This window comes from Schistocerca gregaria, chromosome X (assembly GCF_023897955.1).
Source record: "Schistocerca gregaria isolate iqSchGreg1 chromosome X, iqSchGreg1.2, whole genome shotgun sequence".
In the NCBI taxonomy this organism is placed as follows: domain Eukaryota; kingdom Metazoa; phylum Arthropoda; class Insecta; order Orthoptera; family Acrididae; genus Schistocerca; species Schistocerca gregaria.
The window spans coordinates 649,685,836-649,830,014 of record NC_064931.1 but is presented as its reverse complement, the minus strand read 5'-3'; the positions used below and the strand labels follow the sequence as shown (position 1 = coordinate 649,830,014).

The window sequence follows — 144,179 nt, the reverse complement described above, 5'->3', positions numbered from 1 at the left end:
AGGCCTTGCAAGGTTGCAACCCACTCCCGATTAGTCTGACCTGCCGTACGTTTTGTACGAAAGAAGGTATACCTTTTCGCAACTACATTGACTGATTCTTTGAAATATGCATCTAATGCACACAAAATTTCTTCGTAGGACAGAGTTGCTACGTCGCGTCGGGGAAATAATTAGACTATCACACGGTACGTTTGTACGCCGACCGAAGATAACAAAAATGGCTGCCGCTCGTTACCTTGAATTCTGTAGGCGGCGAGATGGAATCCAAATTGTCGTGACCACTCCGTCCAGCTTTCCAGTGCAGCATCAAAAGGTAGAAAAGTTGGTGCAACAGCGAGTTGTGGGTGCGTTAGCGGTGAAGCGGCTGCTGCCGCATCGTTTTGCATCGTACGTTGACTCTGGACGAGCTGTCCAAGGGCATCCAGTAAGGCCTGCGTCTGCTGATTCTGTAAGCCATAAAATTCGGACAGTACATCTGGAGATTGTGGCGAAGCCATTACACAAGTAAATCAGGGCAATATCGATAAGAACGCGGTTTTGCCTCGTCGCCAATGTTGTGGTTGGCAGGAGAGCCAACACCGTGTTACTAGAGGAGGCCGAAATGCACGCGATGTAGCTCACGCAGGCTGGCGTGAGGTCTGGAACAGGACAAGGAAATCAGAATTTAGAAAAACGGACATAGCTGGTGGAATACTTAACTTTAATCCATTAATGACGAAGAACGTCGCTCTTGACGATACATGATTCACAATATCAATAGTAAATGAATATGGCGCCTTGCTAGGTCGTAGCAAATGACGTAGCGGAACGCTATGCTAAACTATCGTCTCGGCAAATGAGAGCGTATTTTGTCAGTGAACCATCGCTAGCAAAGTCGGCTGTACAACTGGGGCGAGTGCTAGGAAGTCTCTCTAGACATGCCGTGTGGCGGCGCTCGGTCTGCAATCACTGATAGTGGCGACACGCGGGTCCGACGTATACTAACGGACCGCGGCCGATTTAAAGGCTACCACCTAGCAAGTGTGGTGTATGGCGGTGACACCACAATATTAAAGCAGGTGTCCAGTACATAATAGTATGAACATTTTTACACGCTTATAAATAACACAATTTAATTTTGATCATTCACGCCGAGTTATATACTCTGAGTCAGACGTCAGTGTTTGTTTACAAGTGCGGTCGATTGACCAGACGGTACAATGCCACGCAAAACTAATACCAATTTTGATATACGACAACTTGTAATTTTTCATAATGCGAAAGGTAAATCATATAGAAAAATTGCTGCCGTGCTGAACATGTGTAAGAGTACTGTGGAGGCCTTTGTAGTATGGTCCCTTCAATCCCTAAAAACCAACCAGTACTGTGGAAAACTTCGTCAGACTTATACCTCAATCGGGCCAACCAACGAAGTTGAATGCACGTTACATAGGGAATCTAATATGAAAAATAAAGAAGGATACTACAGTTAGAGCATCTACATTAGCAAGTGAGCTTCTAAACGAGACGGGAAAGATGGTAAATCCTCAAACAATTCGCAGGGCATTGAAAAATAGTTGCTACAGTTCAAGAGTAGCCAAAAAGAAACCATATGTGAAAAGACAGAATCGATAGAAGAGATTGAACTTTTCTAAAGAGTTTGTTACAAAGGAAGAAACAGGGTGAATGGCATTTTGCCGACGAAAGTAATTTTAACATTTTTGGGTCGGAAGAAAATGAAAACGTCGTGTGGATAGTGCCTCCCGTGAAGCAGACCGGTTGCCTGGTGCAAGTCTTTATAGTTGACGCCACTTCGGCGACTTGCGTGTCGATGAGAATGATATGATGATGAAGATAACACAACATCCAGTCCCCGAGCGGAGAAAACCTCCGACCCAGCCGGGAATCGAACCCAGGCCTCTCGTATGGAATTCTGCAGCGCTGACCACTTTTTTTTTTTTTTTTTTTAAATCTCACTTTGTTCGTTAATGTTCGTTGCATTTGTTCGTGTCAGACGTCCCATGACATCGTCTGCAGTTTTTTTTTCCCATTAGAGAGGGCAGCTACCCATCTGACCGAACTCGCTTGGCTACCATGCCGGCACCACTCAGCTATGGAGGAGGACTTTGGGTCGGCTGGACGAAGGATGATGAGGAGCAAGAAGAATGGAGAACTGAAAGTCAGCTGATTGCAAAGCATGGAGGGTGCAGTGTTCCTGTCTGGGGCTGCTTATCCACATTTAGACCAAGTGAATTAGTGTTCATCGACAGTATCATGGACAAATATGTTTATCTGAACATACTAAAAAAACAATTTACCGAAAAGTGCTGAAAAAATAGGATATTAAACAAATTCAAGCCTTAGAAACTCATAAACCACCTCCTCGATCACCAGACATTCAGGACATGTGGGGGAAATTAGAGTGACGTACTAGAAAAACACCAATATCTTCTGAAGACTCGATATATGTTCTGACTATTTATAAAAGATCATTAGCAGGATGCCGAAGCATTTGAAAGAAGTGATGCAACAGAATAGCTAGCCGACAAAATTATCGAAACATATATTTTTCGCAAAATTTATTTTGAAATAATTAGTTGTGAAAAGTGTCCGAATATTAGAATAACATGAAAATAGGACTTTTATTTCAACCCGTATTATTTAAGAACGTTAGTAAACCATGTTAACAAAATTTATGCTATTATTTACAAGGTATACACTGAGGTGACAAAAGTCAAGGATTACCTTCTAATACCCTGGCAAGGAAAGCGTTTCTGAAGAAGAGAAATTTGTTAACATCGAGTATAGATTTAAGTGTCAGGAAATCATTTCTGAAAGTATTTGTATGGAGTGTAGCCATGTATGGGAGTGGAACATGGACGATAACTAGTGTGGACAAGAAGAGAATGGAAGCTTTCGAAATGTGGTGCTACAGAAGAATGCTGAAGATTAAATGGGTAGATCACATAACTAATGAGGAGGTATTGAATAGGATTGGGGAGAAGAGGAGTTTGTGGCACAACTTGACCAGAAGAAGGGATCGGTTGGTAGGACATGTTCTGAGGCATCAAGGGATCGCCAATTTAGGATTGGAGGGTAGCGTGGAGGGTAAAAATCGTAGAGGGAGACCAAGAGATGAATACACTAAGCAGATTCAGAAGGATATAGATTGCAGTAGGTACTGGGAGATGAAGAAGGTTGCACAGGACAGAGTAGCATGGAGAGCTGCATCAAACCAGTCTCAGGACTGCAGACAACAACAACAACAACAACAACAACAACCCTGCCGGACCTCCTTTTGCCCGGCATAGTACAGCATCTCGACGTGGCATGCACTCAACAAGAAGTTGACAGTCCCTTGCACAAATGTTGAACCATTCTACCCTTATAGCCGTCCACAATTGCAAAAGTGTTGCTGGTGCAGTATTTTGTGCACGAACTGACCTCTCGATTATGTTCGATGGGATTCACGTCGGACGATCTGGGTGGCCTAATCATTCTCTCGAATTGTCCAGAACGTTCTTCGAACCAATCACGAACCGATGTGGCCTGGTGACAGCGCATTATCATCTATAAAAATTCAATCGTCGTTTGAGAATATGAAGTGCATGAATGGCTGGCTGGCTGCCAGTGGTCTCCAAACAGCCGAGCATAACCATTTCCAGTCAATAATCGGTTCGTTTGGACCAGAGGACCTACTCCATCCCATGTAAACACAACTCACACCATTTTTGAGCCACCACCAGCTTGCACAGTGCCTTGTTGACAACTTAGATCCATGACTTAGTGGAGTCTGCGCCACATTCGAACCCTACCGTTCTCTCTTACCAACTGAAATCAGGACTCATCTGATCAGGCCACGGTTTTCCAGTTGTCTAGAATACCACCGATATGGTCAATTTCCCAGGAGAGGCGCTATAGGCGTTGTTGTGATGTTAGCAAAGGCACTCACGTCGGCCATTTGCTGTCATAGCCCATAAACGCCAAATTTCGCCGCCCTGTCCTAAGGGATGCTTTCGTTGGACGTCCCACCTTAATATCTGTGGCTATTTAGCGCAGTGCTGCTTGTCTGTTAGCACTGATAACTCCACGCAAACGCCGCTGCTTTCAGTCGTTAGGTTAAGGTCATCCAAAAATGTATTATCTGGAGTGAGAGATAATGTCTGAAATTTGGTATTCTCGGCATCTCTTGACGGTGTGGAGCGCAGAATACTTAATTCCCTAACTATTTCCGAAATGGAATGTCCAATGCGTTCAAAGTACAGGGTGTACGTAAAGTCTGGGAACACTTTCAATTATTTATTGCACAAGAACTAAACATTGTACATATGTCATACATATTGCATTTTGAAGAGAAACTCTGAAAGTTTTTTTAAAAACATTCGATATGCGAACCACAAATGACCCGGCAGACGTCAGTACGATAATCGAAATCTTGCCATACCCGTCCCAGCATGGCATCGTCGACTGTGGCCATCGCTTCCCGTATTCTATCCCGGAGCTCTGCAACATCACGTGGTAGTAGCGATACATACACCAGATCTTTAATGTGTTCCCACAGAAAAAAGTCACACAGACTGAGATCTGATGATCGGGGAGGCCATTTCATGAAACATCTGTCCCCCTCTGTAGCACGGCTGATCCATCGATGCGGCGGCTCCGTGTTCAGGTACCGACGAACTTCACGATGAAATGGGGTGTAGCCCCCCCCCCCCCCCCCCCTGCTGAAAGATGAACAGAGATGCCGATTGCATTTGAGGCATCAGCCATTGCTGCAACATGTCCAAGTAGGAATATCCAGTGACAGTCCTCTCGGCGAAGAAGAATGACCCGTACAGTTCTCGCCGTGACAAGGCACAAAAAACATTTGCCTTTGGGGAATGGCGATCAAATTCAATTCATTTGTGTGGATGCTTTGTACCTCAGATTCAATAATTGAACTACTGTAGCACACTTGTTTTTGTCGAACTCGAACACACAGAAAGCTCGCTCCACACCTGAACTCGCCATGTTTGTGACTAGCGCTGACTATCGGCAAATTACCAAACTACGCTGTGGCGGTACTTTCAGGGTTTCTCTTCAAAATGACATATGTATGATATTTGTACTTTGTTTGGTTCTTGTGCAATAAATAACTGAAAGTGTTCCCGGAACTTCCTGTATGTTAATTCCTGTTGTGAGGCCATAGTCACTTCGCAAACCTTTCCATATGAATCACCTGAGTACAAATGATGTGTCTGTCAATGCACCGCCCTTTTATACATTGTGTGCATAATAGCGGCATATGTATAGGTGCATATTGCTGTCCCAAGACTTTGGTCACCTCCATGTATATAACTTAGCCTCCTCACACCTGTATTTTTTCTGGAGAAAGAAATACTTTTCTTTGTGCTCTAATGCTCTTAGGTGATTTTTTAGTGATTGTAGACGCAAGATTTATAAACATCGATGTACCTGTGTGGAAAATACACTTTGCACACTTGGCTTCTGTTTATACACTGAAGCGCCAAACAAACTGATATAGGCATGCATACTTAAATACAGAGATATGTAAACAAGCAGAACACGGAGCTAGGGTCGGCAAGGCCTATATAAGACAACAAGTGTCTGGCGCAGTTGTTAGATCTGTTACTGCTGGTACAATGGCAGGTTATCGCGATTTAAGTGAGTTTGGGCATGGTGTTATAGTCGGCGCACGAGCAGTGGGACACAACATGTCCGATATAGCGATAAAGTGGGGATTTTCCCCTTACGACCATTTCACGAGTGTATCGTTAATATCAGGAATCAGGTAAAATATCAAATTCCGAGATCGCTGTGGGCCGAAAAAGATCCTGCAAGAACGGGATCAACAACGACCGAAGAAAATCGTTCAAAGTGACGGAAGTGCAGTCCTTCCGCAAATTGTAGCAGATTTCAATGCTGGGCCATCAACAAGTGCCAACGTGCGGAACATCCAACGAATCATAAATATGGGCTTTGGTAGCCGAAGCCCCCTTCGTGTATCCTTGAAGATAGCACGACGCAAAGCTTTACGCCTCGTCTGGGCTTGTCAACACCGACGCTGGACTGTTGATTACTAGAAACATGTTAACCTGTTCAGGCGAGTCTCGTTTCAAATTGTATCGAGCGGATGGACGTGTACGGGTATCGGGGTAACATCATGAATCCATGGACCCTGCATGACATGAACATTATTGAGCATATCTGGAATGCCTTGCAAAGTGCTGTTCAGAAGAGATTTCCACCCCCTCGTACTCTTACGGATTTACGCAGCGCCCTGCAGGATTAATGGTATCAGTTCACTCCAGCACTACTTCAGACATTAGTCGAGTCCATGCCACGTCGTGTTGCGGCCCTTACGCGTATTCACGGCGGCCCTACACGATATTAGGCAGGCGTACCAGTTTCTTTGGCTCTTAAATGGAGAATAAAATAATTTTGAAATATTCACTGTTTTAATAAATAACGGATCATACAGTAATTACCAAGCAAAATAACAGTAATAATATTCAGTTATGCAGTGGAATATAACTAAGACACCACTTCTGTACGTTCTGGCGGCCATAAGCTGCTGCGTACTGCTACTGTCACTTGATGATATTTTTGTAGTTGTGCCCAGTACGTGGCATCACTTGTACTTTCATAAATGTGTACATGAGGTTCCCATTGAGAAAAAAATATTTCTCTTGCAGCTAATACATAGCAGACATTAATGTGCACTATTGTAGCTAGAGGGTTTGAAAGGTTTAATATAACACTTGGTTATACAGCGTGAAGGAAAAATGCCGCACTTGGTGGTCAGCATGGCAGTGTGGCCAAGAGCAAGTAGAATGAACTCTGCACTGTGCCGGAGCTGTTGCACTAGCTCAGTGAGACGAGGCAGTGTCTTGCAGAATAGATATGTACTCTCCGCTATGTTCGGACCAAACTTTATTTTCAGTTAAGGCATCAAATTGTACCCAATTTACACCTTCACAATGCGGTATCTTGTGTATTTCCTTCTGTTATTGTTACCATTATTTAAACATTTAGGCAGAACATGAACTTCTTACAGCCAGCAGCTGTGACCGAACGTTTCTAGGCGCTTCAGTCCGGAACCACGTGGCTGCTGCGGTCGCAGGTTCGAATCCTGCCTCGGGCATGGATGTGTGTGATGTCCTTAGGCTAGTTAGGTTTAAGCAATTCTAAGTCTAGGTGACTGTTGACCTCAGATGTTAAGTCCCATAGTGCTTAGAGCCATTTTTTGAACTTATTACAGATGTAAACGACGACTTTGTTTCGTTCATGAGACAAAAAAAAAACAATAGAAAATACTAGTGGATATAGTAATTTCGTCTGAATCCTACGAGGTAGAAAAAACACAATAGGTAGGTTACAGTAGACTGCACATTGTGCTACGCGCAATAACTGCATTCTGTACGTTTGACGTCCAGGCTTATCTTCAGAGAGCTGGTATGTACACGTACGAGCAACACTCACTTTAGAAAAGATGTTCAGTGTGACCCCCTTGCATTTGCAAACTCTTCGTCACTCGCTGGATCATACTTTGCTGGACCCTACGCAACACCCCTGGATCCACCATTGCAGAAGCGGTATGCACGCCAACTATAAGGTCGTGTACATCCAAGGGTTGTGTACTATTAACTTGTTCCTTTAACTGTCCCACAAATAAAAATCTAGTGGATTAAGGTCCGGGAAACGTGGAGGCCAGAACATTGGACCTCCACAACCAATCCATTCCCCTGGAAACGCTCCATTTAAATATTTACGCACATCATTCATTCCAAAGTGTGGCGAACAGTATCGTGCTGAAATCATAGCTCTCGCCGAACATCAAGAGAAATGTTTTCTAATGAGCCAGGAAAAACACTACAAAGAAACTACAATACAGGGGCGCATTCGATTGGTCCGGCAATAGACGAGGGCTCAAAAGCACTCCTCCCACGATTCCAGCCACATCACGTTATTTATAAAATATTCGTTGTCTTCCACTTCGTGCAAAAGCTATTCACAAAACTATGCTCGACGGTCTTCTGGCTGCAGGTGTTGAGTTAATGTATAATGATATGGATGCAGTTTCTTTAAGTGCAACCCATCAAGAATTAGTCTTTGAGATACCTGAAAGTAACTTGCAATGTCAATTGTACTGGCCGAGCAGATAGGTGAACGTTTTCAGTAATCCGGTCCTCTGTTTGTGGAGTACATTTAATCCTTGGACGACCTCTTCCCATTACTCGTGGACGAAAATTACCGGTTTCCCGAAAGCGTCGCTCCATCGGGAAGCTGCCTAACATGAACTTGACAAGACCAGTTATGGTTGTGCATGCAGATTAAGGAATCCCACTGTCGTGTGATAAGCTATCGTCATGTCATAAAATGATGTCCTCCTTATAAACGACGAGAACTAGGGAACGGACGTCTAAAAATTTTTTTTTTAAAAAAAGGGGACCTCAACTCTACGGTGGATGTGGGTTTGATGTCCCAGGAGTGTACTCACTGAGATAGAGGTATGACAGTTGGCACAGTATGCGACGTGATACACGCTCCTGTCTACATGCGCTGCACGATGTGACGGTGTTGCCATCTCCTCGTTTTCATCCATGTGTTATCAAAGCGAACCCGATCTGATTTTGCTACATAAACCTAGACGAGGAATCGCATGCCGACCTCCAAGTGCGACATATTTTTTTTCTGCACCCAGTATTTTTTGTTTGGTTTGTGGAGAATAAGGTTATGATGCTGCAAAGTAAAAATTCCATAGTGTCCGTATCAGTGGCGGATACGTATGGGAGGCGTCCCCTCCCCCTCCCCCTTTGCGAGGCCTCCCGCTTTGCCACCTGCGCCGCCCCCGCCAGACAGCACGCACGCTATTCTTTCGTTTCTTTCGTCAATCGACTCCACTGAATAGAGTTACCGAGTAATTTTACTTTCCTATGTAGCACGCGCGTCCGCGGCATCGTATTTTATACGTTTCTGTCTGGCACATAGCTAACACATACCTACGAGAAAAGTCGCGGCCATTCTAGTGATCTCGATACGTTATTCTGTCTGGCATTTGTTTGAGACAAGTCGAGAATATTCTGCTGTTTTCTTGTACATAGAACCTTCGATACGTAGAGTTATAAATAAGGACTATTCGCTGAATAGGAAGATAGTTTACATTCAGAAGCAGAAATATTAAGACTGAAGAATGAATGTCAGTGTTCCTCCTCTTACAGGCAAAGACACAAGGAAAACTGCGACCGTACTGATGAGCTATGACATATTGGAAAAGAAGTTTCTATTCCAACACTGAACCACATTACGACTGACGAGAGAACGTTTTGCTGAAGAAAATATCTGTCAGTTAAAATTTAACATACTTCTGCCCTCACAACTACTGAAACATGACGGTAATCATCTGGCACATAAACTGAATCAGTGCTTAACTGAACTACCGTTCTTTGAAGAAGACTCACTCTTTGTGATTAAAAGGAGACTAACGGGAGAGATTCTTCAATACAAGGAACCGAGCATAAACGCCCTTAATGATCGTGATTCTGTTATGCAAACGTTGTCTGTTTGTCCTAGAGCTGACTGTCCTACTTTGCACACACTGTACAAACTATTTGTTTGTCGACCAGCATGTATTGCTACAGTAGAAAGCCGGCCGTTGCGGTCGAGCGGTTCTAGGTGCTTCAGTCCGGAACCGCGCTGCTGGTACGGTCGCAGATTCGTATCCTGCCTCGGGCATGGATGTGTGTGATGTTCTTAGGTTAGTCAGGGTTAAGTAGTTCTACGGCTAGGGGACTGATGACCTCAGATGTTAAGTCCCATAGTGTCAGAGCCATTTGAACCATTGTTACAGTAGAAAGAAGTTTTTCAATATTGCAGCGTACAAAGAAATGCCTGAGGTGGACAATGAAGGAGGATCGACTTAATGGCTTAGCTTTGTTGAACACTCACCCTAATATTGATTGCCCTATTGCCGATGTAATTAACCAATTCTCCTGGAAGAATAATTCATAATTTAAGGAAGAGAAACAGAACTGTAACTTTTATGTATCATATGATGGCATTGTTTTTATATGTGTATAATCAGTTTAAATAAAACTTTAAGAAAGTTTGCCGGCCGCGGTGGTCTCGCGGTTCTAGGCGCGCAGTCCGGAACCGTGCGACTCCTACGGTCGCAGGTTCGAGTCCTGCCTCGGGCATGGATGTGTGTGATGTCCTTGGGTTGGTTAGGTTTAAGTAGTTCTAAGTTCTAGGGGACTAATGACCACAGCAGTTGAGTCCCATAGTGCTCAGAGCCATTTGAACCATTTTTTTTTTCTTAAAGTTTGCATGTGACTTCATTATTTTTTATTACGGTAAAAGTAAAGGTAGCTCAAGATACCTTTAGAGCCCATCCTTCAGGTTTTTGTGTATCCACCACTGGTCCGAATATTAACATTACTCACTGTACGTGTCTTCAGGAAGATAGCTTGCGAAATATGCTGCTGTTGTAGTAGTTTTCCGTAAGGAAATGTGCCCGAGAGAATTTTATCAGCATATGTCTTAGCGAAACAGTGCATTCATATATCGAAGACATCTATTAGCTCAGAAATGTATTCTTCACAGAACAACTGCATCACCATATCCAGAGACTTCAACTGTTCAACCAAATTATCAGTGCCACGGTGTTGTCGTGGCAAAGATATCCTCTATTAGCCTCCAGTCACAGTCAGTTGCAATACATCATTCCGCTCGTACAGAATGATGTCGCACATGCGATTTGAGTATGAAAGTGTCTGTTACAAACCACCTGAACTGTATCAACCACGGCCATTCTCCACTTCTGCCACCAAGGAACTAAAATAATATCATTCAGCATATCTTGACGGATTGCCCAACAGTTATCTCAATATACACCGAGAGGTCTAACTAGATTGAAGGAATAGGATTTGCATACTTCCGTCTAACTATGGAAACCGGGGCTATGGACGAGCCCCTGAAACGAGCACCGTTATGGCTGAGATTCTAGCACTAAGACAGGCACTCAGACACGCACAGTAATATATCAATGATATTCTGTAACAACGGATTCGTGGAGTGCCCCCGAAAAACTAGAACATTAATCGTGGAATTTGAAAACTAACTGTTACCTCTACCTTCGTAACTACTCTTAACTAAACGGGGATTTGATGATTGATAACGATTCGGGGACACCTCTCAGAAGACGAAAGGTCAAAACTTTGCACAGATTGAACAATTTATATCACTAAAACACTGTGCCGGAATCCAGTACCAGTTACAGCGTACGCACAACAAAAATTCGAGTTTCGATATTTCGTGTAATTATTGACTGAATTAAAAAATTTAAACTGCTGCCATAATCTACTCATTAAGAGGTATAATCTTATGTTAAAAGTTTAATACAATAAGACAAATACTACATTTAGAAACTATGTGTTATCTTGATGCAGCGTAACGGATGTGCGAAAATATAAGGATTTCATTCATTCACTATTTGAAAATGAGAGCACTCAGCGACTTCTACAAAATTTTTTACACGATTTTACAGTTGTAAAACTTTTTATCGCTGACATCCCCCACAAAATGATGAATGGAAAACGTTATCGCTTACTACATTTTCACTGTTCATGCTAGTCAAACTCCAGATCAGATATGAGGTTTTAATTTATTACTTCTTTACTACTAACTCTATTCGCAACACGCTTTGCATACAGTATCTATATATACCACTTAACTGCAAAATGATGTCATTGTACGACAGATAGTTCCGGATATATGGCGTCATAATATTTCGGTGCGTGAACAGTTAGCTTTTGTTAAAATTGAACGCAAATTGCACAGTTTATATTCATCCAGCTAACTTCAACCATAATTTCAAACATTTCCTAAACTTTCTATCACTTACATGCTTGAAGGCAAATATTTATCACAATAACTCATTTGTAAAGTAATCAGACGTTTGAAGCTTTTTTATAGGTGAGAGTTCGATTCATTAAAGAATTGGAAGTTTTTGACACTTTCCTAAAATAACATGCTATTTGGAGTTAAAATTTTCCCGACTGCAAACAACGTCAGCGACAAGAATGCGACAAGGAGGCAGGTGTTATCCTGCACAATCGAAGAAAGTCGCCATGTTACACAGATCACCCCTCGGAAGTAGCAGATCTAAATCACCTTCTCTTTGCCTGTTCCTGATACGCCAGTCAGCAGACTGAGCGTTCATCAGGCAAACGTCAAACTGGGAATTCCCTTACCCACAAGCCAAAGATCTTTGTCCACATTCGCAAGATACTTTCAAGAGATGGATATTCTACTCTACATTCCAAGATGTGAAAACATCGAGGCCCAGCAACCGCACCAGAAGTAGAAACGGTATGTATCCATTTGATAATTGGTTACTTGTGTAGAGTATTAATTTCTTGCCTGATTAATTATGAACGCCATAAAATTTACTCCATGCCACAATGATTGTCAATTATAATCATCATCATACAATAACTAGAACGTTTACATTTTTGTTTTATTTCTAGTGATAACATGTAATTAAGAAAATAGTGAGATATAGCTAAAATCCGCTATTAACATAACAAATATTATAATATGTTAAATCACAATGCAATCGGCTACATAGCAGGGCAACTAGTGGCAAAATGAATACAATAAAAAAATCTTTGCAAGTACTCGCTCCTCTTCATCAAATGTCTTCTCACAACAAAGAACGCATTGCACTCTGCCAATCCTTTTGCACGCAGATACGCATCTCAATTCTTTAATTACGCATTCAGGGTGGTGATACATGGTAACAAAAAAAACTAGGCAGCAGTACGAGTATGTCCACACACTGCATACGAACGAGTTGGTGTGACTTGCGTCAAGGACACTTCCTGCTCGAAAGCAGACAATTTTATTTATGTGTTGCTTAGTTGCCGACTAATTTTTCTGTTGTGTATGCAAGGACGATTTCTTTTCAGCACCTACGCACCATATGTACGGTTACTTCTGTTTCCACGCAAACATGTCTTATAACACGTGTTTTCGACTCGCCCAGACTATTGGCGACATCAATCTGTATTTTGCTGCCTCTGCTTCCTGTTCACTCTTAACTTTGGTGCCCTGACAAACAGTCTTGTGACTGCACAGTTTTAGCTCACTTTCTAGCCTTGCAAATCGGATCTGGCTCTCCTGCTTCATCCGAGCGAGTTATTCCCCAGTCGCAGCATCTCTCTGTTTAATCTTGGCTAATTTTTCTATTTTGTTTATATTTCAACAATAGAATATAAGTTACGAAACAATTACAGATTTCTCCCTATAAAGAAAGATGCTAACTAGGAAGAGTCAAAATAAATTAGAAAATCAATTACATAAATACAACTAAGCACAACATTAGGTTTGGTGTTCCATGCTTTAAAACTGAGGGCCAACCTTTCTCTATTATGAAAATGCAGATTATACTCGCATATGATAATGGTCATTAGTTAAACATGAAAAAATGAATTTAAAGGAGGCAGATGGCAAAACAAGAGGGGAATTACAAATATCCCAGCTTGTTTCGTCACATGGTCCACTACTGTTCCTCATGTACGTAAACATTTTCAGCCAAGTATTCAACAATCAGAATCAGTTTTTTTGCAGATGACACTAGTAATCAGTCCAAGCCTACGTACAGAAACAGAAGAAATGGCAATTAAAGTTCTTAAAAGTATCACAGACTGGTTAGCGGATAGTCTCACCCTCAACTTTAAAAAGACATAACATATTCATTTTTGTACGTTTAGAGGTACTGCACCAATGATAAATTTAACACATGGTGAGGAAATAATAAATAGGGGGAAACTTAAAATTTCTAGGGGTCCATATTGATGAGATTTTAAATCGGATAAAACACATTTTGGGACTCATAAAACAGCTTAGTTCAGCCACATTTGTGCATAGAATCATTGCAAATCTTGGGAAGAGACAAATAAGTAAACTGACACACACTCCTAGAAATTGAAATAAGAACACCGTGAATTCATTGTCCCAGGAAGGGGAAACTTTATTGACACATTCCTGGGGTCAGATACATCACATGATCACACTGACAGAACCACAGGCACATAGACACAGGCAACAGAGCATACACAATGTCGGCACTAGTACAGTGTATATCCACCTTTCGCAGCAATGCAGGCTGCTATTCTCCCATGGAGACTATCATAGGGATGCTGGATGTAGTCCTGTGGAACGGCTTGCCATGCCATTCCCACCTGGGGCCTCAGTTGGACCAGCGTCCGTGCTGGACGTGAAGACCGCGTGAGACGACGCTTCATCCAGTCCCAAACATGCTCAATTGGGGATAGATCCGGAGATCTTGCTGGCCAGGGTAGTTGACTTACACCTTCTAGAGCACGTTGGGTGGCACGGGATACATGCGGACGTGCATTGTCCTGTTGGAACAGCAAGTTCCCTTGCCGGTCTAGGAATGGTAGAACGATGGGTTCGATGACGGTTTGGATGTACCGTGCACTATTCAGTGTCCCCTCGACGATCACCAGAGGTGTACGGCCAGTGTAGGAGATCGCTCCCCACACCATGATGCCGGGTGTTGGCCCTGTGTGCCTCGGTCGTATGCAGTCCTGATTGTGGCGCTCACCTGCACGGCGCCAAACACGCATACGACCATCATTGGCACCAAGGCAGAAGCGACTCTCATCGCTGAAGACGACACGTCTCCATTCGTCCCTCCATTCACGCCTGTCGCGACACCACTGGAGGCGGGCTGCACGATGTTGGGGCGTGAGCGGAAGACGGCCTAACGGTGTGCAGGACCGTAGCCCAGCTTCATGGAGACGGTTGCGAATGGTCCTCGCCGATACCCCAGGAGCAACAGTGTCCCTAATTTGCTGGGAAGTGGCGGTACGGTCCCCTACGGCACTGCGTAGGATCCTACGGTCTTGGCGTGCATCCGTGCGTCGCTGCGGTCCGGTCCCAGGTCGACGGGCACGTGGACCTTCCGCCGACCACTGGCGACAACATCGATGTACTGTGGAGACCTCACGTCCCACGTGTTGAGCAATTCGGCGGTACGTCCACCCGGCCTCCCGCATGCCCACTATACGCCCTCGCTCAAAGTCCGTCAACTGCACATACGGTTCACATCCACGCTGTCGCGGCATGCTACCAGTGTTAAAGACTGCAATGGAGCTCCGTATGCCACGGCAAACTGGCTGCCACTGACGGCGGCGGTGCACAAATGCTGCGCAGCTAGCGCCATTCGACGGCCAACACCGCGGTTCCTGGTGTGTCCGCTGTGCCGTGCGTGTGATCATTGCTTGTACAGCCCTCTCGCAGTGTCCAGAGCAAGTATGGTGGGTCTGACACACCAGTGTCAATGTGTTCTTTTTTCCATTTCCAGGACTGTATTTAGCATATTTCCATTCAGTTATGTCAATTTCTGAAGGAGAAAAATTGTTAACATGGCGTATAGATTTGTGTGTCAGGAAGATCTTTCTGAAAGTATTCGTATGCTGTGTAACCATGTACAGAAGTGAAACATGGACGATAAACAGTTTAGAGAAGAAGAGAATAGAAGCTCTTGAAATGTTGTGCTACAGATGAATGCTCAAGATTGGATGGGTAGACCACATAACTAATGAGGAGGTACTGATTAGAATTGAGAAGATAAATTTGTGGCACAACCTGACTAGAAGAAAGGATCGGTTGGTAGGACACATTCTGAGGCATCAAGGGACCACCAATTTAGTAGTGGAGGGAAGAATGAATGCGAGGATGAGATTTAATGTCTGACTAGGGAATAGGCTGAAATGTTTCCACAAGACTAAGTCAAAACACTCTGTGCAAACTGTATGCAGATTACTTATCATGATCACGCACAGAAATCTCCCGAAACGATGTCTTGTGCAGCTCTCAAAGTCACCTCAGCATGTACCCTCATAGGCTCAGAATGCTCTTCCAATCATCTCCGAATCAGAACCCTACACTGCTGACTCCAAATGAACCAGAATGATCAGAATCAACTTTGTCTGTGAACATCCAACGATCATGTGACTGATGTCGAGGCTGCCCCTATTTGGAAGTTTTGCTAATTTTTTCTCCACTCTTTCAGGGCACTGAATTTTCTGTCGCGTCATGTTTGTCAATGGTGTGCTCAGTTTGCAATGTCACGCAATGAACGAACGACACTGGGTAACCACCCTTGCCAATTTTCGTACAGGGTGCCAAACTTACCGATCTTGCTTCAGAAAGTTCCTGGGTAGTGGCTAAGCATCGTTATTAGGCTGCCTCCTACTGCGTCAATTGCTCATGTTGGTTATAAGTTCCCTGTATTTTCTTGAGGAAACTGCTGAGAAAGCCTCCAGGTGTTAGGCCCCTTGCGATGTTAGCGTCTGAAACGACCGACAGCACGTGACATCTGGATTCACAACATTTCACCTAGCAGCTGCCGGCACGGTAGCTCAACGTGTTCGATCAGAGGGTTAGCTGCCCTCTGTAATAAAAAACTGAGATAATCGGTCTTCAACAAACTTAACGGGTGTCTTATGACTTCCGCCCCGAGCAGATCAACGAACGAAAAAAAAATAAAATAAAAAAAATTATTGGCAGCAGCGACGAACTCCCGCTACAAGATGGCTACTAGAGCCGACCAGCTGCTTCCATGAAAGAGGGCCCATAAACCGTAGAATATTGTAGCTCAAGAGCAAGACAACAAAATTAGCTTCACTTAGCAAAATAAGGGGATTAAAAAATGTTCAAATGTGTGTGAAATCTTATGGGACTTAACTGCTAAGGTCATCAGTCCCTAAGCTTACACACAACTTAACCTAAATTATCCTAAGGACAAACACACACACACACACATGCCCGAGGGAGGACTCGCACCTTCGCTGGGATCAGCGGCACAGATAATGGGATAAAGGAGCGCTGTGCATGAAGTTTACAATGGGAGTAAGCTTCATGCAAAAAATCGTAATTTACATCCAACTGCGAAGATCACCAGGTAAATTCTTTGAATATACGGGGGTCGATGAGCAGAGAGACGTTGACTATTTCATCAATGAAATAAAGTGCGGAAGAATGACTGACTAACATTGTATAGAAAAATGAGTGACTTGTACCTGTGGTATAGTGATAGTGGCATTGGCCAGTAATTTGAATTTTTGTGTGTCCTGGGTGTGGAGCCAGTTGTTTCATATATCTGAACTGACTCAACTAAAATCCAGGCACCTGTTATGTTTACCAAGTTTTATCTATACTCTTTACAGTGCACCTCAAAGTATTTGATTTTTAAGTGTATACACATCAACGCCCAGTAAGTCACATTAAATTTCTAACAAACACATTGAACAACCATGAAATTTTACTGATTTTGATTGTTAGGAATCCCCATTAATGCCAAGTGTGTCAATTAATTTGAGTAGTCTGCATAAATAAGGCATAAAAAGTTTGAAAAAAAAAGATCAAATGATTTGGCTAAAAGTACGAAATACATTAGAGAAACATTTAATGCATCTCATTTGCTGTACATGACTTTGAGCACCAGTCAAAGGCACACCAAATTTGTTCTCTAAGCTTCTGCACCTTATTTGCAGTACATAATTTAAAACATCACTGAAAGACGCAGCAAATGTTTTTTAATCTGTTTTATTTCTATTAGATAAATCATTTCATAAAACATTTCACCAGTTTCTTTTTATTTCTTTTATTCTCAAGTTTTATTCTGAAATAATGACACTACTGACACCACGTTTGCCTTCCTAACATCCTAGAAATGTCCTAAATTTAGTATTTGATTCCAAGGAATCCTTTTTGACAGTTGAACATCACACAAATATATTTTTATGCGCAAAATAGCTAGGACTTGAAGAGAGAAACTTCTTGACACTTCAGTTACTCAGCTAGCAGCAGCTGTTCATTAACCATTTAAACTTTCCCATAACTCACTCAGTTTTTCTTAATTATCCCAATTACTTTCAAATAATTAAGCATTTGTTTGCAATACTAGACCTCACAGTCGTCAATTTGATACACTGGCCATATTTCACTCTTCGTTTGGCTATGAAAATTCCGATTAAAAACCCATTATGTAATGTATGGGAAGTCCTGTTTTCGCTCTGCTTAAACATTGGACTAAAACGTTTCGAGTATTAATCGTATGACAAAATACGTTCTCTTTGCATATCATTTGGGAAAAAAAAGCCCTCGTTTCGGTATCTTGAACCGTTTGAGAAATATGACGATTTTTTAAGATCAGATTATTCCCGATGTGCAGGGAAGGAACTGAGCGCATTGCAACACGATCTCTCCGCTGGGTAAAAACCAATATCTCGACAATGAAAAGAGATGCCATTCTGCTCTCAACTTTAAACACAATTTCGATATGTTGGCTACATTTCATATGCAATAATGTATGGCCCAAAATGAACCACACACAAAGTCTATGCAATACGTTTTTACCTCTACAAATTCTTTAAAAAAATAATAATGCAGTCATTTACTTAGATGCGTGCAGCACAGTAACTACGAAGAAGAACGAAAAGGAATTCAGACATTTTCTAACGAAGATACCAGGCTGAAGATGCGAAAGAAACAAAATTTTTTCATCAAATAGTTCTCTTAAAATCGGAAAAGAAGTATTACATAGAAGCCGGCACGTCCGCTCCAGTGCTTCGCCGAGAAGACACATACACTATGTGATCAAAAGTATCCGGAAACCTGACTGAAAATGACTTACAAGTTGGTGGTGCGCTCCATCTATAATGCTGGAATTCAATAGGGTGTTGGCCCACCCTTAGCCTTGATGACAGCTTCCACTTTCGCAGGAGTACGTCCAGTCAGGTGCTGCAAGGTTTCTTGGTGAATGGCAGCCCATTCTTCATGGAGTGCTGCACTGAGGAGAGGTATTGATGTTGGTCTGTGAGGCCTGGCACGAAGTCGGCGTTCCAAAACATACAAAAGGTGTTCTATAGGATTCAGGCCAGGAGTCTGTGCAGGCCAGTTCACTACAGGGATGTTATTGTCGTGTAACCACTCCACCAAACACTGTGCATTATGAAGAGGTGCTCGATCGTGTTGAAAGATGCAGTCGCCATCCCCGATTTTCTCTTCAACAGTGGGAAGCAAGAAGGTGTTTAAAACATCAGTGTGTGCCTGTGCTGTGATAGTCCCACGCAAAACAACAAGGGGTCTAAGCCCCCTTTATGAAAAACACGACCACATCATAACACCACCCCCTCCGAATTTTACTGTTGGCACTACACACGCTGGCAGATGTTGTTGACCAGGCATTCGCCATACCCACACCCTGCCATTGCACCACTGCATTGTGTACCGTGATTCGTCACTCCACACAATGTTTTTCCACTGTTCAATCGTCCAATGTTTACACGCCTTACACCAAGAGAGGTGTAGTTTGGCATTTACCTGCATGATGTGTGGCTTTTGAGCAGCCACTCGACCATGAAATCCAAGTTTTCTCACCTACCGTCTAACTGTCATAGTACTTGCAGCGGATCCTGATGCAGTTTGGAATTACTGTGTGATGGTCTGGATAGATGTCTACTTATTATACATTACGACTCTCTTCAACTGTCGGTGGTCTGTCAGTCAACAGACAAGGTCAGCCTGTATGCTTTTGTGTTTTACGTGTCACTACGTTTCCACATTTATTCAAGATGGCGGCAATAGAAGTGGCAATGTCGCAATGACGTAATGGCGGGAGGTTCAACTTTTGGCGGGAAAATAGGTCAATTGGGCTGCATCCACTAACCTAACCTCCTTCCCTCACTTCCCCAGAAAATGGCGGGAAATTTCAAATTCTGGTGGAAAAAAGGTCACATGGGCTACCTCCGCTAACTTAAGTCATCAGACCGCCATCTCTTCCTAGGAATTGACATGGAAGGGACTAGGCCTGTGCTGGATAGGGTGGACATAACCTTTATTTTGCAGGCAGGCTTTATTTAAACAATTTGAGGCAGTAGCTCCTTCTACTGTGTTCACCATGAGGCCTGGAGCCAACTGACCAAGTACACAGTACTGTCACCAGAGGGTGCTGTCATCCCTCCCATAACGTAATCCAAGATGGCGGTCTGGGGGGAAAAAGGCGGGAAAAGGACTCCGCCTGTTCTGGGCTGCTGGATAGAGGAAGAAGTGTACTTTATATATTTTGGACCAATTTATTTAGGGATGGATTTCACGTATTTCATTTATTACACTGATACAAAACACACACTCTGACGTGCTTGGGGCCATAATACACAGACTACAGCACTGCAAACTACTTGTAAATTACCTAAATAATGCAGTACACTGATGTACAGACACGCAAACAACTCGTGAATTACCGAAATAATGCATTGCACACGCTGTAGAGCTGCAAACTACTCGCAGATCACCAACGTAATGCATGTAAAAAACTTTGCAGACACGCTCGCTGTCGAAATAATGCATTGCATAGTCTACGGGCATGAAATTGTCAAAATAATGCATGTAAAACGCTTTGCAGGCACATTCGTTAATTGTAAACTGACGAAATAATGCAGAATACATTTGGGTATACAGTTAGAATTCTTTAAGTGTTATACTGATGTCACACGTCCATGCAAATAAGAGCCAAATCACTCTCTGGACGCATACATGTTTACAATTGCTGGCGTGATGCCTCTGTATCTGCAGTCCAGTGAAAACCTAATCTCCGAGTCAATCACCCTCGCAGACGCAGCTTGAAGGTTCTCAATGGTATACTGACATCACAGGTCATGCTGCAGAAATCTGTTGCGATGCTTCCCAGAATAGCACAGGGTGCATTGTTCCTAGTGATCCTAACAGGACAAGTGAGACGACTCCCGCCGTGCACATGTTTACTGTGACTGTCATCCACCTGCAAGTCCAGCGTCAAGTGAGAGATGTCTGCATAGCGGCTCAACTGCACAGGCGCAGCTAAAAGATTCTCAGTGTTATACTGACGTCACACGTCTACGTAAATAAACACCAAGTCTGCCTCTTGAGAAAGGCAAAGTGCTGCAGAAACTGTTAACGGTCGCTTTTGTAGGGGCTTTCATGATGTCTCAGATTGTCTGTGTGGAAATTCTTGTCCTAACAGGAACTGTTTACGAAAATAGCCCAGAATAACACCGATTGCATTCTTCCTGATGGTCCTAATGAGGCAGCCCATCCATCATGTGTTACCCTTTCTGGAAATCACAATGTTCTGCTTTCAACATACATCTCAGAAATGGTAAATGTTCTCGCCGCTATGTAGAGGCTCCTATGTCCCAGCACAAAGGATGTCTTGCGAATGAATGGCGCATTCTGATCAGCTCTTACTGAATTTAACCGTCAAATTATTGATGCTGCCAATACGGAAGCACTCTCCACCTTTTTCTTTCTTTCTGCAGGCGAGAGTTTCAGCAGCTGAACTATTTTGTACAGATCATCATATTGCACTGGCAGTTAAACCCTGTAAAAGTGACCTACAGGTCATCAAATACAGAAAGACACTTGTTCAATTACGCTGCTTACCACTGAGAACAGAAGTTTGAATATTAGAGCGTGAAACCAATCTCTGACAAATGTCATTACTGTTAACTTTTGGTTTAGGAGCAACAGCCTCCATTCCCTATAGTACTTTGAAAAGATTACGTTACCTAGCCATTCCTTTTTTGTGTCCAAGATTTCAGTACAAAGTTGTATAGTTTCTTTTTAAGTAAAAAGAAAGTGATATTCTGGGTCGCTGTAGTTACAGTTCTTTTAAAATAATAGTGGGGGATTGTACAACTTGATGAGTATGTTGTCACCATTGGTTATAAGTTGCATTGCATTAGGTTAGAAAATAGTCCTGTTTTTATGTAGTCCTATTGCTATGCCAAAACATAACTAATTTTGTTTGAAAATAACATTCATGGCAGAGCAAAAATGTGAGACACATTCAGAGAAGTTCCTAACTACTGCTTACTACTGTTTTGAAGTTGTAAGAATGGATAATGACTAATTCTGTAGTTGTTACACGAAAATATTTAAAAAGCTATGTACATGACAAATGTGAGTAGGCATCATATATATATATATATATATTTGCATGTAGATTTTCTGTTCATGAATACAGGGAGATCTAAAACTATTCATTCAAGTTAATACAGGAGCTAGAGAACATTAAAAAAAAAAAAATCGACAAGGAACATATGGTCTCTGAAATCAACATGTACTGTCAGAGAACATTTTGTTAGTGGTGCTGATGTGAACTGTTGTGACAGTGTCACTGACTGGGAATGTGTACCGACATTCAAACCTGCTGGGTGTACAGATGGCTGGCTGTACTGGTTGGATGTGCATCTGAATGTTAGACAAAGGATGTCCTTCCAGCATGATGAGGCACCAGCCCATTTCAGCACTGCTGTGAGGAATCATCCGAGAGCCACCTTGGAATCTATGAATTGGCCACGGTGTCTTTTGACCTGGTCACCCAGGTTACCTTATACCATGTGTCTGGATTCCTTCCTCTTGGGGAATATGAAGCACCTGGCGTATGAAACCATTGTGGAAACAGTAGAACACTTCATCGCCAGAACTGCTGTCACTACTGGCACCATTGCATACATGCCTGGAATCTTCAAACGAACACAACAATTAATGGTCAAAAGATGTACTGTATGCTTACAGAACAATGGTTGTGCATTTGAGAATTTTCTGTGAATGTCACTGCTGTAATTAGCATTCTAATCTACCTTATATATTAATTGTTTCTGCCATCATGGACCTTATGAACATAACTAAATATCCCAGAATGAGATTTTCACTCTGCAGTGGAGTGTGCGCTGATATGGAACTTCCTGGCAGATTAAAACTGTGTGCCCGACCGAGACTCGAACTCGGGACCTTTGCCTTTCGCGGGCAAGTGCTCTACCAACTGAGCTACCGAAGCACGTGCTCGGTCGGGCACACAGTTTTAATCTGCCAGGAATTTCCATAACTAAATATGTTAGTTTTGATGTTGTCTACCTCCTGTATTAACTTCAAGAAATAGTTTCAGAACACGTTTTATAACCCCTAAAGAACACAAAATGAAAAATTTTTCATCTGAATTGTTTACAACACTACAAGCTTTTTTTTTTTTCCTTCACCAACTTAAATTCTTGTTAGTATGGACACCCAAAGATTAGAATTAAGACAGGCATATGATGTCTCATTGGTGATAGGGTCATTTAAGATGAATCATAAGTTTGGATCTGACATGACTGACAAATGGGAATGATGGCCCTAGCAGTCTGGTGCCTTCAATCCCACAAACCAACTGACAAGGGAAATTGTCTGTAACTAACAATATTATTATTATTATTATTATTATTATTATTATTATTATTATTATTATTAGTAATAATAATAATAATAATAATAAAGTTGGGGCTAACTTCACGTAATTTCGTGAAACCAAATTGACTTCTCAGGCCTGATTAAGCACACTAGATAAAAAACTGGTCATTCCACAACACATCACACTAATATGGCGTCTTGTCTTTACAAAGAAGCCTTTGTAGAAGAAGCCTTAGTTCACCCAGGAAGAGAGTCCTCAAGTTCCTTCAGGTATACCATATCCATCTAAGGCTACCAATTTAAAATTAGTTCCCACACAGCAATCAAACACTGGAAATGCTGATTGCTATGTTCCGCCCACTGTTCCAAATAGTCCAAGATATTTTCTAAGGGCTTAAATTTGATGCTCACCTAGCACCAGTTCTAAACCACGTATGACACTCATTTATTTACATTTATTATTATTTTAATTCCATGCATGGCTGCCTTTGTTGTCACCACAGTTGTCAATTACTTTTAGAGAAGAAACTTATGTGCACCTTCTGTCTATGAATGGTGCGGAAGTTGTTATGTACTAAGCAGTTAGGGGGCACATAAAGTGAAAATACATTCCTGCATTGTATTCCAATGAGAGATGATGGCAGGTGTATCACAGCGTCCATTTCATCTCATGTGAACATTCCCTACGTAATAACCTCTATTGCTTGTTATCAGCAAATTGCATTAATTCACAGTTTTCAATTTACTCACACCCCATCAGTCCATGAAGTTCCGAGACTGGATAAATAAAATAAAATAAAATATAGAGATAAGTTAAAGATGTTGCTTTTAATGATTTAGGTGTTCTATGCAGTCTCCCCCCATCTGAGTAAAACACGTAGAATGTTCATACAAGCATGTGAAACAGTCAGAATAGCCCTTCTCATAGATTTTGTTCAACTCACACATAACATTTGCACGTTCTTTAGCCTTGGTGAACCATCATGAACTTATGAACCTACCACAAAATGACAAAATGCATAATATCGATAACACCAAGTCTTGCCACCCATGATGGTTTCTTTCAGAAAAGAATTGTCTGTATAGTGCATTTGAAACAAGTTGCGGCAAGTGTCGATGAGTCGTCATTTTTGTTTGGGAGTCACATTGTTCAGGGCAAAGTTTGCACACATTTTCCTCTTCTTCAAAATATTCTGGAGGATGCGTAGAACACTTGATTTAGATATGTTCAGTTCCTTGCTCCGTTGTAATTTGTGACACAACACTGATACACTACAGCTGCATCTCCACTACTTAATACTGCCTGCTCACAACCGAGTGGTTGAATGCACATCTGTTGCTTACATTTGTTAGTTCAAGTTATCACCATAGCTACTGCACTTACTCTGTTTATACAACACAATCAAACTCAGTTTTAGAACTTTTCAGATGGATGATGTACATTGTCATTAGTATGTACTGATGCCACAATTCAGGCCTGCAAAGGTTATGTATTCATGACAATCTCTTTTTTTTTTTTTTTTTGTGAAATGCAATGCACGGAAGTATAGGTGTCAGGTGATGGGTACTGTACCCTGTACTGAATAGGTGGTTCTACTGGACAGTATGACTGTTCGGCAGTTGTCAGTGGCCACTGTCATCAACATGTTACCCACTGCAGTTTATTCTGGCAGTAACAGTTTGATTTGAATGGAGTACTCATGATACACACTAGACCCAGTAAAGCATGATAAGCTCAAAGCCTGTACAACATCTGAGATGGAATGTCACACACTTTGAATGCATGATCGAAACTGTTGATATCATGCATTTTGCACACTTGTATAAAATGTTTTCAAGTCAACACCAAATGTACATATACAAATAATTTACATAAATTTTTTATTTTTGTGATTCATTCTAAAATAACTATGTACAAAATAATATTTTTGTAGCTTGGAAGACCTCATTACAAAACAATTATTGTATTGGGTCAAATTTGTACCACATGGAAGACTATTCAAGGCATGATTTAACAGCATCAATACCAATCTGTAAGTTAATGGAATTTTTCCAGCTCAAAAATTAGTTCCACTGCTTCCATTACATCTTTTACAATATACTTTGGTTTTAGATCTTCATGGGTAGGTTGGAAATCCCGGGGATTATGATCTAAATTGGAATGTTCCTTCTGGTCCTCCTTCCGGGAATACACACCAGTCTATAAACAAATTAATGTTATATACATTAACTGTATTTACAACTAAAATTAGTTACATATTACACAGATCAGATTAATGACAAATGTCATACTAAGCAATGTATCACTTCCAAACAGTTACAGGAGACTAGGGTGGGTTATTGACTGTTTCCAATTTTTTGTCTGTTATCAAAGTTCTTCCATCATGAAAGATCCACATACTATCTTTTAACTTACTGCGATGTCTACATACTTGGCCAACTTAAGTATCAGGAAAAATCAAACAATTATCTACTTGTGTTTGTTACTCCTTTATGAACCAAAGTTAGATTCAGAACAAATTAATGAAGATAATTCTTCCTTTTAATATTACATATCTAAATGCATAATTATTCAACTAATGTAGATTACTGAATACAACACAATGAAGAACAGCAAGCGCCCGATTATTAGGGTTAATGCAGACCTCCAACTTCATGGATTTAAAAAAAAAAAAAAAAAAAAAAAAAAAAAAAAAAAAAAAAAAAAAAAAAAAAAAAAAAGCTAAATTTCACATTTGCAGACCCGCTGCACCAGTTTTGTGTTACTTTCTAGAAGCAACAGGTTGGAAGTTACTGACCTTTAGCTGCTAAGGAAAGGGCTAGGAAACACACAAACAGCAAATTGGCCACAGGAATGTGGCAATGGTAGAGTATCCACATTTACCTGAAGATAGTGTACCAGCAGTAAGGGACGAGTCACATGCAAAATAGCATATTTTCAAGAAAAATATTCACTGTAATTTTTCCACAGTACTTTGAACTTAATTTTTATTTTTTCAATAACTGCCAAACTATGTACGCATAATCCACAAACTAGATAATAAACGGTGGCTACAAGAAGTTTACTGTAAGACTGCATTTTTAGCTGCTGATACTGATGCTACAAAGATGTATGCAGTTGAATCTCCAACACAGAGATCTAACTACTATATGTTTAGACGCAAACTATTTGGCACAACAGAGTTAATCTGAAATATTCTACTATGAACAAAAATATATCAAGAATGTTAATTTGCTGATTTATGCCATTGTGATATAACAATTATTCTTATGGCAACAGTAAATGAAGAAAGACATTCTGGAAAATCCATTGTTACACTACCACAGTTTGATGCACTAATTTCCTTTAAAAGCTGCTCCAGCTTCGATTCTGTCACTGCAACTGCTATGAATAAAAGGCTTTTTTAACCAGGGATGTTTTACTGATGGTTGACTGTTTGACTCGAACTACCACCACCACTACTCCTCCACCTATGTCCAGATGAAGGAATCACACTTAATCTTGACCTACCAGCAACATCATCCACTTGCCTCCATAGGGGTCACGACCAGACACCCTAGACCTTGGAGATAGAATTGTTCACTGCATGTTGTCATCATTGTCTTAGTTATCATCATCATCATCATAATCATAATAGTGTGGTGAGGAGATTTAATATTTTGTTGCCTCCCTCTGGTCTCGAGAAAAGACATGATTAGAAAATTGGAATGCCACAGGCAATTAAGAGCAGTCTGTGAAGGCTGAGAAACCTATCAACCTTTCTCAGTTCAAAGATATTACTGAGGAAGACTATGTTGGCATGGGGCCAGTAAGATATACGCAGTGCAACTTGTTTGGCACAACATGTCTTGTACTCAGTCAGTGCCTGTTAAATGCAGTATTTGCCAGCACTATGGTCACTGTGCATGGCAGTGTTCACAGTCAAAATGGTAAATGACTATACACAAAGACTGAAAGTATCGGTTGTTGATATTTTAGAGTGCCTTTAGTGGCTCTGTCCATTTTTGTATTGTGTGCATTTAACTTGTCATTTTTTGGTAAGGGTTTTCACAATTTCACAGTCACATACATAGGGTGACTGTTCACTGCAGGCATTTCAAGCTTTAAAACAACAAAGTAGTTGACAACATACAACACACAGATACACAAGGAAACAGCTGGATCGAAGGTAGGGAAAGGTTCACTCTATATAATCAATCACACTTTTGTTAGATTTGACTGCTGCTGGCCTGACTACTCCTTTTCAGGCAAGACAACTGAAGATGTGTAGGCATTTGAAGGTGACACTGAAGCTGCCACGTAGCTAGACGTCTGGATGGATAAGATACTATGGCAGATGGCCAGACTACAGTAAGCAAGTGAGGCGAAAACCTAAATAATGTACCACGAGGAACTGAATAATGCACGTACATTTCAGCAGCTTAAGGATGGACTTTTACAGCACGATGAGAAACAAAACAGTACTAGGTTTCCTCAGGTGCAGTTCAGTGGAGTATAGCAAAAGCACAATGACTAAACAGTTTTCTAAACAGTGTCACAAAAATAAATGCTCAGACTTGTCAGTTAATGGGATGTGAAGAGGCAGACAAAGTTATCCTGGAAGAGGTTGAGAATAGAGCATTGGACACTTTTTAAGGGGACTTCAGCCTGAAATATCTAGGCGAGTATGGATGGAAAATCCAAAGGGTATGGTTGTTAAAAAAAGGATGGCTAAGCAGCTATAAGAGCAATGTGAATGCAGTATAAATAAGGTGTTTTTCCTATGGATTTTTCCATGGATGTGGGTGCACAGATCACATTTGAAAGCAGTGTCACCAGCCACAATGTCATAGGACTGGAGTGCTTGGGTGCTGCATGCAAGACTGTGGGAATAAGAGAGAAAATGGACAAAGATATGTATATTTTTATTTATTTTATTTACACATCAAGTTCCGTAGGATAAAACGGAGGAGCAAATCTCCAAGGTCATGGAATGTGTCAGTACATGAAATTACAACATAAAAGTAATAACAGATAAAAATAAATGTTTATGAACCTGAAAAGAGTCAGTCCATAAGTTTAAGTAAATGCAATCAACAATACAATAAGAATCAGCTTAATTTTTCAAGGAACTCCTCGACAGAACAGAAGGAGTGACCCCATGAGGAAACTCTTCAGTTTTGATTTGAAAGCACGTGGATTACTGCTAAGATTTTTGAATCCGAGTGGTAGCGTATTGAAAATGGATGCAGCAGTATACTGCACACCTTTTTGCACAAGAGTCAAGAGTAAAAAAGGCAGTATTAGGTCTTTGAACAAGATCCTGAACATTGGATTTCCACAACAGCTTATTATCTATCTGAACACCTAGAAATTTGAACTGTTCAGTTTCACTATTCACATGGCCGTTCTGTGAAATTAAAACATCAGATTTTGTTGAATTGTGTCAGAAACTGTAGAAACTGAGTCTTACTGTGATTTAGCGTTAGTTTATTCTCTACAAGCCATGAACTTAGGTCACGTACTGCACTGTTTGAAACCGAGCCAATGTTGCACACAACATCCTTTACTACGAAGCTAGTGCCATCAGCAAACAGAAATATTTTAGAGTCACCATAATACCACTAGAGGGCATATCATTTATATAAATAAGGAACAGGAGAGGCCTCAACACTGAAGCTGTTTACCTAATGAAATAGTCCTTTCTATGGAACTCTGGCCACTTAATAGAGGCTTACCTGTATGTTTTAGACACATTATTTGGAGGAAAAAAATGTAAGGGGCTACCAGAAAGGAAGAATCAGTTACTTCATGTGATTTCTGTTCACATTTAAATACCACTAGAGAACTGAAGCAATCTTACAGGAAGTATTTGGTTTTGAACAGCCACTTTGTATTACCCCCTTGGTGACTTGGCTGTTGCATGGAGGGTTGTTTGAGGGAATACACAGTTCCTTCAGACAACCTTCAATGCCCAAGTCATTTGTTAGTTGGTCTTCATCTGATCTCTCTTTTAGTGCCAAAGAAACATTACCAGAGGGCTTGGTATCCGATTTTGCTTTTCAGACACACAATGTTGGGAGCCTGTGATGTAAGAGAACCACTGACTAGCTGTTTCTTTCCTGCCTGAAGGGACATAACCTTTAGTTGTAGCACACTCTTGTTACAACTTTTTGCGTATGTACAGGAGCTCATCAATTTCTCAGTACATCTGCTTTGCAGTTACATTTAAAGACACAACTGCTGCAGCCAGATTCAGATGTTACTGTCTGTGTAGGAGAATCTTCTTTTGAAAAGCTGTTATTGGTCACAGAAACAAATTACACAAATACTAGTGGTCCCTGTGCCTGACATACTTTTCTAGTTTCAGAATAACTAATGTGTTTCATGGCATTTCTTGAATATTTTATTTTTAAGTTTACAATACCCTCAGCTCCAGACTATGTGATAAACACAGTATATGTTGCAAGAGTCTGGGGTATGTCCATAGTGGCAACATGTGAAGTATCTCATGGGACAGGTGACGTAAGGTCACATTTCAAGAACAAAAATATAACCTGTGTGTGTTCTGACAAAACAGATGAATTAAAGGACACTATAAATGTGGCAGGTTTTTTGTAGCTTGTTACTACCCCATGCACGATATTTCTGACTGGAGCATCTCTACACAAAAAAATGTTCAAATGTGTGTGAAATCTTACGGGACTTAACTGCTAAGGTCATCAGCCCCTAAGCTTACACACTACTTAACCTAAATTATCCTAAGGACAAACACACACATCTATGCCCGAGGGAGGACTCGAACCTCCGCCTGGACCAGCCGCACAGTCCATGACTGTAGCGCCTTAGACCGCTCGGCTAATCCCACATGGCACCTCTAGACACATCTTCGGCATGGAATCTCACTGAATGGACTACAATTGTCTTCTGTCAAGAGACCCACTTCAAACTGAGCCCCGATGATCAGCAGAGACATGTCTGGGGCTGCCCAAGAGAGAGGTGGGGTAACAACCGGACTGTCGACCACCAAGAATTATGGCCTGGGGTGCCACTCCTTTTGATAGCAGGGCCCATCTGGTTGTCATCCTTACAGTACAGCAGTACAATGGTGATATTCTATGCCCCTCATGGCAAGTCATCCTGGGCTTACATTTCAGCAAGCTAGTGCCCACTTGAACATAGTGACAGTTTCTACTGCTTTTCTTCATGCTCGCCAAACACTACCTTGAGAATATTTGGAGCATTATGCCGAGGTCCCTCCAACCAGCTCAGGATTTTGATGATCTAATGCATCAATTGGGCAGAATTTGGCACGATATCCCTTTCAGGACGACATCCAACAATGGGAAGCTGAATAACTGCTTGCATTAGGGCCACAAGTGAAGCATTCTCAATTTGTGAAGCTCTTACTCTTGAAAAGTCATCCAATGTTTCTGAAACTGTAACCATTTGTTTGTCTGTAAATGTAAATCCAACAATTTCTGTCCCATTCAGATAATTCCTTCACTGTGTTTTTTCCTAGAGTGTACAAGTAAAAAAAGACAAAGATGTAGTCGTCATTGATGGATGACACATACTATGGGAGAGGTGGAGTGACTGATATGCTTCATTAGCTGAATCTGAAATTTTTAACTTTTTCTGGGATGTCACCAATCGACTTTGAAATTCTAACACATGTGAGAGAGACATTTGTTTCAAAGAAAGATGCAAATTTTAGAAAAGCAATTCCTGAGAAATACTTGTATTACACTTCAGTTCAGCAATGGGGAATTCCTTTTGAAGCTTTTCTTTAATTCAGTATTATGCAATTGGTTAGATAAGAAATCTACTCACCAAGTGGCGGCAGGAAAAAACACATATTAGAAAGGTTTTACTTATGCAATCTTTTGGACCCAGCGGCTCCTTCTTCTGGCAGAAGTGTTGAATGGGAAGGAAGAAGGGTCATGGGAAAAGAACTGGAGAGGTTTAGAACAATGGTTAAGAGTTCAGGAAAGTCACCCAGAACCCCAGGTAAGGGGAAACTTACCAGACGGGCCTTCTCATCCTGTCTGGTACGTCTCCCCTGGCCCAGGGTTCTGGGTGACCTTACTGAACTCTAAACCTTGATTTAAACCTCTTGTATAAATTCAATTCTGTCTCAAAGATAACCCTATATAATGTTTTCTTTTGTAAGTCATGGCAGCCGTTGTTAAACACAGCAACAATTTCTTGGTTCTGTTTCAACTTGGCATTTTGTAGTGCGTACTTCACACATTACAGAGGTATTCTTCAGTCTTATATAGTGTAGTAAGTTTCAAACTCTGTTGTCTTGCCCACTTCATTATTAGGCAACACAATCACTGTACTCTGATACATGAAGTTTATGGAATAAAAACACTGGTGCCATACAGTGACATTTAGTGGTAGCAGGCCAGAAATCCTGTGTCCTTTGATCTGCTCCAACACAGCAATGGATAGCTGTTTTCATGTTTTAAATATGTTGCAAACAGATGGCCAAGCAGTAGCTACAAACAATGTTGTCAACACTGTTTCTAAACATGTTCCAATCTCAGCGTAAATGCAGCTGAGAGAATCTCAAAATTTGTCATCCTTTGCTATCATGCTCTTTTCACACACACTCTCTTAATTCTATTCATGCCCTCATCCATAATGAAAATAGATTGGACAACAATATTAGACTGAACACTTTCAGTGTTATAAGGACACTGTTTCCCAAGTGGTGTATTACCTTTTTTCCCCACGGTACTATGTTAAGCAATTAAATTACGACATATACTGTAATGCTGGATAAAACCTACCAGCAATCAGAAAATTTTATTACTGTGCAATTCGTTTAAAACCCTGTTATTTCATCTTCATGTGGTTTTTACAATTCTTTCATTACTTTTATGAAATGAAAAAACTAAGAATTTAACTGTCACAACATTTTTAGCTACTTTCACAGGTATATTTTGAAAACTGGAGGAAAATGAACTGAAGTAATTTAAGAATGCAAGTATCTTTGTAACAAGCTAAAAGAAACATATGACCCCTAGATCTGACACTGAACTAAAACCTCTGCAACATCTGTGGCATGTTTCAATGAAGTGTTGGCTATTCACAAAAAGGTACAAAACTAAAAGTCTGTGTTTTTAATGTTAAGGCTTCTGCAAGTGAAACTGTGCAATAAGTTTTTACTCAACTCTACATTAAAATATCTTTAAATGTATGTCTTAAATGATGTTAGAAGCCGGAAGAAGTATGTTGTAATACATGATTATTTCTGAAACAGATGAAAAACTGACAAAAAAATGCAAATGCTGTAAAAATCACTTGTCTATGGATCCAGAGGGTTTGAAATATATTGTACAATAATAAACATTTAGTGGCTGGAAACAGTTTCCATTCAAAACTGTACTCTCAATCAAAATCACAGTTTTAAACATTCCAGTCACGGAGAAAATGAACACACTACTTACATATTGCATTCTACTGTTATTTGTCATGGAATTTTATATTGTATAAAGAGAAGTAAGTGCATTCTATGTTATTCATAATATGCAGTACTCTTTTAGTGGTACAAAACTGATTTTGGTTTAAGACTCAAGAAGATACATAGTTATCTAACTAAACAGGCAGGATCCTATGGTTTGGCATACACATAGCAATGGTCAGTCACCTCTTCCTTACACTTAAATAATTCAATTGCTGGCTTACTGTCCTTAAAGGAGAGCATGCAGGTAACATGCAGCCTATAAATCACATTGAGTAATGTTTAGATTATAAGTACAGTATTCAGGAAACACAATGAGGCTTCAGTATATAAGAAAATATATCATGGGAAATCCTGTGAGAATCTGGAGTAATCTGCTTTCAGATTTATATCATAGCAGGGTTCAATGTTTGTTTTATTTGAGTGAAGATTTTGGAGCTTAGATATTACATTTCATAATAATTACATCGACTATCTAATGTTAGGACATGCACCATATGGATTTCAACCCAAGAAGACAAGTACCTTCACATCTCATTGCCCACAGCTTGTCACTACCACTCAAGAACACTAAGGAATTCTTGGAATGCTGGAATTAATACTAAGGATATTACGAAAGTTCTGGAATAAATGGCAAGGACATTGAGCAATATCAGGAATGTCAAAAAGGCACTAAAAAGTCTCAGAATTTCTAAAAGAACAGTATACTTCTCACAATGCCTAATACAAGCAGAGGACACATTTTGGAATGCCTGATTTCCACCACTATCCATTACTCCAAACTCATACTTCCTACCAAAATCCTGCTCTAAGCATGCAGAACTCTAATTTTTGGTCTATACTGTCAAGCATTTCATGCCCTAATATTTACTACTTTCCTACAATAAACTCTTACCAAACATGCTAAACAACTTCATACTCATCCATAACGGTTTTGAAAGGTTTATGTCAGGGAGGCAAACAAATAAAGAATACAGCCACAGTGATGTGCGTGCCTACTCTTACAGGAACGTATCAGCCTCGGTTGTTACAATGATTCATTCATTCACTGCATTATTGTCACATAACTTGTGATAAATGAACACACATCATCATACCCCGGCATTCATGAAGTTCACTCTCTGGCATTGCCATCCACAGCCACCTTCCTCAATTTTGATAACACTAATTTGTGAGCCATGAGGTAAAATGCTGGATTATACTATGCCATTTACATTTAGAGGGATCTGATTATTTATACAAACAGTACTCACTGTCACATAACTTCTGATTTTATGGTGGATTCATTCACCACAGTGGGAATGCCCTCAGCTGAAAATCAAACAACTGCTGTAGTTTATTTATTTTGAACAACCACTCTTCCTGCTTTGTTTATAAGCAGATCGCCTAGCCACATTTGCTTGCTCCATACCAAAAAACTCTTGCCCACACAACAACAAAACATTCATTACTATTACAAGTTGCAATACATAATAAACATATTACTCCAGTGAGGGTGTGGCTCTGGATAAGTTCAGTAGTAAGATCACCTTATCCATAATCTTTCTGAATAACTTATATCCTATTTCCATCTTTTATCTGTGTCATGCTTACCCATTTGTTTATGTAACAGTTCACAGATATGCAATTACCACATTTGGAAAACACAGCTTATGTATACTTGAACAACCATCAATTTCAGACTCGGCACAGGCGTGACCTATAACATTATAGGTAAAAAGGAATGAAAGCACCCATACTTTAAGCCATTCTAACAATTTTCGCACAAATTATGTAGTTTTCTGAACACCGACACCAAGGAATCACAGCACAAACAGTAATGGGCCTAGAAAAATATCTACACTGGCAATTACAAGTAATCTTTTGCTAGGCAAGTGCTGCAGCACTGCCTAAACACACACCACCTACTGCTGTTGTAGATGAGAAGTGGTAGTTCTCCAAGTTATGAAAAGCACTATTTATCAGCTTTCATGCCAGCAGCTCTGTTTATGAACAGAGCATGTGCTGAGAAGAGGAAACCTTATTCAATGTTGACAAATGGCATCACGTGTCTACCTGATATGGAAACTCTGGGGCACCTCCTAGTAGTGATATGAGGCTTGCATGTTAACTAATATGGTGCCTATGTCAGTTATATGCATATTGCTCCTACCAAAATGAACCAGAGGCTACTGATGTGTGTATAAATTAACAGCTCAGAAAATCCTCTGGTGTCTGGGGCTCCAAAGGAAATTGATAGGCTTAACATTTATAATAGGCTAGTGAAGATATAAAAATACAAATAAAGGGATGATGTGCAGTAGCAAGAGGTAGTGCACTTAGTCACACAACAGCCAACAGTAACATTGTGCTGCATCTCTCTGTTGCCTACACTTTGGGGGGGGGGGGGGGGGGGGGGTTGAAGATTTGGCAATGGTTTTTGTGTTAGTGATAAACTGTATGGCTATTTGGCCCCTTTAATGTTCATTATTGGTGACAAAGAAAACAACAGATACTGCACCAATATCCTGGAATCCTGGAGTGACAGTGTTCAATTTGTACCAATTTTTTGAGAGAGAATCAGAAGCAGAAACAGAGTTTGCACATAGAAAACAGTGCCAGTTGTCAGGGTAGAGAAAATCGGGAGCACATGGGATGTGAAAGAGGCAGAGAGGAAATTTGGAAATTCAAAGTATTTTCTTATTGTGATATGCATTATGCAGTCACTTTCTTATGGGTACACTTCTCTAAAAAAATAATAAATATAGATTACAATATTAAAATTGGGTCCCACAGTGTGGCGAAGCTTGTCTTCTCTTGTGAGCCTTATTTCCTACTTCACGAGAAGCATAGTGTTATGTCAACAAGAAACAAATGAAAATGAAATACCCTACAACCAAAACTGGAAAAACAAGTTGATAGTTCCAGTTTTAATGTCGTAAGAGTATTTTTTGCAGTTGCCTGACTACTCATTCCAAGTAATATGCACCACATGATTTAACTGTGGGTGAAGTCTTGCTACTTGTAAATCAGCACCTTGCCTGTCTGGGGTGTTAGGGACCTTGTACTAAGACACTATGTTACACACGATAAATCCCCTGCATCACTTGGCTGTACAAGATTTATTCTACTGGCTGTCTAAATCCCCAAATTAAAATCAAACTGCTGAATTGGAAGGACAGCTCAGTCATCATGGTTGTTCTATGGCTCATCTGTCAATGTTTCTCTCTGAACATCGATAACATATGCTGCAGGCGGAATGGTTCCATATCTACATTTATACTGCTCAAGCCACCCAACAGTGTGTGGCGGCAGGCACTTTAAGTGCTACTGTCATTACCCCCCCATTCCTGTTCCAGTCGCATATGGTTCGCGGGAAGAATGACTGCCGAAAAGCCTCCATGCGTGCTCGAATCTCTCTAATATTACATTCGTGATCTCCTCTGGAGGTATAAGTAGGGGGAAGCAATATATTTGATACCTCATCCAGAAACGCACCCTCTCGAAACCTGGACAGCAAGCTACACCGCGATGCAGAGCACCTCTCTTGCAGAGTCTGCCATTTGAGTTTGCTAAACATACCCGTAACGCTATCATGCTTACCAAATAACCCTGTGATGAAACGCACCGCTCTTCTTTGGATCTTCTGTATCTCCTCCATCAACCTGATCTGGTACGGATCCCACACTGATGAACAATACTCAAGTATAGGTCGAACAAGTGTTTTGTAAGCCACCTCCTTTGTTGATGGACTAAATTTTCTAAGGACTCTCCCAATGAATCTCAACCTGGCACCCGCCTTACCAACAATTAATTTTATATGATCATTCCACTTCAAATCATTCCGTACACATACTCCCAGATATTATACAGAAGTAACTGCTACCAGTGTTTGTTCCCCTATCATATAATCATACAATAAAGGATCTTACTTTCTACGTATTCGCAATACATTACATTTGTCTATGTTAAGGGTCAGTTGCCACTCCCTGCACCAAGTGCCTATCCACGGCAGATCTTCCTGCATTTTCTAATACTGCAACTTCTCTGTATACTACAGCATCATCCGCAAAAAGCCGCATGGAACTTCCGACACTATCTACTATGTCATTTATATATAGTGTGAAAAGCAGTGGTCCCATAACACTCCCCTGTGGCACGCCAGAGGTTACTTTAATGTCTATAGACATCTCTCCATCGAGAAAACGTGCTGTGTTTTGTTTGCTAAAACCTATTCAATCCAGCTACACAACTGGTCTGATATTCCGTAAGCACTTACTTTCTTTATCAGGCGACAGTGCAGAACTGTATTGAACGCCTTCCGGAAGTTAAGAAAAATAGCATCTACCTGAGAGCCTGTATCTAATATTTTTTGGATCTTATGAACAAATAAAGTGAGTTGGGTCTCACACAATTGCTGTTTCCGGAATCCATGTTGATTCCTACAGAGTAGATTCTGGGTTTCCAGAAATGACATGATACGTGAGCAAAAAACATGTTCTAAAATTCTACAACACATCGATGTCAGAGATATAGGCCTATAGTTTTACACATCTGGTCGACGACCCTTCTTGAAAACTGGAACTACCTGTGCTCTTTTCCAATCATTTGGAACCTTCCGTTCCTCTAGACACTTGCGGTACACGGCTGTTAGAAGGGGGGGGGGGGGGGGGCAAGTTCTTTTGCGTACTCTGTGTAGAATTGAATTGGTATCCTGTCAGGTCCCGTGGACTTCCCTCTGTTGAGTGATTTCAGTTGCTTTTCTATTCCTTGGACACTTATTTCGATGTCAGCCATTTTTTTGTTCGTGCAAGTATTTAGAAAAGGAACTCCAGTGCGGTCTTCCTCTGTGAAACAGTTTTGGGAAAAGGTGTTCAGTATTTAGCTTTATGCATCCCAGAATGTCTGGATATGTTGTTTCGAGCCACTTACTGATTTAACGTACGACCAGAACTTCCTAGGATTTTCTGTCAAGTTGGTACATAGAATTTAACTTTCAAATTCACGGAATGCTTCACGCATAGCCCTCCTTACGCTAACTTTGACATCGTTTAGCTTCAGTTTGTCTGAGAGGTTTTGGCTGCGTTTAAATTTGCAGTGAAGCTCTCGTTGCTTTCACAGTAGTTTCCTAACTTTGTTGTTGAACCACAGTGGGTTTTTCCCATCCCTCACAGTTTTACTCGGCACATACCTGTCTAAAATGCATTTTACGATTGCCTTGAACTTTTTCCATAAACACTCAACATTGTCAGTGTCGGAAAAGAAATTTTTGTTTTGATCTGTTAGGTAGTCTGAAATCTGCCTCCTATTACTCTTTCTAAACAGATAAACCTTCCTCCCTTTTCTTATATTCCTATTTACGTCCATATTCATGGATGCTGCAATGGTCTTATGATCACTGGTTCCCCGTTCTGCGCTTACAGAGTTGAAAAGTTCGGGTCTGTTTTTATCAGTAGGTCCAAGGTGTTATCTCCACGAGTCGGTTCTCTGTTTAAGTGCTCGAGGCAATTTTCAGATAGTGCTCTCAGTATAATGTCACTCGATGCTCTATACCTATCACCTGTCCTAAACATCTGAGTGTCCCAGTTTATATCTGGTAAACTGAAATCTCCACCCAAGACTATAACATGCTGAGGAAATTTATGTCAAATGTATTCCAGATTTTCTCTTAGTTGTTCCGCCACTAATGCTGATGAATCGGGAAGTCGGTGAAAGGAGCCAATTATTAATCTAGCTCGGTTGTTGAGTGTAACTTCCACTCATAATATTTCACAGGAACTATCCACTTCTACTTCACTACAGGATAAACTACTACTAAGAGCGACAAACACGCCACCACCGGTTGCATGCAATCTATCCTTTCTAAACACCATCTGTGCCTTTGTAAAAATTTTGGCACAATTTATCTCTGGCTTCAGCCAGCTTTCTGTACCTATAACGATTTCAGCTTCGGTGTTTTCTATCAGCGCTTGAAGTTCCGGTACTTTACCAACGCAGTTTCGACAGTTCACAATTACAATACCGATTGCTGTTTGGTCGCCCGCATGTCCTGACTTTGCCCCGCACCCTTTAAGGCTGTTGCTCTTTCTGTACTTGCCCGAGGCCATCTAACCTAAAAAACCGCCCAGTCCACGCCACACAACCCCAGCTACCCGTGTAGCTCCTTGCTGCGTGTAGGTCCGCAGTCAGTCCTGTCGACGATGTTGCAGATGGTGAGCTCTGCTTTCATCCTGCTAGCGAGACTAGCAGTCTTCACCAAATCAGATAGCCGGCGGAAGCCAGAGAGGATTTCCTCTGACCCATAGTAACACACATCATTGGTGCTGACATGAGCGACCACCTGTAACTATTTCAGCTTCGGTGCTGTACCCTATACCCTCTATCGCATCCAGAAGGACCCTTTCCACATCTGGAATGACTCTCACCCGGTGTGCACACCGAGTGCACATGGTTTTCTTCCTCTCCCTTGCGGCCATGTCCCTAAGGGGTCCCATTGCGCGCCTGATGTTGGAGCTCCCAACTACCAGTAAGCCCACCCTCTGGAACAGGACAAGCAGCCATGTCCTGCCAAAGATCAATATCAGCTGGAGACACAGCCTGAAACCGGTTCGTCAGACAAACTGGAGAGGCCTTCCGTTCAGATCTCCAGAATGTCTTTCGCCCCCTTCCAGACCTCGAGACGACCTCCCACTCTACCACGGGTGAGGGGTCAGACTCAATGTGGGCAGTATCCCAGGCAGCCACAGCCATAGTCCAATTGGGGGATGCGTGGGATAAGCTGGCCATTCCCAACAAACCCCCATCTGGACCCCCACAGTGATGCCCATTGGCAACAGCCTCAAGCTGTGTGACCGAAGCCAACACTGCCTGAAGCTGGGAGCGTAGGTATGCCAACTTAGCTCCCATCCGAACACAGCAGTCGCAGTCCCTATCCATGCTAAATAATGTTGTACAAAGAAAGTCTGAACTAACCTACAGAGAGCGCAAGAATTCGACCCAAAATTTAAACAGTTATTAAAATACAAGACTGTCTAGTAAATGCAGTAACGCTGCTACTTGCGCACTGCTGACACACTGCTCGGCGGCTGAAGGCTAACTGTACTGTAACATATGGGTGTAACAGCTTACTTATACTTACAAGTTGCGCTATTGTGTGTGTGTGTGTGGGGGGGGGGGGGGGGGGGGGGTGAGAGGTTTGGCATGCATACACAGTCCAGGTTATCAATCAGTACATACCTCAACTAAAATACTACAGCAAGATTCAGGTAGCTTCTGAGTTTCAGTAAATTCCCGCTTGATGATGGTATCTAAAACCCGAGCACTGGGGCTGCTGTGTGCACCTGGTTTCTCATGCAAATATTTCTCATACAAATTAGCTCCATACACATCTGTGTATATGTTATCACTGTAATATAAAAACAGATATGAGAACATTTTACTAACAAATACAATCAGAGCTGTAATAATAGCACAAACTTAAAACTTTCTAAAACATTATTCAATAGAACAGCATAGCACAATAATTTATTTAACTGAGATAATTTTTATAGTGGTACAGGATTTTGCAGCTTAATAAGAGGAAAAACATCATGTCATATATGCAGCTGTATGAACACAAACAAATGAGTTTAAAGAGGATAGGCATAAAGTCAGCCATAGTCTTGTTGAAGAAACCAGCCCAGTATTTGCCTGAAATGACTTAGGAAAGCATAAATCAAGATGGCTAGCCAGATCATGAACCTCTATCCTCATAAAACTAAGGCCAGTGGCTTAACAAATACACTGCCTCAATTCACTGTATGCTAAGAGTAAAATGCACTTTTGATTATAGTATTACATTAGTCATATTCCATATAGAGTGGTGTCTGGGATGTGTGAAGGCTTCGAAGTTGTACATTTTATTTATCAAATTCATTTCAACATTAAATTTCTGAGTTTCTGTGAGCATTCAGTGGAGTAAGAGGCTTAAACACCACCACTTTATTTACATGAAATCTAATGTGCTCTGGCACAGCTGTTGAATACATCTGTATCCATTCATCTTACACTTTTCTGTACTAATTTTAAGCCCTTGAAGTCTTTGTGGAAGTTGTTTGCTGTCCTAATATTATATTCATGCTTTTCACAATTTTTCTGAGAGAAGAGAAATATTTCTAATGCCAATGGACCTTAAAGAATACATGTATCGCTAAGTAGTTGTCACCACATTTGTTTGACTAGATCTCTGCAGGATGTTATAGAATTAAACTTGAGTATTTTGAAAGTTTATTTTTAGTATCCCATTCACTAATAAGTTATGGAATCATTTCTTGGGGAACAGTACTAATTTCTTCATACTTAATACACCAACAGCTGTAATCATGCATACTGCAAACAAAGTCAAACTAAGGCAATTAATTAATCCCAGGCAGTTGATTTTCCAATCAAGGTTGTGATCAACCTGCAGCCCCTTAAACTTGACACTTTTTACCTATTGTATTTAATTTTTTAAGAAACCTACTTTTATAGCTTCTGGAGTTCTAAGAGAAGTAGTGAACTGTGTGTGCTGAGTCTTGTTGAAATTCAGTGATAATCCACTTGCTGGTCGGAGTGGCAGAGACGTTCTAGGCGCTACAGTCTGGAACCGCGCGACCGCTACAGTCGCATGTTCGAATCCTGCCTCAGGCATGGATGTGTGTCATGTCCTTAGGTTAGTTAGGTTTAAGTAGTTCTAAGTTCTACGGGACTGATGACCTCAGAAGTTAAGTCCCATAGTGCTCAGAGCCATTTGAACCATTTTCGATAATCCACTTGCCTTGAACAACCTGTTGATGTTTTTGGATTTTCATTAATTGCCTTTTTTAGTAAGAGGATTGTTGGTTCTTTTTATTTGTATACTTGTATCATCTGCAAAATGGGTAAAATTTGTAAGTGGTAGGTAATTTACATAAGAAACAGCAGAGAACCCAAAATCAAACTGTGGGGTACACCATGACTGACTGCTTGAAAATTCTGAGTGCCAATTGTTGAGTTATTGACATAAACTGAACATTTTGCTTTCACTCATACAGATAAGGTAAAAACCATGAACCTAATGTGTCTACTATTCTATATGCAATATTTTAACTTTCACTTTAGGATATCGTAATTCAGACAGTCAAAAGCTTTAGGCAAGTCACAAAATATTTCCAATAGTAGTAATTTCTGATTCTAATATATCATGTGTCTAGAAAAATTTAAAGACTGTTCACCATATAACACAAACTTTCATAGTCGGAATTTGTGTCCTTGGACCACTGCCTAATGCACACAAAACAAAATTAGCCAAGGATGTACAATGTTCAGCTGACAGTACTTTTTGAAATCCGACCTGTTTCTTACGAGTATGTTTCCTGTACCAAGTGTTTATAAAGTCCATTAGATATTATCTTCTTGAACACTTTTAAGATACTGACAGTAATGAGATGGGTTGGTAACCCTTTACTTACGTTTTGTCTCTTTTGAGGAGTGACTTGACAACAGTATGTTTAAGTTACTATGGGAAAGTATTAATGTGGAAAAGATTCACAACATAAATAGCTCAATATACACAGTCCAGTCACATTAATGTGATCACTAGTCAAGAGTCTGAATAACCATCTTTTGCAGCACAGACATGCAAGAAGAATCAGTAACGTTCTGGAAGGTACCAACAGGAATGTGGAGCCATTCTGAATTCAGTGCTGTGGTCAGCTACATTACGTTTCTTGGTTGAGGATCCATGGCATGAACAGCATGATTATTGAGATGGTCCCACAGATTGTTGAATGGATTAAAATCTAGGGAGTTTGGTGTTCTTTGAACCACACATGTACACTGCAATCTGTGTGACATGTTGCACTGTCCTGCTGGTAGACACCACCGTGCTGAGGAAAAAAACAAATTGCATGTAGGTTTGGACAGGACCTCAAGGATAGAGGTATACTTTCATTGATCCACTATGCCTTCGAGAATAACAAGAACATCCATGAATGCCAAGAAAACATTCCTCAGACTATAACACTCCATCCTCCAGCCTGAACGCTTCTGATAATTGTTGCACGGCCATACACACCAACGGCCATCTGTCCGATGGAGCATAATACACGATTCATCTGAAAAACACACCTGTTGTCACACAGCAGATATCCAGTTGCATTGCTGACATGCAAATTCCAGCATTTGTCACCAATGAACAAGAGCTAGCATGGGTGCATGAAGTAGGCACCTGTTGTGGAGGTCCATACACAGCAACATTCGCTGATCAGTCATTAAGGAGACACTGTAGGTAGCCTCTTGGTTTATCTGGGCACACAGACGCTTAGCAGTTGTACGTCTACTTGCTCATACACATCCCTGCAACCATCATTCACCCATCATCTGCTGCCCTTGGCGCACCACAGCTGCCTCGGCAGTTCTGGATAGTGCCATTTTGCCGTGCACGGTAAACTTTAATCATAGCTCACCGCAAACTATTTACAAACGTAGCCATGTCAGAAAAGGTTCCTCCCTTCGCCTGAGAGCCAATGATCACGCACTTTTGGATATCAGATAAATCACTCCATTTTCACTTTACAACAATGACTGCACTGTTTCCCGCATTCCCCTGACACGCTTTATATGCCCTTCGCTATTAGTGCTGCCACCTGCCATCTACATCTACGTACATATTCCGCTAGCCACCAAACAGTGTGTGGCAGAGGGCACTATTCACGCCAAAGTCATATTTCCCCCCCCCCTCTATTCCACTCGTGGATCGTGCGAGGGAAAAATGACTGCCTGAACACCTCAGTATGAGCTCCAATTTCCCTTATCTTTGAATGGTGATCATTGCGTGATATGAAAGTTGGTGGTAATAATATATGCTCTACATCCTCGACAAAGATCGGATTCTGGAATTTAGTGGACAGCCCCTTCCGTTTAGCTCGTCGTCTATCTGCAAGTGTGTCCCACTTCAAACTGTCTATGAGATTTGTAATGCTCTCACGATGGCTAAATGTTCCGGTCGCAATGCTTGCCACTCTTCTTTGGACCTTCTCAATCTCTTTAATCAGACCCAACTGGTAAGGGTCCCATACAGACGGACAATACTCTAAGACTGGACGAACTAAAGTATTTGTTGAAGGACTGCATAGCTTCTAAAGTCTACCAGTAAACCGCAATCTACAGTTTGCCTTACCCGTTACTTGTGTAATCTGAGTGTTCCATTTGAGATCAATTTGATTAGTCACACCCACATACTTGACAGATGTTACTGCTTCCAAAGACTGGGCATTTATTTTGTTCTTGTACATTACTGGGGATTTTCGCTTTGTTATACGCAGTAGGTTACACTTCCTAATATTGAGAAATAACTGCCAGTCATTATACAACACATTTATTTTCTGCAAATCCTCATTGATTTGTTCACAACTTTCGTGTGATACTACCTTCATGTAGACTACAGCATCATTGGCAAACAGCCTAATGCTGTGTCAACATCATCAACCAAATCATTTATGTAAATCGTAGAAAAGCAGCGGACCTATTACGCTGCCCTGGGGCACACCTGACGTTAACGCCTGTTTCTGTTGAAGTTTCCCCATTCAGGATGACATACTGCTCTCTGTCTGTTAGAAAACTTTATATCCAACCACGTATGTCATCGGATAGACAGTAAGCACATACTTTTTGGAGCAAGCAACAGTGCGGAACTGAGTTGAACACCTTTTGAAAGCTGAGGAATATGGCATCAACCTGGGAGCCTGTATCTAGAGCCTGTTGTATATCATGCACAAAGAGGGCCAGCTGTGTCTCGCATGACCACTGATTCCTAAAACCGTGCTGGTTTCTGCAGATGAGCTTCTCAGAGCCTAGAAAGGTCATTATGTCTGAACACAAAATATGTTCCATGATTCTACAACAAATCGATGTCAGTTAAATTGGCCGGTAATTATGTGCACCTGATTTTCTACCCTTTTTATAGATTGCAATGACCTGGGCCTTCTTCCAGTCCTGTGGAACTTTCTGCTGTTCCAATGATCTCTGATAGATAAGAATGGTGTTGTATTTGTAGCATAGTCAACATAAAATCTTATGGGGATACCGTCTGGGCCAGATGCCTCCTTGGCATCCAAGATCCTTCCTTGGTGTCTAAGGATCTTAACTGTTTTACAATCCCAGATACACTAAACACTATGTCAGCCATCCTTGCATTTGTCTGAAAAATTATTAAAAAATTACACAGTAACCTACAGTAAGCTACACCTACTGATTATCCCTCGTATTTATAATGTAAATAAATATTTACATACATGTGAAAATGACCTAATAAAACTGTAAAAACTGCTACCTTCAATGTATCGAGTCTAAATGACACTAATAACCATAAATACTTAGTATTGTACACTGATAGATGCAGGTACAAAACATAACCTTTAGCTAACAATAAGAGTTCAGAATGTAAAACACAAATAAGAATTCTACTTTATAGGAACCGTTGGGCTTACAGTACACGATCACCAAAGCCCACAACAAGCTAAGGGAATTAAGCAGACGGCAAGGTGAGTTTTAGCTTTCCGCTAACTAAACTATATGTGAGAAGGGCTCAGAAGTTGTATTATAACACTGATTTACTAGATATTGTAATGTAATACTAGTTTACCACATATTTTACGTTTGCTTAACTGTTAACGCTCGCAGGTTGTGCTAGTCAAAACGTTTACAAGTGAGGTTAGAATTCACTGTCAGTATCACTTTTCCTAACAAAACATATAAAAACTGCTACCTTCAATGTATTGAGTCTAAATGACACTAATGAACATGAATACTGAGTATTGTTAGCTAACTTAAACTGATTAACCCTCGTATTTCTAATGTACACAACAATTAACGTACACGCGAAAAATGACCTAATAAAACGTATAGAAACTGCTACCTTCAATGCATCAAGTCTAAATGACACTAATAAACATAAATACTGAGTATTGTACACTGACTTAACTGATAATCCCGCATATTAATGTCAGTTAAGAACGCAAACAAACGTTTGCGTACACACAAAACTGTCATAAACAGAAACTTCGCTTTTCCTATTCAGACGCAAATAAAAACTGAATCCTTCAATTTATCAAGTCTATATCATACTAATGCACAGAAGTACTATAGAATGTACAGCAAAAACAATTAAATTACTTATTTTGTAACGCAGCAAGCGAAAAGCCCTCGTAGCCGGCGTCAGGGTTGTGAGTGGTTATTGCATGCTGCCATCAAATATAAGTGTAGTCACATTAATGGGACTGGACCAAGTATTACTACGTTTAGATGAACAACATTTCATTATTTTACAACAGATTTCCTCAAGTTACTTGTACATTTATTTTTAAGAGATTTGATACGACTGGAAACTTCTTTTAGAGATGTAATATGAAGCGGAACTGTGTTCCTCAGTTTCTGAGCTATTCAATTTTCTCAACAAAAGCAGATCAGAACATATTCTTACAAAACTACTAGAGCACCGAGCAAAGTACGGTCATGCAACTAAAGCTGAATCACGACTCCTTGAAACACTCTATCATTCTCTTTCCTTTCTGTCTGCCTCGAATATATTGCATGTGATCAGTTTCATACCTTTTTCCAGACAATGTCGTAATTTCCCTCCTTGACCAATCCTCAACTATGAAAAGTCATTAGTATTTACTGAGAAGCAAATGAACTCAAAACAGGGCAGTTTTAATTGTCTTGAGGACAGAAGTAATTTTTTTGTTTTTGTTTGCAGAATACATAAACTGGCAACTGTGCAATAACATTAATTATTAAAAATTCCAAAATTCATACATCACGTACATGCTGTATTTATTGCCTCACTCGTAGTAACCAAAACCAACTGTGGGAACACCTTGGGCTGTGGATCGGAGCCACCGGGCGGGGAAGCCGCCGACAGTGGAGCACGAACCACCAGGTAAACACAATGACGAGTCGGACGGCAGACCAACGACAACAACCGACAAGAGCGATTATGACCGACACAACAAGGAAGAGATAAACGACAGAGGCTTGTAGAAACCACAACACCAAACACCAACAGCATATCCACTCAGAACCAGAGCCAGGCAAATGTCAACAACGAGCAACGACCAGAACGCAGTACCGCCGAGATAGAGACGCAATCCAGAGCGAGTACCAGACTGACTGGACTAGGGCAGAGCAGCTCCCTATATACGGAACTGGAGGGAGTGGCTATTTGCCTTGGTCTGCACGTGGTGTAGCGGTGGCGCCCTCGCTGCGTGGAAGAGCTACCACGGACGCGGAGCCCTCTATGGGCTGGCCATGTCCATTTGTTCTGGCGCATGTTCGACTTCCACGGCAGGAGGTACTAGATCACTCATAATGACAAGCAACTACAAATAATAATTTAACTCAAAATATTACATGGAAGATAGTTTTATGAACAAAATACTGTTTCACTGACTATTTAGCAACAAAATATTTAGTTTATGTCATCCTCTGACATATTCAGAGAAAATTATAATGCATCAGGAGGTTGTTTGTAATGAAAAGTTATAATTTCTAGGTTTAAGGCAATTTTTAATATCTCAACAATTATTTCAAGTGTTGATCTGATACTCATACAACAGTCAGGTATTGTTAGGAATCACATTTTGGGGTAACGCTTCAAGTCAAATAAAAGTTTTCAGAGTTCACAGAAAGGGTGCAACTGATATCCAAGATAGAATCTTCTTAGTTATTGTAATACGCAAAAATCGTAAATAGTGTTCTTAGTGAACAATGCAACTATTATAACCATGCCTAAAGGAGAAACTGCAACACTTGAAAATGTACATAAAATTTGCTTGAAAATTAATAACTGTTTCCCTGCAAATGGGCTGTCATAGACTAAGACAAAACATGATACATACATTACTGTATGTATTACACAGGACAAGGCCACACCAACAGAAATCCATTGCAAGCAATACTATTACACCACAAAAGAAATGTAAAGTCATTCTTTTTACTTTTAATACAGTGGACTCTTTATTATCCACGTAATTAGGAACTGAAAACCACAGATAATTGGATTCGGTAGATAACCTGCAATTAAAGGTAATGTATTAGAGTTGTTCAAAAACAAAAATTAACTACAATGTCATTATTAAAATCACTTAATTAATGTTTATTATAAATTCTACTTTATTCATCATACTTTGTGTGAAAATACAGTACTTACAAAGAACAGAGTGCAAGTCAGTTTCAAGTTACACTACATGACTTTGAAACAAAATAGTCTTGAATTTATTTCTGTCTCACTGAGGCAGCTTGTCTTTTACATATCACAGTAGGAATTTTATGCAATACCAACTAGTCAGAAAGAGGAGCATCTTCTTGCTGTTCCCAGTAGTCTAGTATCCCTTTGGACCATTGAAGTGCTGATGCATGATTGATTACTGTTTCTGAAATTAGATGATTGTTGTCATCTTTGTCACTGTCATTCACTACCTCAGATTTTCCTTGTACTCGCTGGATAATAGCACTGTCACCCAATGTATCATGACCTGGCTCTGTGTGGCCTACGTCATGCCATTCAGAAGCATTTTCTTTGTCAACAGTGTCACACCCTGGAGTACTTTAAAAACAACAGTTAACATTGGTAATGAGCAATCTTGTTCATCACTGATTTCATCAGTTTTAGGATTGATGATTGATATGAATTGGTTATGGTTGATTGCTTTACCTTACTCCACACCTTCAACATTTCACACATTGCGCCTAGCACAGTCAATTGTTTCCAAAATGTTTGAAGATTGCTGCCCTCATCAAAAAGTTTTTGTTGCAGATTTCCTCTACAAATTTTCTTCAAAACAGCAATCCATTGGCTGAATTAAGGCTGTCACATTAGGGGATAAATATTTTACAAATATCATCAATTTCAGAACCAGTTAATTTGGATGTGATGGTGCATTGTCCATTAACAAAGCCTTGCAGGTAGACCCTTCAATGTTAAATGTTCTTATACCTGTGGCACAAAACAATTATGGAACTACGTTTCAAATACTGTGCAGTTCATCCAAGCCCCTTTTTGGTGAAAATAATGGATAGGTAAATTGTGCCTTTCTTTTCCTTTGAAACAGCATGGTCTTTCAGCTTCACCTATTATACCAAGCTTAACTTTATGTGATCCCATATCATTAGCACAACACAGTTATCCTTTGCTTACTTGATTTATAACTAGGCACACTACGCTATGTCTTTTGAGAGCTAAAGTCTTTGGGGTGTTTTGGAATTGTCTATCAGCAGTGTCATCCACGTTGTATATTTGCCCCAGCTCTAAATATTCTCATGCAATAAACTCTTTGATATCATTACAAAATTCAGAAACAGCCTTATTATCTGCATTGAGCTTTTCTCCTCGGACGGCAATCTCCCAGATACCATGAAGCTATTTAAATATTGTCAGCCATCCAGAAGATTCATTAAAATCTCCTTCAATTCCCAAGGTTTTGAGTAAAAATTGGGGATGTTTTGCACATATTGGGCCAGATACTTGTGTGCCCTCTGCTTTGTTTTACTGAAACCATTGCAATATGGCTTTATCCAGTTCTGCATATGTAGACATTTTCATAGTTTCCTGCTTTGACGAACTTTTAGATCAATCAGAACTGTTATCAAACTGCACTATTTTGTCTTTGATTTTTCCAAATATCACAGATCACAGTTTCATCCACATTGTAAATCAGTGCCAGATACCGCACATCAATACTGCCTTCCTCAAGCTTGTCTATTATTTCCAGTTTCTGCTGTATCATCAGCACAATGCATTATCGCTTTTCAGAAATTGTTCGGCACTTACAGAAACAAAATGACTACAGTATCCACCACAACAATACAGTCCCGCACTTGAAGTTTTCAAGCAGCACATTGTTTACAATATTCATACTGTAACATGACATTACTGTTCACAGGCAACTATTAAATGTTCACAGGCAACTACTACTAGGAAAAAAATTTTTTTTTCAACAGTTAAAAAAATTTATAAAATGGAAAAATTGACTGTGAATAATCTGCAAATCAGATAATCCACCCGTGGATAAATGAGTATACTGTACTATTTAAATAACCAGCAATGAAGATTTTAAGCAGTAAAAGCATTTGTTGAAGATTTAGTTTGAAGACATTATGGGAAACAAATAGAATATTTTTTGTCAATAATTGTTACTTACATACATTTTAATGACAGCACAGAATAGGAAACACTGGACATAATGTGAGATAAATACATAAAAAAAGGAAGCCTATTAGGGTGTTCAATGGTTTTTTAACATATCTGTACCTTCTGTCATCTAACAATGATCCATTTTCACTTGAGTTTTACAGATATAAACCAGCATCAAATATTTGCAGATAATCAATCAATTTAAAAAAATACCATTCATATAATCTATACCTTCTTTCACTGTATCATTATATTACTTTTAAGTACACTGAAAAAGTCTATGGCATATCAGAAATAAAGGGGATTCACTGGAAAACATTTATTTTCATGCACCATATTTAAAATAAAATTTACTTACCCTATCCCATACAGCCTCTGGGGGTATGTTGTTAAATCAGCTGCCAGTGAAATTAAAATATTATTTGAATAATAGTAAGTTATTTCACTTGGCTTTCCTACTAGAGCAGAATATATAATGTCCATACCACTTATTTTTTTGTAGAGTGCTTCTAAGCATGTCAGGAATGCTCCGTGACCGAACCTAGTTAACAAGAAACAAACTGTCACTGTATTTTTTTGAAGATAGTATTCCTTGTACAGAATGTTTTAGGCAGATAAAATTGAACCTTGTAGGAAACTATGAATTCAAAAGAATGTTTATTTTACCTATAAGAAAGAAGTCATTACAAAATTACGGTACTGCAAAATTGTTCAACCAACCACCTGTATACAAAATATATAAGCGTTCTTGTTGGAGACCTCATCTCAAATGTATTAATTGCCTAAATTCATTTGACAAAAACTGGATCAGATTTTCCCGTGTGTGTCATGTCAACATTGACTTCTCAGCATCCAGCAACAAAACACAGATCTTATATCAAAAGGACGTTTTCAGTATAGATAATGAAGATAGGGCTGTTAAACTCCAGGTATACATTCTAAAAAAAATTCATGTTACTGGCAGAAAACCAATGGCTGTGCAATTGACTCTGTAGGGTGTATGAAAGTACTTTCGACATTAGCCACATGTCAATAGGATGAATAAGGGCACTGGCTTTCACTTTACCTAGATGTTTTACCTTTCGGTAGTGAGACTAAGGCAAATAATAACCGTCTATGGTGTAAGCACAACATGGATAATCATTTCCAAAATGATGCAGTACTAAAAATGTTAGCTAACTTAGCACTTCACCTACAGTGGTTCCAGGGTTGATGATACTCTAAAGGTCTCTCTCTCATCCCTTAATCACCTATTCATAATTGTTTTATTTCTGTCTTTTGGGCACATTTCCCACTCACAAATCAAGTATCATGACCCACAAACCAACAGGGTGAACAAATTTCTTTGGTAATGAATATGCTATGTGTAAGTGTAGGTTTCTGAAGCCAGTGTTACAACAGTGGCAAAAATATGGGAGAATTTTACACAGTGACAATGTTCTCACATAACCAGAAGAATTTTATTCGTTCCAAATTATTGAGAGTTTGTATGCTGAACAACCAAAATACATATTGTCAACTAACATTGAACTGATCTAAAAGGAAGTAAAGAAAAAAAAAAAAAAAACCACCATTTCATTTTCTTGCGTGAGAGAGAGCACTGTGGTGTGCTAATTCAGAGAATACAAAACACACATTCACAATCCAAAAGTCAATGCAAGAACATTAACATATGCAAACAGTCATATAACATTCGGGGGAAAGCACCATTGTACAGATTCAACTGAAAGAGTTTAAACCTCAAACAATGAACAGTCCAGGTAGGAAATCAATAATATTATGAAAAGGATAGACTGTTACTCACCGTAAAAATGACGAGTTGCGATGCAGGCAGGTACAACAATAAGACTGTTATACATTTAGCTGACCAGAGCCTCCTTTGGAAAAACACACACACACGCGCGCGCGCGCCCACACACACACACACACACACACACACACACACACACACACACACATGTGCTTGCTTGTGTGAATGTAAGTTTGTTTTCTTTTCTAAAGTAGGCTCTGATCAAAAGCTAAATGTGTAATAGTCTTCATTGTAAGTAAAGACAAAAAATTTTATTCATTATTTTATCCATTATGTATGTTGAATGTGTATTTGTCTCTATTCTATTTTCTAGTTTCTTATGTCAATAAAAACCAAAGCAGCATGGCCACAACTGTATGAAAAAGTCTAGTGAGCCTCCAAATAAGATTTCCATTCCTTAAGAGTATAAATCACACGGCAAATTATCGCAGCCAAATTGTAACAGTTATTATGAGAGGCTTATTTTAAACAAATGTATCCTCTCCCCAATAAATAGACAATCTTTGTTGAAATAAAGTCTGATATTTTAGATTATACAAGTAGTGGCACAAGAAATGACCAACAAAGCTTAAATATAGAACACACACAAGTAGAGTCAAAGGGCTATTGAAAAAACTTTAAGAATTAAATATAACTGATTGAAAGGACACAACTGAAGTATTTACAGTCAACACATTGAACACTTTCTCTCAATAGTGGAGACACTACAACCATCTTATGTCAGAACTGACTATCTATATACCCACCTTCCTAAATTCATCTCCTTAGCTGCGTGGTCAGTGCGGCTGACTGTCATACAGAGGACCTGGGTTCAGCTTCCGGTACTGCCAGGGATTTTTCATTTAGGGAAGGACTGGAACGGGGTGCACTCAGCCTCGTGAGGCCAACTGAGGAGCTACTCAATGAATTAGCAACACTTCCAAGGTCAAGAAACCCAAAAACAACTACATGCCTTTACATACTGCATCCGATGGCACCATTTGCTGATAATGACATGACAGTTGGCAGGCTTGATTGGCCCATTAATGGGCAGAATGCAAACTTTTACCTTTACCTCTGTTTCCGATAAACTACTACTATATCTATGCTGACCGAGAGTGTTCTACGGATTTAATTCTGAAAATATTTTGTAATGCGGTGGTAATGAAGCATAATGTTGTACATCTGTTGTTGATAAAATTTAGAAGACAGCAGGCAAATTCTGAACACATGTAAATAAACTCTTCATAAATACCAACGATTTACCTTTACAGGATAATATTTTTGCAAATGGACCACTACTTATTATCTTTACAGAAGAGAATCAGTGAATTTTATGTGAAGCAATTATCGAAATGACATTGGTGATCTAACATCCCCTATCCTGCATCAATTAAAATAATACAATGACCACTTTCATAGAAACTGTTTTTCCTCACATATTACTTAATGGAAACAGCCCATTATTACCAGTTTACAGAAAAATCTCATTCTTGAGTTTATTACATGAATAACACTCAAATGGGATGGATGCCTTTCTGTAACTTCTTCACTGGTTGAGTATCTTTTGCTAAAACATAAGCAACGTCTAATTTCAGCTGTACACTGTGTTTACATGCCTTATATTGTGAACAGCATCATGTTATATAGCACTAAATGTATCAGTTTGATCAAACCATAAAAATGATGCATGTAAATTTCTTAGTGAATTGTACTTAGTCTCAACCACTTAAAAGAAACGTGGATTATCCAAGAACTCTGGTAACACAATAATCCCTCGCTTTGCCAAACCCAACAATATCTGTGAGAATTTTAAAATCTGTACTGCAATTGTATGTACAATATAAGGCTAGATACCTGAAAAGATCTGCAAACACTTTCTTTTTTAAAGTGTAAAAGAGATCCAGTTAAAACATTTTGTTGCAAACCAATAAACATTACAAAAACTGCAAACTGGAAATGCCTCCAACTGGAGAAAACAGCCAATGTCCTAGCCATATATATGCTAGGGAGGCATCTTGCAACCAAAATAGTTCAAAAGAGGTTCAATTTGGGCCATGATGGGTCTTAAAAATTACAACTTTTTACCACAACCAGCCATTCATTCTCGCACTTACATATTACTTCTCTACTTAAAATTGACGAAACCGAATAGCAAATACCTCTCATGTATTATGCTGGAGAATAATGTAGATGTAATAGCAATACACGAGACCCACACTAAGGCCAATGCAGATCTTTAAAGGATAGGAAAAATGTTGACTGTACTCAGGGCCGTATTTAGGGTGTGTGATGCTGCCATGCAGTCATTTATTTTATGCCCCCTTCCTAAACCACACCACTGTCATTCATTTATGGACTACCAGCAATAAAGCTCCATAATCATTTATTGAAGTGTAACTACCACATAAACAACAAACTTGGCCACAATATGTGGTAAAAATACAAAGAAAATCACTACAGTTTAATAGCCTACACCCAAATTACTTCACTTACAGGTAGACTAGCAGTAAAATATGAGTTTAATGACAAGTAGAAATATTTGTCAACACTTTGCCAATAAATTATTGAATGCCTAAATGCTGACGTAATGCACATTAAAATCAAACTTAAAAATTATTTTTCAGTGGCAACATTTTGCTACCCCCAAAATTTTGACATCCTGTGCAGTTGCTCATGCCTAAATACAGCTTGGGCTGTACTATTGCTGGGAATGGAATTGCTAGAGATGTCAAGTCGTAACAGATAGATTTCAAATCAACTCACAAAAAGAGATCAAGAGATATATTTGTTCTGGCAGTTGAGCTAGCCAAAGTCACTGTGGTTAATACCTACAAACCTTTGGAGTCCGCTGCCTTACAGTCAGTAAATAAAAACCATTAGTACATCAATTCTGCTAAGCTGCTGATATGGAAGCAACATCACATTCATTCAAGTCCTGGCACTCCTTTTGCCTGAGAAAGTGGAAGAGTATGGTTTGGATTATAATATATCATGAAACCTCGTGTCGTCCATCTGAGTGACATCTTCACACAGCATATGCAAAACTCTATGGATAATGGAGTCACTGTTAATGTTGGATAAAAAAAATAGGAGCAGTTGTGTCATCTTGAATCAACTTATTATGGAGCTAAGAATTTAGGTGCCACATGGTTACTTAGTATTGGTAAAGGAATACCTACACTGGATGCTCGAAGCATGCAAAGAAGACTGTTGTGTTGTCATACAAGTTGATAAACACTTGTGGCATATTACTGGAAAGCCTGGTAAGCACTGGATCTCTCTTGGCAGTAGGTTACAGTTCAGGTAACTGACAGTAGCATCAGTACTGAATATGTGGTATGAAATGAAGCCTTTGGTATATTTCCCATTTAAGGTTACTTTGGTATATTTCCCATTTAAGGTTACTGCTGTCACAGCTCACTCAATTATATATGAATGTGTACAAGCCTCTTTAGGAAATGGCATCAGTGAGTTCCAAGAACTAGTGAAGCTCCCTCTCTGGGCTTAAAAAATGTGCACATAAAACCCACAGTACAGTGCAGTCAAGGGTGAAGGTTCATTTCCAACAGCAGTTGTAGGTGAATCTTAAGATGTAAAAGTGCACACAGAATTATGCTTCCAGCTAAATGAATGAGAATTTCATGACTGATAACAAGGGTTATAAATTAGTGATCCAAAGTAGAAACAGGATGGTTGTGACAGGAAGTTCACTTAAAATGTTATGGTTCACAAGAACATGCAACTTGTTTGTTTATACAGGAGGTCAACTGCCTTCTTTTCCTTGCGCTTTTGTCCTGCTGCATTTGCACAGAGTCGGTATGGTTATTAATGGATTTGGTATAATTAATTTATTGGCTGTCCTGTCGCCACACCATTACCCGCTGCCCCCCCCCCCCCCCCCCCCCCCCGGATGGAACTTGTGTATCCCAACTGTCTGCATGTAAAGTTTTGGAAATGTTTGCAAACCGTGTAACTGACACAGGACTTGTTTACAAGCCCAGTATTCACCAAAACAGATGTGGGGAAATGCCTAAAAACCACATCCAGGCTGGCGGGCACACTGACCCTCATCATTAATCCTCTGGGCAGATTCGATCCAGGGCTTGCACACCTCACCATCTACACACAGCTGTCCAGGTGGGTGTAGGAGGACAAATATACGAACAAGATATTCAATTGTTTGTCATAAATTCTGATCCTGTTAATTAACTTCAGCTTCATGCTCTGCATATCCACAATTACAAGAAATCCCACTCTAAAAATGAGGAAGATTGAAGTGTAATGGAGAAGATCCAGGAGGGTACACATGGTGATGAATAGTATGTACTTTTGAGTTCAGCTCAGTCTTCAAGGATGCCAATACAGTCAACACAATATTACATGGTCAGAGTGCTGCATATAAGAAAATAGTGCACTTTTTTTATAAGAGCAACACTGAACAAGTGTGTATAATAATCTGTAAACTATACATTTTGAGTAGGTACAGTTACAATTTATAGGCTGCAGAGTTTCATTTAACAATAAGTGGCAACAAAAATGTTAGTGTAGAGGATGTAAATTGTGGTGTCACTGCAAGGCACCACACTTGCTAGGTTGTAGGCTTCAAACCAGTCGCGGTCCATCAGTACGTGTCGGACCCACAAGTCGCCACAGACCGAGCACCGCCACTCGGCTGGTCTTTCTAGACAAGCTAGTGCACTGCCCAGTTCTACAGCCACCTTTAATAGGAATGGTTCACTTGTTATAGCTTCAGATATCTCATTTGCAGAGACACTAGTTAGCATAGCCATCAGCTAAGTCAGTAGCTATGACCTAGCCAGGCACCACATACAGTTTATGCATCGCCAATTGATCTATATGTGTGAAGCAATCAGAACTGTAAAGCAGTATTCGCAGTTCAGTCTATAACTGCACTTGTAAATATTATTGTAAAAAGCCAAGATCGACATTCATCGCTAATGCTGAATTAAAGATAAGTATTTAATTGTATTTCTGTCTACTAACTTCTAATCACCTAAGATGTTCCAGGTACATCCCGTCAAGTATAGATCATTGATCCTCACGTCAGCCTATGTGATCAACGCACGCAATAATGCCCAACCCTTGTGATCAGACTAAAAGTCAAATTGCATGACTAAGCCGGGTCACCCTTTTCCATGAGGCCCATAGTTCCACTACATACACAACATAAACACACACAAAAATTCCGAAATTATTTTGGAATAAGATGCAAATTCCATATTATTTTATTTATTATTTATTAATGGAAGTCTAACCTGTTATAATTATAAACTCGGGGCACCAGTATTCAGTTCAACAGTGGAGGTAACAACACTGGTAGTTAGGCAGGAACTGCAGAATGTTGAACTTAACCAACTGTTGGAACACATAAAGGAAATGAATTATAATCTTCACCAACAAATTGATGAATTAAAAACAAAAGACAAAAATGATGACGTTTAATGGCAGCAATTAGAAAAATCAAATTAAGAAGAGCAGTCTTGAGTTTGGTGTTGCAGTCACATATGTGGAAAGAACCCATGGATAAATTCATGGAAAAATGGGTAGAGTTCCAAAATGAAGTTCACGCAGAAGAGAATGAAATAAAGTCAAAAACTGATGTCATCAAAAAAACAGAATGAGGAAGCTTGAACGGATAATAAAACGGAACTTGATTAATTCGAAGACAAAATAAACAAACAATATGCAGAAGCTCCCGAAACTAAAGAGATGTTCAAAAATGAGAAGTCGCTTGTGAATTTTGTAGCTGGTGTACAGGAACAATATACAAACCTGGAAGCCGAAATCAAGAAAGTACAACTGGCCGCTGCAGATAGAAGCCATTGTCAGCCCGAGTTAGATGAGCACCTGTTGGAAAAGAAAATCAATACAACAGTGCAAGAAAAATGTCACTATCTGGTAAGTGCAATTCTAAAGATGGCTGTTGATATTAGTATTAGTACCCGTAAGTTTCAAGAATACAAACTGACCATGGATCACACTAAGTTGGATTAATGCGACAGTTCAAACAGGTGTTTCTATCAGTGCACGTAGAAAAAGCAGAAAATAGATTTCTGCATAAACAATTTGGAGGATGGCCCACATACATGGGGTATAAGGGTAGGAAGACAATTTTCCACCACACAGTTCACAGGACAGCTATTAGTAAGTTTCAGATGTGATCCACTACAAAACTGAAGCTATGGAACTGGGATCAAAATTACCAATCCAGAAAATGAAATTCGTGTGGCTAGGACCTCCTGTTGGGTAGACCGTTCGCCTGGTGCAAGTCTTTTGAGTTGACACCACTTCGGCGACTTGCGTGTCAATGAGGATGAGATGATGATGATGATTAGGACAGGACAACACCCAGTCCCTGAGCAGAGAAAATCTTCGACCCAGCCGGGAATCGAACCCAGGCCCCTTGGCATGACATTCCACTCAGCTACTGGGGCAGATCAATCCAGAAAATGAAAGTTGACATTGTATGGGAAATAATGATTCAACTTTTATGGGAAGAATAGCATCTACTAAGACACTTTCAAGCCAATAATTGAAGCTGAAATGTGTGTCAGCGCATGATTATTCCTTCATGCCCTGGATGTAGAGCAACTGAAGTTGTGAAAAATTTTTAACGAATTTAATGACAGAATCGCCATAACCATCTTTCCACTTACCAATAATAAGTGCAGTTAGAAATAAATGCTAGCTATCCCAAACAAAAATTCAGGATCGAGATTTTCTTTTGTCAGTAGTCCCATTTTTAAATGTTGGAGTTGTTTTTTAGGGCACACTGGTTGGTAGACAAGTATTGTTTGGATTTAATTTCCATACATGAAATTAAAATCTAGTTTAAAGACGTTATTGATGAAGAATGTGAGGACACTTCATAAGTGAGTTCAAGAGTTCTTAATATGAAGACTGGAAAGGAAGCTGTAGCTTTGTGTTTTGATGAAAATAGTGGCAACTTTATGATAAATCTAAAGAAGCTGCTACAAAGATACAAACAACTCTTGATAAATGGAAAGAGCTTATAGGCTATTGAACAGAAGAACCAAAAATCATTTTACCTTATTGTCAAGAAACATTTTCATATCAACCAGAGTTAATGATAGGGCATTCAGGACTGAGCTGCTGCAGATGGTGGTCATGTATGTTTGAGGTATGCTTGCCTGTGCTTTTCTGAAGAAGGCTTTGGCCAAAAGCTAGATGCATAACAGTCTTTTTGATTTGCCTGTCTTTTACACAACAAGTCATCTTTACAGTGAGCAGCACTGTTTCCATTTCCTAATATTGCAGAGTTAATGAAATGGTACTTTTGCACCATCTGTAGTTCTGCCCTGATATGCAAAAGCATCTTGAAAATTATGAATTTACAAGCAAATTGATATTAAGTGACAATGTCACTCTTCATCTGTCAAGATAGGTCAGCTGATAAACACACATGTAAGGGGACAGAGAATATACATGCTACTGTCAAACATGTCCAGGATTTCAAGAAAGTCAACATGATCTGTGCCTTGTGCAATAAGACAATGGACCCCCTTCTTTCACTGAGAGAACTGTAAATGGCATCACCAATCTCAACATGTGGCAATTATGGTTCATGCCACAATTTTGAAATGATAGCAGGGATTTCATATTTCAACAAGTCTGTGTCTCTCCATATTTCCACAGCTGTGTACAAGATTGACTGAATGACACATTCTCACATTGCTGGATAGGCCATGTTGTGGTTGCTGTGCTGGCACAAGTAGACATTTAATGATGCCAAAAGGTAGAAACCTGCAACAATAAAAATAAAGGAGACTGAAAATTTGCCAGCATCTACATGTTGTGAACAATCTCAAACATTCTTAGCATTCACTGGTTACAACAAACACTTCTTAAGTGTTCACAGTTTGTCACCTCTGCATCCACATATCCACATAACTTTTTTAAGAAAGATTATGTGTGAATATGGGGAGAACAGTAACAGCAAGAATTTGAAGAGATTTGATCTCAGCTACTATATGCCCCAATTTTCCATCACATTAGTCTGAGTCAGCATATCTACAGTGGGTTGAGTAACTGAATATGGGATAGGCAAGAAGGTCTTCAAAATCTGAGGGACAGAATTTCAAGGAGCACCATGCAGTTGCTATTGACGAAATGGGAAAAAGTATATGTTGTGTGTGACAAAACTAATTTTTATTTATTTAGATGGCATACCACCATATGAACAGACCACAAAGCAATGTTGTCATTTCTTATGAAATGCAAATTCATGCATTGTGCACAGGACAATGGGAGTTGGTACTATAATATGATTTTAGCGGAGTATAGTCCCTGAAATGACAACACTGTCCCTGAAGCATTGTCACTCATGTCTACTGAAAGATCTTGGGGAAATTAATACTGTGCAACATATGGTCAAAGGAATCTGCCTAAATTAGACTGACAGAATATCACAAGAGAAGGACATACGAGGGACGTCCACAAAGTAAGCTCCGTTTCTATTTCTATCCGCAGCAGCGCTACAATCGCAGTTCCGAGGATGTGGAGCAGTTACTCTGACTCAAGGATAAGACATATACACCATTTTCAGATCGCTGCTGCTGATGTGTGCTTTGTAGTGCGTGTTTATAATGTCAGCCGTAATTGAAAATGCCGCTGCATGTGAAATCAGATCTGTGATTCGTTTTCTAAATGCAAAGAAAGTTAAACCAAAGGAAATTCATCTTCAAATCTGCGAGGTTTACAGACAAAATGCTACGAGTGATTCAATGGTTAGAAGATGGATCAGACTGTTGAATGAAGGACATGATCAAGTGCACGATGAAGAACACAGCAAATGTGACCAAACAACTCTTACGGGAATTTCACTGAGATGCATTTGATCATCCTCCGTACAGCCCAGACCTCGCTCCTAGTGACTCATGTCTTCTTACACCTAAAATCTGTCCTTGGTGGTCAACACTTCAATGATGACGACGAGCTGAAAGGACATGTTACAACATGGTTAAATACACAGGCGGCAACCTTCTATGAAGGAGGCATACAAAAACTTGTGCCACGCTATGACAAGTGCCTACAAAATTTCGGAAGCTATGTTGAAAAGTAGTTTAACAGTTATAGAGTTTTGTACAATAAATATTTTTTCTGTATCTGTAAATGTTTGTTTTATATAACCAAAAGGAACTTACTTTGTGGACATACCTCGTAAGAAGGTTATTGAGGAATGTAAATGTAATGAAAGACTTGCACAAAAACTTAAACATAGTTAATCAGAATTATGATGACCAATAGGAACTGAAGATTTGAATATATTATTGTAAACACCACGGCATTTTATACCACAGAGCTCAAGTCAGTTCAGTTCACCGGGAATCATGTATACCAAAAGATACAATCAAAATGCTGCTGAAGTACATTACTGTCAGTTACACTTTAGACATAACAAGTGTATTTTGAAGCTGCAAGAACATGTCATTTTCAGTGACATTGTCAGAAGAGAGCATTCTATTTTAAGAACCAACCTGAGGCATTTGCCATAAGACTAAATTCCCCACTGTTGTTGTTGTTGTTGTTTTCTTCAGTTCGAAAACTGGTTTGATGCAGCTCTCCATGCTACTCTATCCCATGCAAGCCTTTTCATCTCTGAACAACTACAGCAACCTCAATTTCTTTTAAGTCCGATTACTGTATTTATCTTTTGGTCTCCCTCTACAGTTTTTATCCCTCACACTTCCCCCCTGTACTAAATTGGTGAACTCTTGATATCTCAGAACATGTCCTATCAATCGATCCCTTCTTCTGGTCAGGTTGTGCCACAAATTTCTTTTTTTCTGCCCTTCTGTTCAGAACCTTCTCCTCCTCCTCCTAATTAGTTATGTGATCTACCCACCTAATCATTAGAATTACTTTGTTATGCTTTGGTTCATGTTCATCTTATACCCTCATTTCAATACACTGTCCATTCCGTTCAACTGCTCTTCCAAGACCTATGCTGTCTCTGACAGAATCATCATGTCATCGGCAAACTTCAAAGTTTTTACACTTTCTCCCTGGATTTTAATTCCTATGGCTCTGAGAACTATGGGACTTAACATCTTAGGTCATCAGTCCTCTAGAACTTAGAACTACTTAAACCTAACTAACCTAAGGACATCACACACACCCATCCCCGAGGCAGCGTTCGAACCTGGTGACCGTAGCAGTCGCGCGGTTCCGGACTGAAGCGCCTAGAACCGCTCGGCCACGGCGGCCAGCCCTTTAATTCCTACCTCAATTCCTTTTTTTTTTCTTGCTTGTCTTCACAGCTTGCTAGCTGTACAGATTGATTTTTTCTTGCTTGTCCTCACAGCTTGCTAGATGTACAGATTGAATAACATCAAGGATAGGCTACAACACTGTCTCATTTCCTTCTCAACCACTGTTTCCCTTTCAAGCCCTCTTGACTCCTGTAACTGCTGTCTGGTTTCTGTACAACCTGTAAACAGCCTTTTGTTCCCTATATTTTACCCCTGCTACTTTCAGAATTTCAAAGAGAGTATTCCAGTTAACATTGTCAAAAGCTTTCTGTAAGTCTACAAACACTATAAACGTTGGTTTGCCTTTCCTTAAACTATCTTCTATGAGAAGTTGTGGAGTCAGTATTGCCTCACATGTTCCTACATTTCTCTGGAATTCAAATTGATCTTTCCCAAGGTCAGCTTCTACCAGTTATTCCATTCTTCGTGTAAAGAATTCGTGTTAGTATTTTGCAACCAAGACTTATAAAACTGATAGTTAAGCAATATTCCAACTTGTTGGCACCTGCTTTCTTTGGAATTTGAATTATTATATTCTTCTTGAAGTCTGAGGGTATTTCACCTGTCTCGCACATCTTGCACACTATATGGAAGAGTTTTGTAATGGGTGGTTCTCCCACAGCTATCAGTAGTTCTGATGGAATGTCGTCTGCCTCCAGGGCCTTGTTTCGACTTACATCTTTAAGTGCTCTGTCAAATTTTTCTCGCAGTATCATGTCTCCAAACTCATCTTCATCTACATCCTCTTCCATTACCACAATAATGCCCTCAGGCACATTGCCCTTGTATAGACCCACTACATACTCCTTCCACCTTTCTGCTTTCCCTTCTTTGGTTAAGAGTGGTTTTCCATCTGAGCTCTCGATATTCATACAGGTTGTCCTCTTTCCTCCAAAGGTCATTTTAATTTTCTTGTAGGCGACATCTATCTTACCCCCTAGTGACATATGATTCCACATCCTTTCATCAATTAAATTAAATATCTCTTCTGTTACCAAAGGATTTTACTAACTCTTGTCTTTTTGGCTACTTGATCCTCGCTGTCTTCACTATTTCATCCCTCAAAGCTATTCATTCTTGTTTGACTGCATTCGCTTCCCCTTTTCTTGTCAATTTTCCATAATACTCCCTCTGAAAAACTCTAAAACCTCTGTTTCTTTCAGTTTATCCAGGTCCCATCTCCTTAAAATTCCTATCTTTTTGCCGTTTCTTCAGTTTTAATCTACAGTTCACAACCAACAAATTGTGATCAGAGTCCAAATCTGCTCCTGGAAATGTCTTACAATTTAAAATCTGATTCCTAAGGCTCTGTCTAACCATTACATAATCAATCTGAAACCTTCTAATGCCTCCATATCTCTTCCAAGTGTACAGTCTTCTCTCATGATTCTTAAACCAGGTGTTATCGATAATAAAACTGTACTCTGTGTGAAATTTAACCAGGTGGCTTTCTCTTTCATTCCCTTCCCCCAGTCCATATTCACCTACAATTTTTCCTTCTCTTCCTTTTCCTACTATCAAATTTGAGTGACACATAACTATTACATTTTCATCTCTCTTAACTACCTTACCAATTTCGCTCATCACACATTTCTTCAATCTCTTCATCATCTGCAGAGCTAGTTGGCATATAAACCTCAACTACTGGGGCGAGCGTGGGCTTCATGTCTATCTTGGCTACAATAATGTGTTAACTATGCTGTTCATTAGTAGCTTACCCGCGTTCCTACTTTCTTATTCATTATTAAACCTACTGTGGCATTACCCCTATTTGCTTTTGTATTTATGATCCTGTACTCACCTGACCAGAAGAACTTCACGAATTCCCACAATATCTAACTACATAATGTGAAGGTTTTAAGCATCACATGCTCCTGAATTTGGTTCTCAAGGCTTTGACACTGCATCACTTTGCTTGGTTCTATCCCTTCAGGGATGTTCCTAGCATGGCAGAATCAAAATAGGTTAAGCACTTCATCAATGCAATAAAACTAAGAAGTACATTTTCAGATAATCAATCATATATTGGGTTAAAGGAATGGAAAGCTCTACTAGAAGAAAACAATGTAAACCAAATTTAAGTTACAACATACCAACCATGAATGAATCAAACAAAATGAATTAGAATGTTAGTGCAACTCTGTAAAGTACACTGTGAGAAACCAAATAAGAGTTGAGCCGAAATGTCACCAGAGTCTGAAGATCTAATAATCTTTTTAATTGCAACATTTTCACCTTTGACTGATTTTTTCACATTAAGTGACATTTTTGCCTTTGCATGTATTTTTCATTTCAGTTACTACAACTGCAATTTCAAACTTACGGTCATTTTCAACTGTACGATTTCATGTTCATGCAAAGATAAAAAAATTCAAAAGTCTTTTGACATACAGGAACAGCTTTTCAGCTGTACTCGCACACAGTTCAAATAGTTGTTCTCAACAACATTTCCATAACATCTACACAAATTTTAGCAGACGGCGATATTGATGTTTACATTTCCACAATACTACATATGGTAGTTGGCTCTATCACCATTAACACTCGTCAGAAGCTGTTGTAATATAATTTTAAGCTGCTTTAATATTGTTTGTAAAAGGACCTGTTGTATTTACGTTATGTGTAGTATAAAACATTTACAAAATGTTATTACAATTTCTGAGAAATGTTAGTAACTACTGATTTTTATGTCAAATGAGTAAGCCAGTGAAATGCTGTTGATATGATGCATACGTTTAGGTTTGATTTTTATGTGCCTGAGCTTGTGAACTACACTCATTTTTTAGGTTCATCTTTTGTGGAGTTCTCTTGAAAATGATTCGCATATATTTTTGAAAGGTTTTACACTGGCTTTAGTTATGCATGTCACAGACTTCATACACATGGGTATTGTTTACAAATCAGAGTTCCCCTTAGAACTTACTTCCTAGACAGTAAGTGTTGTTTCCATTCTGTGATCTGTCAAATTTTATACCGACTTACGTATGTATAAAGGCATTAATATTTGTTTACACACTGATTTGTTACAACTAATACTGACAGCTTTACCATTCAAATTTAGTGGACTGGTTTAGAACTTTTGCGTTAGGTATACTATATTTACAAAACTTAAATATACCATACAATTCTCAATATATTCATAATATATTCATGGTTTCACTATAGTACTGTGTAATTTGTCTTGGATCATTATTATTCTTTCTAGGATTTGATTTTTTTTTTTCTTTGTTTTCTCACCTTGGATCTTCCATCTCCATGAGACTCCAAGGCTCATATTTTTAAGAGTTTCAGAGATATAAGGTTACTGTTCTTACAGTTTGCTACTTTGTTCATGTATGTGTTCAAGCCTCTTTAGGTAATAGCATCAGGAAGAACAAGAAACTGCCTCTCTGGATTCAACAATGGGTTTTCCATACACAGTGTTTGAGTGTACTTGAGAACAAGAGTTTGTTTCTTGCAGTAGTCATGATCCATGACGTGTACACATGCAGAATTATTCTTGCAGTTATCGGAATGAGAATAATTTTATAAGTGATAACAAGGCTTACAACATAGCTGTTCAAGACAGAAGCAAAACAGTTGTTATAAGAAATTTATCTGAATGTTATATGACAACAGGAATGTGCAAGTTGTTTGTTTATAAATGGTGGCAAGACAATGCAAACAATCAACAATAAATTTCATTGTTAATCATAAATTCTAATCTTCTTAATGAACTTTATCTTCAGAGTCTTCATATCCTCAGCCTGAAAGGAGGAGCTCGAGAGTAAGCAAGGAAGGTGACTTTCAAAACACAATTAATACACCACATCACTCCAAAATTATAATGAAGTATTAAATGAAAATATGAGACATATGCCTGATGCTCACATTCCTCCTGCCTTAGCCACATTGAATGTCTGAAAGGCAATAATGAGTGATGTGGACATCATGTGTTCCAAGCCCTTTAAGTTCGGCACATTTTCTTAGAGATAGAAGGTGGTTCACAAAGGCTATTACTGTCTTGTACACATCATTTCATGAGGGTTTGCAATGACCATCAATTCTACAGATATGCTACACATTACAACAGATGTGAATCCAATGAAGCCGATGATTTGTGCAAATACTACAGCCATATTGAACATTATCAATGAAAACTAAGTCAGGTACATTGCCTGCAGTTGACTTATTGGTGGTTCTGCAGGTTCAGTATTTTATTCCTGGTTGGACCTAGGATTTTTTATGGTAGTTAACATAACCTTCACAACTGGGTATGTTTTGTGTGTATGAAGGAAAATATCAAGTTGCGCCATCTTTCAGATTCCATCTTAAAATGCATCAGTTTTCACATTTGAGAAAGGCATGGACACATCACCTCCCATGGGACAACATCTAGCCATTACTTCACTGTACTGTAGAATAGCTGCAGTTCTTAAAACATCTTTATCATCATCATCCTCCTCCTCAAATTCCTAGAAATGTACATTGGTTACTTATAAAAATGTGTTCCCTGTAAGTTCACAATCAGTTGATGGCTTACATTTATTTTTAAGAAGATTACTTTAAGTTAATCAACAAAAGTTACATAGACTATGAAAATAGTGTTATAAAGAAACCAAGTATGTCAGCCCAAATTGCTGATATAAGCTGTTTCTAAACCACACACTAACTTATCCTGTCTCAAAATTGTCCAGCTGTAATATACATAGAATAGCATCTGCGAGATTCTTAAAAGGCTAGGCATTTCCCTAATGTGAACCTTCCACTGTAACCAAGATTGCCAACATACATCTGAGCAGTGGCACTAGGCTCAAAAGTAAGCTGGTTCAAATTCTGGCAGTATTTGGCTAGCAAGGGGAAGAGGAGTGGAGTGCAAAATTTCTGATCACTAGTCTTTAAGCTAACGTCCTAGATTAAATTCCAAACCTCTGTGCAGTGTTTCATGAAGTGAGGGCATGTGACACTGTTGATGGTGATCCATGGACATTAAGCTCAGCAGCACCCCTGGTGCTATTTGAGAGAAGTAAGCTATTTGCTGGTATCGGACTTCAGACCTTCTCCCTTATCATCATCATAATAATCATCATAACACATCCATCACACTTGACAAACTCTACAGCTCAGCATTTGACACAACTCTCACATAGCCACAAGGAAAGGGGCCAATGCGGGTGGAGAAAGAACATTTTCTGCCAGGCAGTTTAACCCATCATGTAGGATATCCCAGCCAACAATGCCATACAACATTTATATCTGTATTCTAGTGGAAGTATCCCACAAACAGCATATGACTGCAATCAAGTTCCTTCGCACACACAGTTTTTATGTATCTGAAAATTTTAAAGTTTGCTGTACTAATAAATAAGAAATAAGTTTATTCAGTTAAATATATCCATCCTCACTATTAGAGGGAAATTACACCAACACACACTTAGTGCTCATACAACAGTACTTGTGATACTGACTGGAGGAAACAGTAGTCAGCGAAAACAGTTTTCCAGCACTACAAAAAATTAGAGCATTAGCTGCAAAAACTACTGTTGTAGTCAAACATTTCTCTTTATATACTAATTACCAGTGTACTCTACCAATTCTCTGCTTGTTAAACACAGGGCTGCAAAAGCTATCTTAAAAAATAACAAACTCAATAGTCAGCAGTTTGCAGTTAATGTAATGTGTTTTATAAACATTCTTAACATTCATATAGTTACCTTGGCATGGAAGCCTCTGCCATCCATTGCAAGTCCATATTGCATGCAAGAATTGGGATGTGTGGATACTGCACAGCCGAAGGAGGCATTTCAGCATATCCCTTTGACAAAAGTCCATCTATTACGAGCTGTAAGGAGGTCTCCCATCTAACCGGTTCTCCTAACAAAACTATTGCATCTATGGGTTTCATTGATTTTCCAAGCTGGCTAAACTGTGAACCCAACAAATTTGCAAAGTTAGTGTTTCATGTATATGAATTTAATTTTAATAAAGCACACCAATTCCAGTGGTAAGGTCCACTGCTCACATATATTATAAATATATATGAGGAGATAAAATTACAGATTAAGCTGTACACTATGCAATAATGTAATTACACAAAATTATTAAAAATGTCTATAAACAATTAGACAAAACATATTCATAAATGTGTTATTTCTCAGAGGTAAAGTAATAAAAAAGTATCATTTTAGCATACATCCACATATCATATCCTCGCCCTCCTCCTCCACTCAAAGCAATGACGCCTAAACCATGTATAACAGTTATTAGTGTGAGACGGCACTGTTTCATAGATAGAAAGCGTTAACATTAGGCTGGTGCATCATCATATTTTCACATCCAAATTGAAAGGTTCCTGACCAGATGTTAAGCATCATGTCAAATATAAGGACTATAAAAGCAGCCTGCCACATTTGTAATGGTGTAAGTCCATGTAACCACTGGGTAGTTTACAACAGATCCCTACTATAACTACCACACTTACATGCGAAGACCTCTGTACTGGGGAACTTGTTCACCAACGGAGTTTGCTAAAAACCAATGAAGTTACAGGATTTCTGATCTCAGGCCTATGCTAAGATGATCTGACCTACATTAGGGATGCACTAACCAAGCTACACAATAGCCAACCATTAGCAAATCTCACCTATAAAAATTAATCAACTGATCTCATAAGTAATCATTTAATTTCAAGTTTTAGTTTGAGATGATTAGCAGGCAATGTTTCTCCCAATATTTCAATGGGTAGACATTTCTTCAGTTTCATGCACTAAGGCCAGTTACGGGGTGAATTAGTGCAATGTTTAAGACACTGGACTAACATCCAGGGGGAAAAGATCGTTAATCACCTCCCAACCACACAGATTTAAATAATCATTGTACACCTAAGCTCTTGTCATAACTGATCCTTGTCTACAGAAAAAGAATATGGGATTTGTGGATAATCCTCAAAACAAGTATATTCACTATCCCCAAACTAGCTTCAGCAATAATTCATCACCATAAATAGATTTTTTATTAGATTTCTTTTTTATCCCTTCCACACCTCAACATTAATAACATTGTGTTTCTTTATACAAAAATGTGGTAAGACAATGGACTCTCCTTCAGGACAGCTTTCAAATCCCTATCTTGTCATGCTGGAATGGTTCTTTTGAAAGGGCATGGCCTGTTTCTTTTCCCAATCTGAGCTTGTGGTCCATCTCTAACCAAAACATAATCAATGAAGCAATACACACTAAGCTTCCCGTTATCATGGATCTTGCTGAGGTGCAATGGATTCTGTGCCTCAATGCCACAGATAGCAATACCACGGATGCAACAACAATGGAGGGGGTATCTGTGGAGAGCCCTAACTAACTTATAGTTCCTGAAGAGGGACAGCAGCCTTCTCAGTATTTACAGGGTACTAGTCTGGATGATTGACTTATCTGGTCTTGTAATATTATCCAAGATTGCTTTGCTACATTTGTACTGCAAATAGTTGAAAGCATGGAGAAACTATAACCATTAAATATTTCAAGGCTGTGGATTTCTACTGTATGGCTTAACGATGACGGCATCATCTTGTGCAAAATATTACACAGATAAAATAATCTACCTATTCGGAGCTCCACATGGGGACTGCTCTGAGGGATGTCATCATCATAAAGAAAGTTAAAATTAGTGTTCTGTTGGTCAGAGTGTGGAATGCTAGAGCCCTTAAACAGGTACGTAGGTTACAGAATTTAAAACGAGAAATGGCTAAGTTTTAAGCTAAATATGGTGGAAATTTGTAAAGTGTGGTGGTAACAAAAAACAGTACTTCTGGTCAGGTGAGACAGGTTTATCAACACCTCATCAAAGAGGGGTAATACAGGAGTAGCTAACACTGGATAAGAAAAACAGGAATGTAGTTAAGTTACTATGAACAACACCATGAACATAGCCAAGGTGGACATGAAGCAAACAATCACCAAAAGAGTACATGTTTATTTGTCTATTAACTTCAAAAATGATGAGATTGAAATAATATTTATTGAGATAAAATAGATTATTTATATAGTTGAAGACCTGAAACAAAAATTTTATTGTTATGTGTGACTTGAATTCGATAGTAAAAAAATGGAAGAGGGGGAAAACATAGTAGGAGAACGTGAATGGGGGGAAATGAATGAGAGAGTTCCCTGACAGCAATGATTAAACTGCGTACCATTTGTAATTCTAACACTTGCTTGACGAACCATGGGAGAAGATTGTACATGTGGAAGATACCTGGAGGTACCAGAGGGTTTCAGATATGTTACATAATGGTATGAAAGAGATTTCAAAACCAGATTTTAAACTGCAAAGCATTTCCAGGTGCAGTTGTGGACTCTGGTCACAACTGACTGCTTATAAACTGCAGAAAGGTAGTAAATTGAGGAAATGGAATCTGGATAAACTGAAAGAGCCAGAGACTGGTGAGAGTTTCAGGAGATCATTAGATAACAATTGACTGAAACAGGAGAAAAGAACTCAATAGGAAATGAATGGGTAGAATTTAGAGACGGAATATTGAAGGCAGGAACAGGATCAAATATGTAAAATAGCAAGGCCCAGTAGAAATTCATAGATAACACATAACCGATGAATGGCAGAAATATATATAAAAAAAAGGTAGCAAATAAAGCAGACAAAAAGGAATACAGACAGTTAAAAGATGAGAAAGTGTAAAAATGCAGCAAATGACTTAGGCAAAAGTGATTGCTATTATCTAAAAAATGGGATTGACATTGAGTGCAAAATGTCAAAGCAGGAATGGCTAAAAGTTACTGAAGTATGTATGACTCTGGGAAAGGCAGATGCTGCATAGAGGAAAATTCACAAAACCTTTGGAGAAAAGAGAAGCACCTGTATGAATATTTAGAGCTCACAATGAATCCCTTGAGTGCAAGGTCACAAAATGCCAGTGATGTTTACAGCATTCAACATGCCACAATTGTCTGCCATGCAACCATAATATTGGCTGCTAATGGCAACACAGGGCCAGACTGGAGGTATACAATGGTGAGCACAGCATGAGGCTATAAAGCGTAGCTGAACAGCTTAGTTAATGAGTACTTCACAACTGTGCTACAGTGCTAATACTACTGCTACTGACACAATGCAAAGCAATGGCAATGATAAACAAAGCAAACATTGTATTATATCTGCAGCTACATCTTAGAAGATAGCCAGTTTTGCAATAAGCCCCACAACAGACGATTTTGCATTTCCAGAACGAGATTTCACTCTGCAGCGGAGTGTGCGCTGATATTAAACTTCATGGCAGATTAAAACTGTGTGCCAGACTGAGACTCAAACTGAGGACCTTTGCCTTTCGTGAGCAAGTGCTCTTGGTTCAAATGGCTCTGAGCACTATGGGACTTAACATCTATGGCCATCAGTCCTCTAGAACTTAGAACTACTTAAACCTAACTAACCTAAGGACATTACACAACACCCAGTCATCACGAGGCAGAGAAAATCCCTGACCCCACCAGGAATCGAACCCGGGCGCGGGAAGCGTGAACGCTACCGCACAACCACGAGCTGCGGTCATGGCAGGATAGACTTCTTGAAACCAAATGTATAGTGATGTAGGTTTAAGAGCCCAGGTATCACACCCTGCATCCATTCATTCATCCTAGTAGACCAGCATTTGTAATTGATGGAAAAAAAAATTGGAATTTTGCTTAATGCCCAATAACATTTAAAAAGTCAAATTACAAAACCTGGTTGTGTGGTGTAATTGACAGGATAATAGCTTCACATAAAAGAGGTTGCACGACAATCTCGTCAAGTACACTAATTTTTTTTATTTTTAAATCTTTATTGAAATGACTTTCATTATCATTTTTACTCAATTATTCAGTTCAAATGTAATTTTTTATTTCTATTCCTTTGTCACAATTTTTTAATCACAGTATGAACTTTTTTCATTTGTTTCATTTTTCTTAATATCATTATTTTTCTAATTGTAAATTTTGTGAATACCAATTTAACTATATTTATCTGTCATAACATTCAATTATTTGAAAATTCTGATCCATCACTTAAAAAAAAATTAAAAAATCTATTTATATTGACTGTGCAGTAGTGTGAAAAAATGTATTTTTCCACACCAGATGTGTAAATTATTATTATTTTCATGGTAATCATCATACAGAAATTTAGAGCATAACCTAAATACCTATTGCACTATGGACAAAGTAATGCAAACAAAGATCTAAATGAAAGAAGGGTTCATAAGATTAATGACATTATATATAAAAAAAAAAAAAAAAAAAAAAAAAAAAAAAAAAAAAAAAAAAAAAAAAAAAAAAGAGAGAGAGAGAGAGAGAGAGAGAGAGAGAGAGAGAGAGAGAGAGAGAGAGAGAGAGAGAGAGAGAGAGAGAGAGAGAGAGAGAGAAATAGACGTAACTAACGCAATAATGTGGACGAAAAAACAGGATGATAAAACAAAAATTAAATCAAAATTAACACAAGAAATTAATTAAAAACTCATGAACAAAGATTTCAGGTGGGAAAAGAACAAATGAAGAAGTAGGCATTATAATTAAAGCGATGTGACAAAGGAATGGTAATAAAAATTGATATTTAAGTCATTTCCATTCAATTAATTGATGATAAAAAAACACTGCTCCTGGCAAGATTCGAACCCACAACCTCCTACTTGTGTAGCTACAATCCTATCCATTAAACCATGTGAGCAGACTATTTGAGCCAACTTTTTGAATACTATTGAGAGTCACAAAATTACAAAATTTTTTTCATCAATTACTCACAAATGGGGGCCTACCAGGGTCAATGGCAGCAGTGTATGATACCTACGATCTTTACATACATAACTGTATATATGGCTTCAAAAAATCAAACCCACCACTGGGGACCTCTCTTTGTTCGTTGTCAGTTGCCCCTTTCTTCAAAGTTCTTTGTTACCTTTGTTTATGAAAGCTTGCATAATTTCCATTCACTACTACGTCACTGCTACAAGGATCATTTTGAAAGTTCTGAGAATGACAGAAGTTCTATTTCACTCTGACAGATCAAAGAAGAACAAAGAGTAATGTCCAAAATGAATATATTGATGCAAGTTTCATTTGAGTAGAAGATTATGCTGAAGTGCCTCAATTATTATATTCAATAAAATATTGTCACTAACAGTCATAGAATTTGGTAACATGCTGATCACACATCTCATGATCATAGATCGCTCCTTGTACTACCTTGTAGAAAGCAGTCGGAACAGTCGTAAGGCCTACTACTCAAATAGTAGTAATCAGAGAATTCATCGAATGGGTATTTATTATTTTACGGTTAGTTCGTTCTTGGACATATTATCATCAAAAATAGAAGAAAGATGGGAAAATCAAGTATTCTAAAAACACTGACAAAGATAACTGAAGAGCTGGTCAACCTCATGGAAAGAAGGAAAACTGCAGCTGCTCCTGGGGTTAAGTGAAAACAAGGGAAGGAAACTGGAAAATAAGAATCTCAGATTAGATTAAAAGCTCTTGTACACTGAAAATGAAACAGAGTCAAAGTATGGTGTAGGGTTTTTACCACATAAGAAACAGATGCTCGGAGTTAGGGTTAATTTGTTAGCGAAAGAATAATGAAATTGTACAGTAACTAGAAAGACAAAAAAGTACAGTGTATTCCATGTCTCTGTAGCACAAATACGATGTATTTCTTAAACTGGAAGCCCACATGGACTACGAATATCAAACTAATTGGCTATTTTAATGCACAGGATAGCTGACAACAAACAAGATACGACAACTTATAGGACCCCTGTGGACTGGGAAGTAGAAATGCAGGAGGAGGTGTGCAGGATCAGTGTACAAGAAATAGCTAGACAGTGGACAGTATCTGGTTCAGCAACAGGGACTCGTGTAACATAAGATATGGTTGGGATGACAGTAATAAATTACATACCAACAGATTAAAAGGTATGGAAGGCTGTGAATGACATCAAAATCATTCCAGTTGAAAATGTAGATGGAAAATGTATGCTGCTAGTAGTAAATATTATAAATAAAAGACCTCCCACAGCTTGTAACAAAAGAATCGCAAAAATTAAAAATTTAGCAATTTATTGAATCAAGCAACAATGAAAAAGTTAGGGAATATTATGACAGAATGTTGCCCAAAGACGAATTAAAACCTGTAGATGAAGAATGGGACATGGTTGTGTTATGTACAGCTGATGAAGTATATGTACAACCGATAATGGTTGCTGGTTTGCAGGGACTACACTAGTAGGTCCTTCAATCCTCTGTGAAGTGTGATCTTATGAAGAGGAAGATAAACAGCAATTTTTTCCTGTGTCAGATCAATTTGCCATGACATACAAATGTAGTCATTACCTGACAAACATAAAAAGCAGGATAGGAATAGCCAGATACTTAAAAAAGCATTCTCCATTATTGGAGCCTACAAGATGGGATAATGTACAACAGTACCTGTGTGGCCGAGGGCTTAGCTGGAGGTCCATGGAGGCACACTTGCCACGACCATCCTAAACTGACATCAGGAACAGGTGCATGTCCAACTGATGCCAATATTTTTACAATTTTTTTACGTACAGGTCCACAACCCTGTGTGTTCCAGTTCAATAGTTACACTAATATATTTTTTGTGTGTACACTTGTACTGTAACAAATACATGCATTTAATTTTACATGTGGACTTCACTTCAGATTTGTAAGAGTCGTGCCTTCACTCACTATGGTTGTGCTGAAACCATATTAGGGATGCCATCACTTACCACGCTTACTTTTTCCCTGCACTGCTGTGTGGATCGTAAAATGCTGTGTCAACAACTTTTGCTGTGATTCAGCTTGATAATGTCCAAGGGAGAGAAATGTTCATTGGTAATACTGAGATAATGTGGTTGTTATAAAGCAAACATGAAATAAAATGATTGTGGCATTGATGGTCAGGAGGCCCCATCTGGGGAAGTTCGACTGCTGGGTTGCAAGTCGTATTTCAGGTGGCCCCACATTGGGTGACTTGCGTGTCAGTGATGATGATGATGATGATGATGATGATGATGATGATGATAACACAACACCCAGTCCACAAGTGGAGAAAATCTCCAACTTGGCCAGGAATCGAACCCGTGCCCACTACATGAGAGAAAAACAAGTAACCACTCAGCTAAGCAGGTGGACATAGAAATAAATAATGGTCTGCACAGAAAATTGTTTCTTTTATCATGCTGATACAATGTGCAAATTATTGCAGATGCACTAATTTTCTTAACTTACATAATAGAAGAATCAATTAAACCATGCAAATTAATGATTGTTCTATTTGTCAGAAAAATACTACCATCTGTTACATATAAAATGAGGTATTAAATAGGAGTTGAAAATATTGAATACTAAGAGGATAAATGTATGAGGTATATTGAGGCATCGGGGGAGGGGGTGGGGAGGGGAGGAGAGGGTGGCACTTACCTGGAGGCCCATACGGGCAGAGATTGTGGAAAGAGGCTTTTCCCACATACCTGTACCAAACACTCATGTAAAACTAGGAGGAATGCAGGACCAATACTAATGTCAATTTTGTCTAAAATGGGAAGAGAGAACAGAAAATGATTTTTTGGACTAAAAGAATTAAATGCTGATGGAGAAAATGGTATTGAAGTGAGAGGCTCTTCTTACACTTTTATCATGAACATGAACTTAAACTGAGAAGACCGTAGGAAAAATACTAGTAGTATTATGTCAAAAATAAGAAAAACAGACAGACAAATATTGTTGGGACTTCTTTAGGGTACAGAAACAACTGAGGTCATAAGTGCCCATGTCATAATCTTAGAACACCAATAAGTGAAAGAAGTTGAAAGTGACTTTCATTAAGCCCAATTGATAAAAGGAATGAGAGCTAAAACAAGGACTTCCCCTTAACGAAATATCCATAAAATACATTGTAGAAATAGCAGAGGTTTCTAAGCAGAGATTAAATTTCCTTCGCCACATTTCTACAATCAATAAAAAGTAAAACATGATTGCCAGCCCATGCATTGTTCACTCAAACGTGATGACAAATGTACACAAATGTAAGCAGTTGAAAAAAAAGGACATTTGGTCAAGAAATGGCGAACGGTTGTTGGCAATGAGCACAAAGTGGTGGGGGTCACCATGTAACAAATGGTGATGGCTAAAATAGCAGTGCCCAATATACAACCTAGCTAAATTGATCTCCACACAACAAGAGGGTAAGAAGAAGTCATCCAAGCATTGGGAGAAGTTTAATTCCTCAGAGCTTGTTCCTGTAAAGAGAAGATCAGAACTGATGATAAAGTGACTCACCTGCTGACAGACTGCAACACAGAGATCATCTGAAGGAATGGAAGAGCTACCAGGTAGGCTGAGGTAAGAGGAATGCAGCCTCGGCAGCAGCATCAGCTGCCTCACTTCCCATCAGACTGACATGACCTAGAATCCACATGAATATAACAGGGGCTCTGTCAACAGCGAGCAAGTGGAAGCTTTCTTTGGCCCATTGCACTAAGGGATGGACTGTATAGAGCACATACAGGGACTCTGAAGGGCACTGTGAGAATTAGGGCATATGACAATTAAAAAGCATGTGGCACCAGATGTACTGGGTGGCTTAATAGAAGGCAAAGAGTTATGCTGTAAAAATCAAGCAGTGATCTGGAAGCATATACTGAAAAAATTCAGTGTCAATAATGAAGGCATACCCAACACCACGGTCACTCTTTGAGCCATCAGCGTATACAAAGATGCTATCGCTAAGTTGAGTTCGAAGGTTAAGAAACTAAGAGCGGTAGATCAAATACAGAATAGTGTCCTTGGGAAGCAAATGAATTCCAAGATTAACATGGGCTGCTGCACAAAGCCAATGCAGTGAAGGGTTCACACCCATTGCGTATGTGGCAGGTAGCATGAAGTTAAACTGCCGGAGGAACAGCTGAAAGCCAACTCCGGAAGGTAACAGCCCCTTCATGGGGGCTAAGGGAATCATCAAAAAAAAGGGGCTCAGGGTGGATGGCTGGGCATGGAAGACAAATGACATACATATCCACTGAGGAGAACATCACGCCAGTACAACAGTGGTAATTCGGCAACTTCTGCATACAGACTCTCAACCAGGCTGGTACAAAAGGCACCAGTGGCCAAACGTATACCACAATGGCAGATTGCATGAAGATGACGTGAGTTGGACAGATACGAGCATAAATATATGAAACACCCACAGTCTTGTTTCAAATGGGCAATGGAGCAGAGCTGTCCGATCCAATCCCCATGAAGTACTATTTAGGACATGTAGGACACTGAGGTACCAGGTACAGTGGGTGACCAGGTAAGACACGTGGGAGGACCAAAAAAGTTTCCTATCGGGCATGAGCCCCAGGAATTTTCTAGTTTCAGTGGACAGAAGAGTAACAGGCCCAAGATGTAAAGAAGGTGGAAGAAACCCATCGTACCACCAGAAATTAATACAAATGGTTTTGCCAGTGGAAAAGTGAAAGCCATTGTCAATGCTCCATGAATAAAGATGATCAAGACATCTCTGAAGACACCGCTCAAGGAGACAAGTCCATGGAGAAAATCAATAAATAGCAAAGTCATCTGTGACAAGGAAGCCAGAGATGCCTGACTAGAGACAGTCCATAATAGGGTTAATGACAATACCGAAGTGGACGATGCTCAGGGCAGAGTCTCAACACACCCCATTCTCCTGGGTAATGGTACCCGATAAGGCCAAAACCACACGTACCTTGAAAACTCGGTCTTCTTAAAATTCCTGAAGGAAATCTGGTAGGTGCCTCAGAAGCCCCACATGTATAGAGTACGGAGGATACCAGTCCTCCAGCAGGTGTTATAGGCTTTCTCCAAATCAAAAAACATAGGCACTGTATGGTATTTCCAGAGAAAACTGTTCATGACAAGATGGTCAACTGCAGAACAACGTGCACAAAATCCACACTGTACAGTGGTTAGTAGAGTGCGAGACTCAATCTTCATACCAGCTGACCATGAATCATACGTTCCACCACCTTGCAAACACAGGTGGTGAGAGAAATGGAGTGGTAGCTACAGGGAAGGCATTTGTTCTTATTGGCCTTAGGTATGGGTGTGACACTGACTTCACTTCAGCTTTAGGGGAACATGCCATTTGCCCAAACACGATTATACATATGAAGGGAAAAGTGCTAGCCCCAAGAGAAAGGTGCTGCAACACCTGAATGCGAACATCGTCTGTCCCTGGGACAGAAAATAGAGATTAGGCGAGAGCATGGTCAAGCTCCCTCAAGGCAGTATTGTAGCATTCACAGTTTTGAGAGGGGAAAGGTATCACCTGCTCCTCCACTCATTTTCCAGGAAGGATGGCAGGGTGATAGTGGGTGGAGCTAAAAATCTCAAAAAAAATAGTGGCCTAAGGTATTGGAGATAGCAATTGGGTCCAAAATGACATTACTTGCTATGGCCAAGCTGAAATCGGGGAATGGACCTCTGTCCCAGAGAGCCAACAGAGACTGCCCCCCCCCCCCCCCCCCCCATAATGTATGAGAGAGTGAAATTCTTAAAAGAACTAGTAAAGGCAATCCAGATACTTATTTTGCTACCCTGAAGAATAAGGCGACACTGCGCATGCAACTGTCTATTATAAATACAGCTCACCATTGTAGCAAAATGGTTAAAAATGCGGAGTGCATGCCTCCATGTGTGAATCGCATCATGGCACTTCCCAGTCCACCAGGGGACCAGAACACAGCATTGTAAAGGAGAGGGTGTGAGGTATGAAACATTCTGTGGTGATAAGGACAACATTCGTAAGGTACTCTACCTGGTAATCACAACTAGGGAAATGTTTGTCGAAGGTCACCAGGGAGGAGTAAAGCCTCCAGTTGGCTGCAGAAAACTGCCAGTTGGGTTTACATTAGGTGGGGTAGGAGTCAGCAAATGGACAGCACATGGGAAATGGTCACTCAAGTACATGTCAGAGAGAATGGACCACTCGAGACGACTAGCAAGCTGAGCAGTGCCAAACAAGAGGTCCACATGAAAATAGGTGCATGTGGCGTCTGAAAGAAACCTGGGTGCTCCAGTGTTAAGACAGATGAGGAGTTGACTGAGAAGTCCAGCCTTGGCCAAGGTTCTCGAAGAGCCCCAAAGATGATGGTGGGCATTAAAGTCACCAAGCAGCAACGGGTGAAGCAACTGACCAATAAGCTGGAGGAAGTCTGCCCTGGTGATAGCAAACAACAAAGGGATGTAGAAATTACAAATAGAAAAGGTGAAATGGGGAAGGAAAATGTGGACTGCAACAGCTTGTAGCCAGGAGTTCATTGAGGTGGTTTGGCTATGGACATTATCCCAAATGAGCATTTTGTCATCAAACTTGTTTGCAGGTATAACAACATGGTTTGGCACCCAGATGGTGGTGCCGCCCTGGTTGAGTTCAGATAGAAGATCTTAAATATTCAAAAGTAATGTGGTCTGTAGGAAGAACTGGCTACTAGCTCACAGACATCTGCTTCACAATGTGAACTAAAACTGTTTTAGTTTACAATGTACTGCAAGGCATGGGGTTTGTCACTTACACAGTGAACATACTGCATGAACTTGGCAGAAGCTGTTGCTCATAGGCCCCGATCTACAAGCACACAAACCATCTGTACCATTAGCTCTAAAGCCATTTGTGTAGATTCTCTCTGAATCAGAATAGTCATGAAGGGCTGAAAGAATAATTAATCTACAGATGTTAAGGTCCATGTTTCTTTTGGGTACACACAATAGGTCAAGGCATAACTTCAGGTTAGCTACATACCAAGGAGGAGCCTGAGAGATAATCTGCGCCTCCAATCAAGCAGAGGAAGTTGGGAGGAAATTCTTTCACAGTTCCTGTCACACTCCAGCTGGTTTACTATCTCTGTCTAGTTTCCTGATTGTCAAACAGTACTGGGCAATGTGGATGGTTAGGCATATGCCAAAATTGTTATTACTGTGTAAGTAACAAAATGTTGCTGATACCTGACTTGCAGTGGTGGTATGGCTATTTCTGCCAGAAGGTTGTTAAAGGGACTTGTGTGAAAGGCCCCCCATTGCCATTCTCATGGATCTGTGGTGAATAGGATCCAGCAAGCTTAATGGAGGAGGTTGTTTTGGCCCGGTTACGCATTGGACACTGCCGGTTCAGCGACCGCCATCTGCTGACGGCTGCACCATTTCGTTCTGCCCCTGTGGGCAATTGCTGAGGTTACGCCACATTTTAACGTCCTGTCCGAATTTTAATAGACTGTGCATTGATCTTGGCCTGCCATGTACTCTGGCTGAAATTTTAGCAGATGACCCAGGAGCAGCTGCTCACGTTCTTCGTTTTATCCACTTGACAAACCTGTCTAAGGACATTTGATTATGGTGTTTTCTTTTAATTCATTGCCAGTTCATGTGCATTTAATAGTGTTATCCTTTTTAGTTGCTGTTTTAACATTGTGCCTCTCAGTGAATTCATAATTTAGACTGGGCGCTAATGACCACTGTAGTTGTGCGCCCTAAAACCACAAAAATAAAGGGCAAGCTTAATACTGGTGTTGTTGGTCTGTATGTCATCCATTTATAACCTACAAGGAATAAGATTATAAATAAGCTTTGTAGTCATAAACGAACTGTATGGTCAGCTCTCAATGAGATGCTGTTGAGTGAGTGAATGATTATTAACATTTTTCATTCACTTCATAGGAAGTAAAATTGCTCTGACAATTTTAATTTTCAACTATCTCGAAAAGTTCAGAGTGCAGGTGCATAGTCCTATGTCTACAAAAATAGATTATCTGGATTTTTGGTGAGGAAAACTGGAAACCACTGTTTAGGATCCAATCTTGATCCTTTCAAATTGCTCACTGGAACTGAAATGCAGTTGAACAAGAGCTGGTTAGCAGATTCCCTTAACTAAGGAGTAACTCAGTTTTGTAATAGTACTGTCCTTCCAGGCATCTCTGCTACTAATATAGAAGGCAATGGACAGACAAGTTTAAGACTGGACAGAGAAAATGGACGAGATGATCATTTTGACGAGTTCAGAGTCAGCCAACAGATGTGAGTTACTACCTAGTGTGATCGGAACTGGTATCAATATACGAGGGGTGGAACTTAAATAGTGGCAACTATTTATTCACAACCAATATAAAAGAGTTACATGTTTGCAGCTGTTACTGTCCTTCAAAGTAGTCACCAGCGTTGTGTAGAACCCGGTGAAAGCGATGTGGAAGGCATAGTACACTGTTAGCAGAGCTTGTTCTGTTGATGGTACGACTGGAGCAGACTAAAGTTATGGTGATTCTCGTGCACGACTATGATGGTGGTATCCTAACACACAACAGACTGTCAATGCACAGTATTACTGTTCATTTTTGGAGCATCACCTGTGACCAGCTTTGCAAAAGAAGCGGAGACACTTTCTGTGCATCCGACCCATCATTTTGCACGACAATTCGCGGGCGCATACAGCGCAAGCTGTGGTTGCTCTGTTCAGTCGATGGGACTGGGAAGTACTGTACCATCCACCATACTCCCCAGACTTAAGTCCTTGTGACTTTGATTTGATTCCGAAGATGAAGGAACAAATTCGTGGAATTCGCTTCAGTACTGTTCCAGAGATTTAACAGGTAGTAGACCACTCCATCTGCACCATCAACATAACAGACTCTGCTAATAGTATATCACACCTTCCACATCATTGGCAACGGGTTCTACACAACGCTGGTGACTAAAGGACAGTAACAGGTGCAAACATGTAACTCTTTTGTATCAATTGTGAATTTAAGTTCCAACCCTCATATAAAAGTGAAAAATGGTCAAGTTTATTTGATGAAAAAGGATGAAGAAACTTTAACCCTGCGTTGCCATAGACATTATTTGCCACGCAGATCATTCTCAGGGAGCGCACAACTGCATTTTTAATAACAAAATACACTGATATGCAAAACTTGAAGCTGAAAGTATCTTTCGCATGACACGTTACTGCCAAGTAACACAGCTTGATGATATCTGGACCATACATAGAACGAACTGCTACAGTAGAGTACTAAAGGAAACTGAAAGAAATTTTCAGTGAGACAAACAGAAATGACACTTTCATTAAGAGACAATATTTACACTGAAGTCACAGAGGTTCATGATTGTCCCCTGGACATTATTGTAAGGAGTTCTTGTGGGAGGATGTTCCATTCCTCCACCAGTGAGGTTGACAACTGCTGGATGGTTGTTGGCGTGTGTTGACATGGTGAAACACGTCTCTCCACTGCATCACACACATATGCCTAATAGAGTTAAGTCAGGGGCATTGGCAAACTAGTCCATTCGCCAAACATCCTCTTGTTCTAAGAGTTCTTTCACCTGCAATGCTCGATGTGGTCACACATTTTTAGCCATTAAAATGAAGCCAGGACTGAATGTACCCCTGAAAAGATACACATGGGGAGGGAGTATAGTATCACAATAACATTGACAAGTGGGTGTACCATGTTCAAAGGTTTAGAAGTAAGTATACCCACGCAACGCTACACATCCCCACACCATTACACCTGGACCACCGAACGAATTATGTTCGACAATGCTGGATGCACCATCACTTGGCAAGAGGTTGGTTGGTTGGTTGATTGATTGATTGATTGATTTAAAAGAGGGGTAAGGGACCAAACTAGGAGGTCATTGGTCTCTTGTTCCTAATAAAACAGTGTCACAAGTGTGAGAATAAAACAGACGAGACATGTAATACAAAACGGAAAGAAAGGAAAAACCACAAGAACGAAGGAAAGTCAACGAACACTAAAAGGAACAAAAAGAGGACAACAAAACAAGAGACGCTAGAAACAGAAGAGAGTAAAACAAGATAGCAGTTATGGTGTTCGGCCAACCATGAAAATAAAAATGAAAAGCCAGCCACTCTACAACACATTAAAACCTCCATTCTAAAAGCACTAGGGTGGAGGACACAGAGGGACAAAGGACATGCGCTAAAACTTAGATCAAATGATAAAACCCACCCTCACAAATAAAATGTAAAACTAAATCAGCCAATGAGGTGTTGTCAGATAAAATTAGCGGCAACGATTCTGGTAACCCAAGATTTCGTCACTGGGAAGTCAAATAGGACAGAGCACCAGAATATGGGCCACTGTCAACCAGGCACTGCGCCGACACTGAGGCAGGTCTTCATGGCGCAAGAGGTAACCGTGGGTCACACAAGTGTGGCCAATGTGGAGCCAGCAGAGGACAACTGATTCCCTGTGAGAGGCCCGCATGGAAGACTTGCGCACATTCAAAAGTCTCCTTAATGACATGCAGTTTGTTGTGCACACTGTTATGCCATTCTGTCTCCCAAAAATGAAAAACCCTGTGGCATAAGTCAGAACGCAGGTCAGGCTCAGAGATGCCCATCTCCAGAAGCGGCTTCCACGTAGCCTGTTTGGCCAGCCTGTCGGCAAGTTCGTTGCCTGGGATGCCAACGTGTGCGGGAGTACACACAAATACCACTGAACGACAGGACTGGTCCAGGGCATAGATGGACTCCTGGACGGACGCCACCAAAGGATGGCGAGGGTAGCACTGGTCAATAGCTTGTAGGCTGCTGAAGGAGTCAGTGCACAGAAGAAATGATTCTTTGAGGCACAAAAGGATATACTGAAGTGCACGAGATATGGCCACCAGCTCTGCAGTGAATGCACTGTAGCCATTGGGCAAGGAATGCTGTTCAACATAGCCTCTGTGGACATAGGTGAAGCCAACATTACCATCAGCCATTGAGCTGTCGGTGTAAACCATTTCAAGGCCCCGGAACACTTCAAGAATCAAGAGGGAGGGACAGCGGGGAACTGTAGGGGTAACGGAGTCCTTAGGGCCATGCGAAAGGTCCGGGTGAAGCTTCGGCCTATAGTTACACCACAGAGGTGTGCGTGAATGGACCTCAAGGAGAGGTGGTGAAGGGAAGAACTCCAGTTCAAACAGAAGCGATTGCACGCGAACCGCAATCGTTAGCCCTGACCTGGGCCACCCATGCGGGCTGTGAACTGGTGAGGTTGGGAAAAGAAGACTGTAATTAGGATTTCAGGAGAGCTATGAATGTGTGCAACAACGTAACTGGCAAGCAGTTGTGCACGTCTGATCTTCAATGGAGGGACACCAGCCTCCACCAGTACGCATGTCACCGGACTCATCCTAAAGGCTCCTGTCGCTAGTCGAACTCCGCAATGGTGCAATGGGCCAAGCAAACACAATGCTGAGGCTGCCGCTGAACCATAAATCACACTCCCATAGTCAAGGAGGGATTGAACAAGGGCTCTGTAGAGCTGCAGCAGCGTGGAGTGATCTGCACCCCAGTTGGTGTCGTTCAGACACCAGAAGGCACTGAGGTGTTGCCAACATTTCCATTTAAGCTGATGAAGACTAGGAAGCCAAGTAAAACGAGCATCAAAAACCATACCTAAGTATCGATATGTCTCCACTGCAATGAGTGGATCGTCTTTAAGGTAAAGTGCTGGTTCCGAATAAATGATATGATGCCGACAGAAATCCATCACACACGTCTTCATGGCGGAGAACTGGAACCCATGGGCTAGAGCCCATAACTGCGCCTTGTGGACCACTCCCTGTAGGCGATGCTCAGTAACACCAGTACAGGAACAGCAATACGAAACGCAGAAATCGTCTGCATACAGAGAAGGCCCGACAGCTGCTGTGTTTGACTCTTAACGGCCGCTACAAATAGAGATACACTCAATACAGAGCCCTGCAGGACTCAATTCTCCTAGATATGGATGGAACTACGGGAGGCACCAACTTGGACATGGAAAGTACGGAGTTACAAAAAAATTTTGGATAAAAATCGGGAGCAGGCCTCAAAGACCCCTCTCGTATAATGTGGCAAGGATATGATGTCGCCAGGTCATGTCATATGCTTTTCATAAAACAAAAAATATGGCAACTAGTTGTTGGTGTCTGGAAAAGGCTGTTCGGATGGCAGACTCGAGGGACACAAGATTATCACTGCTAGAGCAACCCTGGTGGGAGCCGCCCTAACATGGAGCCAGTAGGCAACGTGACTCCAGGACCGAACCAAACCGCCGACACACCGTATGTTCCAGCAGCTTACAAAGAACATTGGTGAGGTTAATGGGCCAATAGCTATCCACATAAAGAGGGTTTTTACTGGGCTTGAGCACCGGAATGATGGTGCTCTCCCATCATTGCGATGGAAAGACGACATCGCTCCAGATCAGGTTGAAGATGACAAGAATATGTCGCTTTTAGTCAGATGAGAGATGTTTAATCATCTGGCTGTGGATGTGACCAGGCCCAGGAGCTGTGTCAGGGCAATGTGCAAGGGCACTGAGGAGCTCCTAATCTGTAAATGGGGCATTATAGGATTTACTGGAGCATGTAGTGAATGAGAGGGCTTCCAGCGGCCGTTTGAGAGTGTGAAAGGCTGGGGGGTAATTCTCCGATGCAGAGGCTCGGCAATCGCGTTTGCATCGGTAGATAACATGCCATTTATGTTTACACCGGGAAAACCTGTTGGGGTCTGGTACCCGAAAAGACGTTTGATCTTTGCCCAGACTTGGGAAGGTGACGTATGGCACCCAATAGTCGAGATGTATCTCTCCCAATACTCCTGCTTCCGTCGTTTGATAAATTTACGAACGCAGCTACTGAGCCGTTTAAAGGCTATGAGGTGCTCCAGAGAAGGGTGCCGCCTATGCCGCTATAGAGCTCGCCGACGTTCCTTAATTGCTTCAGCAACTTCTGGCGACCACCAAGGGACTGCCTTATGCCGGGAGCACCCTAAAAAGCGAGGGACTGCGTTTTCTGCTGAAGAAACAATTGTTGTGATCACCTGCTCAAACATCACGTTGAAGTTACTATGTGGGGGGGCAGAGGTGAAAGTTTCCCAGTCCGCCCTGTTTAAAGCCCATCTAGGCAGGCATCCGTGGGCCTGACGCCAGGACAGTGACAGGAAGATGGGGAAGTGGTCACTACCATACAGGTCGTCATGTGCTCTCCAGTGCACAGATGGGAGAAGTCCTGGGCTGCAAATTGATAAATCAATGGCTGAATAACTACCATGAGCCACACTGAAATGTGTGGCAGCCCCAGTATTTACTGAGACAGTACAGGTTCAACGTCTCTGCCTCGGCCAGTAAGCACGGTATCACCCCACAAGGGGTTATGGACCTTAAAAATCTCCCAAAAGTAGGATAGGTTTAGGGTGTTGATCAATCAGCGCAGCAAATACATTCAGGGGTACTGCACCATTTGGAGGAAGATATATATTGCAGACAGTTATTTCCTGTGTTGTCCTTATTCTGACAGCCACAGCTTCAAAAAGGGGTTGAAGGGGCACAGTTTCATTGCAGACTGAGTTTAGGACATAAACGCAAACTACACCTGACACTTGATTATAGTCGCTATGGTTCCTGTAATATTCCTTAGAGCCGCAGAGGGCACTGGTCCACAATGACGGGAACCAGGTTTCCTGGAGGACAATGCAGATAGCAGGTGTAAAGCTTAACAGTTGCTGTAGCTCAGCCAAACGGTGGATAAAACTGCCTCAATTTCACTGGAGGATGATGTCATCCTCCCAGACTGGGAAGGCATGGAACATTCAGTGCGGCAGTTTACACCTCAGGGTCACCTGCTGCCGCCGACTTACTGCCTGGGCAGTCTATATCCATTGTGGCTGAGGGTCTGGCGAAATCTAGGTCCTCAGTGGACTCCAGAATCTCCACCCCATTCTCAGACACAAAGCTTGTATGCAGCAGTGGTGTGGGTGGCACCACAATTTCCTTGGTCTTAGAGGACTTCGTTTTGGATTTCTCTCGCTGCTCCTTGGGTTTCCCCCTGTCCGGGAAGACTTCACTGGCTCAGTATCCGGGACTGAGGACGAGTGTGAAGCCCTACGAAAAGCTGCTTTTGAGCTCTTCAACCACTGGTGAGTGTCAGCATTCCCACTAGCAGAAACCTGGGAGGGAGTGACCCAAGGGACCCTTTCCTAGTGAGAGAAGCCGAAGACAACTTACGCTTCTCCATCTTAGAAGTGGGGATGAACATCTCCGATGGTTGGGGGGCAGGGGGGGGGGAGGAGGAGGCGGGGATGTTGCTCCCGAAGTAGGTGGTGCGGGAGCAACAGGGAGGGAAATGCCCCGCACCATCAAGGGAGCATGTGTAGTCTTCAGGCTCTGAGAGGTGACAGGGATTGGCAGAGCTGATGGTGCCAGAACTGTTGTAGTGGCAGCGTAAGACAATGTCATACGTACAGGATGCAGGTGTTCACATTTTCTCTTAGGCTCAGTGTAGGTCAGTTGGTCCAGGGTCTTGTACTCCATGATTTTCCTTTCTTTCTGGAGAGAAAGGCGAATGGTTCTCTCCACAGTTGACACAGATGGGAAGCGGGCACATGGAGTATTGGAATGTGATGGGTGTCCACAATCACAACATGTGACGCTGGAAGTACAGCGGGAAGACATATGGCTGAACTTCCAGCACTTAGAGCACTGCATTGAGGGAGGGATATAGGGCTTTACATCACAGCGGTAGACCATCACCTTGACCTTCTCCGGCAATGTATCACCCGCGAAGGTCAAGATGAAGGCACTGGTGGCAACCTGGTTATCCCTCGGACTCCGGTGGACACGCCGCACTAAATGTACACCTCGCTGCTCTAAATTGGCATGCAGCTCATCATCAGACTTCAAAAGGAGGTCATGTGAAATATGATACCATGGATCATATTTAAGCTCTAATGGGGCGTGATGGTTACAGAAACATCCCCCAGCTTGTCACATACGAGTAACATCTGTGACTGGGCAGAGGATGCTGTTTTGATCAAGACTGACCCAATTCTCATTTTGGACAGTCCCTCCACCTCCCCAAACTTGTCCTCTAAAATGCTCAACAAAAAACTGAGGCTTCATTGTCATGAAAGATTTCCCATCAGCTCTCGAACATACAAGGTACCGGGGCGAATAAGATCCTCTGCCAGTCTTAGCCTGGCATTCCTCCCATTGTGTGGCCAGGGATGGAAACAATTTGGGGTCGTACTCCTGTGCATTGAATTCAGCTCATGAACAGTTAGAGACTGTTGGTGTTTCACCACCAGCATGAGATGATGGACTACGCTTCATTGCGTGTCATCCACCCTGATGCCAGCCACTCCGACCAGGGGCCCTCCATACGGGCACCACCCAGCAGCAGCAAAGTCCTCCTGGCAGGATGGCCATTGCTGGGAGTCCCAATGCCCCAGGGGGATGGGCATCTACCCCTTGGCATACGTGGGGAGTTAACAGCGCAGGCATCAGCAGAACGATCCCTGTGTTATCAGGGGGCCACAACCAACAGGGTACATGGCAGCCCCACCACAACGGACTGGCTACCGTTTTGAATATCAGGTGCAAAAAAAAGTCCATGGTCATCGTCGACGCAGAAAGCGACACTGCATAGTGAATGGTGGAAAACGCACCCAGGAAGGTGTCCTCACCCAAGAGATGGAGAATGAACAGGACTGAAATGCGACAACGAGAAAGTGGACTAAAGATATCAATGCACGATGGACACGATACACCATGTAAGGCGCCCTTTCCCAAATGGTTCACTCTTCGGGAAAATTTTAAAGAATGGAGGTCAAACCCTACAGGGGACAATCACATAAAGGCGGGAAAATGTGAAACTCCTTTTAGTCGTCTCTTACAACAGGCAGGAATATCTCGGGCCTATTCTTACCCCTGGACCCACAGTGGGAATGGCAAGAGGTGGAGACATGTAACACACCCATGAACATTGTCGAACATGATCATTTTGGTGGTCAAGTTGCTGGACATGGTGAGGCATAATGTTGCATGGACATACTGAGCTCCAAATCTTTGAACAGGTACAGTCATTGGTCAGGGTTCAGTGTGTGTCTTTTTGGGAGTACATTCAGCCCTGACTTCATTTTAATGGATGACGATGCATGACCACTCTGAACAACACAGACGGAGGAGCTCTTTGAACAAGACAATATTTGGCAAATGGACTAATTTGTCCATGTTTCTGACTTAAATCCCATTAATCATATGTGGGATGCATTGGGGAGACGTGCTGCAGCACATCCACATGCACCAATGGCCATCCAGCAGTAGTCAACTGCACTGGTGGATGATTAGAACACCTCACTACACCAACAAGTGCAAAACATACATTGGATGTCTATTGTGACCACACTACCAATTAAGAACCATGTCCAGCCTTTTTTACTGTCAATGGAATGATCATGAATCAAGGTGACTTCAGTCTAATTATTGTCTTTGAATGAAAGTGTCATTTCTATTCATCTCACTCCATATTTCTTTCAGTTCCCTTCAGCATTATACTGCAGCAGTTCATACACAGAAATGTGTTGTCCAAATATCATCAACCTGTGTTACTTGGCAGTGAAACATCATGCAAAAGTTACTTCCATCCTGAAGTGTAGCACACTAGTGTGTATCATGTTTAGATAGAAGCAAGAGATGTGCCACAATAGTTCAAAATGTTAGTGCCAGGTTTCAAATCCTAAAAGTTGGGGTTTGATCCCCAACCAGTCTCAAGATTTTTTTTTCCGTTTTCTGTCACTTACCACTTCTTTCAGTTATGGGAATGATTTGTTTATGTGAAAAATGTCAAGCTGGACAATGTTATAGAGGCCATTTTAAACTGAGTCAGTCAGCTGTAGATTACGAGGTGAATACATATTAAAGCCAACACAGTAAAGCGCTACAATTTTCAAACCACCCCTGCAAGATGAGGAGAGCAAAATTGATTTTGGGATTGATACCCTTAGATTTGAGGCATGAGAGTAGTTGTTGGTTCATCTTCCTTTCGAGCAGTTTACATATATCATTCAAGAGAAAGATTGGTTATTAGTTGTCAAGAATATAGGAATCTATTCCAGGTTTCAAGGCTGCACAAATTTTTCTTGTTTCTTTGTGAGCCAATGTCAACAGAAATGACAGTACAATACACATTTTAGTAATCGTTTAACACATACGGGGATAAAGGGAATTTCCCTTGCAGTGGCAGCAAAGTATCACATGGCATAAACCTGTTTTAACGCCAACACTTTCAGTATTGTCAAACAGTTCCTTCCCCTATCCCAACGTAGTGTGATAATTCGTTCACTGTGATGCATCTGTCAGCAGTCACCAATTCGTTAACCCTCTGCACATTGTCTCGAGTGTGTGCAGTACGAGGCCTGTCACTGTGAGGACAATCCTCAATATTGCTGTGCCCACTTTCATCATGTAACCTGCTTGCCCACCGACAGACTGTACTGCGATCGACAGCACCATCTCCATACTCCTCTTTCAACCTCTTGTGGACGTTTCCCACCGTCTTGTTTTCACGGCACAGGAATTCTGTAACAACACGTTGCTTCTGTCGAACGTCAAGTGTAGCAGCCATCTTAAAAACATGCTGTGACAGCACCACTCACGGGAACAGGTTGAACTAAGTTTGAAAATAAGCAGGAAGGAAGTATCTACACACTGTAAAACTTTGTAAAACTTTCACACATGCAGAATGAAAACTGTATTTTTACAAAAATAGTGTGAATTTCTTTTGGAGTGACCCTCGTAAAGTGAGCAATGAGGAGAGAGAAATCGTAAGATGTAATGAAGCGGAAACCAAGAATGAATGGTGCATTATGACAAGCACGATAATAGTGAGCCAAATACATCAATGAACTTGATGTTGCTGCATGGTTGAAGCTCCAGAGTGACCACGAACTCTGTTTGCCTGGCGGAATGATGTGTGGCACAGCAGGCCAACTACTAGAGCACTCACGGATGTAACAGCACCACCTAGCAATAAAGGTCCAGTTCCTTGCTCTCCAAACTCTCCAAGAAGGAATACTGGATACCTCATCCATGAAATAGGCTTGTATTGACTGGAAGACATGGAGGTATCAGGTATTATACTACGACATCATGATATCTGTGTTGTTGGCTGTGTTTAAGGAGGTTGCATGTAGACCTCCACCTCCACGCCTATTTCCAATGAAATTGCTTGTGGCTTTCTGGGATACAAGCGAAATCTGTGTGGTTTTGGGGGGATGGAAATGGGGGGCTTTCTAGGTGATGGTGGGCCAATGGCAAAGGTGCAGTTGGTAGATGGCAACAAAATTGGTTAGTATTATGGTGCTCCAAACCCTAAAAGGTGTCAACTGACATAGCACACCCAGAGTGCCAAGTCTGGGGTTCCCAGGGCTGTTGGGCCAGCAGGAAGAGCACGAGTAGGAGAAGGAGCATGTGTGGTTATCTCCCACGGATGAGCTCCACCGAATTACAGTCTTGGGTGGATGTGGTCCTTCATGAGCTCAGGAACATCTTGAGTGCTACTGTTGTGATGGTGGTTCCCAATGCTTTCAACATTTGCTCCTTTAACATTTGCATCATATGCTCAGTTTCACTATTGGAGGATGGGTGAAATTATAACTAAACAGGTTTTCTATGCCGTTTGATTTGCACAATTGTTTGAAAGCCAGTGCCATGAGCTGAGGACCACTGTCTGATACTATGGTTTGCAGAAGTGCTTCAATGGTAAAATCTGGACTAGAGTGTTAATGAGCATCTTCCACTGTGCTGGATGCCATGTTGACCACATATGGGTCTTTAGACTAAGCGTCCATGACTATTAGCCATATAATCAGCCCTGAAAGTCGAAATGAATGCAGTCCCAAAGGCAACAGAGGAGGGCCAAGGGGGTGGTGCTGCCAGTCCAAGCTGGTTAGCTGCACACCATGGCTTTCACATCCTTGTTTAAACCTGACCAGTAGGCATATCATCTCACTTGCGCTTTCATCTCTAACATTCTCCAGTGCCCATGATGGAACAGAATGACCAGAATGACATCAGCCTCAATGTTTATCTAACTGATAGTGGTATATGAGGCATCAGGCCTCGAGCTCTTGATTGGTGTTCTGTGAAATGCAAGTTAGGCAACCATGGTGCACCTAGGAGATGGCGTGTTGAAAGATTGGGTTGAGGCGCGTGTCTGCAGTGATTTGTGCAGCTATTATGGGAAACTATTCCAAGAAATATCTGCATTTCACCTCTATGTCAAAACATGAGATTTTCTTCTGATTGAAGGCCTGCAGGAAAGCACATTAGAGCATCCCCATATGCATGTTGTTCTGTTGGTTTGTACTTTGCAGTATAACTGTGACAGGTGAGGAGAAGCCCATTCAAGAAGAAACAAGCACATACGAAATAGCACACCCAGCAGTTTGTGGGCCATAATTTAAATGAACTTATTCCCAAATGGGTAAACATGGAACTTCTTAATGACAAATACAATCACTAATACCTCCTTTTCTTTCTGCAAGCAGCTCTTTTGAACGAGGTGCCAATGTCTTTGACGCACAGGTGATAGGTTGCTCAGTACAGTCATTGTTCATATGTGCCAGCACTGCACCAACGCCATATGGAGAGGTATCTGTGGCCAGAACAGTGGACATGATGATGAAAAGAGCATAAGGCAGGGTGCCACGTGCATCATATGCTTCAACTGTGTGAAAGTATGCTCACATGCAGCCACCTGTACTGAACACCTTTCTTCCCCAGCTGGCTTGGTGGATGCATGATACAGGCTGCTTGCAGGAGGGACTCTGAACACTAATTCAGCTTTCCCAAAAAAGCTTGCAGCTGCTGCAAGTTTCAGGAGCAGACACAAAGTTGATAGCTTTGGTGATGTGATCAGTGGGCTGGATCCCTTCTTTGTTTACGAATGCCTGATGTATTCCATTTTCTTCCAGAAAAACTAGCACTTGTCTCAGTGGCACTTTAGCCCTGCATCATGTGATGTAATAAATAGTATACAAAGGTTTTGTAGATAGTCCTGACACACAGCGCCCATGAAAATTAAGTTATCAAGAGAGTTTGTGCAAGCAGGTATGGACATGGTTAACTGTTTCAGGTATCCCACAATGCAAGCACTTGCATTTATATAAACCAAAGTGAGTCTTGATGACCACAATATGCTTTGCGACTCTTCATCCAGCAACATTTGGAAATACACTGGCAAAGTCAATCTTAGAAATATATTCTCCTCTCATCGATAGAGAACCCAGACAACAAAGGAACCAAAAATGTTTCCAACAGAGTGAAAAGAACTGAATTGTCACCAATGTACAGGAAGGCAGTGCTAATTCTGGGGATGCTAGAGGAGCATTTGTTTGGAGTATTACCAAGGAAATGGTAGCTCCTGTACCCACCTGGAAACACACCTTTATTCACAATTATGAGTTTTACAAATAACTTGTTAGCCAAAGGACCGTCCAGGAGAACTATCGCCTTAAGTTCACACATTGTTATTTGATGCAAGTTGGACACAGGGTCTGATTGCCCTGACAGTTTATGGTAGACTGTTCAGAGATCTCCATCTTTTCTACAACAGGTGCAGTGTACCCAGCAATATTTATTATCCGCACACAGGTGTGCTTTGAAGCATTCTAGGCATGACAGAAGACCCCACTGCACATGTTGATGGGGTTCAGAGGCCACAGACACATCTGAAATTAATGAATCATGATGCTAACACCTTGTAAATGATTTTAAAAGTATTTCACATCCCTGGGGAACAATGAGGTGGCTAGACCATTGCCACTTGTGGTAGAGCCCCGAGGCACTCATCTGCTGCTTCCACAGCTTTGAAAGAATGTGCAGTTGTCAAAATATCTTCAAATAATATGTTGTCTAGCTTGAGGGATGGTGAGCACTTCTGGACTGGGAGCCTGCTGGACCACTATGTCTCTAATTAAAGAATCTGCATGTGAGGTTTTGCATGCTGGGTTTGCACAAGTGAAATCACAATAACTTAAACCTCATAAATCTGTCTCCCAGGAGCAATACAACTGACCAAGTTGCTTGTGGTGTTGATGAAATTCGAGTCACAATGTGACCACAAGGAATGGCTGCAAACAATAATTCCTTGAATGTGAGGGTAACTGTATTCATGAGTTGAGCCAATTTCTTAAGTAAGAAACAGTCTCCAGAAGAGCCCAAGATAGGAAAAAGCAACCACTGGGTTCCAATCAATGTAAATACTTGTCCCAATCTTCTTTGCCATCATTAAAGGCAGAAACACAGGTGGGTGGCTCTCCACCTGGAAAGTGACTTCTGCCTGCGTTGGGTGGGTACTCTGTACCTGCAGTTAATCCTTCAAAACCCAAATTTCTTCATGGAGCAACTCATTTTATTGTTATTGTTGCTGTTGTTTTGTTTTTGATGTTGTTGTTGAAACTGCTGTTGCAATTTTGCTGCAGTAACAGCTGTTGCTGTTCCAAAAGTTTTACAAGCCTTGAGTCCATGGTAGTTAGCTAACCTTTTACCTCATTGTCTATTATTGTGACTGGGATTTGACAGAAGATCATAAATGACTAAACAGATGCTGCTGATGTGGGCTGACTGGTCAGGCGCTGTCGTCACCGGATTACCAAGTATGGACGGAAACACAAAGAATGAGGAAGCAATCAAGTGGATACAGAACAACAGGAAAACAAATCCAAAGAGTAATCTGGACAGAGAAAAACCTAATATGTAGCAAAGCAGAAACTGAGAAACAATGGTACTCCATGACAAGCAAAACAATAGCAAGGTGAAAACACAACTGAACCTGACGCTGCCATGCAAAGGAACACCTACAGTCTGACCACAAGAAGAACAAATTCTGAGAGGGGTGGGGGGAGGGGGCTGCAGGGAAAGAAGCTCCACCAACCGACTCCCAGTATATAGGCTCATAGGCTGCTGTGGGTGAGCGATAAGTGTCGGTGACAAACCACACTTACGTCAAGCACTATCGGCACTAAACTTGCACTCAAATGCCAATTTATGCTCCACACAGCAATGGCAGGGCCATGTAATAGTTGCTGTACCAGCTTTTAATTGATATTTATTGCATGTCTATGAAAGTAAAAACTAAAACAGGGGCATAACAAAAGCTTACAGGTTTCATGAAATCAAAATTGATAGTCTCACGTTGAATAATGGTGCTTGTTGCTACTTATCTCATGTCAGTTCTCACAGACAATTCGAAACTAAAAAGAGCCAGCAGGAAGACATATTGTGACAATAATTGTAGTTGTTATTGTGGATTTAGTCATGTAGCAGATCATAGGAAATTCTGTTTTGTGTATCGCTCTTAAGGGTAAACAATTGTCGGGTGTTATTACACCTGGAACCTGGCGTAAACAACTGCATCTGTAGTTTCAAAGAGTCTCCTTGTAATGGAAACAATACTAGCAATTCCTGCAATCAATAACTGAGATGTTACACACAAACTAAATTGCCACTTTAAAGTAATTTACACAAAGAGGAAGGCAGTTTTGAAGCACTATCAAACTGAATAATCTGAACTGAAGTTTAATTCTTTTGCCAAGAGTTGGTGATTTCCTAGAATTATCCCTGCAAAACTTACAAATTCTTCTCAGAGTGCTGAAGCTTGCTTCAGTGTACATCACTGTTTGTCTCATTGATTGAGAGAGAGTGCGGAGCAACACTCTTCTTCCCCCCCCCCCCCCCCCCCCTTTCAGGTGCTTACAAAGTTCCCTGAGATTGTCAATTATTTTTCTTGCTCCACTCTAAAGTACTACTGCTTGCCTACCCCAATGAATGGGAAGCATATCTGGTACTGCTCGTGATGGGTCAGGAACTGTTTAGTCACTCAACAGATGAATCAATGTGCGACACAGCACAACTTGGCACAATAATCACTTAGAAATGGCTCCAAATGCAGGGTTCTGGATTGGATCACAGTGGTTGGTTGTGGATGGACACAAAAATAAGCGGGCCAAAGTCAACCAACTTCTGCCAATTCAGAACTAGGACACTGTCGTCGTTCTCTTTGTGAACAAACTGTAACAGCACAGCCGTGAGCTATGGTTGGCTGGCAGCTACACAAGCACTCACGGATGGAACAGCTCCACCTAGCAACTGAGATCCAGTTCCACACACTTGGGTGGGCTCTAAAAGTCGCTGGGCCAGTATTCAACAGTTATATGGCTCCAGGCATTGTGTGCAGAATTACATACTGACAGATTTCATTGTGCATTTACAAGACAAGAACAATAAGTGGTAATTATTGGATCCAGACACTTCACTACAGTGAGAGACAGCGCATTCAGCAATGACATAAGGGTCGGTGATAATGTCACCATGTAATAAGGAAACCAGAAACTTATTTAGAGAGCCGTTGGCTACAAATGAAATGAAGTCGAGCCCACACTTGTGAGGAAGGCGTCCGAGCTCTCATTGCTGACAATGTTACCAGCATTTGTTTTTTTTTCCCTTTCTTATTAAACATAACCAGGTTTGCCATGGCAGCATGATGTTTGAACTGTTGAATTACCTGCCTGCATCTTTTTCAGAATACCACAGCACAGGTTTTTGATGATGCAGCCTTGAGAGGCAGTTGACTGTTGCTTCTGTTGAGTGTATGAACGTTTATATTGTTTCTTGCAAAATATCAGTTCCCTTCCGTTGGTTAACTTCAACAACTATTTTGGCACTTAAAGTTGTTCACTTAAATTTTTCTGAGTGACCAACACATTGGGCTTTCTGTCGGCTGGTGGTTAAGAAGACACAGAATAATGGGAAAATGATTGCTGGCACATACATCACCACCACCGATGTTCCACCTGGACTAAGTGAATGATTGTTGGGCCATAAACTGTAAAGTCAATGGTAGAGTATGGGTAACGAGCTGTGCTGAAATGAGTTGGAGCTATGGTACTGAGTTTGCATAACTGAGCTGTACAATTAATTTTCCAAATATCTCACCTCTTCTACACTTGTTTGTAATATCTTGCTGTGAGGATCAATGACCCTCAGTAATAAGGAGAAGCTGTTTCACTGGGCCTGTTGTACCTTGGAATGTAGGCAACAGGGAGTTGCACAACAGAATGACCTCCTCCGTGCCACAAAGCATGGGTTCTGAAAACACTGATCATGTGAAACCCAACTCTCACTTTTCTCACTTGGCATACTGAAAGCTTTGGATCAAGGCAGTCAGGTAGATGCAGTATTTCTTGATTTCCAAAAAGCATCTGACTTGGTACCACAAGTATGCTTATTGTTGGAAGTATGATCATGTACAGTATCAAATTAAATTTGTTACTAGATTGAGGACTTTTTGGTAGGGAGGATGCAGCATGTTATCTGATGGAGAGTCATTGTCAGATGTAGAAGTAGCTTTGGGTGTGCCCCAGGGAAATGTGCTCAGAGTCTCACGGTTCATGATGTATATTAATGACCTTGCGGACGATATTAACAGTAAGCTCAGACTTTTTGCACATGATGCAGTTATCTATAGTGAAGTACTATCTGAAAAAGCTGCATACTTATTCAGTCAGATCTTAATAAGATTTTGAAGTGGAGTGGAGATTGGCAACTCGCTTTAAATGTTCAGAAATGTAAAATTGAGCAATCATAAAATGAAAAAAACGTAGTATCCCTTTGACTATAATATCAATGAGTCACAGTAGGACTCTGCCAACTAATACAAATACCTGCATGTAAAACTTTGTAGGGATATGAAATGGAATGATCACATAGGCTCAGTTGTGGGTAACGCAGCTGGTAGACTTCGGTTTATTGGCAGAATACTGAGGAAGTGCACTCAGTCTACAAAGGAGGTTGCTTACAAATCAAATGTGTGACCCATTCTAGACTATTGTTCAAATGTGTGGGACCCATACCAAATAGGACTAACAGCAGATATTGAATGTATACAGAGAAGGGCAGCACAAATGGTTACAGGTTTGTTTGACCTATGGGAGAGTGTCACAGAAATGCTGGAAAAACTGAACTGGCAGACTCTTGAAGATGGATGTAAGCTATCCCAATAAATTCTACTAAGAAAGTTTCAGGAACTGACTGTAAAATGATGACTCTTGGGATATACTACAGCCCTCCATGTATCGCTCACATAGGGGTCATGATGACAAGATTAGAATAATTACAGAGCACACAGAGGCAGTCAAACAATCATCTTCCTGTGCTCCAGACATGAATGGAACCGGAAGAAACCCTGATAACTGGTACAATGAAATGTACCATCTGCCATGAACTTCAGTGGGTTGCAGAGTACGTGTGTGGATGTAAATGAAGAAATGAGAGTATTGAAAAAGACCTCAGGGATAAGGAAGCAAAAACATAGGAGGATACCAGTGCGGCAGATGGGAAGTTGTCAGACAACAGGCAGCAAAAATTACAATCCAAATAGTTGGTTGCAGCTGACTCGACCGAAGAGCAACAGTCTCCAGGTAACACAAATGAACTTACTTCATTTTTCCCTAGAGAAAATAAAATTACATAAAATAAAAAATAAGACACTCCATAACAGCCAGGACAGCAAATAAGCCTGCTGGAGACTCTTGAATTCAAGTGACTGCATTGGTATGAGCATTTGATCAGGACGGCTGCCAATAGGGTTTGCTTTGACTAATGTGCCTCTGGGAATGGATCATGATGAAAATCTCATGATAGCTGGGAGAAGAAGGTTCTCATGCACCAGAAAATCAAAGAGTCCATTAGCACCAAATATATGAGTTACAGTTTTGGAAAGACAAGTAAAGTTCAAGGAGGCTTAGCTACAACGGCATCCAGCTTGCACTGTGAAAAAATAAATGACAGTGGTGATTTTATTGTCACCTAGCACAAGAACAGAATCTTTCTTATTAGATATTCAACTATAAATTTCATGTATTACACTAGGTCAGTTGGACTCGGACAGGGAAACATATTGGTTTCAATTGATATATGGATATGTCACAAACCTTAAATCGTCACGAGAAAGACCACACAGGTGCAATGTTAAACTTACTATTTTAATTTTAGAACACTGTTGTGCCTTCAATTTCACAACTTAACAGGCAGTACATAATGCTCCTATGATGCATTGTGCATTGGGGAAATTGTTAATTTATTGCTTTACCAGGCTGGGTTGTCATATTCTTATGGTGTCTGTGGTATTTACTTTATTTATATTCAATCATCCAGGGATCATCTTATAATGATATAGAAATTATCATCATAATATAATGAAAATAAATAGCTCAAAAATATACTCCATCAGTTCAAAAAGTTTTGAGACTGCAAAAATAAAAAAGAGAAAAGTTAACACAGTGGTTTTAATGCTTCAGGTGTTCTATCTCCTCAACCTCCCCTCCCAAACACAATGCACAGAATGTTTATACAACCTTATGAAACTGTCACAAAAGCCTTTCTTTAGGATGTTGTTCAACTCATGTGTCGAATTGGCTTGAATGTCGGTTACGTCATCTGACCCTTCATGTGAATTTCTGTACTTTGTTGTTTTGTGGCAGGTTAGTATTGATAAAACCATATCTCATCACCTGTGATGATTTTTTGCAGAAAAGAATTGTTTGCATTGTACATCTCAATCAAATCTTGGCAGGCATCCACAGATGATGTGTTTGTTCGAGAGCTAAGATGGGCATGGCAAACTTTGCACACACTTTTCTCCACTTCAAAACCATTCTAAGAATTTCTTGACCACTTGATTTAGAGATTTTACTCTATGGGGATTTGTGACACAACAATGCTGGCACTACAGCCACATGTCCATTACTTAACACTGCCTGCTCACAACAGACTAACTGAACATACATTTGTTGTTTACAGTTGTAAATTCAAGCTCCCACAATAGCTGTTGCACTGATGTCGTTTATACCACAGAAAAAATTAAATTCTGAACTTTCTGAGCAGATGGTGTATATACACAAAGAACATTTAAGCATGCTTTTAGTGGTGGCTAGACAGAGCAAAATACATCTTTCCGAACATGAGGTCAATGTCTTTACAACTCCACTGCCTCATTTGGCTGCTCTCTACTGTAAAATGTTCTTTGATGTACACACAATTTGCTCCAGGTAACTAATGTCACAAACATAGTTTTGTTCTTCATCGCTGCATGTATCAAGGACACCTGCTGGTGACCCCTAAACCATAAACATGCTGCTATGGTAATACAAAACATCTACCTATAATGTAAGTTAGGAATCTAGAAAACTTATATAAACTCTAGCAACTTGTTGCCAACAGTGAAGGGATATTCAGTGGTATAAGTATTTCAGATGTAGTAGGAAAAATGCTTAACAAGACCACAAGTTCAAGAGATAAGATAAAAAAACTGCTCTTCACATGCAGCACAGAAAGTCAAAATGCAATGAGAAACAATATCTTGTTCAATATACTATCTTAAGTTTTGAAAAAAGTTATATAACAAAGCACTACACTATATCTCAGGGTTAAACAAAATTATCACTGTTTCATGCAAAACAGAGCATAAAAATATAAAATGATGCCTGTGAACTAGTTTAAACAACCAACATCACGCATATTTTGAAAAAAAAACATGAAATATTACATTCAATCTCACCTTTCTCCTTTCTAAATCCACAACATCCAAAAGTGGATACGTAGTGCGAACTTCATCAATTGACACAAAATTAGAAAACCCTAAATTCAGGGCTATGTCACTAATAGGGCCTTGGCCCGACAGTAACACCCTTTTATTATGGAATTCACTGAATAGTTTAAGAGGAGAGTGGGACATCACAACCTGGCTTTCAGACACCTGCAACAAATGTAAATGGGGGTTTAATATGTTAAAAGAAAATTATTGAGCAATGAAACATTTAACTTCACTGTATAATATCTCCCACATTTTAATAAATAATGGAAGGAGCACAGGAAAGAACTGACTGTATAGTTAGTGCATTACATCATCAATAAGCACATAAATAAGGCAGAATTCTGATAAGCTTCCACACAAATACTTCTCCAGAACTAACAGAATACACATACACTTGCATGGCTACATTGTACTGGCTGGAATGTTAATAATAATCACTTACATATTTTAATACCACTAATACAAAACAGGATCACAATAAAATGACACAGTTATCCAATAGCTTTGCAAACTGTCTTATACAGGGCGATTATAACTAAAGTTAAACTTCCAAAGTGCTGTAGGAGTAACACCACTGGTCAGAATGACGTCAAATTGCAACAGAATATTATTGGAGAAGAGGGAAAAAGGATTGTAGGAGGAAAAAAAAGTGTGAAATTTGATCACTAGATGCTGCTGTATTTGTCAGAATACGTAAATGAAAACACCTGTCATGCGCACGACCCATTGATGGTAGTATAAACACGCAGGATACAAGGCTTTTCTTCGTTTCGCGTCTGCGGCTTTCACCATGACTGTCTCACTGCAGAACCATGCTCTGCTTTTAAAGCTGTATTACAAGAATGATGACTGTGCACACGTAGTTCTGCAGAAGTTCCGGACACTGAAGGGTTTGAAAAAAGGCATTGGTCCAATGACTGCCAAGGATCTGGAGAAACTTATGCAGAAATTTGAAAAGACAGGCTCTTTTGGTGTGCAACCTGGTAGATGGAGGAAACAAACTGATTCATTGTCATTGGAAGCAGTGGCCACAACAATGCAGGAGGAGATGAGAGGTGGTGTACAAATGTGTAGTGCACGGAGAATAGCTCGAACAGTGGGCATACACGTGAGCACATGCGTAAAAGCCTATGAAACATCCTTCTTTGCTAGCCATTCAAAATTACCCATGTGCACAAATTACTTCCTGTTGAACTGCAGCAAGAGAGACCTCTGCTCTTGCTCACATGGAAGTGGACAATGACTGGCCATGGAAGATTTTGTGGACAGACGAAGCCCTCTTCCATCTGACAGGATATGTCAATGCATAGAATTGTAGAATATGGGCAACGGAAAATCCACACGCAAGTCAACCAATACCAATTCATCCTGAAAAGGTCACTGTGTGATGCGGGTTTATGGCATCACAGGGCCATATTTTTTCGAAGAGACAGGTGCTTCTGGTCCTGTTACATGAACCATCACTGGTAAGCACTATGAGTGTCATTTGCACAACCACATCATTCCCGCTGTCCCACAGCATGGATGTGGTCATTTTTATGCAAGATGGTGCACCTCCACACATTCCAAATCCAGTTAAGCAGCTGCTGAAGTGCCATTTCGGAAATGCTAGAATTATCAGTCACCATTTCCCTACAGCCTGGCCGTCCCAATCAGTTGATCTTAATCTGTGTGACTTATGGCTGTGGGGCTATCTGAAAGATGTTGTGTTTAGTGTTCTGATTGCAAACTGCATTGAAGGCACACATTGCACAACACATTCTGAACGTGGCACCAGAAACGCTTCAATCAGTTGTGGAACATGCTGTTTCTCAATTTTAACTTGCTGCAGAAAACAGCGGACAGCATATTGAATATATTTTGCACTAGTCACATGAAAATTAATAATCAGATTTGATTTTGATTGATGCTTTTTATGTGGTTTTTGGCATCAGGACAATTAAAAACTGATGTGAACGATGCTTTTTATGCAGTTTTTGTCCTCAGGGCAATTAAAAACAGATTTTTCCCATCTGACGTGATATGACCTTGCCGTGGTGGATGGGCTTAAGTAACTAACAGTATCACACCTGTACACTCATACATATAGAGTAAAACAGTTTGTTAAACATCAAATGTACACCTTCGGCATTGTTGTATGATTCATTTGTCATTTGTAATCAGCCACTATTAAATTATTATGCTTACAGTGCCATCAACTGCTACATTTTGTAACTATTTATTTTTCTTCTGTCATACCTTTTCCCCCTTCTCCGATGATATTCTGTTGCAATCAGTGGTGTTATTTCTACAGCGGTTTGAAAGTTTAACTTTAATTATGATCACCCTGTACATTTAAAAAAATCTACCTTTCTCTCAAACTCACTATTACTGTGCCTTCTCTTCAACATCCCAATGTATGCACCAAGATAAAAGAGAATCTCTCAAGTATAAAGCAAGTACTCACCAACAATTGCCAACTGCACAGTTGAATATGCTGGCCTATTTTTGAACTTTTAACACAGGATAATGAAACAAATATGGCTGAATCTATTCCTTTAACCAAACATCTGAAGTGTGATTTATTAGTGTCATAAATGTGAAATAATGCTCTACGAATGCTTCAACAGAATTTTAACACTTCTATGCCATTAGGTTATTGAATAGTATTTTCAGTAAACCAATTTAATACACATAACTCGTATTATAAACTTTTGGCCCCATTTACGATGAAAGTTTCACCTTATAAAGAGGATGGAAATCTTAGAGGAAATCAAAATTTTGTGAGTACAAGGTTTAAATAATGGGAAAAGGAACAGTCTTTGTTGGGCAACACATATATAAAATATGTGCAATATCAGTAGCTTTGTGATGTCAGTTTAATTTCCTCAGAACATTATGAAACACAAATAACCAACTCTAAGTAATGGTGCTAGCTATGATTGAGGTATACAAATGAGTGGCACCATCTATAGTTGCATGGCAAATGGTAAGCTATATAATTTAATGGCCTAGTAGACTGAGTGTACTTTCCAGTTTAAATTTATTCTAAGAGTTAGGCCTAAAAACTTCACACTGTTTATTCCCTCATCACATGATTATTGCATGTTATTGAAATGTCATTCGCATTTAACGACTTAGTTCTAACAGCCTTTGTGACAATCTGTTCCACAATGATTTCAACAACAGAGCAGATAACATATGTCAAACCAGTGCAACCAACATTAAGAACAAGAAGCATTTCTTTTCAATGCTCACATACATCATGACTTTTTTTTCCCCAGAACTAATTTTCTTTAGCATATATCAACGACCAAATGCTGTGTTCTAATTTTTTCTAGAGGAAAAAAAGAAATGTCAGTCCATAAGATTTATGGAAATTTCTTCATCACTGACAAAATCCTGTTATGAGTATTACCATAATGACGAAGACCGATAGTGTCCATCATTTTTCATTGCACAGTGATGTTTAGAATGGAAGTATATGCCCTGAAACTACTACTCACTCGTGCAAACTCTCTCTTTTAAGCTAATTCATACCTATTCCTCTCAACTGTCGCCAAATCTAGCAGTTTCAAAAAATTATTTGTAGAACACTTACTTCCAATATTTTAGTCAGTCACCAGTCTCTGAGTGTCGACAAAGGAGAATATTAATCCTACAAAAATCTGTATATACAAATATATATTGACATTGTGAATAAACACAAATTCTGCCAGATGTTTGCGTCATTCTCACATGATATTTCAACAGTGTAGCTCGCTGTCTTCTTCAGGTGCTACCCGAGAATGGCCCTTAAGCAGATCAAGTCCAGTATTTATGCCTTGCTGGGTGTTCCCTAGTTGGTCCGCACTGCATCGGGTGTTCCCTCTGTGGTCCGTGCCCGCCAGACATGGGTCCCCTGTTCCTCTCTGGTCGTTGGTGTTCCCACTGCCATCCGCACCTGGCTCGGCCGCTCTCTAGGGTTGCAGTCATCATGTGCAGTGTCTGCTGCTCTGTATCCTGGCTGTTTCCTTGATCTCCACTTCTAATTCTTGCTGGGAACTTCGTAAGTGTTCTGCGCTGCTGCATTGAGTGTTCTGTTCGCAGTCAGAACCCACCAGGCCTGGCTCCCATGGCCCCTCTGGTCGCTGGTGTTCCAAACGCCATCCGTGCCCAGTGCAGCCATCCTCTGGGGTCGTGGTCGTCATCTGAGGTCTGTCAAAACCGGTCTCCAATGACTAGTGTTCTGTCTCATTGTTGTTTCCTCGGTTTCCACTTCTGTCTCTTGCTGGGCACTCTGTAATTGGTCCTTGTTACATTGAGTGTTTCGTTTCTGGTTCACACCCACTAGGTGTACCTCCCATGGTTCCCTCTGATTGTTGGTGTTCCGACTGACGTCCATGCCGACTTGCATGTCCTCTAGGGCCATGGTCGTAATCTTAGGAGTGTCAGGACAAATTTGTAGTGTCTGGTGCTCTGTCTCATGGCTGTTTTCTCACTCCCCACTTCTGTTTCTTGTGAAATCTCTGTGTGTTTTGCATTGAGTTTTCAGAAGTTCAGACCGTGCTGAGCTGGTATCCAGTGTCACAGTTGATGAGATTCTCCATGATCTTGATCCTGATGGACACTCTTATGACACCGTCCCAATATCTAGGGGTCTTGAGTGACGATCTTAGTGTCACTGTAGTTCATCAAGTACACACAGTTCACGTTTAATTTTGCCATGAAACAAAAAATATAATCTAGTAGTGTGACGACAGATAACTCTGCCATAGATATGGAATGGAATAGCTCAACAGATAAAGTCTCTACTTTTCCTGTGCAGGCTATCATCACATCCTGTTGGATCGTGACTGTCACCTGTTAGTACACAGCCTCTCTCTATCGGTGATTACAGTACAGGACTCTCTGCACTGCACTTTGGATCTGACTGGATTCGTATTTGGTGACTCACCGAGTAAAAAACCACTTTTTTCCAAAACTGTTATTGTGTCTCTCATTTCTGATTTCTGCCTTTAGAACCCATGCACCGCTACAGTACACAAAACTGGCATCAAGGCTGGTCCTTTGTTTGCCTACTTTTTGGACATTGTGCCTTGCTGAAAAGCAACATTATGACATTGAAGATAGCGTGTGTTTCTTGCAGATTCTTCAACAAACACTGTGCTTCCCCACCACACTGAATTTATATTGATTTTCTTGTGTTTCAGAACGCTCATACCTGCTGTTTTCATTTTATATGTGCAGAGACTGAGATTTTGGCCATTCTTGTCTGTGACTTCTAATTGAGAACTTCTTTACAGCTCAAATGAACATATTGTTTCAGTTCAGTGTTTACTGTGTGTTGAATGATTGCCAATGTACCATTGGAAATGTCTCTAAGTCAACCTATTCAGTTGTAGGCCCAGCAATCCACAACTCAAAAGGAATTACGCAATTACTGCAATTCCAAACCACTTTTACAGGCACCACTTGCAACATCCCAAGCAGTGCCATAACAAGCACCACCCGCCTATGCATCGCAGTTCCAGACATATGATGCACAGCAGGAAGACATGTTTGACTACCGCACTCAGCTTGATGCCCGCCACACTCCACATCACATTTACAGTATGGACAGAACACCACATATATTTGGCAACAGTAAGTGTCACAGTTTACAGGTTGGCATGTTAAGTTTTTTTTAGCGCCCACCTCAAAAGTGGTGACTTTACTGCTGTATTAAGACAAAGACATTGACGAACAAGTGAACGTGGTGGCTGCTTGTTACAAGTTTTTCAGACTGAGTAGACCACTACAGCAAACTTACAAACATTGGGTAGCTGATTTACAAGGCCCAACCAGGCCTTCTGCCGCCGGGCAGTGTGTCAGCAGTGCGCAAGCATCAGCAAGTGGCTTATTTAGTGTTGTAGTCTAGTTGAAAATTTATTTGAGTGTTCTTAGCACACTTGTTTAGTTAAATCCATCAAATCATTGTCTAGTTTCGGATTTAGCAAGTGCAGATTTGCATTTTAATATCTGTGATGTGTAAATTTGTGTAGTCGTCTCATTTGTTTATTCCTTTCAAATAGTCTTTTTACGTTACTGACAGTACAGTTAGCCTTCTGCCGCCGAGCAGTGTGTCAGCAGAGCGCAAGAAGCAGCATTACTGCATTTACTAGGCAGTCTTGAATTTTAATAACCATTTAAATTTTGTGTCAAATTGTTAGTTTCCTCTATAGATTAGTTCAGACGTTCTTTGCACAACAATATTTAGCATGGATAGGGACTGTGACTGTTGTGTTTGGATGTGAGTTTTGTTGGCATCCCTACGCTCCCAGTTTCAGGCAGTGTTGGCTTCGGTCACACAGCTTGAGGCTGTTGCCAATGGGCATCACCGTGGGGGTCCGAACAGGTGTTTGTCAGGGACGGCCATCTCGTCCCACGCATCCCGCGACTGGACTACGGTTGTGGCTGCCTGGGATACTGCACACATTGAGGCTGGCCCCTAACCTGTGGTAATGTGGGAGGTCGTCTCGAGGTGTGGCAGGGGGCGAAAGACATTCTGGAGGGCTGAACGGAAGGCGTCTCCAGTTTGTCTGACGAACCGGTTTCAGGCTCTGTCTGATACTGATCTTTGGCCAGACATGGCTGCTTCTCCTGTTCCAGAGGTTGCCCCTCAGTCTGCAAGATCCGAGCAGTCACAGAGGGTGGGCTTACTAGTAGTTGGGAGCTCCAATGTCTGACGCGTAATGGGGCCCCTTAGGGGTATGGCTGCAAGGGAGGGGAAGAAAACCAATGTGCAATACCTGTGCATACCGGGGGGAGTCATTCCAGATGTGGAAAGGGTCCTTCTGGATGCCATGAAGGGTACAGGATGCACTCATCTGCATGTGGTCGTTCATGTCGGCACCAATGATGTGTGTCGCTATGGATTGGAGGAAATCCTCTCTGGCTTCCGCCGGCTATCTGATTTGATGAAGACTGCCAGTCTCGCTACCAGGATGAAAGCAGAGCTCACCATCTGCAGCATCGTCAACAGGACTGACTGCGGACCTTTGGTACAGAGCCGAGTGGAGGGTCTGAATCAGAGGCTGAGACGGTTCTGCGACCGTGTGGGCTGCAGATTCCTCGACTTGCGCCATAGGGTGGTGGGGTTTCAGGTTCCGCTGGGTAGGTCAGGAGTCCACTACACACAACAGGCTGCTTGGACTGGGCTCAGGCAAGTACAGAAAGGGCAACAGCCTCAAAGGGAGCAGAGCAAAGTCAGGACATGTGGGGACCAATCAGCAACAGGTATTGTAATTGTAAACTGTTGAAGCTGGGATGGTAAAGTACCGGATCTTTAAGCGCTGATAGGAAGCACCAAAGCTGAAATTGTTTTAGGTACTGAAAGCTGGTTGAAGCCAGAGATAAATTTTGCCAAAATTTTTACAAAGGCACAGACGGTTTTTAGAAAGGATAGATTGCATGCAACCGGTGGTGGCGTGTTAGTCGCTGTTAGTAGTAGTTTATCCTGTAGTGAAATAGAAGTGGGTAGTTCCTGTGAATTATTATGGGTGGAGGTTACACTCAACAACCGAGCTAGGTTAATAATTGGCTCCTTTTATCAACCTCCCAACTCAGCAGCATTAGTGGCAGAACAACTGAAAGAAAATCTGGAATAGATTTCACATAAATTTCCTCAGCATGTTACAGTCTTAGGTGGAGATTTCAATTTACCAGATATAGACTGGGACACACAGACGTTTAGGATGAGTGGTCGGGACATCGAAGTAAGTGTCCAAGGAATAGAAAAGCAACTGAAATCACTCAACAGAGGAAAGTCCACGGGACCTGACGGGATACCAATTCAATTCTACACAGAGTACGCAAAAGAACTTGCCCCCCCCCCTTCTAACAGCCGTGTACCGCAAATCTCTAGAGGAACGGAAGGTTCCAAATGATTGGAAAAGAGCAGAGGTAGTTCCAGTTTTCAAGAAAGGTCATCGAGCAAATGCGCAAAACTATAGGCCTATATCTCCAACATCATTTTTTGCTTGTGTATCATGTAATTTCTGGAAACCCAGAATCTACTCTGTAGGAATCAACATGGATTCCGGAAACAGCGATCTTGTGGGACCCAACTCACTTTATTTGTTCACGAGACCCAGAAAATATTAGATACAGGCTCCCAGGTTGATGTCATTTTCCGTCACTTCCGGAAGGCGTTTAATACAGTTCCGCACTGTCGCCCGATAAAGTAAGAGCCTACGGAATATCAGACCAGCTGTGTGACTGGATTGAAGAGTTTTTAGCAAACAAAACATAGCATGTTGTTCTCAATGGAGAGACGTCTACATACATTAAAGTAACCTTTGGTATGCCACAGGGGAGTGTTATGGGACCATTGCTTTGCACAATATATATAAATGACCTAGTAGATAGAGTCGGAAGTTCCATGCAGCTTTTCGCGGATGATGCTGTAGTATACAGAGAAGTTGCAGCACCAGAAAATTGCAGTGAAATGCAGGAAGATCTGCCGCGGATAGGCACTTGGTGCAGGGAGTGGCAACTGACCCTTAACATAGACAAATGTAATGTACTGCAAATACATAGAATGAAGGATCCTTTATTGTATGATTATATGATAGCGGAACCAACACTGGTAGCAGTTACTTCTGTAAAATATCTGGGAGTATGCGTACGGAACGATTTGAAGTGGAACGATCATATAAAATTAATCATTGGTAAGGTGGGTGCCAAGTTTAGATTCATTGGGAGAGTCCTTAGAAAATGTAGTCCATCAACAAAGGAGGTGGTTTTCATGTAGATGTAGATGTAGGAGCATTGTTTGGTTTTTCGCACATTACGTGAAAACTATATAACTTACGGTGAAGAGCGATGTGGCAGTGGATTGTGGTCAGTAATATGCACCTTCTGAAACATCGATCTTTATTTCAAGTCACGAGGCACAAAAGTTATAGTAACCTCAAAATTGGTTAATATCACGAATACTGAAAGATTAATAAAAATAGTAAATAACTTAAAGGGATGACTGAGCACTCATTAAAAACGTTTCGTCATAGCAGATCGAGTGCTGTAGTCATATGTTAAGATTCATAAATAATTAAGCCCGTAAAGAGCAATAAACAAAGTTTGAGGGAAAATTGTTTATAAAATTCAATGGAAAATTCATGCGTAAAGAACGGCACTACATAATATTTTGGGTGGCATCACACATATTTTAAACTAGTTAAGTTATAGTATACACTTAAATTGCAAGAGTTTTCATTGTTTGCAAATTATTATTAACATTTATTGCCCATAATTAATTAATTATTATAGATATGAAGATTTTGAGCAACGCAATGTATAGATTGCTATAGATTGCGTCTAGGAACGGTGCTATATGCAGTTCTATGTTTGTGCTAAGTGGTGAAATTTTGCACAAACTAATGCTCGATTTATGGGCGATAGAATAATCCTAGAAATTAATGTAACATAGTAAATGAAATGTACTCTTCAGTGCGGTTCTGATGGTGTAATTATTTCTCTCAAGGTATGTATGTATCAAAATTTGTAACCTTAAATGGTGAGAGTGGTACTTGCATAACTAGAGGGTTGATGTCTGAGCCTATATAAGCGAGCTGTGTTGCGCGCTACGCTTACACAACCATTGAGAGCTTGTGAAGAGGTTTCTGTGCTGTGGGCACAGCGGGAAGCAAACTGTCGTGTGTTGTTTTCACAACGCCTGCAGACTGTCATGTTCTGCGCCCCGCAGCATGGGAAAGAAGTACGCGCAGAGGAAACCTGAAACTACGAAGGGTCCTTCGGTTATGCAGCTCACTGAGTCTGCCGACCAAGCTGCAAACGTGGCCGACCACAGGGCAATCAAGGTCACAGTGACCGACCACATTGTCGACGAGCCGCTGATGCGTGCGAAGGCATCTGCCATAGGAAGGATGAAGATGACCAAGGCACTCCTCAGGGGGTTACCTTGCTGCTGTGACGAGGCTGCGTTCTGGGAAGGGCTGCTGCGAGCTGGGTTTGGTAATGCAACAGCAAGGTTGCACAACCGAACCAACAAGAAGAGGACACCAGTCGTAGCCGTGAAAGTGCAAACGGCCAACAGCGGGAGCGACACCTTCTACTTGTAAAACATGCTGGGCTCCCTGGTTACGACAGAAGCTCTACCGACCGCCATGAACCCCCAGCCCCAGTGCTTCAGGTGCCAGGGCGAGGCCCATGTCGCGAAGTATTGCCACAACGTGGCGCGTTGGTTTAAGTGCTCAGGTGAGCACGACAGCCACGCCTGCACCCGTGGCAGTAATGTTCTGCTGACTTGCATCCGGTGCGACGGCCTGCATTTTGCCAGCTGGCGCAGTTGCCTGGCTTTCTCAAGCCGCAACTAGGCTCAAGGCGGCGAGGCGTCCGCGGCCGCACCAATGCAGCGGAAGAAGAGAAGATGAAGTCAGAAACGACGCAGGGCACAGACCAGCCCGCCGCAGCTGAGAGACGACGCAGTAGCAGCTCCACCTGCCAGGGGCAGGGACGACCGCTCGGAAACAGGCAGTGGGGATGCAGCTCGCGCCCCCGAGAAGAACTGTGAAGGATGCCACAGCAGCCCTTAAAGCCATCATGGTGGCAGAGAGGGCTGCCTTCGCAGCCGTCGTGGCTGCAGAGAAGGAAGAGCCCTTGAGGCAACTACGTGCAGTCTTCGCCCAAGGCCTCTGTGCTGCCCAACCTGTGAACACTCCTGCAACCTTGCAGAAAGACGTTCGCATGCCTGTCAGAAGGACGTTCGCATGCCTGTCAGAAGGACGTTCGCATGCCTGTCAGAAGGACGTTCGCATGCCTGTCCCAGCAGCTGCCCAGCAGCAATGCAGGTGAGTGGTACAAAGAAGACAACCACCGCCCTAGCAGCATCGGCGGTGACGCCGACCACCGCAGGTGCAGCCCCTGCAAGGGGCCTAGAAGCCAAAGAGGCAGCCCTTATCGCGACTGTATGAGCAAGCAGCATGCCCGTCTCCAAAGCTCAAGCGGCGCAGCTCACTGAACAAGCAGAGCTCCTCGAGGCTCAGATGCGGCAGAGCTGCGCCATGCAGTAGAGGACGATGACACCGAATGGCGGCAGGCTGCCGCTGTTCACCAACCAGCCTGATGGAGCTGTGCCAAATCACTGACAACATGGCGCAGCACAGGGTGTAATGGCACAGGGTGTAATGGCAATGCGCGCGTTGCCGCACTAATCTCCTTGTTACACGGACGAAGCCACTGCAGCAGGTCCAGAAGAATCCGTACGAGCACAGCTGCAGCAACTGGAACACGCAGCAACATAGGAGGAGGAGGAGGAGGAGGAGGAGCAGCAGCAGCAGCTGGCCCAGGAGACGACGTAGGCGCCAGCAGCAGCAGCAGCAGTGCTCACCTCCTCAACAGGACTGATCATTCTATGACAATCTGGCATTGCTTCTATGGTACTGATGCATGATACCCAACCACTAACATAACCTTACCTTGCACGATCTGTCGCAGATAGCAAGAAACCACTACTGCCTTTACTACTCAACCTGACACTGTTGCAGAGGTTGTTTTTCCCTTGGCACTTTTTTCGCTTTGCTCTTAAAAACTGCTCTTCTTTCAAGCTTGATTCTGTCAAGCTTTTTCGACCCCTTCTATCACCCAGATGCGCACGTATTAATGGGTAACCTTACACAAATGTACGGATAACATTGCAGTTCCTCACTCCTGCGATCTCATCGATTCTAATTACTAACAACGCAGTAGACCTTATGAATTGGTCACCATGCTTGTGCGAGCGTGGAGGGGCTCCCACCTTTAATGCGGCTGACCAGGGGTCAGTCGTTCTGGAGGGTGGTTGGCGAGCTAGCCCCACTTGAGGGTGGCCTATGAGGTTGTTTGAAAATTCTTTTTCGCGTCGATTTATTTCGACAAAGAGTATTGTTTAATAGAGCAAGTATATAATTTGGTGAGCTGGAAGTGCTACGAGTATTTGTGTGAGTGCGATTTACGAGGTATACATCGTCATAAGAGAACATGTGGCAAACTGTGATTAAGCGCCAGAACCGTTAGAACAAAGACAGTGGGACTTGTGGTTCTGTTCAAATTGATTGAATAACTTTCGATTATAGAAGTCTGCATTACTGCTATTGCGACTCACAGTCAAATTTTTATTAAAGTAAAACTGCAAACCATCTCACCAGTGCTAATTTCATTGTGTGAAAGAAAAGGACAATGCCAATAAATAGTGATTGAACTGTTGTGAAAAACTGATTTTAGTATAATTATTGCCTAATTCTTGTTCCCTAGCATAAACTGTACTTATATCTGAGTGAATAATTAATTCAAAAACTATAATAAATGTGCAGGTGTGGAAGTGTATTAATGTACCAACTGTGGAAATCATCCCTTGAGACTTACTTGAGAGCCAAAATTTGCAATAACATTCTTTGGCCAACATTTTTTATATGCACATTCATGTGAACACTGCAACCGCACTACTTCTTTATTTTTACTGGCCCGTCGCAGAGGTCATAGTTCCAAAGTTGGTACCAGACATTAAAAGTACTGCCACCAGAGCCAGCCACACATCAGTCACAGCCACAAACCAATAGAAGCCCTATGGACACACCCCTCTAGGCCAGTGCAAGCAGTGCCCCTATCAAAGCGGATAAGATGTCACCACAGGCTATCATCAGCCCCCACCTGTATTGTGGTCATTACCTGCTATTCAATCCCACTATATGGACATTCTAAAATGGACTTAACCTAATGATAAACATGATGTTTGTGGGGTGCTCAACATCATGCCCAACATCAGCACCCTTATGAAGTGCCAGCATGCCACTGTCATGGGTGGGGGAGAGGGGTCGGCACAAAAGCTGTCCCACAAGAGGAGTTGCTTAAACGTGTTAAAGGCCCCTATCAATTATAAAATTCTGCCCTCTTGATATACTCAGCTATGACACTGTAAAATCAAATAATAAAAATGGTAAACTGCCTAGGCTATGTATCCAGCCACAGGACACTGACCTCTCCTCCCCAGCAAATTTCAAAACTTGTGTTACGCTAGTGTTGGCAATGGTTAGAATGGTGGGCAGATCTTCAGCCTAATTGATGGTTGTCCCTATGTCAATATACACTCCTGGAAATTGAAATAAGAACACCGTGAATTCATTGTCCCAGGAAGGGGAAACTTTATTGACACATTCCTGGGGTCAGATACATCACATGATCACACTGACAGAACCACAGGCACATACACACAGGCAACAGAGCATGCACAATGTCGGCACTAATACAGTGTATATCCACCTTTCGCAGCAATGCAGGCTGCTATTCTCCCATGGAGACGATCGTAGAGATGCTGGATGTAGTCCCGTGGAACGGCTTGCCATGCCATTTCCACCTGGCGCCTCAGTTGGACCAGTGTTCGTGCTGGACGTGCAGACCGCGTGAGACGACGCTTCATACAGTCCCAAACATGCTCAATGGGGGACAGATCTGGAGATCTTGCTGGCCAGGGTAGTTGACTTACACCTTCTAGAGCACATTGGGTGGCACGGGATACATGCGGACGTGCATTGTCCTGTTGGAACAGCAAGTTCCCTTGCCGGTCTAGGAATGGTTGAACGATGGGTTCGATGACGGTTTGGATGTACCGTGCACTATTCAGTGTCCCCTCGACGATCACCAGAGGTGTACAGCCAGTGTAGGAGATCGCTCCCCACACCATGATGCCCGGGTGTTGGCCCTGTGTGCCTCGGTCGTATGCAGTCCTGATTGTGGCGCTCACCTGCACGGCGCCAAACACGCATACGACCATCATTGGCACCAAGGCAGAACCGACTCTCATCGCTGAAGACGACACGTCTCCATTCGTCCCTCCATTCACTCCTGTCGCGACACCACTGGAGGCGGGCTGCACGATGTTGGGGCGTGAGCGGAAGACGGCCTAACGGTGTGCGGGACCGTAGCCCAGATTCATGGAGACGGTTGCGAATAGTCCTCGCCGATACCCCAGGAGCAACAGTGTCCCTAATTTGCTGGGAAGTGGCGGTGCGGTCCCCTACGGCACTGCGTAGGATCCTACGGTCTTGGCGTGCATCCGTGCGTCGCTGCGGTCCGGTCCCAGGTCGACGGGCACGTGCACCTTCCGCCGACCACTGGCGACAACATCGATGTACTGTGGAGACCTCACGCCCCACATGTTGAGCAATTCGGCGGTACGTCCACCCGGCCTTCCGCATGCCCACTATACACCCTCGCTCAAAGTCCGTCAACTGCACATACGGTTCACGTCCACGCTGTCGCGGCATGCTACCAGTGTTAAAGACTGCGATGGAGCTCCGTATGCCACGGCAAACTGGCTGACACTGACGGCAGCGGCGCACAAATGCTGCGCAGCTAGCGCCATTCGACGGCCAACACCGCGGTTCCTGGTGTGTCCGCTGTGCCGTGCGTGTGATCATTGCTTGTACAGCCCTCTCGCAGTGTCCGGAGCAAGTATGGTGGGTCTGACACACCGGTGTCAATGTGTTCTTTTTTTCCATTTCCAGGAGTGTATAAAACACACATAGCCAAAACATGCTAAACTAAAAGTGGCACACCAAAAACTTCACAGTGTGGAGGGGATCTTCTAGCAAGATCCATGTGTTGATGGACAATGAAGTATACCATACCTACATGGTCAATTTGAGTCACTACAGTTTGTCGCTCATCACTTCCAACCATTTGCTTTCCCATAGATGCATTTTTCTTCTATCAGACAATGAGATGTTAGCGTGCACAGAAATGGCACACTGACATACAACACCATCTCTACATGTTTCTTTGGTTGTTTTGTGGGCCGTGCTGTTTCCCTGTATCCCAATGTGCACAGGTACCTGGCAAAAGACTACCTTCTTGTCTCTGGGTTGGATTTGTTGTAGGGTGTCACAGAGGACATGAATCAACTGGTTTAGTGGATCATGCAGTGGACCACTTTTAGCACACTCAACAAGTCAGAACAAATGAGAAACTTTGTACTGTGACGGCACCAAATCCACTCCAGTACCATCCGTCATATTACTGCATAGCTCCTTATCATAATTTATAAATTATTCAAGAACATATACTTGGAGAACCCTATCAGGAAAACAGCTGAACAACTTAGCAATTGAGTGCACTCGCTTGTTGGAATTCGTAAATATAAAACATATTGGTAAAACAGTAATCTGGAGTACACATTATCTTTTACTGTGTCAGGCTTCAAATCACTTTGGGCATCTGAATACACCAAAGCAGCCATTTGTGACTTCATATTCAGAGGCCTGATATATCCAGATATGTGAGGAAGTGGGTAGAACGGATTCAAAATGGCTTGTACGCATAAGGTCAATTCCTAAGCAGCCGCTCAAATTTGAGGTGGACTGCCACAATAAATACCAATGACTGAGGTAACGCAAAGATTTCTTGGGCCTGGCATGCCACAAGGTGGTGCCGCCACACCAGGAGTGGTTCTACTGATGTATTTCAGAATATTCAATGATTTGATGTTCTTCATCGGCAGGTCCTTCAGGTACATACATGTCCAATGTCAGGCCCAATAGGTGCACATTGTCCTCAAAATTTAAAATATTTTCCCCTATCATGAGTTTAGGTGGTTAAAACCTCAATAAGCATGATTAAACCTGACAAATAGCCTTCTCTAGTGTGATCCTAAAACCAGTTTTAGTGATTCAAGTTTCCAGCCTCCTAATGGCCATTGCCACTGTATGATCACAGGAACAGCAGAAGATCACAAAGTCATCATGAAGTTGTAGAAGGATGTTGTACCTCCAAGTGGTGTCATACACCTTTTCAAGGTCAAATATACACCGCCTAAATAGTTTTGGCATAAGACACAACTCCTGTACTATCATCTCCAATAGAATTAAGTTGTCATGGAAAGAATGACTGCACCTGAGACTGCACTGGGAATAGCACAGGTGACATAAGGATTCAAGAAGCTAGATGATGCACAGGGTGACCAATCACTCGAGAGTCTTATCCATACTACTGGTAAGGCTACAATTTAGTAACTGCTAGGGTTGATACGATCCTTGACTGGCTTCCAGAAGAGAATTAATATTGCCTCCTTCCAAGTGGCAGTGTACTGTCCACCACACCAGGTCTGTCTGAAACAAGATAGGAACTTGCCTTTGAGTCCAGGGCAAAGATAACAGAGCACGGCATAATGAGCCTGACCCAGCACTGGAGCAGTGCCTCTGGCTGTGGATAGAACAGACTCCATTTCCCACATGAAGAACGGAAGATTGTGGATCCCCTCATTGTATGAGGAGGAGCAAAGCCTTCTCATCTCTACAATTCTACAGAATGTCTGGAACTCAGGAGTTTGTCTGGATGACACCATAACGGTAACAAAGTGTTCGGCTAAAACCAGAGTAATGTCTCTAGGTGCACCCATCGATAAACCATTTCTCAACACGGCTGTGAGGGAAGTTTCAGCAACTATGCCTGAAATCCTCCTTACTGATTCCTAAACTTGTGTAATGGAAGTTGTCTGATTGACAGAAGTTCTAAATTCCTTCCATGAGTTCATGTTCCATTCTTTTATCGTGTGCCTTGCTTGTGCTCTCACAGAACTGAAGGCTCAAAGGTTTTCTGCAGTTGGATGGCATTTGATTTTACACAAAGCTGTGCACCTGGCTCTGATTACTGAGCAACAGTCGTCATCCCCCCAAGGGACAGGCTGTCATTCGACGTGATCACCAGACAGAAGAATAGAATCTGTGGGAGCTCATTGGATCTCGCATGTGATATGGTCCATCATCTCCTGGGCACAATTCTTTTGTTTCAAAATGGCTTGCAGACTGTACTGCAGCAACCTTACCCTTTGAAATATTCACCTATGCAGTCTCCTGTCCACCAACATCCAAGTCAGCAGAAGAATCCATGCCAGAAAGTGGTCACTGGAGTGCAAATCTGTGGCCACTTCCCACTAAACTGAGTCTGCAATAGTTGGGGAGCAAAAGCAAAGGTCAATGGCTGAAGATGACCCTGTAGCTGTGGAAAAGTGTAGCATCTGACTTAAAGTTCAAAGGGCTGATATTCTTTGAATGGACAAGGTACTCGATACTTTGAGCCCTGGAGCAAGTGGTAGTCAAGCCCCAAAGCACATTGTTTGCACTGAAGCCTCCATGAGGAGGAATGGTTGAGGGAATACCCAGAAGAGTTCTGGAGTTCTGTCAGTGTACCTGCAGCCAAGAGACCACAGTGTGGAAGATATAAAGAACACACAGTGATTTTAGCTGGTGTGAGAACTTCCACTGCAACTACTTGTCTGACCTTGGGAAGAGGAACAGCACAAGAGTGACATCTGTCATCAATGAAAACAGGCATCCCACCTTTACCCCTGCCTTCATAGTATGATCGACATTCCCATAGGGTTGGCAGACCCTAGCAGGTGAGTTTGTGACTAAATTGAGTTTCTTGTACATAGATCTCTCCTGGACCAAGATTTACAATTCTTCCAAATGCAGGTGGTATCCATTTAACCTCCACTGCAATACAGAAGTCCCTGTGGGAGCCGGTGATTAGCGATGGTTGTCCTTGCTCTTCTCCCACAGTGGTGATGCTTTACCTGAGAGATCAGAGGGGTGCATTAGATGGTGTCTGGGTCTCTGGTTCCCCTATACGGATATCAATACCCTTGTCAGTGAAATCACCATTGGAAAGGGTGACTGCTCACTGATATGAAGGTTTAGCTGCCACTTTCTTTGATTTAGAATGGCTTTTTATTTTGCATTTTTCCTCACAGGCAGCAATGATTGTGTGGGTAGAGGGGATGGCGTAGTGAGTCTCTGATGTGTGCAGTGGTACGAAGATGATGTTCCAAGTTCTTTGCTGAAAGCTTTCAAATGGTTTCAGGATCACGTGCAGCTTCCACCCCCCCCCCCTCTCCTTTGGGCAGGCTATTACTTTCCTGGTTATAAACACCACACTTACTGCTACATACTGCTTTATCCTGGATCAGTTTATAAATTTCAGAGGAAGTGCTCATAAGTTGCCCAATTCATGAGCTGGACCTTCAGAATTTCCATATAGACAAGGTTTCTATCAATTTTCATGACTTTTTCAGCCCTTTTCCATAACCTCTTTAGTTAAATGCAAGACTTCTCGAATGAAGACAAGGTTTGCACTTTGCAAATTCCTCAGAATATGATCGTTTGTCCTTCTTAGGATTGAACTGTTTCAGCTGTTTTACAGAATGTTCCCCAAATTTAAAATATTCTCTCTTCACTATGTCAGCTGCCGAGGAGTCATATTACTTTTTCATTACTCTCATGACCATCTGTTCAATTTGAATACCTTTTCATGACCAGTAGACATTCCGACACATCCTTCCCATTACATGCCATGGTAGTATGACCAAATATTTTGCATTCAAAGCACTGCATTGGGCTGGGAACAAACCGTCAAACCATAATACAGATACAGCCTGCAAGAATATGTTCATTTACTTCTGGAGTGTTGAAGATTAAATTGTGCTGTTGACTCTCCTTATGTAGTTCTGCTCTTCTGTGACATCCATGTTTTTTTTTCCATTCTTCACCTAATTCCTCCATGTCCATCTCCATTATATTGGAGCAGGTAGCCAAACCTTTACTGAAGTTAAGGGTGTCATGTTGTTCAGCCACAAATGGGTAGTCACCTAAGGCCTTGCATCCTAGAAGCTTACCTACCTGGTGCGATGTGGCAGTTTCAGCTATAAGTGCTCCATTGTGAAGTCGTTTAACACTTTTTTAAGGACCCAGTAATCACTCACAGCTCCTTATGAATAGAGAATGAGGAGATCTTTTGAAATGTTCCCTCTGCTCTGTTGATCACGACGAAAGTTTTACAGCAGACTAATAGCCTGTTACTACAATTCTGAGACTACTACTCAGGTGGACTGACCACTTGTGCTGCATACATGATTAATGGAATGGAAAAGGTTACCCAGGAGAAATGATTTTAAATTAGAAAATTACACTTAAAACTTGCTTTGCTACCTGTCAGACATTTTATGTAATCAATTCATAACTTATCTTCTCCCAGGAAAAAATCATTAGATTTTGTGATTCCCACTGGCTACCATATACTATTAGCTGAATTGCTATGACCACCATCAACAAATTACCAACATCCTCACACAATGCAAGAGTTGCATCACTGTAAGTGCAATTTTGCCTGGCATTGCCTTCCTCTGACCTTTAAACTTTTCTACCCATCTGATCATAGGTCACAATTTGACATTTTTCACATTAACAATGATTGCCAGAAGTGAAAGAAGTAATAAGTGACGGATAAAAATCTTAGGTCTGACTGGGGGTGGAACCCTAAACATTTGGACCTAGACTAAGCTTTAATTAAGAAGATCTTTGAGCTAAATATACCTGGAACCAAGGTGAAACAAAATTCCCACTCTCCACATAAGATTTGCAAATAACATTGCTATCACTACTGATACTACCAGTGAAAAGAATGATTACAATAGACAGCCTAAATATTTAACAAATTTGAAAAAGTTTGAACTTAAAATAGTAAAAAAGATAGTACACAAATCAGAGATGACAAAGTTACTCAATATCAAAATTGAATGAAGTAAAATACAAAGAGTTAACAAATTTTGTTAATAACCACATTAATTACAGAAGATAACATTTGCTGCAATAAAATCAAAAACAGAAACACAGATCAGAAGGCATTTTATTTAAGAAAGATAGCAACTAGCAAACAAGTCATTTAGTAAAATATAATTTGTAAAGATGTTCATCTGCAATGGGCTCTTGCACATATCTGAAAGCCACTGAATGCCAAAAAAGTACTTGGAAACAACAGAAATGTAGCTTTGGAGAATGCTAACTTGAACGAGATGCAAAGAAGCAAAATTCTATGACAATGTTTTGAAAGAAATCAATTATGGAACTTCGTAACTATTCAATAAAATGTTAAACATAATATTTTGGAAATTTATTTTATTACAAGTATTTATGGAATATACCGGATGAAAAGAAATTGTAAATAAAATCAGTGGGGGGTGGGGGGAGGGAGGACAAGAAAGAAATTGAAAGACACAGACCTACTGGAGGTAAAAACGTGTAAAAATTACCAATGAATGAAGACAACACAAAATTGAAGAAAGCGGTTGCACTTATAAGACACAGCCTTTGGTCATTAAGGTTTCTTTCCAAATGTAAATCACATAGTCTCACTAACAGGTGGCACCAAGTACTCGTCACACACAGTAATGGTAAGCAAAATACTGTGCAGTTAATAACTAACAATAAAGTTAGCTCATGTTAACCCTAGAAGTGTACACCAGGCTCAGACTGACCAAGGAGTTTACTTTGTTTGTTACTGTGCATGTGCCATCGCACATAAACAGTCTGCTGTCACCAATGTAAATTCAGCATCGAGTGAGACCTAGTAGAGGACAGGCATTCGATGTTGTGAGACTTTGTTGTTTAATTAATTTGATAGAAATGTTTTCTGAAGGGTCACTGTGACCTTGTGTAGCTGTCCTATCTCTGGATAGTAAGGACATGTATGTGAAAATGGCGTGCAGAAGTGACATTTTACTAACAGGGGATGCCATACAGGAAGCATTATTAAAGAAAGTCAAACATCATCCTGATGAAAGTGATGGTGAAGCTGGTGCTCCTGCAGCAGTCATAATGACAAAACGAATCAGTCTGCAGAATCTTCAGACAGTGATGAAGAAAGTACAGCCATCTGAGATAGGAACTGTCATTGCTGTAACAGGGCTCTCTCTAGCAGAAGAGCCAGTTGCCAACAGCATTGCGGCCCATATTCCAAGAGTGTGGAAATAATGAATGAATGGATCTGTGAATAATTTAGAACACCTTAAAATATATGTGTAAATTAATTAAATGAAATTCATGGAATTAAACTACAAATAAAGCATTTAGATCCGGGTTACTTTCAAGTTTCATCATTGAAAAAATCTTCATGAAAGTTTGTATGTAGTTTCGAATTTCAGATACATTAATACCAATATCGACTGAGAAAGTAAATGGCAGCGGTGAAATAAAATGCAATTAGTACAGGAGCGACCAATTTGATTAGGATTTTTTTAATATTCGTTTCATTTCTCCATCAAATAACTGAGAGCCAATGTGACCCTGGTGTAACAGCAAAAACTGCAAGTTGCAGAAGTTCATTTGTTCCAGGTATGATACTGTGGTTATGCGCTTGAATTATCGTTGATATACTCCTCTGCTGTATTCGCACCTCAAAACTAAATATCATTGTTGTAGTAACTGAAGAAGAATGACGGCAAGTATTAAAAATATAAAAAAACGTCCCATTGCAATTTATTTACCTCATTTGACCGTTCTAAGCAACAGTACACGATTATCTCTCTCTGTACTACATCCACAAAAGAATAAGGCCTAATGACTGCTGATTTAGGGGACAACAACGTAATTCATTACAAGTGTATTAATAATTAAGCTAAAAACTACACCATTATGATGAACAACACCTACCTATGTACCCAAAGACAGGTTTTCAAGGACACAACGTTCGTTTACTTATATAAAATACACGAAATAAATTTCATACATTTTGGTTTCGTTTTTCACACTACATTCAGTTTAAGCAAGATTATCAGAATTACATTTGTTGCGAAATACTTACATTTAACTCCAGCCAGTTTGTAAGGTGTCCGGCCTTAGTACTTTTAAGGCAGTTCCCTGCGTTGGTCACAAATACAATTGGAACTTTTAGTTTCTTTCGTTCATCACATAGTTTATTGAAAGCGGCTTTCGCTGCTGGCAGCACATTTCTTCCTCTAGTTATTACACCGTCTATGTCACATATTATTCCAAATTTTGGTTTTTTAGACTGCAAAGTAATGGCATAACATCTGTCGTAACATATTTCCGTACATTTTAAAAAATTATAAAACTATCGCACACGCTGCAAACTTACATCACTTCCGGGTAATACCCTACTTAAATTTCGAAGAAACTTCATTTTCTAAATACTATATGAATCTTTCACTAACACAATCTCCTACCAGCAACAAACAGTAACAGCCCCCAATTATGACGGCAAAGATAACCATTGCAGCCTTGCAAAGACTTTCGCATCACCATTTTGTTGTCAAGCACACAACCACAAAAGATAATGAACACGTGTACACGATTCAAATAAACAACCCGCTTCAGACAACTCATCCAAACAACATAGCAAAACACTATCCCTTCTGAGACAAAGAACTTTGTAAATATATTGTAATGTAATATCGATAATCGTAGGTGTAACAGGACATCTGGGTTCGTTTCTAACTTCTAATTCTTATATAATAACCGTGGTTTCCATGACGTTGCAGTGATCATATGAATATATAAAAACTATTTTTGCAGTAACGTCAGCGATCATCTGAAATACTATAACTCCTTATTTATAATGAACAACATCATAAAGTCGACTTATTATTGATATGAAACACACATAAAAGAAATTTACGATAATTAATAAAATATGCATTATAACCATGTTAACCCCTAACTCGCGAGATGACTTTCCTGTAACGAGAACCCCTATGTTTAAAGCGAGATTTAAGGCACAAATCAACTGACATTTTTAAAAATATAACATTTATTCTATACAAAGCCTGCAGCATTTTAGTATTTATCAAACAAAGCACTTATTTTGGATGGTTCTTTTAAATAGTACTTGTAAATGGACTGTTAGAGTACTGAATTTTACATTCTGAAAAATTATACAAGCTCTGTAGCAAATAAATTTCCAAATGAAACTAAATTCCAAGGTTTAAATTTGCGCATAAAAATTCCACCCGCTAGATACATAAAGAGAGTTTGTCAAACTGACATTCATTGCTGGGAACTACATTTTTATCACCACTCAGAACACATTCCATTTTAACAGACGCTTTAAGTATTTCATTGAAGAATTAGACAGATCCTCATCACAACATTCCTGAAGTTCTTCTCCTGAATGATACTTTTGTTCGGTAGCAGAACTGTGATAACTGGCTAATTTAAAATTGTCGTCTTTTTCGTGTATTTCTTGATCCATATCACTGACACCTTTCTCCATAAACCGACTAACAATTTCATCAATCTGGGGAAAGTTAAAAATGACACATTCGTGCCAACACATTTTGAGCTATACAGTACCGTTCTGAATTTTTTTGGAAATTTGTGGTAAGTTCTTATGGGGCAAAAACTGGTAATGTCATCGAGCCCTAAGCTTACACTTTTTAATATTACTTAAAATAGCTTAGGCTAAGGACAACACACACACCCATGCCCGAGGGAGGACTCGAATCTCCGACGGTGGTAGCTGCACGAACTATGGCAAGGCGCCCTAGACCACAAAGGCTGCCCCGCGCAGCACCGTACCGAAAAAAAAAAAAAAAAAAACAGGTACGTAGTTCACGAGACGCAGTCTAGGAGACTCCAACGCCTATCAACAACTCGTGTCAACAATAAACACAGAAGGCGACAACGAAACCGACAACAAAACATCACAGGCTTGACAAAAAATGGCTCTGAGCACTATGCGACTTAACTTCTCAGGTCATCAGTCGCCTAGAACTTAGAACTAATTAAACCTAACTAACCTAAGGACATCACACACATCCATGCCTGAGGCAGGATTCGAACCTGCGACCATAGCAGTCGCGCGGACAGGCTTGACAATTTAAGGAGGGTTGGCAGAGTATAGAAGCATTCCACCACAACTGGCTTTGGAGAGCGAGTAGTTCGAAAATTTTCGGGCGGTCTGAGAGACCACACCTCGTGAGTTATGGGTTATGTATCCAACACTACAACCACATTAATACGTGAGTTGCAAACCAAAATATCTCCTTTGCCACAATTAAATCCTTATATACTGCATAAGCACTCAATTCTAGCTCTTTCCATGTGTTACTGGTATTATACTTACGAATTATGACACAGTCTTGCTGTAGGTAGCTCTGATATTTCCTTTTCATGTGTGTTAAGCTCTGCATAGAAAACAATCACGCGAGAGTCGTAATTTTAAGTTCTCTGTAACTGGGATTGGAATGAGGAATGAGTGCTATACTACATAAGATCCTCACTGAAATCCATTGTAATTTAAATACATACAGGCCCATTCCTTTCATAGCTGAAAGTAGTCCTATGGAGATATATCATGTCTGATTGTGAAGCAAGACATAATAAACAAGTGTGAGCAGAAGAATAGCACTGGTAACACAAAGGTGTAGTTACACCTGTACTAATTTGATCTAAAATTAACAGCACGTAAGTCTGGTTCCCTTAGTGTGTTGTAATTGGAGATTTTCTCTTGACCAAACTCAAGTAATGGGAAAACCTCAATACAGGCCTGTGCAATAAATGAATTATGACATGTCCAATACTCCCAGTTGAAACCAATCAGTCACAATCCACTGGCAAAGAATCGATATCACATATATTACATAGGGTAAAGAAAAAATGCCGCATTTGGCAGTTGGTATGCGATTCTTCATCCCAGATGGAGACAAAAATTTATGTAGCAGAACCTATTCCTGCTATTTTGTTTAATATAAATACCATTTAAAAAACGAGGCTCTGGCATCACTGTAACTGCGGGCAGTGTGACCAAAAATAGATAGCATGAACTCTGCTCTGTGCTGGAGCTGTCGCATTAGCTCAGTGAGAGCCTATATAGTAGCTCAGCACGTTCAGTCAGAGGGTTAGCTGTCTTCTGCAATAATAAAACTGAGTGAACGGATCCACCCCGAACAAATGCAGCAAGCCATAACGAACAAAATGAGCGTAAAAGAAAAATTAAAGTGAGATGAGACAATTCTGTGGCGAACGAATATGCAGACTCGCGGGTCTAGAGACTTGTTCACGCCAAACACTTTTTTTTCAGTTAAAGCATCAAACTGTATGCAATTTACACCTCCACAATGTGGTATCTTCTGTATTTCTTTCTGTTACTGTTGCCTTTATTTAAGACATAACATGAACTTCTTACAGACATAAACGACCACTTTGTTTCGTCCATAACACATATAAAGCCAACATAAAATACAGGTCGCAGGTTCGAATCCTGCCTTTGGCATGGATGTGTGTGAAGTCCTTAGGTTAGTTAGGTTCAAGTAGTTCTAAGTTCTAGGGGACTGATGACCTCAGCAGTTAAGTCCCATAGTGCTCAGAGCCATTTGAACCATTTCAGTTCATCGAAGGAAAAACAAATAACCGCATTAATATATGCATCCCTCTCAAAATGCTTATGGGGTTGTTTGAGGACAATAAGAGACACATTTTGCATGTTAAACAGGAACTGATTCTGGTTCGAAGAGCAAGAGATAATAATTGCGTATGCTACATTCAAGAAGCGCAACCAGTGGGAAATTAAATTGTTTTCAATAAGTTAGTGTGGAAAGTATCACACATTTCCGTGTCAGACGAGGCCCACCTGAAACTTTCGCGTGTGATTTACTGTGAAGCTTAACTACCAATATGTTTCTGATCGTGGGAACTCTACAAGTAACCAGTTCTACCAACTACATCAAAACACAACTGGTCTCTTAAGACAACTGTACAACTAGAATCGACTTGCTTCATTACCCTGAGACTGCAGATAGACAGGCGAGGGAACATGAATAAGGATTCCAGTGTATTCGACAACTGTAATCTGTTGTGTTTGTTGTGATCTTCATTCTGAAGACTGGTTTGATGCAGCTCTCCATGCTACTCTATCCTGTGCAAGCATCTTCATCTCCCAGTAACTACTGCAGCCTACATCTTTCTGAACCAGCTTACTGTATTCATCCCTGTGTTTCTCTCTACGGTTTTTAACCCCCACGCTTCCCTCCAGTACTAAACTGGTGACCCTTGACGCCTCCAAATGTGTCCTACCAACCGACCCCTTCGTCTAGTCAGGTTGTACCACAAATTTCTGTTCTCCTCAGTCCTGTTCAGTACTTCTTGATTAGTTAGGTGATCTACCCATCTAATATTCAGCATTCTTCTGTAGCGCCACATTTCAAAAGCTTCTATTGTCTTCTTGTCTAAACTCTTTATCGTCCATGTTTCACTTCCATACCTGGCTACACTCCATACAAAAACTTTCAGAAAAGACTTCCTGACACTTAAATCTACTCTCGATGTTAACAAATTTAACTGTAATCTAACCAGTGCAAAAATGTTCCTGAACTGGCGATATTACCCATACGATAATGTAAAACTTGACTACAACAATGAGAACACCGGTCTACTGTATGACATGTACTCGAGATTCCAATCTTTTTACTATGAGTGCGATGAGTTAGGATGCATGTTCAACTCATAGAAGTTTGAGGTATTAGCAACTGTTTTTGTGACTGATTACTCGAAGCTAAACGAAAGTATTAAGACATGTCCTGTAGACATCCACACTGTATTTGAATCATCCAACAATTTCCCACCAAACACAGTGGCTTATGCAGTATTGTTGCATGACCATATTATTAATCACTCATCTCGCACAGGAATTGTGCACTGACTAGTATAAATGTGACGGCACTTCATCACTCCTAAGGCAGTACACAATGGCTTCTCAAAGTGTGAGCATCGTTGTGGATGTGCAGGGCTTTCAAGACAAGTGTAGACAAATTGTGTTCAAAGATTTTGCATTTCTTGCATTTGAAAACTATGGACGGGTATTGACAAAGTTCTCAACAATTGTGGCTTCACACAAACCATTTAGAACAGTGCAAAGTGCCAGAATACGTCGGACAGTTGTGTGATTATCCTTCAGTCATCATACGGAGGCAGTGGGATGGTGATGATTTCTAATATGAAGAAATGATGAGGACTCTTCGAATCTATGATCATGAAGACGATATCATTTATGTCAAATATCGTGAAAAAGTTGTGAGGTTTCGTGATATTCTCAAAAGTGTGGAAATAAAGAAATTTGTATCTCTTAATTGCCCAGCTCTTTGGAGATTGAGGAAAAAGTATGGACTCATAAGTGACTGTACAAGTACTCCTCAGTTGGGTAACCAATAACTGATACTGTTTTTATTATTTTTGTTTTTTGTAATCGCTTTATTTGTTGGCATCATCTTTCTCCTCTTAGAGAGTTCGCATAAGTATTTATTATATGTTGTCTGTGAGGTTCACTGAGTAATGGACTCATAATTCTAGAAATGTCCTCAGTATGTTTCTGGAAGCACCACCTACCAACAGCAGCCTGCACCTAGGGATCCATACGAGCTTTCACAGTATATGTTAAGTGACCATTCGTCTAATATGTGAACTGAGGTACATATCTCTTGTGGAAAATGCACTTTCTTCCCAGAAATTGCGAGTACTTTGCGTCATGGGTTGAGGAAGATGGCAGATCAGTAGAGTCAGGCGGTCATAGCAGCAAGTAGTGAACCGATTCATGGTGGTGGTTGACACTTTACGACACGTGTGTTTGAGATAGGGGCCAGAACAGGTCGCTGCTCGTTGAAGTTAGAAATATGTGTGGGTAGGGCCCACCAGATAGGGGCAACAGCCGCTAACCGATACAGTCTCATGACTGGCAACGCATATCTTCTTTCCACCAGTAACTGTGGAACGGTTAAAGGTATTGTATTAAGCACCAGATACATGGCAGGCTACACACGGCCTCGAATACCATGTACCGAACAACTGTACTGTAATACGCTGAAGCGCCAAAGAAACTGGTATAGGCATGCTTATTCAAATACAGAGATATGTAAAGAGTCAGAATACGGCGCTGTGGTCGGCAATACCTGTATAAGAAAAAACAAGTGTCTGGTGCAGTTGTTAGATCGGTTATTGCTGCTACAATGGCAGGTTATCAAGATTTATGTGAGTTTCAACATGCTGTTATGGTCGGCATATGATCGTTGGGTCACAGAATCTCGGAGGTAGTGATGACGTGGACATTTTCCCATACGACCATTTCACGAGTGTACTGTGAATATCAGGAATCCGGTAAAACTTCAAATTTCTGACATCTCTGCGGCCGAAAGATGATCCTGCAAGAACAGGACCAACGACGACTGAAGAGAATCGTGCAACGTGACAGAAGTGAACCCTTCTGCAAATTGCTGCAGATTTCGGTGCTGGGCTCTCAACAACTGTCAGTGTGTGAACCATTCAATGAAACATCATCGATATGGGCTTTTGGAGCTGAAGGCCCACTCGTGTACCCTTGACGGCACGACACAAAGCTTTACGTCTTGCCTGAGTCCATTATCACCAACGTTGGACCGTTGATGACTCGAAACATGTTGCCTGGTCCTGGTCGGGCGACTGTCGCTTCAAATTGTATCAAGCAGATGGATGTGTACGAGTGTGAAGACATCCTCATCAATCCATGGACCCAGCATGTCAGCAGGGGACTGTTTAAGCTGGTGGAGGCTCTGTAATGGTGTGGGGCGTGTGCAGTTGGAGTGATATGATTCTGACAAGGTGACATGTACGGAAACATCCTGTCTGATCACCTGCATCCATTCATGTCCATTGTGTATTCCGACGGACATGGGCTATTACAGCAGGACAATACGACACCCCACACGTCCAAAATTGCTACAGAGTAGCTCAAGGAACACTCTTCTAAGTTTAAACTCTTCCGCTGGCCACCAAACTCCTCAGACATGAACATTATTGAGCATATGTGCTGTTCAGAAGAGATATCCACCCATTCGTACACTTACGGATTTATGGACAGTGCTGCAGGGTTCATGATGTCAATTCCCTTCAGCACTAAGTCAGATATTAATTGAGTCCATGCCACATCGGGTTGCGGCACTTCAGCGTGCTCGCAGGGGCCCTACATGATATTAGGCAGTTGTACCAGTTTCTTTGCCTCTTCAGTGTGTAACAGCGCCTGCGCTAGGCCATAGCGTAGCGGTGAAAAATATGAGTCCTTCGAATGCAGCATGTGTGCGAGGCACTTACGTGATAGCGCTGCTGCAATGTGGAGCATGCATAAGCTATTCTTTTAATCACAGGAAGCTGCAGACAGGTCCTGGCTCGCATGCACATACGCGGTCACAGGAATCAAATTAAATATGCAGTGATAAGCATTCCTGGTATAGGCGGCGTTCGTTTGTATAAAGAGGTGCTTCAGTCCATGAGCTCATTCGAGTCTTGTCCGTGACACGTAACATCCTCGCAATAGTGTGTTAAACTGGTCAGAGATACTTCTTGGTGCTTCTCACTGGCAATTCCTATCCCTCACTCTCTATTGACTAGCCTGCTTCCCAGTATCCATCTTAGAACTGCTGTTACCTCTGTTCTTTCTCCCTAGACTCTGCAAGCACCAAAAAATACAGTGCTGCCCCTGCTGAAGCTGACGTTGGTGTCACTAATAAGCATCCCAGATTGATGACTAGCGATACAAGTGTGTGCAAATTATTTGTGCTAGTTTTCCTATGTGTGTGTGTCTTCTTCCTTTTTTTTATTATTTGCAATCAGATAATTAATTTCTCCTTCGTTTGTTGCAGACATGAGCATCCCATCGCCTTTGTTGAGTGCCAGTAAACTTGAGGATCTTGTGATACAGCTTGGCCTTCACATAAGTTTCGATTCTTGTGAAAGTAAGTGTCAGTTTCTATCCCTCTTTCCTTCCCACCCACTTCATGTGTGCATGCATTTGTCTAAAGTTACGCTTTTTTGTGGAATTATTCTGTGAGCTTGAGGGAATGGGTATGGACCCACTACCACAACCGAGTCCCATAACAATTAGCTTGATACCGTGCACCATAGTCATTAGCGATAATGTTGATGATGTACAGAAGATTCCTGTCAAGCCTATTCCATTCTCTAGAGCGAGCTCATTACGAATGGAACCTGTTGTTGCACGTGAATAGCAGTATTTCTATTCTTCTTCTAACATGCACACACACACACAATTGCATTACTGACCTTGTGTGTTCTTGCCTGCTTGTAGGTGAACTCAATAATGAGTCACAAGCGGATGTATTGACCCCTTTCTCCAGTATTAGCTCATGGGGCATAATGCCAGTCATCAATGAGCGAATAAGTGGGCAGTATTTCTTCACTTTCTTCTTCTAACACAATTGCATGCATAAGTTAATAACGTGATGTTACATTTGTTTCTAGATGCACTTAATGCGCAAGTTGAGCTCAGTCAACTTGTGCTGGAGACAGCAACATATATGGTCCCACAAACTCATTCAGAGGAGGATAATTTTGAATGTTTGTAGAAATGTAATATATATCTACATCTAAATTTTTAAATTATACATAATACTTAATATTGTTCCTCTCCTGTCTGCATATGCGATATTGAGGAGATGCTGGGTGGTAGTCTTGCAGCCCTGTCGATGTCGACGTAACCATAGCCAGACATGCGGCAGCCCTGGGCACCAGTTCTGTTCCTGCAGTCAGCTCTGCCAGCCATGCTGCAGCCCTGTGCACCATCTGTGTATCTGCAGTCTGCATTGCCAACCACAATGATGCAGCCCTGCATGTTGACTAATTCTGAAAGTACATAGAAAAACTATAGATTCGTACATTCATTATTATTTTTAAAAATTATTCACGATGCTTAATTTTGTTTCTCAATCTGTCCGTATAGGCAGTGAACCTGTTGCATCTCTGTCGATGGTGGTGCAGATGCCTATGCCACACTAGGCCATTTGTTTCGAGATGCAGGAATGGTGGTCCAGTAAGGTACTCAGCCATGTATTCTGCCATTATTTGTAGTCACATGTTTGTGATCCACATAATGGCGGGTCCAGTTATATCCCACTTCCTGAAGTTATTTTTGCTAAACATGCATGCATTAACGTCCAGAAACTTGTGGATAATTATTGCTTTGCATGGTCGCTTCTGGCTTGTGACAGAAATTACCCTAAACATGCATATCACACAGATACACATAAAAAAAGGTGATGTCCATGGGCACTATAATTTCCAGAACATCAAGTTCCCCATAAAACTAAAGGATATTCCAAAATCTGAGAAGCAGAACCCTGATTAGTCAGATTAGTCAATTTATGTATACACCCTGGCAGCTGATGAGACAAAAGATGACAAAGATGACCATGAGCACACTGTACAGAATAACACAGAAGTCAAGCGAATACCAGTTGGATTCCTCTTCTTTTCCAAATTAGCAGATAAATTCCCCAAACACATAGACCTGTTGCTAATCTCTGAGGGAGATGAGCAGCACTATGTTTGGATCAAAAACATATCCCACCTAGTTTCCTCCCAAATGTCCAGACATCATAGTGCTATGCATTTTTACCATACATGTCTCTCTTTGTTTACTAAGAGTGAGTATCTTGAAAGGCACCTTATCAACTCCTCAAACCAGAAACTGTTATGGGTGGAAATTCCTAGCAATGATAAAAAGTTCTTAAGTTTAAGAATGTCTACCACCAGGAGTGATGTCCCTTCATCGTGCATGCCGATTCTGAGTGCGTCCTAGCTTGTGTGGCATCTTCTGAAGGTGAACCCTCCATATATGGCTGCCTGTCAGGTTGTGTGCATGTATGATACTAGTCAAAACAAATTCAATTCTTACATAAGGAGTGATCCTTCGAGATGGTTGCTCACCGAGCTTGAAAAACTTGCATGGGAAGTTGATCGTGCTTATAGTGGCAACATCCCGGTGACTGACTGGAAGGAGAATGAGGCATTGTACAAGCAGGCAGCTGATTGTCATAGTTGTGGGCTGCTGTTGGATAGGAACGCGAAAATTCCCTGTAGAGACCATTGTCAAATAACGGGAAAGTTCCACAGTGCAGCCCACAATGTACACAACTTGAAATATTAACTACCATAACATATAACCATCTTTTTCTACAATCTGAGCGAGTATGTCGCCCACTTTCTAGTTCAACACTTTGGTGATTTCAGGTTGTAGGATGACAGTGTCATTCCTGTTACCGCTGAGAAGTATTTCCCAATTTCCAAGAGATTCGCACCAAGAATAACACTTCATTTCCTGGATTCACTTTGCTTTATGCATTTGTCTCTTCAGAAATGTACTGAGACAATGTGTCTCAAGAATAAGCATATCATCAGAGCCGTATATTTTGATGATGCAAAGTTTCAGCTTGTGACGAAGATGGGGGTTTGCGCATATGAATCCCTGGATTTGATGGAGATTCTCAATGAAACCACATTGCGCAACATAACTGCATTCTCCCGTAAACTAACAGGCACTGCCTAAATGAATGCAAAGTATGGAGGTAGAGATGGAGTATCCCATCCATCTGCATGATGAGTAAAGTGACTTGCCTCTATGTCCAGAGTAACTAATCATACGAAACAGTTCCATTTCAAAGTTGCTGATAACGCTAGAGGACAAATATCGCTATATAATTCATTACAGAAACCTCCAGCTGTGTTTTGGGGTGGAGATGAACCTTGTTAGTATTACTCAAGGAATCTCCTTCAAGCAACATCCATGGTTCGAGGAGTACATTGATTTAAATACCAAACAGACGGCTCTCACAATGTGTGATTTCGAAAAAGACTTACAAATTAATGAATAATACAACTTTCAAAAAAAATCATGGAGAATATTAGAGAGTATCTGGAAGTTCATTTAGTTTACCAGTGAGGTATACATTATAGCGCAAGAGATTACATCATCAGGCCAAATTTCGAACAGGTCATCATCATATTCAGTGAGAATATGAGATGCTGTGGAGATGAGTAAGGTTTTAATGCAGTTAACAAAACCTGTCTATATTGGTATGTTTGTTCTTGAGCTCTCCACATTCTAGATGAACAGTTTTCAGTATGACTTTGCTAAGCCAAGTTACTTTATATGAATACAGACAGTTTCATCTACTTTGTGAAAGACTGCAATTAATATGAAATAATTAGGAACAATCAGGGAGAATTCGACATGTCCAATTATGTAGCCCATAATCCCTTTGGTATAACACCTTAGATTGAAAGGTTGTCAGCCTGATGAAAGAGGAGACGAATGGTTCACAGATTGTGCAGTTTGCAGGGCTCATATCCACATAGATGCAGGTGCCACTCAGAGATGGGCTAAGGGTGTGCCTCAAAGGCTTTCATGATCAAATATTACAACAGGTGCCTTCTTGAGGGCATTAGCACAACTCCACATGTGGTGTCCCAGGTAATTTTTATTTTGAGATGCCATGAGTTATACATTACACTGCAACTAAACGTAGGACTCTCCTGTCATGACGACAAATGGTTCATCTGTTTGATGAGCCATTTTTTATAGTTGTGTGTGTGTGTGTGTGTGTGTGTGTGTGTGTGTGTGTGTGTGTGTGTGTGCGTGTGTGCGTGTGTGCGTGCGTGCGTGCGTGTGGGTGGGTGGGTGCAGAGAGTACAAATGCTTCATTGCACATCATGTGTGCGAATATATCATCTGCACAATATGTGTGCTTGTAAAAGAATGTTATATAATTTGTGTGTGTGTGTGTGTGTGTGTGTGTGTGTGTGTGTGTGTATGTGTGTGTGTGTGTGTGGGTGGGTGGGTGGGTGGGTGGGAAGTTGGGTGGGTGGGTGAGTGGTTGGGTGGGTGCATGTGTGAGTGGGGGTATGGGTGCAGAGAGTATGAATGTTTCATTGCACACCATGTGTGTGAATATGTCGTTTGCGCAGTATGTGTGCTTGTAAACGAATATTATATAATTTGTGTGTGTGTGTGTGGATTTTTCTTTGCCTGGTGCTGCTAGTTCACGTTTCTCATGTATATACAATGGAAATGATTGATTAAATACTGGCTACACTGAAAGAAATGTATATATTGTAAACATAAAAAAATGAATGATTAAATGTAAATGTTGTATATATTAAAGGAAAACATAAATATTAAAAGAAACCAATCAGAAAGCAGCTGTAAATATGGTATAAAAGTGTATATCGAAACGAAAAAAGGGAAACTTTGTATTTAAGTTCTTGTACCTGTTAGTCATAAGTCCTCAGAAAAAATACCTTTAAGTAAGAAGCATACATATGTTAATACATACAAAAAGGGATAATTGTTGCATATACAAAAAAACTGTTTTGTATATGGAAACTAATGTATACAAGAAAAAGAGTAGCTGTGTCAATACATCAAAAATTGTAAATTATTGTATATAAGAAAAAAAATTGCTATTTTAAATGAAAGAAAAATGCAGGATTTTGTGCATGAATTGACCTCACAATTATGTCTCATTAATGTTCGATGGGATTCATGTTGGACGATCTGGGTGGCCAAATCATTCATGTGAACTGTTCAGAATGTTCTTCTAACCAGTTTTGAACAACTGTGGCCCTGTGACATGATTGGGAACATGAAGTCCATGATGACATGTAACCATTGTACCACTAAGACCTCTTTTCATATATGAATACATGCCGAAGGTAATTCGAGTCTGAGAATCGATCCATCTCAATGAAGTCCTTCCAACAGAGTAGGGTAGTGTTAGTGGGTAGATTTGCCAGCAGACAGTTGAACACACCCTCAAACACAGACTTACAAATGATAATACTCATTGGGGTCAACCATTTTGAGTAAAACAAAATTCACAATAGAACAAAGAAAACACACTCTTAAGAAAAGTTGGAGGCTGCAAGACAACTACCAATGTTTAAATTGTTAATTTTAAGTATGTAGAAGGGCCCTAGTGGAAGGAGGAAGGTGTTTAGAACATACAGTAAGTTTTAAAAGAGATAACACTAAAATTGAAAAAGGTGTCGGGGAACAGAGGATAACTAAAGAACACTATCGAGCACTATACAATGCTTGCCGTATCAGATAAACACCGGAGATCACACAACAAAAGTGTCAGTCTCGTCGTCCAGGTGGTCTAGCAGCTCTCAGAAGTTGAGGAAGATGGAACAAAACTGCAAAGGGAAGAAGCACCCCTGTGATCAAAAGGTGTGTGAGCGACAATGCTTGTTCAGTGATGATAACCTAAGACAAAAGAAAACCAGAGAGATTTATAGAAGATCACAAAGCATTAATTCAGAAGAGAAAAATGAAAGGAAATTATATTGTAATTAACTGAAGATTATTATTAAAGGTAAATTGAGAGAGTTTTTTTTAGTTGTGCTGACCCCTCAGGAATTGAGATGGCGCTGCCGTCAGAAGCAAGGCGATCACAAGAAAATCAGTGTTAAGGAGAATTAAGTTTTTTGTGTATAAATGTACATACATAGTTTGTGTTTGACTATATTACATTAGTCAGTTAAAACACAACTGAGGCACCATAGCTGTGCATTGCCTGCACCTCCTTTAGAGAGTGTTAACTAGGTAGTCATCTGCAAGGACTGAGGAAGTTGGTAAGGACTTCATAGTTAAAAGGAACGACAGCTGGGTGTGACCAGACATCAATTAAGGCCCAGGCCAAGAGTAAACATTCTACTGAGACACCAAAGTGTATTTTCCAAGAACCACCACTGAGAACCGGTTGTAGCCCCTGGCCACAAGAGTTATGGCCTAACAGCTGGCAGAGACTACTGACCACAGCATACTCTTTTCAAGGGGCTGGCCTTGCCTTTGGTCGATGGCAGTTCCCCTACCCGCCAACACTAACATGACAGCTGATGGCCCAATGTGGTCATGCTCCTCTGTTACTTGTGTGCGTTCCTTGAGTGTCTGTGCTCAAGCAGAGAAGGAGAATGTGAATTTAAAAGCCCTGCTCACAAACTACATGAACATGCTTAGCATGGTGTAGCGAGGGGTCTGGAGCACAAAAAGTCTCAAAGAGCAATCCTTTTTCAGTGCCTCGTGAAAATACAGTTGTGTCAGGGTAGTTTTATTACATTTTTTTGGCAAGGATCTCTGGTTTTGACACACTGCAATTACTAAATCATAAGTTAAGAATCAGGATGAACCTAAGAAATGGTCATTCTGTTTTAAAGAGAACCCATTGGTAAATATACCCTTTACTGGCTGAAAGAGACAAGAGTCACCAATGTAACTTGATTCCAACTTTGTGATTAGGTTAAGATTTTGGAAACTGTGTTTAAGTACAGATGTAGTCCTGTAAGAAGTGTAGTTTTCTTGTATAAATATTCGTTGTGTTACTACTTTTTCTGCCACATGTATTAAAATTTTGTGTCTATTTGGATGTTGCTTGTGTACGGTGGTTAAGGAGGGATTATGTTTCCATAGCAGACAGGTGTTTCCCAAATCGGTACTCTGGATGCAGCGGTTGTAATACGGATACATTCTGAAGGCATACAACACCAAGGGTGTGGCCTCAATGGCTGTACTGGCCAGTTCTCATCACAAAGAAAGAGAGTCAAATAAAATTACTTTGATAATTCCAACCACAGATTTGAGTTTAATACAAAATTTCTAACTCATTGATAATAATCTGAGATTGCACAGATCTTTAATTTGCAAGCCATAAAACTAAATCTATCATTTTATTCAATTAGAGTAATTTTTCTGAGCCAATGTGTATCACCTAAGGTCTCCTAACATGGAGAACAATCAAATGGAGAGGACAGAGTATTTTTCACATTCTCCATTTGATTAATGTAGAAGGTGCTCAAAATTTCGTTTACAGTTTCTGGCCATTATGTTTGAATGTAAGGTGGAGCCACATGGTGATGTACTGGTTTTCCCTCATTTGGATAATTCATGCCCATACAGGTGTCCAAACCTGAGAGGCAAAGAGACCAAGCTGTCCTCTGAGACGTGGCTGCATCAAAAATTCGTTTCCTCCCACTGTCATGTTGGCTGCTGGGACCTATTTGTGAAGTGGAATTGCATACTGCTGTGCAGTGCCTGAGTTTACAAACAGCACTAACAGCCACGGTCCCAGGCCACTTGATAGCTGATCTTGGATGCCTTCACTTCACAGATAGTAGTATTGCTGAACTTACCCCCATTTTGTCACTGAAGTGTTGTCTCTCATCAACTTGAGAGTGGGCATGTGTTAGGTCTGTCCATGCAGTAGTTACATTGGTTGCTACTAAGCAATTACATCACTTTGGCAACATACATCCAGCATCGTGACCTCACAAATCATAATGAGGTAATCTTCATTGTTCAGCCAATGCTCCTGTTTGTGTCATACGGATCTCATACCTAACATCTTATCGTTCTCTCATTCAACCATTCCTCACTCTATAGTGCCTTGTCTCAATCCTTTTTAACTTCAATGTGTTTTGATGTATTTTCTTATTTTAATTCCTTGTCCTACAGTAAGGTGGCTTTGTGGCAAATCACTCCAATTTATAAGTGCATGCTAGACAATTTGTGACAGGGTTACCTCACCTTTCTGTGTTGTACAGCAATATATATACCTATATGAATAATATTCACTGCCTATCACATTCTACACTTTTCTATTTGTCATTAAATGAAGTCACCAATTACATCACAAAACACCTGCCAAGAGGAGAAGTCTGGCACCTTTTTGGTGCTCATTGTCAACAGTCCTATGCTGACTCTCTGATATGTGACCTTATTGTCCTTTATGCTCCGGTCAGAGAGGTGCATTAGGAGGCATTGGATTGGAAGATAACACATTTCAAGGGGTCCTGGCTATTGCTTGGACATTCAGAGTGTCACAGGCTACGTCTGAACAGTTTGAGGATTTAGAAGGAGTATCAGCAGTGTGTTCAATACCACGCTCATTGTTTTCTTCTTGTTTGCTCCATTTGCCGTCAGACTGTGGCTCTTCCCAAAGCAGTTTCACCTCATGTCCTTATTGTTTGTGAGCACACATCCAAAGTCATGCCCATATTGGTGTACACAGTGCATGGCTTGCCATAAAAAAGGCCTTGTTGTGGCTGTCTGTCATGGATGCCCACATGACCAGTCTGCAGATGTGGACGTCGTGTTCATGGAGGTTCATAGTGTCATGTAGGTGCTCAGTGTTTGTAGAAAGATTCATGTTACACTGCAAATTTCATAAATGCCATTCCATTTCTGTGTTGACACCGAAGGCTTTATGTCTCTCTTGAAGCTTGAAATGTTTCATTGTTTGGGTCTCCCTCACTTTTCTTCACCAATATTTGTTTGGTCAGTTGCAACAATCAGCCATTCCCTGTTCAAGGCCAGTTCGTAATCGATATTCTGTATCAGCATGTCATTTGGGCAGTCACACTTTTGGCCATTGCAAGTGCAACATCTGAAAACGTTTTTGGTCTTGATGCCTTTGCAGTTTTTGATTTTCAGATTCAGGATGCTAATCTTGCTTCCGATTCCATCCAATTCCAGACATTAGACCACCTCTGTCTGTCATGGATTCTCACTTCTCACATGGCCAGTCCCCAGATGTGGATGTTGTGTTTGTGGAAGTTCAAAGTGTGACATCAGTGCTCTGCCAGGAGTTCAGTGTCTCCAGAAAGATCCATGTTATGCTGCAAGTTCCATAATGTCAGTTCTGTTTCCAGGTCGAGCCAAGAGCCTCTTATGTCTCTTGAAGCAAATGTTTCATCACTTGAGTCACTCTTAAACTGAGGACTGTTCCTAAACTTTGTCATGCTCCAGCTATTCCACTTACTGGTGGTTAAGAAAGAATTAAACATCTGCGTATCACTGAACCCATTCGTCCCAGCCAGTCAACTATGCCTCTGGTTGTTATCCAAAAGCCTACAGAGGGGTTTTGTTTGTGTGGGAATTTTAAGTCCATCATTAGCGGCCGATCTGCAGTGGTTAGCTCTTAACCTCATTTTGTGCGTTCTTGGAACTCTTGCCATGTTGCCACAGCAGCCCTTGGTTATTTCATGGCCATTGTTGATGTCGCAGTGAGATATTTGGGTCACACAGCACAATGACACTCTTTTTCTGCATTGGTCTGCCTGCCCAGCCGCTGCCCCATCACTGATGTGGATGCAAGGGCCCGCTGTCACTGTTCTGCAGCAACTCATGTGCCCTTCTGTTGCCCTTCGCTCAACATGAATTTTCCTGAGGACTCTCACAAATAAGCTCTTTTCCTCGCCTGGTCTGGCAAATCACTGTATTGCCTTCTTCTGTCTCTTAATCCTGGAATCGATTATTCTTCCCTCTCCTATGTTCACTTGTGGGACTATATCACTGCTCATTATGCTGATAACACTGTTTCTTGTGTTTTTGCGTCCCCTTTCTCTTCCAGGACATCGTCCCTGTCCTTCAGAGGTCCAAAGCACCTTTTCTACGGGTTCTGCTGCCTGTTACCATCGGTTCCTTCACAGCTGGCTCTACAGTCATACACATGTCATATCCGGCACCTCTAGAGATGCTATTCTCTCTATCATCCTCAGCACCTCTCGTGGGTTCATTAGGTCCTGCACTGCCGACACCCCCCTCTCCCCAGTTGACACTTGCACAAACTCCACCCCTGCCAACCGCAACAATGCCAGTCCTCCATCCCTGCTTCTGGCTTCCTTTTCCCTCTACCCTTTTTTCAGCTTCTCACTCTTGTCTCCCCTTTGAACCCTCTGCACCACTTCCCCAAACCCCTTTCCATGCGCCTTGAGACACTATCTGGCCCCACTATGGGCAATACGTCCGTAGTCCACCCCTATGCCTGCTCCTCACACTGTACCTTTCCTACATCTTTCTCTGATGCCTTCATTGCAACCTGGTTCACCATTTAGATCCCTATTCCTCGCTGCCACTGGACCCATTTCTCATGCTTCTTCCTTCTTAACCTTACCATGTTTCCATATCAGAGTCTTCCTCCACAACCTTTATTGCCTCTCCCACCGCAGCAGCCGCCTGCTCTACTGGTATGGCCCCTGTTGCAGCTAGTCCTCCTGTCTTTGTCAGCCTGGTCAGTACTGGCCCTGCCGCTGCTGCTGCCAGCCTTGTAACCTGCAATTGAGCATCACTTGTCCGGTGCGTTTATGACCACAACCATTCCTGCTGGAATCGCCTCCGTTGCTGCCGCCACCATTTCTACCATTGCTGTAGCAGGATTCGTGGCCAGTATCCACACCCCTTCATGCACCAACACATCCTCTTGCCTGCTAGTGTGCATTCCAGTGTGCAGCTACATGCATTCCATCATTCCAGCCAACCTGCACAGACTGATAGGGGTTTATCTGTTTTACTAGTGTTTCCTGGTTTTCTTGCCTCTCCTCAATTTCTGATTTTCTCGTTCTACAAGTTGCTCTCCAGTACACACTGTGCCTTCAATATTCCCCACCCTGCACTGCTCTGGCCTGGTCATCATCCTCAGCTGCCCCAGATTCGGCAGCAGCAGCTTCTTCCAGCACTTTCGGTGTTGCCCTTGTGAAAGCTGCGTAGTAAGCCTCCTCCAAAATGTCTGCTTCCTTTGGTGGCCTGGCTATCCTTTGACAACGATGACCCATTGCACACACATACTATCAGGCTCCTTCCTGCTAGGGCTGTCTTTGTTTACACTGGCATCGTCATCTGTGGGAGAAGGAGTGTGCGGTAGGGCTTTGACCTTACATTCAGCCACTCTTGTTTCCAGCATGATGTCTATGCCCTGTGGGTTGCCATCCCTAGGCCTGAATGTACTTCCCCTTTTTAGATCTTGCTAGTACTCCCATATTTGGAGTCAGTGTTGAACACAAACACTCTATTTACAGGCTTAATGATAGTATGCACCACCAGGAACCATCATCGTCGTTCATAGGCAGTGGGTGCTGCAGCTGTGGTGGCATTGCTATCAGGAATTAGCTGTTGTCCATGGTTCCAATGGCCATCAAGAGCCAATGGACATTCCTATGCGACAGTGTATTTAAGCCATGGTGCAACTTTCAGCAGCCAGAAGCAGTTGCAGCTCAGCTTCAGGCCACACGTGCTGGCCACCCATGACGACCTGTGTGTTGAAGCTTCAGCCTAATCTGCACCACACCACATTGATCTGTTATGTAACCCAGCAGCTACTGGCAACCTCCCCCCACACCAATGTGTAGCTGTGCTATGATGATTATTGGATAAACGTTTTTGGACTTTGATTTGTACTTTCCTGTGATCAAGGATATCATTTCTGTTATTACTGTCATGTATAGAATTTCTCTATTCTTTTGTAAGGCTGCAATAAATGTGTGCTGCAAAACTAACTGTGGAATCATCAGTCATCTGTGGGCAGCTACAGACTACAGACCAAACTAAGGAAACAAAAACCATTGTCACAGGTCTGTGAGGACAGGAATATCTCGCTAATCTTCAAATTCTGTTCACTAAATTACAAGGATAGGGCTCTAAGTGCAATCTGCGAAAGTCAAAGTATTTCAGACAGAAATCGAACAGTGTCAAACCCACAAAACACCACATAGTGGCTGCTCTGACCAGACGTTCATAACAGAGGTTCACATGCTGTCAAGTGGCTTATAGGTTGCTATAATTCTACTTCTTCTTTCAGTATGATTAGATTCATGTCAGCCATTATTATGACTTGATGAGGGGTATACAACAGGTTGTCCAATCTTTCAAACATTATGCCAGAGGATGATGGGTGGTCTTGAAATAGTGGGTACCCACAACACTAAGAAACAGAGCCAATATAATACAGCACCTCATCTTAAGCAACTGGCTATGGAAGATGAAGGTACAACTGCTTGAGGTGTCTCAGTGAATATAGCTATCACCAACTTGTGGTGCTCCAGGAGTGTCATTTGTCAGCACAAGTCCACCTATCACAAACTGGGGATACTTTGGAACTGGTGGGGTAACATTAGGATAGCAACACTTCAATCCAGTTTTAAATATCCCATGGCCACAACTAGGACCATACCATATTGCTTCTGAAGTCTCTACAAGCTTTTATATTTCCTGCCATCTATTAGCTATCTCCAGAATTTTGACATACGACCTGTGCTAGGCAGCAGCAATTTTCATATTTGTGTCAGTGTTGACAAGTGATAAGCGTGTTGCAAACTTTCACATACAAAAGTGGTACTACATTTGGACCATGAAAGACAGGTAAACACACTGAAGTGCCAAAGAAACTGGTATAGATATGCATATTCAAGTACAGAGATATGTAAACAGGCAGAATACAACACTGCAGTCGCCAACACTTATATAAGATTACAAGTGTCTGGCATAGTTGTTAGATCAGTTACTCCTGCTACAGTGACAGTTTATCAAGATTTAAGTTAGTTTGAATGTAGTGTTTCAGTCAGCACACGAGCAATGGGACACAGCATCTCCGAGGTAGCGATAAAGTGGGGAGTTTCCCATATGACTATTTCACAAGTGTACCATGAATCTCAGGAATCCGCTAAAACATTGAATCTCTGACATCACTGTGGCCGGAAAAAGATCCTGCAAGAATGAGAACAACAAAGACTGAAGAGAATTGTTCAATGTGACTGAAGTGCAATGCTTCCACAAATTGCTCCAGGTTTGAATGCCGGGACATCAACAAGTGTCAGCATGCAAATTATTCTTACAGAACATCATCGATATGGGCTTTTGGAGCCAAAGGACCACTCATGTACCCATCATGACTGCATGACAAAAAGCTTTACGCCTTGCCTGGGTCCATCAACACCGAAATTGGGCTGTTGATGACTGGAAACATGTTGCCTGGTAGGACGAGTCTCATTTCAAATTGTATTGAGCAGATGGGTGTGCACGGGTATGGAGACAACCACATCAATAAATGGACCCAGCATGTCAGCAGGGGTCTGTTCAAGCTGGTGGAGGCTCTGTAATGGTGTGGGACATGTGTAGTTGGAATGATATGGGCTCCCTGATATGTCTAGATATGACTCTAACTGATAACACTAAGCATCCTGTCTGATCATCTGCATCCATTGGAGTCCATTGTGTATTCACACAGACATGGACTATTCCAGTAGGATAATACGACTTACCACATGTCCAGAATTGGTGCAGAATGGCTCCAGGAACACCCTTTTGCGTTTAAACGGTTCTGCTGGCCACCAAACTCCCCAGACATGAACATTTTTGAGCACATCTGGGATGCCTTATAACGTGTCGTCCAGAATTTATGGACAGCCCTGCACGAATCATGCTGTCGATTGCCTCCAGCTCTACTTCAGACATTAGTCAAGCCCATGCCACATGTTATGACAGTTCCACATGCTGTGGGAGCCCTAAGAGATGTTAGACAGGTGTACCAGTTTCTTTGGCTCTTTGGTGTGTAACAAATAATAAAAGCTTTAGTTAACATTTCTTTGAGTATGGAATGAAACATCCTAGAATTAGTAGCTAATTTCACTGCTTTTGTCAGTAATGAGATTTTAATGGGGAAACTTTTGTACTGTCACAAAGTTACCCCACATATATGTTGTAACTAATTTTGGTTATCTCTTTTGGAACAATCAAAGTATGGTACAGAAATATAAATGTTCTCTGAGGTTGAGAGCACAGAAATCATACGAAGGAAAGTCTCAAAGAGGCTATCAGTGCAATTAAATAAAAAACCCTGACCTACTGGAAGGTGTCCCAAATGTACAGAATCCCAAAGGACATACTTATACTAAAAGTTACAGAAAGGCATGGGGGAACAGTTGACAGGCATTGTGTATTTACAGAGCCAGAAGAAGAATGATCTGTTTTCCATACAGTGGCTTTATCAAGTTTTGGTTTCCCCATGCGGACATTCGATATCCAATATTCGGTAAAGGCGTGTCTTGAGAGATATGGCAGGAAGAAAGCCAGATTTAAAAACAACTTCCCTGGAATAGACTGAGCAGGACAATTTATGCAAAGGCACAATGCTGTTTTGACACACTATGTAGCTAAAAACATCACATATGCAAGGGCGGCAAATGATGAAATAGTGAATACATTCTGTGCCAGTTTGGAGGTAGACATGGAAGGTGTTCCACCTGAGAATGTGTGGAATTACAATGAAACCAGTTGAGATGATGATCTGGAGTGTTCAAAAATATGTAC

General features: G+C 41.1%; 1 protein-coding gene across 1 annotated transcript; it reads right to left on the bottom strand.

Annotated features, from left to right (window-relative positions):
* Positions 1–25,144: 25,144 nt before the first annotated feature.
* LOC126297638 (haloacid dehalogenase-like hydrolase domain-containing 5) lies at positions 25,145–122,632 on the bottom strand. The gene is made up of 7 exons (XM_049988663.1): positions 122,364–122,632; positions 122,070–122,276; positions 100,410–100,607; positions 67,677–67,888; positions 50,258–50,440; positions 39,948–40,116; positions 25,145–25,480 (listed from the first exon to the last, which is right to left on the bottom strand). Exons 1-7 carry the CDS (start codon positions 122,406–122,408, stop codon positions 25,319–25,321), a joined length of 1,176 nt encoding a protein of 391 aa, XP_049844620.1. The 5' UTR covers positions 122,409–122,632; the 3' UTR covers positions 25,145–25,318.
* Positions 122,633–144,179: the final 21,547 nt, after the last annotated feature.

Excerpts from the sequence above, each read along its gene's own strand:
- LOC126297638 (XM_049988663.1), bottom strand. The coding sequence starts at position 122,408 with ATGAAGTTTCTTCGAAATTTAAGTAGGGTATTACCCGGAAGTGAT. Across the intron at positions 67,889-100,409 it reads TGGATTTAGAAAGGAGAAAG|TTTAGCCAGCTTGGAAAATC; the intron begins GTGAGATTGAAT and ends TTGGGTTCACAG. Across the intron at positions 25,481-39,947 it reads GCTGTAGTATTTTAGTTGAG|ACTGGTGTGTATTCCCGGAA; the intron begins GTATGTACTGAT and ends ATTTGTTTATAG.